The 144,179-nt window shown below is 43.9% G+C and overlaps 1 protein-coding gene and 3 pseudogenes across 1 annotated transcript; 2 read left to right on the forward strand and 2 right to left on the reverse strand.

The window, feature by feature from the left end:
* Positions 1–16,911: 16,911 nt before the first annotated feature.
* On the reverse strand, positions 16,912–110,482 carry LPAR3 (lysophosphatidic acid receptor 3). Its single transcript, XM_062190100.1, has 3 exons — positions 110,448–110,482; positions 75,990–76,743; positions 16,912–17,243 (listed from the first exon to the last, which is right to left on the reverse strand). The coding sequence occupies exons 2-3, from the start codon at positions 76,723–76,725 to the stop codon at positions 16,912–16,914; spliced, it is 1,068 nt and encodes a 355-aa protein (XP_062046084.1). The 5' UTR covers positions 76,726–76,743; positions 110,448–110,482.
* LOC133760492 (large ribosomal subunit protein eL31-like) lies at positions 24,025–24,386 on the forward strand (annotated as a pseudogene).
* A 7,024-nt stretch (positions 110,483–117,506) lies between the features above and the next one.
* LOC133759130 (survival motor neuron protein-like) lies at positions 117,507–118,049 on the reverse strand (annotated as a pseudogene).
* Positions 118,050–132,376: 14,327 nt separating this feature from the next.
* LOC133759131 (ATP synthase subunit d, mitochondrial-like) lies at positions 132,377–132,849 on the forward strand (annotated as a pseudogene).
* Positions 132,850–144,179: the final 11,330 nt, after the last annotated feature.

Raw genomic sequence — 144,179 nt, forward strand, 5'->3', positions numbered from 1 at the left:
TTTTCACAATGGAGGTGAAAACCACACCAACTTACTTTACTGAGTTGCAACATTGCTACAATTTGCAAGTGGTTTGTCTCCAGGGCTCATGTGTTAGTCCCCCAGTGTGTGGTATTGGGAGACAGTGTGGAATATTCCAGTGGTGGGCTTAGCAGGATGTAGTTAGATCATTGAAGGGATTGCCTTTAGAAAAAACGATGTAGTTCTTGTGGGAGCCTGGTTCATTCTTGAGGGAGCATTGTTCTAAAGCAGGAAGACTGCCTTTTCCCAGTCTCTCTCTGACTCATCATGTATGTGATCTTCACCTTCCCCGTCTGCTCCCACTTCAGTGATGAGATCTTCTGTGGGACCCTCAACAGTTGAGTAGAAGCTAGAACCATGCTTTTGAACCACCAGAACTGTGAGCTAAAGAGGCCTCTTTTCTTTTTTTTAAATAAAGGTTTATTCCATTTATTTAAAAGACAGAATTACAGGAAGAAGTAGAGACAGAAACAGAGATATTCCATCTGCTGGTTCACTCTCCAAATGGCTGCAACAGCAGCTGAGCCAATCCAAAGCCAGGAGCTCCTTCCATGTCACCCACATGGGTGCAGGAGCCCAAGGACTTGGGCCATCTTCTGCTGCTTTCCTAGATGCATTAGTAGGGATCTGGATCGGAAGTGCAGCAGCTGGGACTGGAACTGTGCCCATATGGGATGCTGGCATTTCAGATCTTGTGCTGCACCACAGCTCCAGCCCCTAGCCTCTTTTCTTTATGAAGCACCCAACCTCAGGTATTTGTTATTAAAAAAAAAAAAAAAAAAAAAAAAAAAAAAAAAAAAAAGGGCTGGCTGGCGCCGCGGCTCACTAGGCTAATCCTCCACCTGCAGCACCAGTACCCCGGGTTCTAGTCCCGGTGGGGGTGCCGGATTCTGTCCCGGTTGCTCCTCTTCCAGTCCAGCTCTCTGCTGTGGCCTGGGAAGGCAGTGGAGGATGGCCCAAGTGCTTGAGCCCTGCACCTGCATGGGAGACCAGGAGGAAGCACCTGGCTCCTGGCTTCCGATCGGTGCAGCGCTCCGGCCGTAGCGGCCATTTAGGGGGTGAACCAATGGAAAAAAGGAAGACCCTTCTCTCTGTCTCTCTCTCTCACTGTCTAACTCTGCCTGCCCACCCCCCCCCCAAAAAAAAGAGCTAATACATGAGAACTGCAAGAGATGGTGCACACTGAGTGCTTCCTACAGTGCCCAGCTTATGAAAAGCACCCAAAAGATGTTAGGGATTGGGAAACTAGAATTTGTGTGTCTTGTAATCATTTAGAAGAGTGTTTGATTCCCATGCTTCATTATTAAGGACTACATGGACATAGATTTGACATAAGGAAGCACAGCATTGTGCATTTAAAAATATACTAAAATATATTACATGTTCTTTTTTATAAAAAAAACTATTTATTTATTTATTTATTTATTTATTTATTTATTTGAAAGGAAGAGTTGTAGAGAGCCAGAGGCAAAAGCAGAGGGAGAGAGAAGCCTTCCATCTGCTGGTTCACTCCCCAAATGGCTGCAATGGCGGGGCTTGGGTCAGGCCTAAGCCAGGAACCTGAAACTCCATCCAGGTCTCCATCCAAGTCTCTCTTTGTGTGTGTGTCACACACATACAAAAAGAACCCAAGGAAACATAGATATATGTTCAGTACTTTGTGGTTATGGCAATGTAGGTATAGGTACAAGCATAAACTCATCCAAAGGTATACAATGCGTATGCAATTTCTGTGTATCAATTATGAGGGGACTTCAAAAAGTTTGTGGAAAATGTGCATGACCTTTTAATATTCCAACTTATGACAAACTTTTTGTAGTACCCACACATATCTCCTTATAAAGAATATTTCCAATATTAAAAGGAGGTTCCTCCATGCATATTTTACATTCATTTTTATTCATAAATAAAATATTTATAATATTTATGAGTGCTTACTGTCTGCCAGGCAGTGTTCTAAGCGGGCTAGATCACTGAACAAAACAGGCAACCGTGGAATTTCAGTTCTCGTGCAGGGGAGAATCTCAGAAGCTTTAGATAAGAACTAGGAATAAAACACGGTGCAGGGGAGGGGAAGGGCAGAGCTAGGGGTGGAATGGGTTGCAGTTTCAACAGGATAGGCCAGGTCTCATGGGGGAATCATTTGAGTGGAGACTTGCAGGAGGTGAGGGAGTGAACCACACACAGAGACACAGGGAGACAACACTTCAGGCAGAGAACCAACAGTGCAATGACCTGAGGTGGGAGCAGCCCTGACTTGTTCAAGGACAAGCAAAAAGACTATGTAACTCAGTGGTGTGAGCAAGGGGAAAGTGGGAGAAGAGGGAGCGAGGTGACACAGCCAGATCACAAAGTCCTTGACCTCACTGGAATAAGACAACAGGCCAGGAGTAGCATGACTGGACTTTAATTTCAAAAGGACCACTCTGGCTGAGTGGAGAGAGCAGACTGTAGAAAGGGAAGTGTGGAAACCGAGAGACCAATCCCCGGATGTGTAGGTCTTCAGGGAAGAGATGAAAGTGGCTCGGACCTGGAAGTGGTGTGGGAGGTGGAACACGCGATCAAATTCCACTTTTGTATTGAAAAGAGGCAAGGCAGCTTGTTGACTGATTGGATGTGGAGGGGAGACTTCAGATTTTTGACCTGCAAACCTGCAGGACTGTTACCAGCAACAGAAACAGGTAGGGCTGTGAGTGGAGCAGGTGGGATGGGCTGTATATTGCACATGCAAACGGAGTTTTCCACACCTGTCTGGAGTTTGAGAGGGTCTTGGCTGTAGGTATAATTTGGGAGTTGTCAGCATTGACATGGAATGTAGAGCCATGTTCCTGGATGAAGTCACTGAGATACAGGGAAGATGCAGAAGGTGACTGGACGCAGGTGGAATCCTCCAACATTTAGAATCCAGATAAAAAAGCAAAACCAGTAAGAGACCTGGAAGGGACAACCAAGAGATTGTGGTCCCTGGAAGCCAAGAAGCTGTATTCTCTATGGGGCTGGAGTCTGCCTTTCACTTTCTGGGCCTATTCTCATGTCAGGGTGACAATGAGCCCCTTATCAGTCCAGGTGGCACCTGTTGTAATCCTCCCAGTCACCCCAACTCTTCCTCTCCAGCTCAGTGTCTTTTGCCTTTCTGCATAGATTTCTGTGCAGAATCAAATGGGTTTTAATTGTTTTAAAATAACTAATGGACATAGAAGTCCAAGAATGTGATTCAGGATAGCAGCACTTTTCAGAAAGTATACCTGTAAGGGTAGCTGTTTGGCACAGCGGTTAAGATGTTGCTTGGGACACCTGCATCCCATAGTGCAGTGCCTAGAGTTAAGTCCCAGATCTGCTTCTGATTCCAGCTTCCTGCCAATGCCCACCTTGGGAGCTAGCAGATGATGGCTCAAGTGGTTGGGTCCTTGCCACCCATTTGGGACACCCAGTTTGAGTTCTGGGCTCCTGGCTTCAGCCTGACCTAGCTATGGATATTGCAGGCATTTGAGAGTGAACCAGCAGGTAGAAGATGTTTCTCTCTCTCTCTCTCTCTCTCTCTCTCTCTCTCTCTCTCTCCCTCTCCCTCTCCCTCTCCCTCTCCCTCTCCCTCTCCCTCTCCCTCCTTTCAAATAAAATGAAAATAAGTAACAATAAAAAGTATGTCTGTAACCCATTTATATAATCTATATAAAACATGCACAACACATTGAAATGCCCTTGCAGTTATAAGATTTCAGAAAAATTCTAATTGGCTCCATAGCAACAATGAATTTTATAGCTTACCCTGTACAATGTACAAAGGCAATCCCAATGGCACGTTTGATAGACAACCTGATGAGAGGCTTACTTGTGCATTTTAGACAGAGTGGGCAGTCACTGAGTAGGTAGCCCACTCTGTCCCCTGAAAATCTACTGGAAGAGGCTTAGTCACAAGCAAGAGCTCCTTTTGAGCTCAGGATCCATGTTACTTCCCTCAGAATCTTTCTCATTACCTTAGTACCAGCATGCTGTCTGGCCCAGGGTGGGTACTACATGAATGTTTGCTCAGTGACTCATTGAATAGTGTATGCTGCATCACTGAATGCCTTGAAACAAGATTTTCTTTTTCAAAATAAAAAACAGTTAAAAATTTTGATTAACATGTAATTTCTGTGCATTTTATATTTCAACACATGTATAGTGTATAAACTGATCAGCTAGGCAATTAACGTTTTCATTTCCTTACCTTTTCTTTATATTTGGAGGCTACCCACTTCTCTCCTCTAGTTATTTATTTGGCATGTAAAAAAATAATTTTTTGGATAGAAACTGAAACTCAGACAAGCTAAACAATTATACTTAGAAGCTGCCTTTTATGTTGAATCTATTGCAACTTTTTGATTGGATCATTTGTGGTTCTTTTTTTCCTGTAACATAAAACTCAAAAGTGAATTTATTTTGTGCCCAAGGACAGGCGATATACTCTTCAACTTATCTGAACCATATGTATTTCCAAAAAGAGTAACTAGAGAGAGAGAAGGGAGCTGCAACTGTCTAACCAGCAGTACTGCTGAGGATGGATACTAGTTCACTTTGCAAATACTGCCCTCTACCATTTTTGCTGCAATTTAAAGAATTATTATTTACCATATTATCAAAGTTGCTTTTTGAAAAAAGACTCTGTGAGAAAGCAAGAAAATAAGTGTCATCACTGAGCATATTACACAGGTGCATGTGAGAAACTGTATCTATGGGCCAAAGGGGCATAAAACAGTTACTCTGCAAATCAATCAAACCATTTCCAAGATCAGCCACCTTATTGGATGCATAACCAACAGTCTACCTACGGTCTCTTTCAGCGAAGGAAGCAGGGGAGATAAAGAATCACTTTGTCAGCATGTTCTAGTTTTTCATATGATTCTTAGCTGTCTTTAGAATTTTTTTTTTCAGCACTCAGACGGACAGCTATAAAATTGATTGGCTTGAAAGCCAAATAAAATAAAACACAGTAGCCCACTTTATCACTTAATACTCGCTATATATTATGAGCAGTGCTGTGTTGGGATATCGACCCTGAGATTAAAGCTGGAGAAATACAGATTCTGAGATTTTGTGGACACATAAAGCTCCCATGCCATGGTGACAGATGATAATGAGCTTATACTCAAAGACTATTTTTTACCTCAGTGGAGCCCAACAGCTGTCTCTCTCTTTTTTTTTTTTTTTTTAATAATGAGTTGTACAAACCAAGCAGGGAGCATTCACTTAGCAATTCTGCAATGCAGCTTCCTCAGGCCCCAAGCATGTTGACAGCCATCTTGCTGCCAGGCCGCAGAGGATAGAGACTCTCCCAGTTCTTTTACTGGTTGGTTGGGTGGTTGGTTGCATCATTTGTCCCTCCATTTACTCTAATCCATCTGGCCACGAGGCATCCTTCATGACCATTCCTTGTATTCATCACATTCTCCATGTTATTTTTCTTTTCTTTTTTTTCCCCTCCAGCTGGAAAGTCCTTTTGTATCTATAAATTAAAAAACTCAGGGCCAGCGCTGTGGCATAGTGGGTAAAGCTGCCACCTGCAGTGCTGGCATCCCACATGGGCACCGGTTTGAGTCCCAGATGCTCCATTTCCGATCCAGCTCTCTGCTATGGCCTGGGAAAGCAGTAGAAGATGGCCCAGGTCCCTGGGCCCCTGCACCCATGTGGGACACCTGGAAGAAGTTCCTGGCTCCTGGCTTTGGATCTGCACAGCTCCAGCCATTGCAGCCAACTGGGGAGTGAACCAATAGATGGAAGACCTCTCTCTCTGCCTCTCCTTCTCTCTCTGTGTAACTCTGACTTTCAAATAAATAAATCTTAAAAAACAAAACAAAACAAAACAACACTAATCCTGGGAACAGTGCTGGAGCACAGCACTGGCATCCCATGTTGTAGCACCAGTTCCAATCCTATCTGCTCTTCTTACAATTCAGTTCCCTGTTGATGCACCTGGGAAATCAGCAGAAGAAGGCCCAAGTACTTACACCTGCCACCCACCTGGGAGACCTGGATGGAGTTCCTGGTTTCAGTCTGGCCTTGCCCAGGCTGTTGTGGGCATTTGGAGAATGAGCCAATGGATGAAAAATCTCTTTTTTGGGGCCGGTGCCGTGGCTCACTTGGTTAATCCTCCACCTGTAGCACCGGCATCCCATTTGGGCGCCGGGTTCTAGTCCTGATTGCTTCTCTCTGCTGTGGCCGGAGAAGGCAGTGGAGGATGGCCCAAGTGCTTGGGCCCCTGTACCTGCATGGGAGACCAGGAGGAAGCACCTGGCTCCTGGCTTCAGATCGGCGCAGTGCACCGGCCGTGGCAGCCATTGGGGGGGGGGGTGAACCAACAGAAGGAAGACCATTCTCTCTCTCTCTCTCACTGTCTATAACTCTACCTGTCAAATAAAAAAAATTTTAAAAAAAAGAAAAAACTCTTTCTCTCTCTGATTCTCCCTCTGCCACTCCTTTCAAATAAATAAAATGAATCTTGTATTTTTTAATTTACTCATATTTTTAAAGATTTATTTATTTATTTATAAGTCAGAATTACAGAGAGAGAGGAAGAGACAGAGAGAGCGAGTGATACCTTCCATCTGCTGGTTCATTCCCCAAACGGCCGCAGCAGCTGGGGGTGGGCCAGGCTGAAGCCAGGAGCCAGGAACTTCTTACAGGCCTCCCACATGGGTGCAAGGGCCCAAGCACTTGAGCCATCTTCTGCTATTTCCTTAGGCACATAAGCAGGAAGCTGGATCAGAACTGGAGCAGCAGGGACACGAACAGGTGCCCATATGGGATGCTGGCGCTGCAGATGGCGGCTTAACTGCTGCACCACAGCACCAGCCCCCTACTACTCCTATTTAACACACTGCTAAAGTGTCACATTTGCACAAAATTTTAACCTATTAAATCCCAAATTTTCAATTTTGTGAAGATTTCAATGACACAATATTTACTTCAAAGTTACTATATGTGGCAATTTAAGTCTTTTTTTTTTTTCTTTTTGACAGGCAGAGTGGATAGTGAGAGAGAGAGATAGAGAGAAAGGTCTTCCTTTTTGCCGTTGGTTCACCCTCCAATGGCCGCTGCGGCCAGCGCATCTCGCTGATCCGTAGCCAGGAGCCAGGTGCTTCTCCTGGTCTCCCATGGGGTGCAGGGCCCAAGGACTTGGGCCATCCTCCACTGCCTTCCCGGGCCATAGCAGAGAGCTGGCCTGGAAGAGGGGCAACCGGGATAGAATCCGGCACCCCAACCGGGACTAGAACCCGGTGTGCCGGCGCCGCAAGGCGGAGGATTAGCCTGTTAAGCCATGGCGCCGGCCGCAATTTAAGTCTTTATAGATGTCCTTTATATGACAATGGGACATAATGTATTGAAGCAAAAAAATTTCTGGTTCTGTATTCAAATCCTGGCTTTATAACATTAATTAGCCATGGAGCTGTGGGCAACTCATATCATCTTTCTTTTTTTAACCTCTAAAGTAGAACTTAAAATTCTTATGTTTGTTTCACAGCTAAGCATGTAAAGTTCTTAACACAATTCCTAGACCATAGTGGCTACTCCATTCACGTCAGCACCCCTCCTTGGCTCCTGTTTTCTGCATTACAGTAGCAGTTAAATTTGTAGCCCACACTTAGGTAGACATGCACTGAAGGATTCACAGCAGGATTTCCTGGGTCCCAGGCTCTTAAGGGCACCTTCCCTTCACTTCTTGCCTTAATCCATGGCTCTCAACCCTGGCTGCACGTGACAATCACTTTGGGTGTACCCATGGCTGGGCCTAATCCCCCAAGATTCTGATTAAATTGGTGGAGTCCAGACACGGCCTGACAAAACAATTCAACTCTCTGTCCACACCCATAAGTACAGCCGGACAGTTGGGCTGGTGAGAAACAAGTGACTTTTCTGAATGGCCACATCTTCAATCCGTGCCCACCATCCTCACTGGGTGGCAGTTCTACCAAGTCCACTCATTGCCCCACTCGTTAGGGCTATGATTTCTCACCTTTGCCCACCTCAAACCTCCCGCTCCTCCCACCCTGTCATTACCTTGTGTGCTCCCTCACTGCTAGGAGGAAAACAGCAGCACATTCCCACGTACTCTTCCAACTCCCCGATGCATACCTGTCTTCCCTCCTCTCACTGTGGATGGAATGTCCTGGTTTGGATCAAAGACCAGACCTTTTCACCTAGACCCTGGAGCCCGTACCTTTCAGCAACTGTCACCTCTCTGCTGAGTTGTCATTTGCTCCATATCTACTGCATCATTTCCATGCTGAACTACTAGGCAGTAATAAGTTTCATCTTAATATAAATCCCTCCCTTGACCTCATATGCCCTCCAGCCACTGCCCCATTTCTCAAGTCCCTTTTAAGGAAAAATAAAAATCGCCTCAAAAGATAGCCAGTCCTGGTGTCTCCAATCCTCTCCCCCATTTTCCCTTGAGTATATTCCAATCAGGTTTCCCTCCCCACCACTCCACTGAAACAGCTTTGTCAAGGTCACCTATAACCTCCATGGCCAAGTCAACAGTGAAATCTTGACCCTCGGTTCGCAGGAGTTGACTCAGTTGTGCGCTCTGGGTCTCAGCTGACAGCTGGGGTTCTTTCTACACCTCTGCTTCTCCCTCTCTGGCTCCTCAACTGCCTGCTCTCTTCTCTGACCTCAAACATTGAGGATCTTCAGGGCTCACTTCTCAGACCTGTTGTTATCTCTATCTACACTCACTGTCTTGGTGATTTGTCTAATCTCATGGCTTTAACTACTGACCATATTAGGTGGCTGTTAGGTTAATATCTCTTGTCTGCCTCTCATCTCTGAGCTCCATAATTGCTGATCTGGCTGCCTTCTTGACATTTCCACCTGGTTGCATCTCTGCAGCATCAAATGTGTCACATGGAAAGCTAAATTCCTGACTTCCACCTGCTCCCACATCTGTCACCCCACCATCTTCTTTGTCTCCATCAGAAGAGATAAATTCCATGTTTTGGACCCAAGTGCTTGAAGTCATTTTTTTTTTTAAGATTTTTATTTATTTATTTGACGGGTAGAGTAACAGACAATGAGAGAGAGACAGAGGTCTTCTATCTGCTGGTTCACTCCCCAAGTGGCCACAATGGCCGGAGCTACGCCGATCCGAAGCCAGGAGCCAGGCGCTTCTTCCTGGTCTCCCATGTGGGTGCAGGGGTCCAAGGACTTGGGCCATCTTCCACTGCTTTCCCAGGCCACAGCAGAAAGCTGAACTGGAAGAGGAGCAACCAGGACTAGAATTGGCACTCATATGGGATGCCGGCACCGCAAGCAGAGGATTAACCTAGTGTGCCATGGCGCTGGCCCCTGAAGTCATTCTTAAGATACATCCATAACAATAACTACAAATATACAATGCTCAACGCTGTTCTCCATAAGAATCTCCATAAAAACCTTATGAGATAGAAGTATCATTGCTATCCTCGTTTTATGGATTAAAAGGTAAGAAGCAGAAAACCTGGCCCCAAATCACACAGTAAGTAAATAAAAGAGCTAAGATGTAAAACTAAGCCCTTTGGTTCCAGTTTCCATGTGCTTAACTATAAGGCTATGCATTTATTCTGTGCTTGAATACTTAGATTGTCTAGAAGTGTCCAGTAGCTATAAATCACTGTTTTTACCTTTTAATTTCAGAATAGTTTGACATTTGCAAAATAAAAATCATACAGTTGTACAAAGAGTTTCCATCTACCCCACACCCCTTATCCACAAATATAAAGGAGAACTTAACTCAGTTTGATCCTTGAGTTAGTCACTAATGCATCTTAAATATCCACTCAATCTTGTGGTCTTAAGTTCCTCATTTGTAAAATTAAGATGACCCCTATATTAGAACTTCCTCAAAAGGTGTATTAATCAGGCTATCAGAAGAAAGAATGTTAGTGTGATTTCTCCCCTGAACTGTAAACTCTGAACTTAGATCTATGGCTATTCTCTTCTATAAAGGGCTCACCAATTGCATCTTTTAGGATCATAGGGACACTTCAGTCTTTTTTTTTTTAATTATTTCTCTTATTAATTTGAAAGGCATAGAGACAGAAAGTGATCTTCTATTTCTGGTCTATACCCCCAACAGCCAGGGTCTGGACCAGGAGCCAGGAATTTAATTGAGGTCTCCCAGGGACTCAAGTACGTGAGATGTTTCCTGCTGCCTTCTCAGGGTGCACATAAGCAGGAAGCTGGAATTAGGAGCAGAATCAGGACTCAACACAATGCAATTTGATATGGGATGTAAGCATCCCAAAAGATGTTTTAGTTGCTGCACCAAACATCCATCCCTGGAAAGCTGTCATTTAAATGACTCTGCACATCCAAGTTTGACAATTACCTTTGTTTACATTATTTCAAGATCCTATTCTACTTACTACCTGAAAACCTGAAGGAAAGATTATGTAATGATATATCTGCCATAGTTGTATGTCAACTCTAACCATGAATAATTTGAATATTTATTTCTTGTGCATTACTGTCAGCTTCGATGTCACAGATTTGGATTATGAACAGCTAATAACACACGAGCTATGCTCTTACATTTTTTTTGTCTTTGGAAGACAATGCTTTTGGAAGATCTCTATAATGAGGAACTTTCACATGGCATGTACCAACACAATGTTTTAAAGAATTTTTACCCACTTACTGTAGAACTAGTTATACTGTCTCTTCCCTCAGTCGAGAAAAACTAACAGGTCTGAGGAAAAGGGGAAAGAGCCAGAAGCCAGGAACCTTTCCCCTGCCCTGCCCTTTCGTTCTCCTTTCCCCATGGGCTGGTTTGTATGTCAGCGCTCAGCTCTGCTGCTCACCTGTTCCCTACGTTCTCCTGCATCTGGAGGGCTGGAAGCCTTGGCACGACATGTCCCAGAATAGAGACAGGAAGCGTCCCAGGTTAGACCTGCCCGTGCCAGATAATTATGAGAGATGAAGAGACCAGAAGGGAAGCAGGAGCCACGCTCTTCCTCTAGATGCAGATTTGAAATCTGAGGTTGGGCAGTGGCCTCTGGGTGTCCTTCCACAAATTACCGACCTCAGCAGGCAGCTTCCAGAGGGCCCTGAACTGTGTGGCAATAATTGGCGAAAAGTTAACTGCAAACCTGAAACCTAATTGTGGGCTTCCCTTCTCTTGCTCCCTCTGGCCTCTCCAACTGTTTTATGAGCACCTAATTGCCTGTTTTAAAAACTTTCCTGCCTTAAATACCCAGTATAGTTTGTTTTTCTGACTTAAAACTAACTGATGTGTCCCATCTGCTACATTTATATAAACCTGTGGTCAAGTACGCACACAAGCAAAGCAAAACACAGAATTCTAGTTTAGATCATTAGTACCATATCCCCAGCTCATAAACTGTAAAATGTTTTAACCCCCAAAGTAGCCCTTTTCTTCCAATAGGTGCTAGAGAATTATGTTATCAAGAATGATATTCCAGAGGCCAAATACACAAAGTTCATCGATATCATCAATGTGCTATTGTTATACCTTAAGACTGGCAGCAACAAGAACCACATGTCCATCCTGTTTTCAGCTCCCTTTCGCTTCAGTTCCCTTATTTGGTATTTGTGTATATGTTTGATTTATGATTTTGCTAACGCTTTTAAGAGCAAGAGTTTTTTTTCGGTGGAGAGTGCAGAGTCCCCAGCACGTTGGAAATGTTCAAGAGATTAATGTGCGGTTTTCTATTTGTCATGAGGAAGAAAATAGCAGCTCACGTGTTTCACCATTAAGTCCACTCTTAGGAAACATAAGGAGGTCATCCAGTCTGTTAGGCTCTCTGCACGGGTTAGCAGTTCCATTTAGTTCCAGAAAACCCTCCTGCTCCATACTAAAGATGGATTTATGATCATACATGCCACAACTACCTACAACGCAGAGATTTTAGATCATCTCCCTAGGTGATTCTTATTCTGAAACCTGAGAACCACTGCAGTAAATGACAATATGGCTCATTTTCATTGAAATCCCTATGCAATAAATGAAAGTCACAGTATCCTGACTTATGGCTCCTTCTAGGATTCTCATCTGGAAGATGCTGTGTGAATCAGGACTTTGAAGATGGAAAGATCCTTATAGATCTTTTAATTTCCACCTCTCACTTAGAAGCCCAGCAATCATGTTTAGAGTTTCATAGACAGAGTAGGAAAGAAGTCAGAACCCACATATTCAGAATTTAGCCCAGTACTTTCTTTAATATGGGTTATCATGTGCACTTGTTGGAGTGGTGAACTACACAACTCTACTTACACTAGGAATACTGTTGACAGGCATATTAATTGACAGGGTTTTCTGGCAGATTGCAGTAAAGTTCCAAGTCACTCACTGTGTTTTGAATATTCTGAATTCTGAATAGATACAAACGTGTCTTGATGAAGGCATACCCCTTTCTAAGATGTAAAACTGTCTCCTAGCAGGCATCTCCTCCCCTTTCTCTTGAATGTACCTCATTATTACTGTGCAATGTGCACACTCTCAACAGAAAATAAACTACAGATGGATTTTATGGAAATTTGAGTTATGCAAAGTTGAAATTGTTAGTACAGAAAAGTATATTGTTTAGCTGCAAAAAACTGCCAGGAACTGCAGATTCCAAGATTGGCTGGATCAGTGAATGGCAAACCATGTTTGTGGATTGCCACGCACAGGCACTGCAGTGTCACATGCTGAAGTGTTGCCCACACATTCACTGATGTGCTTTGCAATCTCCACATGTGACTTCACTATAAACACTTAGCGCAGAAGTTATAGATGGGGGCCGGTGCTGTGGCACTGGCATCCATTATGGGTAATGGTTGGAGTCCTAGCTGCTCCAATTCCAGTCCAGCTCCCTGCTAATGTGCCCAGAGGGGCTCAAATTAGGTCACCATGGCAACTGCCTGCTTGAAAAAAAAGAGAATGTTTTAGAAATAAATTTTTTCAATTTCTTATTGAATTTTTCTTCATATGCATAAGCTTGGGGCCAGTTATTGGCCTTCAGCAGCCTATGCACAGAAATGATTATGACACTGCCTTGCCTACATTTGTGCTAATTCCAAACACACACAACTCTAAACCAGAAAGTAAATGCAAGTCTCCAACACAGCTCTAATTTCCCCCAGAATCAGCACTTGGATGTTTTATAATACTATAAATCCCAATGTAGAGGTGTTGGGTCCCTGGTCTCACTGGCACTCATAGCACATGCTTAAGCCCACGTGTACTGTGTGTCTGTAGACTGTCTCATAGTACATGCTTAACCCACGTGTCCTGTGTGTCTGTAGACTGTCTTCCTCTTGAGGGGGCTACAAAGGGCTGGGTTTGCCTCTCAAATAAATAAATACATCTTTTTAAAGGGGTGTTTATATATTTGAGGGTATTTTAAAAGATGTATTTATTAACTTATTTCAAAGTCAGAATTAGAGAAAGACAGAGAGAGTCAGAGAGAGGTCTTTCATCCATTGGTTCATTCTCCAAATGGTCACAACCGCTGGAGCTGGGCTGATCTGAAGTCTTCTTCCAGGTCTCCCCCATGGGTAAGTATCCCAAGCACTCAAGATATCTTCTGCTGCTTTCCTAAGCACATTAGCAGGGAGCTGGCTCCGAAGAGGAGCAGCAGAGCTTCAAACTCATATGGGATGCTGGTGCTGCGGACTGTGACTTAATCCCTGCACCAGCCCAATAAATATTTTTTTTTAAAAAAAAAAAAACAAGTTGTAAATGACAAAACCCTATGAGCCCCTTACAACTGCCATCAATAGTTTACAATCTGTTAATTTAGGAAAGAGCACACTCTAAAAAGCACTGGAGAAATGGTATAAAGATAAAATACAGCAGAATGACAAAAGACAAACCAACCTCACAACAGCATCTGTTCTAATATTTATTTCTCTGTGAAAAGTCTTAAAATTATGTGTTGTGTTCAGGACAGCATCCTTCACACAAAATGCTGCCTGTCTTCCTTTAAAATCTTTAGAATTCCTCATCTTTAAGTGAATCTAACCCCAACTCCAGTGCCTGAATACAATATGTGTAACATCGGACGGATCCCTAGGGGTTCCCAATTTAACTCCACATCAGTGGTCCACCAGGGTGATGGAACTCTCTGACAGACTTCCCAGAGTTAGGTCTGAGTTTGCGGGTTAGTAACTGTACACAGTGAGGTGTACCATCACGTGGGCTAATGCTTTGGTTATTTTCACTCCAGGCTCTGACAGGGCTGGAGTTCATTGATAACTCACCTTCCCAGGTGTCTTCCCAAGGCTTATTTTCATTATACCTCATCAACCAATCAAAAAGATGCCCAAGCCATCTTATTGCCTCTCCCTCCCCCACCCCCCAACCTCCTGCCCATAATGACGAGAAGATCAGAGAGCCAATAAGCACAAAGCACTCTGCCTCTCAGGAGGAAAACCAGTCTACAAACACAGAGCACAGCACGCCCTGGGCTCTGCACTGGACCATACTGCAAATGAATGCAGCTGCGCCGCTGCACTGCCTAACACTTCTGATGCTGACACCACAAGAACCTGGTTCCCGGCCATCCTACCAGGGGCTAATCATGTGCTCTGAATGCTGATGGAGCCAGGGAACCAACACGTCCGCATTGGGATTTGTAGGAATACAAAAGCATCTAAGTGCTGATTCTGAGGAAAATTAGAACTGTGTCAGAGACTCGCATTTATTGTATGGTTTGGAATTGTGTGTGTTTGGAGTTAGCACAAATGTAGGCAACATAGGGCTTTTGAAGGCCAATAACTAGCCCCAAGCCTACTACCCCCATGAAAAAAAAATTCATCACGAAAAAATTTATTTCCAAAACATTCTTTTTTTTTTCAAGCAGGCAGTTGCCATGGAGACCTAACTAACACAGATTGATCAGTACAACTTGGAAAAATCTAAAAAAATGCAATCTTGTTTGGATGGGGAGCAGCCCATGCCTTGAGTCACAGGGGCTTTGGCAAAGTCTGGGTGAAATCTGCAGTATCACCATGGCAGTGACTTGCAGATAACCTTGGGACTGTAGCATCTAAGCAAGAATATTCTTTGTTTCTCCCCACCCCCTACTAAGGGCTGGGTTTGTCGAGTGTTTTCAGCAAGACCTGAGACCCCGGACGCTTGTCATTTCCAAATATACATTCTTTTCCACTCTTGCACCACTGTGGAGATGTGTGTGCGTGCACAAAAAGAAAAGCGTTACATTTCTACCGGGAGTCTCCACGCTTTGGATCCCCTCCAGACAGCATCCTGAACATGACTCTCCGCTGCACGGTACTAAAAATGGTTCTTTCCTTAAAATAAAACCTTTGCAGATCCCTGAGTAGCTATTCGGGGACTGGAATTCAGTTTCAATTCTCCACTGTTTGGCCAGCTGTGACTCAAAATGCTTACATAAAACACTGAGAGTATGTACTTTGTGGCAAATTTGATGTGTCTTCTGCAATAGAAAGGTGTGCTATAGTACCACAAACTGCCTTGTTTACTTAGAAAATACACAAAACAATAAGTAGCTCAACAAGAGAGGACACATCTTTTTAAAATTTTATTTTACAGGTAGCTTTGATATAAGCTTCAGATAGACCCACTGACTACACAGTTTGTGAAATCTATACTTTCAAATCATTTTACTCTCAATTTTAGGCCATTCTATCTAAAAGCATGGCTTCTCAAATCTTTTTATTACAAGTAGTTCTTGCACAAAAATGTTATATCACAACAGCAAACAATGTAAACGTCTTCTGCAAACTACATAAATACGATCATATCTGCCCGGATGTTCTTCTTTCTCTAGGTCAGAACATACTCTGCTTCCACAGCCAACTTTGGTCAGTAGCTTACGGGAGTACAACACTGTTTTCTTCTTGGCCAACTTGCCCTTCACCTTACCTTCTTAGGTCTTCGAAGGAGAATTCAAAATAGAACCCATGGCAAAATTCTGCCCACAAGTAAGACAAGTACAAGAAACACGTGGATAACTCTGGGCAAAATATGAGACATGAAAAGCTCCCACGTATGCAGTCTGAGCAGCCATCAGTGGCTGAAACACAAGGGCTGAAGCGAAGCTCCCAGCTGAGGCTCTCCGTAAGGGATCCGGCCTGCTCATCCGCATACCTTTGACTCTGCTTTCTAGAAACGGCTAGTTTCCAAGGGGCACCTCTTTCTCCTTTCTCTTAGACCACAACAGGCTGTGTCTGCAGCTACTGTCCTCGATGGAGCAGTCTCGGTGCCAGCAGATTTACTTCGCCATCAGTGTCCCTGGAGTCTTTAAACACAAAGTTAGGTCATATAAACACACACGCAGGCACACGCATTGCACACGTGTGCACACTTGGAGCAGCACACTGAGGCCTGTTTCGCTCCCAAGGAGGCTTTAAACCTTTCCCTTGTTTGTTATTATTAAGTCAGCCTTTCCTCGGAATGTTCCTTTAGTTAAACATCAGGTTGAATCTGGAGCCTTTAACGGATTTGTTATTCTTAGGTTCCTACTGAACACCTAGCTACTGGCTATGTTTCTTTGAGGGGGAAAAAATTATCGCCCAAGCATCTCTAAAAAGTTCAAATGCATACAGGAAGAACTACAGAGGCTTTCCAAGAAGCTACCTAAGGAGGCTCAAGTAACATTATTTATCATTTATTTTGGCCTGAGCCCTTTAACAACATCCTCTGTGTGGAGGCAGCAGAGCCCAGAGCGCCGGCGGGGCGGGCAGATGCGCTGAGCACTTCCCAGGACAAGCAGAAATCCACCCTGCGTGTTCTCAAAACGCCCAGTGTCCCTGCTTTGAAATTATGGAAGACAATATTTAAAAAAAAATCTAGCAGTGATCAATTCAGACTTCAAATAACACTGTCCACGGGCTTTGGTGGAGACAGGTCACCCCAGAGGAGGCCCGGGTGGGCAGAGAGGCGTCCACAGCTTAGGAGCTGCTGCTTTTATTGCAGATTGTGCCTTGGCTAATGCTGTCTTCTATGTACTGGCTGCCCGTGTCGCTCTTGCTGAGGACCGTGGAGGGCACCCGGGAGGGGCGCCTCTCGGGGCTGCTCTCCTGGCAGAAGCAGCAGATCATCTTCTTCATGGTGCTGTACATGTCCTCGTCCTTGTACGAGTAGATGATGGGGTTCATGACGGAGTTGAGCAGTGCCAGCAGCAGGAACCACCTCTTCACGTGCTGCACGCCGCACTGAGTGCAGTTCAGGCCGTCCAGGAGCAGCACCACCAGGCCCGGGGTCCAGCAGACCACAAACGCCCCTGGGGAGAGAGAAGAGGAAGCAACAGGTGCTCAGACTCCAGGCTGCTTACTCGGGCCTCCTTTCTCCCAGCTTTTGGTCAGTGGCATCCAGGGATCGTAAGGACTTGTTTGGGCAACTGCAAAGCAGACTTGCACCCTTCATCTAAGCAAATCTGTGCTTTGGGAAGGCAAACAGCTGGGAACTGCCTTGATTATCAGCCACATTCTAGTTCCCTTTCTTATCTGCAAAGAAGCACTGCACATCCATGATCTCTGGCTGTTCTCTGAACCATGCTGGGTGGCACCTGCTATCACTGTCCACACTTGACAGCTGAGAAAATTGTGGCTCAATTCCAGGGTGAAATGGTGGGGGAGGACTCCCTGCCTCCAGGGCTTACACACTTAATCTTAAATTCTTCTGTTTTCTAAATTAGATTTTTTTTTTTTTTTGGACAGGCAGAGTTAGACAGTGAGAGAGAGAGAAACAGAGAGAAAGGTCTTCCTTCCGTTGGTTCACCCCACAAATGGCTGCTACGGCCGGCGCGCTGTGCCGATTCGAAGCCAGGAGCCAGGTGCTTCCTCCTGGTCTCCCATGCGGGTGCAGGGCCCAAGCACTTGGGCCATCCTCCACTGTCTTTCCGGGCCACAGCAGAGAGCTAGACTGGAAGAGGAGCAACCAGGACAGAATCCGGCACCCCAACCAGGACTAGAATCCGGGGTGCTGGTGCCGCAGGCGTAGGATTAGCCTATTGAGCCGCGGTGCTGGCCTCTAAATTAGATTTTTTTAGTGCTTTTCTGCAAATAAGATGGACTACAGCTACTGCATTCTCCTAGTGTTTTAACTAAATTACCTACTCACAAATTTCATTCTTCATACATCTGTGTTGATGCTTAGGAAGCACTCCATTCTTGTTGACATAGTCACAGGCTATCTGCTTAATCATAGGCTCTAGGTTTAGATTTGTTTTGCCTGAAATAAATGTTTCATGATAGGATCGTTAGAAACATGCTCTTTAAATTCTGCAACAACTGAATGTGAACAGTGAAGTCTCTTCTGAGTCTCCAGGCAGTGGGTCATACTTATCTCTGAATTCTGTGATAGTTTTCTCCTAACATGAGACAGAGGCTCAACACTGCCCAACTTAGTTGTAATAACCTCTGATAGCATTAATAGGTAACCTTTATGCTTACTATAAGCCAGATGCTGGTGTCAATTCTTTCCTTGACTAACGCATAGGACCGCTCTGTGGAGTTTGGCATTATTGTCCCCAGTAAAAAATGAGGCTCGAGAGAATTTCACTAACTTGCCTATGATCAAGTAGCTTTTAAGGGATACCTATTTTTGAACACAGGCAGTCTTTCTCCATAGGCTGTGCCCTTGTCCACTGGGTGACCCAACTCTGTAGTATGCCCATTCAACAAAGATTCATCTCATTTTTTAAAAAAGATTTATTTGTTTATTTGAAAGTCAGTTAGGGCCCGGCGCTGTGGCTCACTTGGTTAATCCTCCACCTGTGGCGCCAGCATCCCATATGGGCGCCGGGTTCTAGTCCCGGTTGCTCCTCTTCCAGGCCAGCTCTCTGCTGTGGCCCGGGAGTGCAGTGGAGGATGGCCCAGGTGCTTGGGCCCCTGCAACCACATGGGAGACTAGGGAGAGGCACCTGGCTCCTGGCTTCGGATCAGCACAGCGCCAGCCATGGCGGCCATTTGGGGAGTGAACCAACAGAAGGAAGACCTTTCTCTGTTTCTCTCTCTCACTATCTATAACTCTACTTATCAAATAAATAAATAAAAATAAATAAAAAATTTTTAAAAGTCAGTTATAAGTTATATATATATAGAGAGAGACCTTCCATCCACTGGTTTATTCCCCAAATGGCCACCACAGCTGGAGCAGGGCCAGTCTGAAGCCAGAAGCTTCTTCCGAGTCTCCCATGTGGGCCAAAGGACTTGGGTTATCCTCTGCTGCTTTCCCAGGTGCATTAGCAGGAAGCTGGATCAGAAGCAGAACAGTCGGGACTCAAACCAGTACGCATATAGGATGCTAGCATTGCAGACTATGGCTAACCCTGCTGTGCCACAGTGTTGGCCCCCTCATCTCATTCTTTAAATGTGCTAGGAGCTATAGCAGACAGTCAACAAGGTAGAGACCGACCAAACATCCAGAAAGCTAAAATGCTAATGGAAGAGAGAGACTAAACAAGCGAGTCTATACAGTGTATCACCAACTAGTTATGCTTACTGGTTGGAATGGGTTCTGGAGAGTACTACTGTGGTTTTAACTTCTTTCCAGCAAGACAAGTAAAGAATTACAGAGAAGTGCTGGAAGGCAGGAAAGTTCTGTGCTCAGGTCTACACCTGATGAGCTACTCTAGTTAGGTGAATTACTTCTCTGAGCCTCTATTCTCTCCTTTATAAAATAAAGATCATGAACTGAATTGGCTGGGAGGTGGTTGGAAGGATTAGAGATAACGGAAAATGATGCCCAACACTGTGTTTGGTTTACTAAGTAGTGATTATTCTAGCTTCTTCATTCCCAACAAAATCTGATGTCTCTGAAGTAGCTGGAGGGTCTGGTCCTCTGTTTCATGAGTATAGTTCACAAAACACTCCCTTTTTTCTCTGTCCTCTATTGTTACTGGTCTCGGTGATGTATGTGGACAAAGAACTGGATGTGGAGATAAGAGATCAGAGATGTGGGTCCTAACTGCATGGCCCTGGGCTTTGCTCAGTTCTAAACTGAGGACTGCAGGCTAGGTCTGGGATTTTTCAAAACATGGGTCAGGATTCCTTGGTGGATATATAGTTTAATGGGTTCGATCAGTTTTTTTGTTTGTTTGTTTTTGTTTTAAATGACAGAGAAGAATAGAGTAGCTCCAAGTACATAATGTAGACCAAGGGAAGCTCTCTTTCATGAAAAGTGTTTTTTAAAAACACATTATATTTATGTATATATTGCATATAAATAAAAGTCTATTTCTTACTACTGGGCTTGGTCAAACATTCTGAAAACACCAGTGCAGGAGACAACTCCAGTTACAACAGTAACAAGTGTTAGAACAGTAGCACTTGTATTCTCTGACTCTCCCAGGGAGGGGGCTGCCAGGCAGTCCTGAGAGGAGAACCACACACAGCAGACTTCAAAGCACTGGAGCTGCCAGGTCGGAAGTAAAGAATCTTTGCTACATGCGATCGCATAATTCCAAAGAAATCCTGCTGGAAGTGTTCCAAGGCCCTTGTATTAATGGGAAGGAGGGGAAAACTTTATAAAAGTACACATCCCAATTTAATAGAGGATATTACTTGCAAACTAACATAAGGAGGGAAATGCAACTAAAAGAGAAAAACTCTCAATACAAAAGAAAGGAGGTAGCAACAAGTGCAATATATGAAGAAAATGGAACAACTGCAGTTTGATGATGGAAATGAATACAAATACATTGATAATCAAAGTCAATGAAAATTAAGATATAGTTTAAAGACAGATGAATCTAAGCAACTTGAGGTCTAACATTATATCCTTATGAATATTGACACAAAATTTATCATCATGCAATAATTCATATTTATTTTCCCTTTGTGTCAAATTACATAAAATAAACCACTCAGTTAACCCTTGACAACTTTTTGTTGAGTAATAATTTTGTATCTGGCAGTAAGAATTTAAATAAATTAACTCATGTAATGTTCATATCGACACTTGGAAACAGGCACTAATACTGCCCTCATTTTAAGCCTGAGGGAACGGAGGCACAGAGAAATTAGGTGACATTCTCAAAGTCATACAGCTGATCAGAGGCAGAGGCAGGATTGCAGTCCAGGAAGCCTGGGTCCAGAGCCTGCACTCTGTCCACCTGCCTGGCTGCCCACAGTGGGCCACAAAGTGAGTAATGGGAGATGGGCGGAGATACTTCTGGACTTTGAAGTCGCCACTGTTGGTTTGCTAACAAAAGGGTTTTCTGGCCAGAGAAGGAAGGAAGAAAGGAAGGAAGGAAGGAAGGAAGGAAGGAAGGAAGGAAGGAAGTTGGATTGGAGGGAAGGAGGGGGGACTGGAAAGAAGGAAACAAGGGAGGGAGGGACAGAGGGAGAAAGGTAGGGAGAGGAGGAGGAAGGCGGAAGGACAACAAACGTAGAGGCTGGCCATGGGGTTAGAACAGAGACAAGCATCTCTGCTCTGTCCTTATTCTGTTTCCAATGGCAGCAAAGGCCAAGGCATCTGGGAAGAGCAGCCCCCTAACACCAGGCTGCTAAACTAGAGCATGGCTGCTTCAGGGAAGTTGCCCTGAGCTGACCGCATGCCCGGGGGAACATGGCCATTCTGACTCCTCCGTCCAAAGGCCAGGCTTTCTTTCCAAACACATCTCAGAACAGATGCTCAGTTCATCCAGCAGTTTGTTGGTGAGGGCTTTTTACTCTGTGTCATCAGCTATATATGAAGCACCCAAGAAAAAATTTAAAAGAAGAAAATGTCAAGAATGGTTTTGGCTCTGGGAATCTGTAACCTTAGAGAGACCTTAGAGAATGCGTATAGAAAGACACAAATGGGCAACTGTTCTAATTCTTAAAAGCTGGGAAAGTCTGCGTGTGTGTGTGTGTGTATGTGTGTTTGTGTATCTGAAATATATGTATCAGCCAGTCCCCTATTAGTCTTCAATAAATTGTAAAAGAAGAAACTAAAAGGTTTGCTGTTTGTGTGCTAGTGTTTAGTCTCAATGCTCGGACTACAACTGCTGGGAACCAGAGGGGTTCAGAGAGAAGAGGTCGTGCTAGGCCCAAATCTCTTTAAAAACAAACAGGAATGAGTCCAGAAGTGTCTACCTGGGACCCAGGAGGTCTGGTTCCCCTGGAGAAGAAAAGGCCCAGAAAAGACATGTGTTAGCCATCTCCCAGAACCTGAAGGGCATCACACAGCGAGAGGAAGCACAGAGGCGTCTCGGGCCGTGCCAGAAGGTCACCTGAACAAGTGGAAAAGGACAAAGAGACAAGACTGGGATGTCACACCTCCTCCAAGCAGATGAAGGGACGGCAGAGAGGAGTCTGCTGTTCAGCACACACACAGCCTCCCCTGACCAGCCACTTCCTTTGCCTGGATTGTCCTGAGACAAACAAGGGCAAGGGATTTTTTTTCCTAAATGAAAGGGAGGGCTTAGTGTTCATTTTACACGTAAAAAAACTCCCTAAATTCTACTGAACTATGAGTTTCTACTTCTCATAAAATTCAAGTAAATATGACTTATTTCACGTACACAATACGGGAACAGGATGGTTAGGCTAAGAACTGATTATAATGGTTTCACTAAGATGTTGGTTCCCAAGCTTGGCTGGCCATCCATACTACCATGGGAGATTTTTAATCATGCAAATTCTGATTGGGATCCACATCAGATCCAACAATCAGAACCTCAGGGGGATATGAAAATCTGTAGGACTAAGAAGTTCCGTAGGTAATTATGATACACGATTAGTTTTGAGAACTATTTATACTGAGTCCAAATGGCTTCATCAAGCTGATTCCGTCAGCAAAATCACAGACTCTTACAGACTTAGCAATGAGCCATGGAAAAGACTGTGGGTAGAATTCTCTAAAACAGGAAAATAAGCATCTGTAGAGATTAGTATCTTCAATTTGTACTTGGACAAATGGGCACATAACACATAAATACGAGGAATCTTCAAAAAGTTTGTGATTTCAAATATATATTATGAAAAATCTATGCAGATTTCAATTAATTTTTGTACCATAATAAACTTATCTTTGAATTCCATTTTCCATAAATTATTTATTTGAAAGGTAGTGTTAGAGAGAGAGAAAGAGGAAGAGAGAGAAAGAGAAAGAGAGATCTTCCATCTGCTGATTTACTCCTCAAATGGCTGCAATAGCCGGCCAAAGCCAAAGCCAGGACCCTGGAAATCCATCTGGGTCTTCCATGTGGGTAAAGGAACCCAAGTAGTTGGGCCTTCCTCCTCTGCTTTCCCAGGCACACAAGCAAGGAGCTGGATTGGAAGTAGAGCAGCTGGGACTTGAACCTGCACTCATTTGGGATGCTGCATTGTGGGCAGCAGTTTAACCATGCTGTGTCACAATTGCTGGCCCTTTTCCACAAACTTTTTGAAGTATCTTCACAAATTTACCAACACTGGTAGCAAAGCCACTCTATAGGCCACGCATACACAGTTCTCCTCCAGGCCTCTGTTGATTACTTGGTTTGCTCTGCCAGGCATGCCTTCCCACCTCTCAGTGCAAGGTCTATGTTTCTTTCTAAGCTTAGCTCATATTCCACTTCCTCCACTGAACCGCTCCCATTTCTCCAACCCACAGTGACCACTCCCCATCCCTATTCTTGTGGCACTGGGTACATTATTTGCTTAACTCCATGCTAGCATTTCCTGAGAGCTCTGGGCCATGCCATGTGCGTAGGGCTTCAATGCTCCTCTCTTTCAAACCTGCTACAAGCTCACTACTCTTTCCATTATCTCCATCTAACATGAAAAAGTTGAAGTTCAATAGCTTTTCCTAGGTTCAGAAGCCAACAAATAGAAGAGTTATATCTCGAACCCGAGCCTTCCCAATAGACGCTCTTGAGCACTATGTTATGATGGAGATAGGTTTTAATACATGAGTCCTATCTCTCAGACACATTACAGACTTACTAAGCATGCAAGCTGTGCCTCACACCCATTTGTATCCTGAGAACTGAGCAAGAAGCCCACATTTAGTAGCAGGAGAGATGAGTTAGGTGAATGTAACTGAAGTTAATTAATAGTCAATAGAGGCTTCCTTTCCAACTTGGCCCCTATGAGATGGCTCTCACAAAGAAGGGTGGCAAGAAGAAGGGCCATTCTGCCATCAACCAGGTGGTGACCCAAGGGTCCACTATCAACGTTCACAAGTGCATCCATGGAGTGGGCTTCAACAAGTGCGCCCCTCAGGCACTCACAGAGATCCAGACATTTACCATGAAAGAGAGGGGACTCCAGATGTGTGCATCGATACCAGGCTCAGCATCAAAGGAATAAGGAATGTCCCATACCACATTCGCGAGAGATTGTCCAGAAAACATAATGAGGATGAAGAGTCGCCAAACAAGCTCCATGCTTTGGTTACCTATGTACCTGTTACCACTTTCAAAAATCTGCAGTCAATGTGGATGAGAACTGATTAAGTCAGTACAGCGCCAGGTACTGTACCAGATGCAGCTCTTGTTGATGTAAGTAGTGCACTGTCTTGCCCATCAGGGACTGACAGGGATGGAACCTGAACATGGTGACTCTAGTACTGTCACAGAAAATTAGCTGAAGTGATGAAACACAGCATGATGCATTTGAGGAATTCCACAAAGTTTGGGATGGCTTTTAACCAGAAAGGCAACTGAGAAGGGAACATGGGGCCAGACCCAAAGGACCCTGTGTGAAGTACTCAGGAGTTTGGATTAAAGCACAGACACTGTCAGCCTTTTACAACCAGGAGTTCATCCAGAGACTTTAGTCTGAATGCCTTCAGACATCCATTGTATATAATGAAATAACTTCTTCCAAGTATCTACAATGATATGAATTATATACTGCTTTTGAGAAGATTAAGGAAATATTTCTCTATTCTATGGTTCATAAAGAAACCCTAATGAGAAAGCTCAGATCAAAGGTTTTTCAGACTCAGTAGCAACTCACTTGGTTGTGAAATCAATTTAGTTGGTTTGCAATCAGCAATTTAAAAAAAGGTGAATCAGAAAACTTCAGAGTACATCAAGTATAGTACGAAAGTTATTTCAGCTATATTCCAAAACATATGTGTATTGCCCTGTGATATAGAATGTATACATTTCTCTCTCTCTCTCTCTCTCTTTTTAAAGATTTATTTATTTATTTGAAAGTCAGAGTTGCACAGAGAAGGAAAGGCAGAAAGAGAGAGGTCTTCCATCCGCTGGTTCACTACCCAATTGGCCGCAACAGCCAAAGCTGAGTCGATCCAAAGCCAGGAGCCAAGAGCTTCTTCCAGGTCTCCCATGTGGGTGCAGGGGCCCAAGGACTTGGGCCATCCTCCATTGCTTTCCTAAGCCACAGCAGAGAGCTGGATCAGAAGTGAAGCAGCCGGGTATCAAATCGGCACGCGTATGGGATGCTGGCCAGCACCCACAGGCTTAACCCACTCTGCCAGAGCGCCGTCCCTGAATGTATATATTTCTTATTGTGGGATTCAATTTTTAAAATCAGAAGCTTGAGATCTGCTTCCACAGATCTGTGGCTGAAACAATTTTTTAAAAATAATATCACCCATATATTTTTGAAGATTTATTATTTATTTGAAAGGTAGAGTTACAGAGAGAAGGAGAGACAGAGATCTTCTATCTGCTGGTTTACTCCCCTAAAGGTTTCAAAGCCAGGAGCCAAGAGCTTCTTCTGGGTTTCCCATGTGGCTGCAGGGGCCCAGGGATTTTGGCCATCCTCCACTGTTTTCCCAGGTGCATGAACAGGGAGTTGAATTGGAAGTGGAGCAGCTGGAACTCGAACCAGTACCCATATGGGATGCTGGCACAGCAGGCCACAGCTTAACCCACTGCTCCATGGCACTGGCCCCTCCAACATTTTTTTTTAAAGTAAAGAAATATTTCACCAAAAGGAAACGTACTATTAAACTTCATAATCAGAGCTGCTCTGGCTTAAAACTCAAACAAACAAAAAAAAGTCGGGGTGGGGGGAAAGGGTGTTGGCTGAAGTCTTGCATTGTAACATGTGCTCTTATCTTTGCACTCCAAAACTCCTCCCCCATGCACACACTGAGGAACTACTTGGTGCCAAGAAACTCTTGGCAACTCTACTGACCACACTTTGAAAGCTACCATTATAGAATAGTGGTTCCCTGAAGAATTCTAATCAATGGTGTGGATAGCCTTATATGGTTGGCCTTTGGTATCAGGGAGAATTGTTTCTAGGATCTCCTATGGATACTAAAATCTACACATGCTCAAATATCTTATATAAAATGGCACAGAATCTATGTACATGCTTCTATATAATTTAAATCATCTAAACATTATCTGTAATATCTAATACAATGCAAGTGTTATGTAAATAATTATTATACTATATTGGTTAGCAACAGTGACAATGAAAGTCTGTACTTGTTCAGTACAGACACGACCATTATAAGTCTAAGTACACAGTACACATCAACAACGACACAATTATTTTTCAAAGATTTTTGATCCTTAATTAAATCCATGGATGAGGAACCCTTGGATAGACTGACAGAATTGGGTTTCATTTTTAAAAATTTCTTTGTTTTTGAAAGGCAGAAAGAGAGAGATCTTGCATCTGCTGGTTCACTCCTCAAATACTCCAAACAGCCAGGGCTAGTCCACGCTGAAGCCAGGAACCTGGAACTCAGTTTGGGTTTCCCACATGGGTTGTAAAGACCCAACTACCTGATCTGTCATCACTGCCTCCCAGTGTGTGCATTATCAGGAAGTAAGATCAGAATCGGAGAAGCTGGAACTCAAACCATGTACTATGACATGGAATGTGGCGTCCCAAGCAGCACCTGAAGTGCTGCACCAAAGGCCTACCACCCCTGCCCCGCCCAATTGTAATTCTGAGAACAGCTTTATCTGAGTACTCAGGTGGAAAGGAGGCATGTAAAACTAAAGTCTTGCTCCAATGGCATCAGCCTCGCATGAGTGCCCTTACCCAGTCCTGCCCGATGAGATACAGAAGAAGGTGTGATCTGGGCATCTCCAGTTTTAACCAGTTCCCTGGGGAATGCATGATAACATTTGAGAACAATGACTCTAGGCGGGGAGACTCCTTAGGACTGGCAAAAATCCAGGTGACACTGACCAAGATCCCCAAACAGTGGGTGTGGAGATGAACAGAAGTAGATAGGTTTGAGGTGGTGAGGAGGAAGGTACCTAAGACGTCATGACGAGTACTGGTCTAGGAAGCGAGGTGGAAAAAAGAACCCAGGGAGGCTGGGTAGCGTGTGGCTGGGATAACTGGGTAGGGGAGACAGAGGAGGGGCATGTTGACAAGGTGGAGATTTTAGGCAGTGGGCGCTTAAGAGTGTCTGGAACCCCTCCGGTTGGGATGTGGAAGGCAGCCAGAAGCAGGGGTCAGAACCTTGAGAGCTCCAAGTTGAAATGTGGACTCGGGACTCAGCAACAATAGGAGGCACTGAAGCCTTACGTCCTTCCATTAATAAATATTTCCTAAGTAAACATCTATCATGTGCCAACTGTGAAGAGTGAATGTCTTCATGATGATTAAGTTTGGAGAGCAAATCTAATGTCCTATCATCAAGTGATGGGCAGTTACATCAATAAGAAGCAATCATTTTTTTTTATTTTAATGACTTTTTAATTTTACTTGAGTGTCTGTTTCAGAGACTCACTAATAGTTCAGTTAGACAATATATGCGCTTTCCTTTAATAATTAAATAAAATAATTTTAGTCTATACCAAAAATCAATAAAATAAGTTCAATGTTAATTTTTAAAGTATATCATATATATATATGAATATTCAATTACAGTATGGAGATGACACTTTAATTATTGAAATTTAAGGTAATCAGAAACATCAACTTAAGGAATGTCTAAAACTTTGGAAGGAGGCTACAATTAAAAATGAAAATGTTGGCCGGCGCCGTAGCTTAACAGGCTAATCCTCTGCCTTGCGGCACCGGCACACCGGGTTCTAGTCCCGGTTGGGGCGCCAGATTCTATCCCGGTTGCCCCTCTTCCAGGCCAGCTCTCTGCTGTGGCCTGGGAAGGCAGTGGAGGATGGCCCAAGTCCTTGGGCCCTGCACCCGCATGGGAGACCAGGAGAAGCACCTGGCTCCTGGCTTCGGACCAGCGCGATGCGCCGGCCGCAGCGGACATTGGAGGGTGAACCAACAGCAAAGGAAGACTTTTCTCTCTGTCTCTCTCTCTCACTATCCACTCTGCCTGTCAAAAAATAAAATAAAAAAAAAGAAAGAAAGAAAGAAAGAAAAGAAAATGTTGGTGACAAGTAAAAATAAGATCTTTCAAAATTCCTAATCAATATTATACTTAGACAATTTGTAGCCACTGCTCACCCCGATTTGGAAGTTTACAAAACATCTCAAACAATGCTCTGGCTGTGGCTTCATCTCCACATTCTAGGAAATGAGCAGCACATCACTTGTGTGTGGGAGACATGCCTTCTGGAATGTATTTAAGATGGTTCAGGAGCTGGGCTTGCAGTGCCATGCTCAAGGTGCAGCTTCAGACACCCACACCCCACATCGAAGTGCCTGGTTGGATTCCCAGCTCCCTTGCTCTCAGTCTAGCTTCTGCTTATGGGCACTGTAGCAGGCAGCAGGCAGTGGCTCTAGTACTCGGATCCCTGGTACCCATATGGGAGACCTGCATCTAATTTCATGCTCTTGGCTTCAACAGGGCCGACCCCTAGCTGTCAGGGGCCTTTTGGGAGTGAACCAGCAAATGGAAGCTCTCTCTCTATATATCTCTCTACCTTTCAAATACAATGGAAATAAATTAATTAATTAAGAAGAGATTGAACACTCCTGGGGTTTAGGTTACAGACAGGATGTTCAGAAAACTGGGGCTAGATGAACCCTGCTCTTCAGAACTCATCCTTTCCTCTTCTATCCAGTGATCCTAGAGGCATATTTCCATCTGTGTAAAAGCTCATACATGGAATTAAGAAACAAACAACTTGACATGTGAGTGGCACACAGATAAAACACCCTTAACAATACAAACAACTGCACAAAGTAGTCTCACTTTGGCACATGGACTACTAAGCTCATCAGCCAGGAGGATATGATTTAAATCTGTTCACTCTGTTATTCTTTGCTTTTAGCCCAGGAAAAAGCAGCAGGACACAAGCAATAATACTAACCTAGGAAGCCACAGGGCTGTCTGATTTACGAAAATAGAAAATTACAACTCTACATAAAAATCAGGTTGTGGACCTCATCCTAGGGAAGTATTCTTCTTCCTTGAAAAAGAGTTTTGAAAGTAAAATTTTGAAGCACTTTTCTATTTTGGGTTAGAAGCATTATAATGTATGAGTCGCATGAACAGAATATTCAGGTGAAAATTCACGAATGGCATTAAGGAACTTGCTCAACAATTTTAAAATACAACTTTCAGATGTGGTGTGCATTTAGATTCATATTCATTTACCCACAGGATTTTTTAAAAAATGTATTTATTGGAAGGCAGAATTACAGAGAAAGAGGAAGAGAGAGAGGGAGGAAGAGAGGGGGGCAGAGAGAGAGGAGAGAGGGGAGCAGAGAGAGAGAGATGGATCTTCCATCTGCTGGTTTACTCCCCAAAAGGCTAGAATGGTCAGGGCTGGCCAAAGCCAGGAGCCTGGAACTCCATCCGGGTCTCCTACACAGGTAGAGGGGCCCAATGACTTGGGCCACCTTCTGCTGCTTTCCCAGGCACATTAGCAGGGGACTGGATTGGAAGTGGTGCAGCCAGAGCTTAAACAGGCAAATATATATGGGATGCTGGCATTACAGGTGGTGGATTAACTTGCTGCGCCACAACGCAAGCCTTTACCCACAGAATTTTAGAAGCCCAATGATTGAGAAAATAGATTGTCACATAGGTGGAAGGAATGAAAATATGATTTGGTAAGTCTGAATTATTTATAGTGTAGAAAACACAAAGATACTTCAACTAGGTGACAAGGAGTCAGATATCCCCCAAATGATTCATTTAGCAGCACTGCTACCACTGCTGCATCTTTTGCCTCTAACAACCGGTTTAGACACTTGCTTTAAATTTGTGGCCAGCTTTGGAAAGCTGGAAATCTCGATGCCAAGGAGTTGTGAGATGAAATTTAAAACACAGTCATACCAGCTAGAACCACAGCCTAGACCTAATTCTAGTGTTTAACTCTTGGCGATAGTTGGAAATCATAAACTATGTAAGTAAGAAAACACCATCTCCACCTCCAGATGCCACGTTAAGCACCATGTGTACTGACCAACAATGCTTCACTCCCTCACTAATGATCACACCAAGGGCTCTCTGGCATCTAAGGAGAGGTGTGAGGTCAGCTATCTGGATGGGCAGAGGAGCAGCTGTTTGCTCAGTAGTCTTAGAGACTGACAGATCCCAACTAGCCCTGCCCAAGGATCTGAAGTTCTTCCAGCTGGAAGCATGCCTGTGGATGAGGAAGGCCTTCGTTGTACCTCCCGGAGATGCACATTAGCTGTAGGTACGGAACATTTTATCACACAAACTGCACTAGCACAGAACAGGGCCCTGAGGGAATGTAAGAGGGCTCTCTTCTACGGAGCTGAAAATTTTTGAAAGGACTAAAAGCATGGGGCAATGCACAGGAAAGTCAACTAGAAGAGGAAACCAGACTCTGGGCGTTCAGACGGCACAAAACGCTGTTCTGAGCCCAGAGGAAGGGAATGGGAAGTGAGCAGGGACTGGAGGAGTGGGCTGAAACCATGCCGCCTGACAGAGATGAACCTGGACAGATTCCAGCACAGTAGAGCTCAGGGCTGCCAATGTCCTCACATGGAGCTTCCGCTCCTCACCCGAGCCCAATGGCCATCACTAATCACCACAACACTACTGGCTTCGGAGCCCAGCTCTGACACGGAGTCCTTTGCTGTCCAGTTCTCCAGGCAGCCTCCAGCCCTGCAGGGGAACCTCTCAGGGAGAGAAAACTCAGTTCCCATTCCTCTTCCAGTAAAAAGAGCATAGGCCTGAAATCAAGCAGATCCGAGTTGAAATTCAGTGTTTGGGGGCTGATGCTGTGGCATAGTGGGTAAAGATGCCGCCTGAAGTGCTGGCATATCATTAGGGCACTGGTTCCTGTCCTGGCTGTGCCTCTTGTGATCCAGCTCTCTGCTTATGGCCTGGGAAAGCAACGGAAGATGGCCCAAGTCCTTGGGCCCTTGCACCCATGTGGGAGACCTGGAGGAGGCTCCTGGCTCCTGGCTTCAGATAGGCGAAGCTCCAGCCATTGCAGCCAACTGGAGAATGAACCAGTGGACAGAAGATCTCTCTCTCTCTCTCTCTCTCTGTGTGTGTGTGTGTGTGTAACTCTGACTTTCAAGTAAATAAATCTTTAATATATATATTTAATATACATATTTCATATATATACATATATATATATGAAAGAAATTCAGTGTATGAGTGAAGGCAAACCATTCTCTTTTCTGGGTCTCCTATTAGCTATGAAATGAACAATGGGACTTTTGTGAGAATCTTTGAGACAATTTGTGAAGAAGGCCAAACACAGAAAACGCTCAGAAAATATGAGTTTCGATTGCCCACAAGTATTGGTTACTTCCCCTACTGTGCTTCTTATGCAATTTATAGGCAGTGCCTCAGTAGCAGCTGTGTGCCTACAGGTGTATGTGCATGGGTGTGTGCACACTCACATCTTAGTCCATTTGCTGCTGCCATCACAGAATACCACAGACTAAGAAAATGGTAAACAATAGGAATTTATTTGGCTTGTGAGTCTGAAGGCTGGGAAATGCAAAACCATGTGGCCCAGTATCTGGGGAGGACTTCTGTGCTGTGACATATCATGGCAGGAGGGCAGGTAAGGATCACAAGATCGGGGGGAGGGGCAAGCTTAGCACAAACCTGCTCTGGAGATAACTAGCTCGGTCCCAGGATGACGACATTGGGCTATTCATGAGCACATAGTCCTCACAGCCAAACTGCCTCTTAAAGGATTCATGTCTTAATATTATTGTAATGGCAATTAAATTTCTTTTTTTAAAAGATTTATTTATTTATTTGCAAGTCAGAGTTACACAGAGAGAGAAGGAGAGGCAGAGAGAGAGAGTGAGTGAGCGAGCGAGAGCGGTCTTACATCCGATGGTTCACTCCCCAGAAGGCCACAATGGCTGCAGCTGTGCCAATCCAAAGCCAGGAGCCAGGAGCTTCTTCTGGGTCTCCCACATGGGTGCAGGGCCTAAGGACTTGGGCCATCTTCTACTGCTTTCCCAGGCCACAGCAGAGAGCTGGATTGGAAGAGGAGCAGCAGGGTCTTGAACTGGTGCCCATATGGGATGCCGGCACTTCAGGCCAGGGCGTTAACCCACTGCACCACAGCACAGGCCCCATGGCAATTAAATTTCAACATGAGTTCTGGAGGGGACATTAAAGCCACAGTACTTGTGCATTCACACTCACAATTAATTACACTCCCCCATTTCTATACTCTTGTACCTGCCTTGTTGACTGACATCCTCAAGAGAGACAGATCCCTTATCTTACCCAACTGAGACTATCCAGTGCTTAGCCAAGTGCTAATAGATGCTCACTAGATGAAAGAGTAAGGATTCTTTATTAGAGTCCAAAACCTAGAGTACAATCTTCATAATGTCTCTGCTCTCTGTTTCTTCACCTATATATTAACGTGTTGGACAAGAATGACCTGTAGCACTCCTTCTGATGCTTACATTTGATGGTTATGGTTTTTATTCAGTTTGCTTTAATTACAGCCAATATATAGCCCAGGTAACTGAGAAGAAAGGCAAAAATGGATGCCTCGCATAGCACCAGGTGAGAGAATTCTGCGCTACAACTTCAGATGCATGTCATGATCGCAGCAGAAACTGGGGTCTTGATGGGGCACTCAGAGCACTTTTGGACATTCAATATTTATTCAACTAGTGTACAGGGAGCATCTAAGTCTTAGGCACTGTGCTGAATCACCAGCAATAACAAGGAGACCGATGTGTAAACGGTTACTATGCAGGCATAAACAAGATGCTGTAAGGGTCTGACTCATCGTCTCCATGAGAGTGAGAATGAGTGTCCCCGGTAGCATCACCATGGATTGAGGTTTGTTTTGGCTTTTTGATTTATTCAAGAGGCAGAGAGACAGAAAGAAATGGATAGAGGGAGAAAAACCATGACCTGCTGCTTCACTTCCCAAATGCCTGTAATGGGCTAGGGTTGAACTTGGCAAAAGCAGGAGATAGAATCTCAATCCAAGTCTCCCACATGGGTGGCAGAAACCCAGTTCCTCGAGCCATCAACCACTGCATTAGCAGGAAGCTGGAGTCAGGAGCTGGGACTGAGTCCCAAACCCGGGTACTCCAATGTGGGACATGTCTTAAACAGTAGACTCGACACCGGCCCCGGATGTAGGTTTTAAATGGATAGAAGTATTAGGAATACCTCTGGCTGTGCATTGTGGATAAAGGCCATGCAGAAGGGACCACTGGATTGGTGCTCTTGCTCCCAGGACTGGACTTTTTCTCTCCCTTCTACTATCTTGTTAGGGAGGGAGGGAGGAGAGGAGTGTGGTTTTCTTCTTGGAACCATAGCTATGGAGTGCATGAAATCTGTTCTCTTTATACTAATAAAAAAAGATTAAAAAAAAGAAGTCTATGACTGCTGCACTATGCTTATAAGATACCTCTGTTTAAAGATACACCATTAAATAAAATATTCCAAGGTTTTATAATAACTCTAAGAGGTTTCTAACTCAGAGAAAGTTCCAGGAGGCAAGGTCAGGCCTGTCCTTGTCACTAGGAAAGTGGGCAACCCCTCAGGCCCCCAATTCTTCCCTCCTGAGGGGACTCAAAACCATGTGAGTGAGCAATATTGCATTCTGTGTACCAACAGAACCCTACCAGCCATCTAAGTGAAGGGAAAACCATCACGCAGACATTGTGCAGGCATCACATCACCTGTGGGTGAGGCCGCCCAGGTGTGGACTGCAGGGCCCCTGGAAATGCCAGCCACAGAGCCTGACGGCGCCCACGGAGCTGTGCAGTGTGACGACTCTGCCAGCAGTCACGTCACTACCCAACAGCTCTCGCGTAGCTCAGGAGTGCTCAATAGGCACATCTTGTAAAAACTGACAGAAGTGATTTTTACACAGTTTGAAGACTATCTGCTAGCTCATTTCACACAAGTCAGTATTTGTCATTTCTGATGAACACTTTATCAGCAAACTTCGACAAGAATTTCAGTCAAGGTTTTAGGTCAGAAATGTTCTTCAGTGAGTACTGTGGGTCTGCAAGATTCTTTTTCTTTCTACTTACTTGAGGCTTTTTTGAATGGTTAAAGTTTTTTGTGTTTTTTTAAGATTTATTTATTTTAAAGGCAGAGTTACAGAAACAGAGGGAGAGGAAGAGGAAGAGAAAGATCTTCTATCCATTAGTTTATTCCCCAAATGGTCACAATGGCCAAGGCTGTGCCAGGCCGGAGCCAGGAGCCAGGAACTTCTTCTGGGTTTCCCACGTGGGTATTGGGACCAAGCACTTGGGCCATCTTTGCTACTCTCTCAAGTGCATTAGCAGAGAGCTGGATTGGAAGTGGAGCAGCTGAGGCTTGAATCAGGGCCATATTGGATGCTGGTGTCACAGGCAGCGGCCTTACCTGCTATGCCACAAAGCCGGCAGCAAAAGTTCTTATTTTTTAACTTTAAGATTTACAAAACCCCTCAGAAATCTAGAAATTTTTTTTAAAGATTTATTTTACTTATTTGAAAGGCAGAGTTACAGAGAGAGGTAGAGATAGAGAGAGAGGTCTTCCATCCTCTGGTTCACTCCCCAGATGGCCACAATGGCCGGAGCTGTGCCAATCTGAAGCCAGGAACCAGGAGCTTCTTCCTGATCTCCCACGTGGGTGCAGGGGCCCAAGGACTGGGGCCATCTTATACTGCTTTCCCAGGCCATAGCAGAGAGCTGGATTGGAAGTGGAGCAGCCGGGACTAGAACCAGCATCCATATGGGATTCTGGCACTGCAGGCGGTGGCTTTTACCCACTATGCCACAGTGCTGGCCCCCCAAATTACTTTTATCCTCTTCCTTATAAATTTTATTATGTTAATTTTTTTGCTGTAAGCATGTTTTTGTTTTAAATAACACACCCTTACTAAAACTACTTCCATTTCTATTTTGGTGACAAATATCCAATATATAGTATATACTATATATATTATATATATAATTTAAAGATTCACTTATTTATTTGAAAGGCAGAGATACAGTGAGAGAAGGAGAGAGGGAGGGACAGAGAGAAAGAGAAAGAGAGAATCTTTCATCCTCTGGTTTTCTCCTCAAATGACCACAACAGCCAGGGCTGAGCCAGGCCGAAGCCAGGAGCCAGGAGCTTCTTCCAGGTCTCACACGTGGGTACAGGGACTGAAGAACTTGGCCATTTTCTGCTGCTTTTCCCAGGTACAGCAAGGAACTATACCAGAAGTGGAGCAGCTGGGACTCAAAATGGTGCTCATACGGGATGCTGGCACTGCAGACAGAGGTTTAACCCTCTACACCACAGCGCCATCCCCCAACAAATATATTTTCATGGGCTAGATTCTATTGCAAAAATGCCACAAGAGGATTCTACAAGTTGTGAAACTAGAAGTTGACGATTGCTTCTCCCAAGGAATGTTTTCATGCCAGTTTCACTCCATTCTGTGTAATTAGTTTACTAAATAGGAAGATACCCAGTAAGAACATAAAGTCATTAAATGACAAACTTATGTAATAACTCTTGAGGTGGAATCAATAAAAATAAACTGTGTAAAATGTAAGGTTACTGAAATATTAAATTTTTGTCTACTGGTTGTACATTAAGTAAAAAAAAAGTCCAAAGGTAAAGAAAGAGAAATATACTGGACTGTACACTGAGCCAAAAGGTCCCAAAGGAGCCCTTCCCCTAAGATCATGACTATGGGTAGTCCCCAGCTGAACACAGGGGATGGGGAGGTGGAGGCCACCACAGAGTGTTATGAGGTGGAGGACCCTAGGTTCCTTTATTTATTTACCATCAGATGATGAAGGGCCACATAAGTCCAACTTCCAGATAATAGGCTTAAACAGCCTTCAAATAGAAGCACTAGCCCCTTTCCTTAAGAAATGGAGCCTACTCATCACAACTTGGCTGTTTTTTAGTTTTGCCTTTTAAATTTGCTTGAGAGGCACACACACACACATACACACACACAGACTGAACTCCCTTCTGCTGCTTAACTCCTAAAATGCCCATAATAGTAGGGACTTGGCCAAGCTGAAGCCAAGAACCAGGAACTTAATCCAGATCTCCCATGTGATTGGAAGGAAACCAATTTATTTTTTTTTTTTAATTTTTTGACAGGCAGAGTGGACAGTGAGAGAGAAACAGAGAGAAAGGTCTTCCTTTGCCGTTGGTTCACCCTCCAATGGCCGCCACTTAACCTGGTCTCCCATGGGGTGCAGGGCCCAAGCACTTGGGCCATCCTCCACTGCACTCCCTGGCCACAGCAGAGAGCTGGCCTGGAAGAGGGGCAACCGGGACAGAATCCGGCGCCCCAACCGGGACTAGAACCCGGTATGCTGGCGCCGCAAGGCGGAGGATTAGCCTAGTGAGCCGCGGCGCCGGCCTGGAAGGAAACCAATTACTTGAGCCATTGCCTGCTGCCTCCCAGGCTGCATAACTGGAGGAAGTTGAAGTCAGGAGCTGTAGGTGTGTATCATGCCTAAGCAATCCAAGATGGGACACTGGCATCTCAAAGGATGACTTAACCACTAGGCCAAATGCCTAGCCCTCTTTTCCTTTTCTTGATGATTATGTCATCGCTATGAGCATCTGTTACCTGCAGAGCGGGTGATATTACTAGACAGCTACCCTTCGCTTGTCCCCAGTGAAAAAGGTCCTTAGCCATCCATGGCCAGTGTGTCAGTGTCTCTAACAAGCCATGATGGGTGTTCCCCACTCCCCTTCAGTTGGCTGCTTCCAACATATTGAGAGCTTAGAATGCAAATAACCAAATTTGGTAAGAATTGCAACTGAATAAAGTCAATGGAGCTCTGAAGAATGATATCAGCAACAAAGCACATCGAAAGGCTTTGACACAACAGTATGTATTGAGAGGATGTTGTCCACCAGAGGTACAGGTGCCAGAAGACTGTTTTATAGACCATGTCAGTATGCGGACACCAAGAAGACACAATTCATATCCATATGAGCTAATTTCAATAATTCAATCTGTCCCATGAAAGATGGAAAACTAACTCACTATCATCATGACTATCTAAAATCAAATCAAAACAAAAAACAATCCCCCAAAAAAGGTTACTAAGCAAGTTAAGTTTAAGTTCCACCTGAGATCTTGACACTGGCACCAGGACACAGGAAAACACTTTGCGTTCCTTTTTCATTCTATTCCAAGCCCACACAGTGAAAGCGAGTGAAGCAAGCATCTGCACACACACAGAGTTAAAGATAGTCTGCTGTGAGTACACCCTGCTAATTCTTAAGTACCCAGCTTCTCCAATAACTCACTTTACTTTTTTATGATTTATGCTGTCAAGAAGAAAATAATCCAAATAGCAAACATGTGTCATTTTAATGTGGCCAGGTTAGAATTCAGAGTACCATTCAAATTCTGTCAAAATATCTTGTACTTGCTAATCCTTATCATATCTGACTTTTCTTTAAGCTTTTGCAATTAGTGTTTACCATACTTTGTTTCAAAGGAATGCAATGTAGCACCACCTTGGTTTTCTAAAGACTTTAAGTTTTACTTTGTAAGACGCAAAGCAATGCCACTAAGTGCACACTGTTCAATTCCAAGAATATGGCAATAATTACTGATTAACCTCATTAACTGGGGGTATGGAAAGCCACAGGAGCAACTATGGACTTGTTTTCTTACTTTCCTCATTCCTCTAGTCCCTGGCAGTTGCACTGCCTTCCTTGGCCCAGTTTTTTCACATGCTCTTTTATTCACTTTTCTTTATTTTCTCTTTTTCCTTAGGAATTCTGCTTGATTCTGCTTGCATCCTATTTGTGATGGCAACCTCACCTAACTTAACTCTTTCAAACTTAAAGAGCACTCACTTGACTTCACTGTTAAGATCCTGCACACATCATTGCTGTCTGAGGACCTCATGCATCATCCAAAAAACACTTACGGAGCTTCTACGAGGAGCCAGTGTTAGTGCTGACTGCTCAGGAAAGGGATAGCAAGACAGACACTGGGTCTTTCCCAGTTCCTGACTTCATTAGCTCCTTCTCAGAGTTTCAGCTCAGGAATGCCTCTTTGGAGAGGCCTTTTCTTTGTGCCATAAAAGCTGTGTCCAGTTTAGTCATTCCCTAAAATATTATTATGCCAGGTTTCCCTGTATTACTCCATGCAATTATTTTCTTATGAATTGATAGGGTGAGTGATTTATTTACCAAATGCCACTGGCCCGGTTGCAAATGAAGGCTGAGATCAGGGATTTTCCTGCTTAATTTACTTACAGGCTCTTCCCACACATACAAGGCTACCTACTTCCCCTCTACAATTCTGATTCCATGGAAGCGACCCAAAGAAGGGATGTTTAACAAATGCCACATAGGATTCCCATGCTCAGGCAAATGTGGGAATTGCTGCATCTTACATAAACCCTGATCTTCAATTCTCTTTGGCCAATCAAAATGTTTGATGACCATATCTCCTTCTATCTCACAAAGAACAAGGTTCCTCAGAGATGCTCTACTGCAAAGGAGAGGATCTCCAGCTCTGATACGTTCTGGAGTCTCCCCTGAAACATCATGTCCTAGTAATGAATGGTACAGGCCTCACGGGACTTAGGAAAAACCATTGCCAGTAAGGTTCATGCTCAAGAAAAGCACTGGTAAGACCCAATCTTGTTAATAACTTACTGTAATGAACAAATTATGCCACTAGACAAAGTTAAGAGCTAAATGCTATCTAGAAACATTTTCTTATCTTGTACTGAGCAACTTTTCAAAGTTTCATAGACGGAATGTGATGGGAGACTCATGCATACAGTGAGGATGGAAGCAGAGGTGGAACACATGGTAGGGACATAAACGGGAAGGGAAGGGGGAGGGGAAAGGAAAGGCATAGAAGGGAGGCAGACAGACATGGCAGGGACTACAAATAGATGCCATGGAGACAACCTGGACATGAGGGAAAAGGGGTTACTCTTTGAGGTAAGCCCTCAAATGAAGTCACCAGACAGAGATACTGCAGCTCTAGGTTGGCTAGACCTGTATTGCTGTGGACTGAAGGCAATACCATCTAGGCAGAAGAACACCATCAGAGCACGGAAGGACCCAATTCTATTCCCTTGGGGAAAACTCTTGGTCAAGACGTCAAGGTCAGGCTGTTCTTACCCCTGGACTCTCTCTACTGTCTGATCTTGTTCAAAAGACAACTTTGTTTTTCAAGTTTTTGTTTATTTTTTAAAATTTTTAAAAACTTTGTTATGCAAGTTTCATGTATTACATATATAGAGATTTAGGAACATAGTGATACTTCCCATCCTACCTCCATCTTGCCCATGCTCCAAATTTTCTTCCTCCACCTTCTCCCATTCCCACTCTTAATTTTTACAACGATCTATTTTCTGTTTGCTTAGTGATCATGTAGTTAACTATACAATAAGTAAAAGAGTTCAACAAACAGTATGAAGAAAAAAAAGCACTGTTCCTCAACGGAAGAGACAAGGGCTGTAAACAATCATTGAATCTCAAAATGTTCATTTCACACCAATACATCATATTTTACGTACTCTATTAGTCACCTTGGATCAGGGAAAACATATCTCTTTTTGGAACTGGCTCATTTCTTTTCTTTTTTTTTTTTTAATTTGACATGTAGAGTTATAGACAGTGAGAGAGAGACAGAGAGAAAGGTCTTCCTTCCATTGATTCACCTCCCAAATGGCCACTACGGCCGGAGCTACGCTGATCCGAAGCCAGGAGCCAGGTGTTTCTTCCTGGTCTCCCATGCGGGTGCAGGGCCCAAGCAGTTGGGCCATCCTCCACTGCCCTCCTGGGCCACAGCAGAGAGTTGGGCTGGAAGAGGGGCAACCAGGACTACAAGCCGGCGCTCATATGGGATGACCGGCACTGCAGGTGGAGGATTAACCAAGTGAGTCATGGTGCCGGTCCTGGAATGACTTATTTCACTAAGTATAATGATTTCCAGTTGTGTCCATCTTGTTGCAAAACACAGGATTTCTTTCTTTCTTTCTTTTTTTGCTGCTGAGTAGTACTCCATAGTGTATACATAACATAATTTCTTTATCCAGTTAACAATTGATGGACATCTGGGTTGATTCCATATCTTAGCTATTGTGAACTGTGCTGCAATGAACATAGAGTACAGATAACTCCTTCATATGCTTCTTTTTTTTTTTTTAAGATTTGTTTATTTATTTGAAAGTCAGAGTTACACAGAGAGGAGAGGCAGAGAGAGAGAGAGGTCTTCCATCCACTGGTTCACTCCCCAGTTGGCTACAATGGCCGGAGCTGTGCCAATCCAAAGCCAGGAGCCAGGAGCCTCCTCGGGGTCTCCCACGTGGGTGCAGGGGCTCAAGGACCTGAGCCATCTTCCACTGCCTTCCCAGGCCATAGCAGAGAACTAGATCAGAAGAGGAGCAGCCAGGACTAGAACCGGCACCCACAAGGGATTCCAGCACTTCAGGACAGGGTGTTAACCTGCTGCGCCATAGCACCAGCCCCACTGATTTCTTTTGATTTGAGTAAACTCTCAGGAATCGGAGGGCTGGATTATATGGTGGGTCTATATTCAGATTTCTGAAATATATCCATACTGTCAAGGCTGTGCAAGTTTACATTCCTACCAAAAGTAAATTAGGGTACAAAAGGCAACTTCTGATTATAATTGAACTTGCCAGTTACCTGAACCCCTTGGTAATTATTTTGCTTTTGTCCAAATAAATACATTGGCATTCTAGATAGACAGACAGACAAGACAGACAGACACACACACACACACACACATACACACCCCCTACCACCACCACCAGAGAGGGCAGGCAAAGGGAGGAAGGAAAAGGCAAGCTGGCTCTGACCTCATTCCTTGTTCACGTTCCTCCCTCGGCCACTATTCATGCCCAGTGATGCCTCCCCATTCTTTGGAGGCCAGCCCATTGTCAGACTCCGTGCAAAGCTTTCCCCAGTCACTCTCCCAAGGGCTGAGTCACATGTTCCTGCCCCACACTTCTATGGCCCCCTCCACACTTACTGTCTCAATTACTAGGTTTTCCTTCTATCTGGCCACTAGACTGAGAGCACCTCCAGGGCAGAAACACTGCCTCAGTCACCATGGATTCTGGACATCTGATGGGACGACCTGTGTAGAAGGTGCCCAGTTTCCAGGCAGGCATGAAAGGAAAGTTGAAATGTCACAGAGAAGAAACACAATGAAAAATCAAACATTCTCCCTGTTGGGCTTTCATGTAAAATGTCTCATTCCAATGCAATGTTTTCAGATGGAAGATTTCCCAAGAAATCAACCTTGATCACTTTTTGGTACCATCAAGTCTACAGCACTGAAGGAGACCCACCTCTTCTCAATATGAATTTATCCCTAGTCTATTCTATTCCCAAATTTCTCAGGTTGGTGGTTGGAATTTCAAAATACACTCTGTTATGAGCACATGGATATAGTAAGTCACTCATAAAGTCTGCTTCGTCCATTTACAGTTCATTGCTTCATAGAGAGTTGCAGACTTAGAGCAAGTTGATTTGCAGTGGTTTTATTCATTAATCTATTCTTGGCTAGGCATATCCTTTTTTTCTTTGATAATATTTAGAAAAATTTCCAATCATTTCCTCCCAAATTGTGAGCCTTGTCTTACATAAGACCCCACCTGTCCCTGCAAGGGGTGGAAGAAGTGTCTCTGGTTTGCTGGTTATTTCTTCAAGATCCTTCAGATACCTCTTATACCTCTGTACCGGAAAATGAGATAATTCTTAAAACATACAATTCATATAGACATATACACTTATATTTATGTATAATATACACACATATGTGTGCATACTTTACTATATTTGCTTTATGTTATATACAAATAAATATCTAATTCAGAATTTATTGGTGCAAATTTCCATTATAGAAAGACTGAGCATTTCAGATGCTTGACTGGGAACATGGTTCTCTACTAAAACATGATTTCTGCTGAAAATGGAATTAGACTTCCCGTAACTGTATCCTGGAAAGCATGCAGCAAGGTAAAAACAAGGAATGCAGTGCTGTCCTGCTGAACCACCAGGTTTTCCTATGGCAAAGGAAGATCACAGTTCAGATGTGTGTTGCCAACCATATGTAGGGCCCCTCTTCATCTAAGAATACTGATACAAAATGTTAATGTGGTTTATTTCTTATTTTTTCAATAATCATCAACACAATTATTAATCTCTCCAATAAATGTTGGGAGCTCAAAATGACTTGACAGTTCCTGCCTTTAAAGTATTCCAGGAGTACACTGGAAAAAAAACTGTCATCAGGTAGTAAATGACATGCAGGAAATGAACGACATGGGCGAATGAGACAGGAACTTGGAGAAGCAATCACAGGTTGGGGTAATTGAAGAAGACATCATGGAGAAGGTAGGGTTTGAATTATTGGGGAGAAAGGATACTCTCCAAACTATTGTCCCAACCCCTGGCCAAACATGTCACAAATAAATTTACCAATCTTTTTTGAGATCAAGTACCACACCTTGGTGCTATGAAATGACAAGCTGGAACAACTCCCATTTCACCCAAAGGAACTCTGAACCATGTTATCACAGGTACTGAGAAGCCAGGGCTCCTCCTTGGATTTTCAATGTTTATTTTAATATAGACCAGAAGAGTCTGAGGATCTTCGTACAGTGTAAGTTTTTCCACATTTGGATAAATCAAACACATTTAAAACACACACCATAGTTTCAGAGAATCTTCTGTTCAAAAAGTTATTTTTATCATCCTAGTAATTAGATAGATTAGTAGGTCAAAATGTGTAAACAATAAATATTTTGTAAACTGTTAATCAGTGAAGAAGAAACTTCTAAATCACATAAATACAGAAGCTGAGAAAGATCACTCGAAGTGTAAAGTGGTCTTTCTTTAAATTAGAGATTTTCTACCTTGGTCTAGGATATGGGACAAATCAAACGCCCTAGCTCAGTAAAAGGAGTCTCAGTAAGAGTTTGTGGAACCAAAGACATCATGACACTCGAACAGAAAAAGCTCATCTTCTGGTCCCTTAGACCTCCCCTCTCCACCCATAGGAAAAATGTAAAAACTCCCTCTTTCAACATTTTTCCTGAAACATTTGTGTTTACTATTGTATGCAATGACTAATGTGGTATTTTACTTAATGATGTAGATATACACAAGGATTTACTATTTAGGTAAACCTGGGTAATACCCTCTGAGCCCTGTTTTCTCATCTGTAAAACAGAGACAAGAAATTCCCCTTCAGGGGGTGATGAACACAGACTGAGAAAATGGGTACGAGGCCCTTCCGTGCGGTGTTGATCATTACATCATCATCACGATCATGGCTCTATCATTGGCTCTTATTATTATTATTCCAGGAAAGGCCTATTATAGTCTGATATTTGGAAACTTAGAACAGCATTGGTCAGAGGGACAACATGACGCAGTGACTGAGCAGCTTAGCCTCTAGAGTCAGACTACTGGGTTCACATCCCAGGTCTACCACTTCCTTTTATATAAAATTGAGTAATATTTATTTAACCTATTGATTCCCCCTGTACCTTAATGACCTTATCCATCATAAGATGATAATAAGAATACCCATCTGGAAGCTGGTATTGTGTTGCAGTGGGTTAAGCTGCTGCCTACAACATTAGCATCCCACATGGGTGCTAGTTAGAGTCCCAGTTGCATCATTTCCAATCCAGCTCCCTGCTAATGTGCCTGGTGAAGCAAAGAAAGATGGTCCAAGTGTTTGGGCCCCTGTCCCCTTGTGGGAGACCCAGACAGAGTTCTAGACTTCTGGCTTTGGCCTAATCAGTACCAGCATCAGCAGATGGAAGACCTCTCCCTCTCTCTTTCCTTCTTTCTCTATCTCTCTCTCTGCCTCTCCCTCTGTCACTCTGCCTGTCAAATAAATAAAAAAATATATATATATTAAAAATAAGAATATCCATCTGCTTGGGTGGTTTTAAGGGATATACATATAAATTTATGTGTTATATAAGTCTATATATCATTTATACATCACTATATATTTTAATACAGTAATGAAAGAGGCAGATATATATACACACACACAGAGTATACTTCTGTTCACTGGTTCACTCCCCAAATGCACACAATGGCATGGGCTGGGCCAGGGGCCAGAGCCAAGAGTTGGGAACTCATTCCAGATCTTCCACATTGGTGGCAGGGACCCAACTACTTGAGCTATCACCAGTGCCTACAAGGAACTGTATTAGCAGGAGGCTGGACCTGGAGTCAGGGCCAGGAAGTGAAATCAGGCATAACTGCCAGGCCAAATGTCTGTCCCCAGTGGACTTACTATACATCAGGTATCCAGAACAGAGCTTGGCACAGAGGGAGGCTCTGCGTGTTAGCCATTTTTGCTGTTGACCTCACTCTCCAGTTTTAAAGATGATCAGAACCAAACTTAAGAGTCTAGGAAGAGGTGGGAAAATACTGACAAACTAGAGCTATTTGAGATACACAAACTACCTTTTGTTTTCTGAGTAATCCTAGAGGTGCAACAGTTTTTGAAAATAAATGTAGCCATTTAGAACATAGCTATATAGATGAAACTAAGTGAAAATGACCCAAGTGACCAAAGTTGCCAAAACTGACCTTTACATTCAGCATACCTCTTATACAGCACCAGCAAGGCTGTAAATATCTTTATTTTTATGTCCATTTTCTTAACTAAATCATATGAAGGTTCAAAAAGTTCGTGGAAATGTGCATTATGAGAAAATTATGCATGGATTTTAAAGGGTTTTTTTTGCACAAACACAAGTCTTTTAATGCCAATTTCCATTAACATCTGAAGTACTCTCATGTATTTCAAGGACTGGGACTAAACTCATGTATACAGCTGATTTCTTTTTTGTATTCTCAGCTATGAGAACAACACACATAAAGTAGCACTTAATCAATATTTATTCATAAATGAATGATCAAACATGAATAAATGAATGATCTAAAGATACAAGTAAGGGGCTGGCATTGTGGGGTAGCATGTGCTGGTTCAAATTCCGGCTGCTCCACTTCTGATCCAGCTTCCTGCTAATCTCGCTGGGAAAGCAGAGCAGGATTGTCCAAGTCCTTGGACCCCTGCTACCCATGTGGGAGATCCAGAGAAAGTTCCTGGCTCTTGGCTTAGATAGACCCAGCTCCAGCCACTGCAGCCATTTGGGGATTGAACCAGCAGATTTCTCTCTCTCTCTCCCCCTCTCTCTGTAACTCTGCCTTTCAAATAAATAAATAAATCTTTAAACAAAAAATAAACATACATGTAGATGTTGGCCTAGGTTAAAGAAGTCCTTTTAATTCAAACAGCAGAGTTCAACCATTGGCTAACCATACAGAAGATGAAAGTAATAGGAAGAGAGGTAGAACAGTAGAGACATTCCCATAACCCAAAATGTCAATTTTGCAGGTCCTATAGGCCTACAGTGATTACACTGAAGTTTTATATGAATCATCTTGTTTCCTTGTCAGTTCTAATTCACCAGCCAGAATAATGGCATTTCACAGGACCTTTGGCAAGATCATTTGTTTTATGCAGATGATAAATACGTGTGCAATTAAAGGATTTAATGTTCATGTTTAGGTCAAATGAGATCAAGTCATCTTTCTATACTTATAAAAATCAATGAATCCAATAAAACTGTTTTCTTGTAGAATCAGAGACTCTGAGACTTGCAAGAATTCTGAGAGGTGGTCCATCCATCCTCCTGTGCTGTGAAAGAATCCCCTAAATAGCACCACAACTGAGAGCTATCTTACATCTACCTTATAGCTCCAGTAATGAGGAGTTCACCACTCTCCAACAGGCAGCCAACTCCACTGGAGACCAGCTCCAGCTTTTAGAGAAAAAAAGTTTCCTTTATCAGGAATTAATATATGGAGTTATATATCAGGATATATATATATATATATATATATATATATATATATATATATATATATCAGGAGTTAATATATCCCTTCTGTAATTCCCACTCTTGGTCCTAGTTTTAGATTCTAAATTTCAGAAATAAAATTCATTTCCCAGGAAGCAATTCTTAAACTGCTTTAACTGCCGTGTCCCCATTTCTTCTGTTCTCTGGGGACACTCCCCCCGTTCTTTCATCTGTTCTGGATCCTTCAAAACCCAGGCTCCTTCCTAAAGTTGCTAAATACACTTAAGCTGGCCTCAGTTGCCAGTATACTTTTACATACATCCAGAGAAAACAAAACAATTTCTTCCCCGATTCTGGATTCTACTCGTTCAAGTTAGGAGCCTACAATCACATTCCCCTTTCACATGAACACGGGCATGATGGCCCCTACCCTACAATACTTCTGATTAACAAAAATCCTTAGGCTTTTATTGTCCCAGAACATTCATTGTTATTAAGGAGGTTTATCCCCATCTTTGTGTTTGGATGGTTGTAGTGTGCATGTTCATGTGTTACCTAAACTCAGCAACCACATCCATTATTATAAAACACTGTTCCCACTCCTTTGGTGTATGATTGTACTCTGTTGATATCTGTTGAAGTGTGGATCTTTCTACCTATTTCCCTCACTTTTTGTCATTTACCTTTTGAGCCACCTATAGCAATGTTTTTATGTCTGCTCTAAGTCATTGTTCTTTTGCTCAGGAAATACAGGCCAAGTGCAGAGTTAGCCTTGAGATTTTTGTTAGGTGGACATCAATCCTGTCTAATTACCAGCCTTTAGGTGTAATTTGGTTACTGACACATTCCTAACTGTTCCATCACTCTGCTCGCCAGAATTTTACATCGAGTCATCAAAGACCTTTTCAAAATCCACATCCATACCATTTACAGCATTCTCTTGATCTACCTGCCTGGCAACCATATCACGAAATGTAATGGATTAATTGTTATTTAATTTATAGGGTGCCTTACAAATACCACTTCCTATTTTTTTACTTAAAAATCCATTCTGCAATTTTGTCAAGTATATAGGAGTCTTTGTTAAACATTAAACTAGTTAGGTAAGCAATGTAAATTCATGCCTTATTTTCCAACCTCATAAAACATGGCTCATATTTATTATATATTCAAAATTTTCTAAAAGTGGTCAGAAAATGAAACATAAGGTTCTGATGCTCAAAACTGCTGCACTCATTTTTTTCACATACAGTCTATGAACAATAACCTTTCATTTCAATCAACTATAACTATTTGGAATTTTATTTAGAAAATTAGAACAAAATTCTAAAACCATAATGCTCAAAAGTAACAGCAATTTTTGTGCTTTCTAATGTCTTCCCTGTATAGAGGAGGAAATTTATACACAAAGGGATTAAATAACTGTTACCAGCAAATGACTCAATGAAAGCTAATCTAACTTGAAAACTAAAAGCTCTGTACTCTTAAGAAAAAAATAATTTTACAAAAACAACCTCACTTGATATGAGTACAACATTTTAAAGGAAGACAGAAAATTCTCTGGGCCAATTTCACATAGTTAGCAGATGTGGTTCCCTACACGTTCTGAGCAAAGTTTGGGACTAGCAAGAACAATCTGGGGTTCTTTTCCATTCCAGAAAAGAAACAAGATAATACCAACTCTGATAGAATCAACAGGGCACTATATGAAATGACAGGCAGGAGTTCTCATCATAAAGCATGGAAATATGGTCTAGCATTCAATATCACACACACACACACACACACAATGGCATTCATATCAGTTGGCTGCTACTGAAAAGGAGGGTTGAAATACGAATGGTGTAAGAAAATGAAGAAACAGACTGGTGAGGCTGCAAGAGTCTGTACAGACTGCAATCATACTTCACTTCCCTTTACACAACTTTTATTAGGTAAAAATCAAAGGGGATACGGTTTCTACCTCTATGTAGAAACTTACATTCTTACTTGCACAAAAACAAGGATGAAAAGAATGTTACTTGGAGCTGGAAAAAAATGACATGATTCAGAAATGGTACCTTAGAATATACATCACTTAGCACTGACATTTACTTATGAAATATCTTCCTGTGGGGGTTGACCTTACTGCTGTAATACAATGGAATCACAGAGCTCTGCAAAGCACAGGCCTAGCACATATTGGAGGATAGAGAACATCAGGCCACCTCCAGGAGATAAAAGCTGTACTCACTTCCTACCAGTATAGGTCCTGGGAGCTGGTAAACAAGCAGGAAATTCCTGGGACAAAAGGTACCTGGCGGGGAGATCACCATTGCCAACAGCCCTGTGTCAGTAGCTGGTCATTAGTGTCTCTACATAAAAGCTAAGAAACCATGCAGCCAGTACTGACTCGTTGACCCAGGTGGATTCCTTCAGAGAGTACCCTCCTGTACTGTATGAACGTATTCCACCATCTACTCCTAGCGCCGTTTTCAGTGACTGCAGTAGCTGTACTCGTACACGGGTTACATATACAGAGCCAGTACTACTATCCACCCAGTTGTCCAGTTCAGAAATTTGGGGGTCTTTAATTTCTTCCTCCCCTACCTATATCCCTCTTCCTCCTACAGTCTGAGCATCACTAGTGCTGTCAATTCTGCCTCCTTGATCTCTTTCTAATCTATTCATTCTTTCCAACTTTCCTATCTCTCTGATGAGAGTTACATCATACTACCATCATCCCTCATCTGGATTCATTTAATAACATTCCAAACAGATTTCCTGCCTCCAGTATTATCTCTGTTCACTGTGCACAGTGTAGTCCATGATCATCATAACTGGCAAGTCTGACAATGCTACCTCCCTTCTTGAAAGCTTTCTGGGGGTAGGCATTTGGCCTAGTGGTTAAGACAACCACATCCCATATCAGAGTACCTGGGTTCAATACCAAGACCTGACTCCTGACTCCAGCTTTCTGCTAATGCAGACCCTGGCAGGTGATCATGCAAGTAGCTGGGTCCCTGCCATGCATGTGGGAGTCCTGGACTGAATTCCTAGCTCCTGCTTTGGCACAGCCCAGCCTTGGTCATTGCAGGTATTTGGGGAGAAAACCGGCAGATGGGATCTCTTGCTGTCGGCCTCGCAAATAAATAAAAATTTGGGAAAAAAATTCTCCAGTATTAAGGCCTGAAGTCCACAACCTGATAGACAGGCCTTCATGAACTCACTCAGCTGACCTGTCCGCCTCCTTGCTCCTCTGATCAACATCTCTTGTGACTCCTTGTTCTGTCTCCTGTGCTATTTGCAGTTCCCTGGACTGGCCACCCAGTCTTCATTTCTGGTTCTCTGTCTCTGCAGCTCCCTCTGCCTTCAGCTTGCTTGACAAATCCACAACCTACTTCCTCGCACAACTCTATAGCTGGCAGTGCTCAGTTTAATAAACACAGCAGCTTACACTTATTGTCTGGGGCTCCACCAAAGCATTTTTATACATCACCTTTGGGGTGAGTAGTATTATGCTCCCTTTTATAGGCAAGGAAGCAGAGGCACTTTAGGTATCGCTTGGTCTTGAAGCATGCATGATCTCTCAAAGCTGGTTGATGCTTTAGAACTTAACAACAACAACCTGTTTGTATAATTAGCTGTTCTCCCCAATTTTCTGCACCAAAAGTTGTCGGTCCTTAAGGGAAAAAACATGTCTGACTTTTGGTGTTTGCAGAATTACTAAATGACAACGCTTTGCAATATGACGCCAGGGTTGGCAGCATACTCTAGAACCAATGTGTTTCATTCAGATCTCAGCTCTTCCCATTCCTGAGTGCTTTTAAGCAAATTATTTAACTTCTCTGCATAGAAAAGGGATAATATCGCATACTTATTGAAGAACTAAACAAGTAAGTATCTGTGGAGTGCTTTGATGAGTTCCTAGCATATAATAAGGGTTATTTAAGTATTCATTGTTCTTAGCCTTAATGTCAATGAAGAAGCAGAAAGCACTTGCAAAACTGAATGAATATCACCAGTTCAATTTTATAACCAAGAGGAACTGACAGAGATAAAGTGAAAATTTTTAAATATATGTTGGTCCTGGAATTAAATGTCACCCAAAGACTTGTTACAAAGCATCAAACACTTAGCTTAAAGATTCCTTCTAAATATCTTATCAGTTGGCTTTTAAAACAAAACAACAAACAGCAGAAGAACCAGTAGGCCCCTAACAAACTCCAAAGAAGATATGGCCCAGAAGTGCCACTCCAAGCATATCACTTGCTTACACTAAGGATAAACTACTATACAAGAGGACTGAATTGATATTAAAGTTAGAAGGCAATGTCTCTTAGATTTATGAGAATATCTACAGTCAAAGAAATATCATTTGATAAGGGAATTTTTCTTAACAATTTACATATTGACAATGAAAAAAACTGCACCCCAGGCATCCACAGGGGATTTGACAGTGTACTCTTCAGAACAAAGCAGATGTCTCATTAAAACACTGATTTTGTTTAACGAAAGACATCACCACAGGAATCAACAGTGCTGGGAGTTTGTGGAGGAATTTATTATGTTATCTCCCATCAGGGACATTATCTTTTGCTCAATGACTATTGGAATAGAAACCCCACTGCCTGAGAAAGGAGACACAGAACAGAGAGAAGTTTTATTCAGACTTGCCTTCAGCTGAGCAACCAGAAGCCTTGGGCCCTGTGGCTGTGACACCTGCAAATGCCCACTGGAACTGCCTTGTGAAGAAACGGTAACCAGAACTTGCACTACACGTGGCCCCTAGTCCCTCAGTTCTCAACAGTTACCCTGTCTTTGGCAATACCTAGGAAGGAAGATAATAAAGGATCCAATGAGTTCCACAGCTTATTGTTTTCTAAATCACAGATCAAAAATGAATTCCTGAAATCCAATTCCTATTTTTGTGACTTTTATTAAATCCTACTTAAAATAGTAGCATAATCATAAAGATCTTCATTTTTCTTAGGGGTTTGTGAGGACAACCAGTGACCCTTTAATGACCAGTATTTGTTCTATTCATCAATTTAATCAAAGCATTTTGAAATAAAGCCCCATTATAAGTAAAAATCAAGAGAGTCCTTGGATTCCGTTGAAATGGGGTTTGTTGTTTAGAGGAAGAGAAAAGTGAATGAAGCCTCCACGAGGGTCTAAGAACTTTACAACAGTTCCTCTGTCAGTTTCCAAGCTTCCACCTCTATATTTTCAAATCATTCCATAGTTACTGCTTCATATTCTGAGACTAAAATGGATACCTGCAAGTCAAAGATTCGCTCTTCTATGGTAGTTGCTTCTACTGGCACAGCCCTCTCCATTACTCAATCTCTCTCCTCCAAGAGCCACAGGCAAGGATGCATCTACACGGAAACACAAGGGAGGCTCCTGGCAAACCCGACCCCACTGCTGACCACCACTGCTGCTTCAAAGTACTTGACCCAGACTAGATCTACCAAATCCCCTCCCCTGACTCCAGCTCCTGCCAGATTTGAGTGCATCTGAGTCCAGAAGGGACCAGCTGAGACCCTTCCCGGAGAATTTGTACTTCGGAAAAAGACACCTTGACCTGAATACATAGGAGCCATGGGCTGTCGTGTTTTGAGCCATATAAAAAGCAGCAGCTAGGGAACAACCTTCATAGAAGAAGAATAAAATAAGAATATGGAGGGATGGGGCTGGTGCTGTGGCACAGTGGGTTAACGCCCTGGCCTGAAGCTCCAGCATCCCATATTGGCGCCGGTTCCAGACCTGGCTGCTCCATTTCCAATCCAGCTCTGCTATGGCCTGGGAAAGCAATGGAAGATGGCCCAAGTCCTTGGGCCCCTGTGTCCACACAGGAGACCCAGAGGAAGCTCCTGGCTCTTGGCTTCAGATTGGCACAGCTCCAGTGTGCAGCCAATTGGGGAGATGGAAGACATCTCTTTCTCTCTCTTTGCCTCTCCTCTCTCTGCTGTGTAACTCTAACTTTCAAATAAATAAATAAATCTTTAAAAAAAAGAATATGGAGAGAAACTCAGAAGAGAAGTGAATACAGAACTTGGACAACACGAGGCTTTCCAGTCCCTGGTTCCAGGCTGTTCTCAGGCATGGCAAATCTCCACACCCTGGGATTGTGTGAGACACTTGTGCTCTGCTCCATTTCCACTTCGGTTGACATGAGTTAGTGCCTGTTTTTACAATCAAAAGAACAGTTAATGCATGAATGGAATTCTATATCTAAGTATAGAACTAGAAACTGAAATGCAAGTTTCTTCCATACAGGCCATAACCAGCTCTGTCAGCTCAGTCATTTGCTGTAATCTTAGAATCCAAATCAAAAACCTTGGTCACTGCTTAAAGGTGAGGAGGCCCCGGAGAGTCTGGAGAGATCCATAATGCATGGCTACAGAAGTGATTTGAATGATGCAAATGAACCAACAGAAATCATTTTCCTCACATTTCCTTCAGCTTCATCAGAGCTTTAAACCGAAACCTTAAAAGAAATACACTTCCATTAGTTGTCATTCTGATAAAATGAAAAGTATTAGTGCAAATTAACTTCACCAGTCAGCCGATTCATAGCACTCTTCAGAGACTGTCCTCTTAAAAAAATTATCTGGGAAAGTACTTATGAGCAAGCACATTTTTCTGTTCTGTAGGTAAATGAGGGTAGGCTTGGGAGTTCCTTTTGGAAGCAGAAGATAGTAACAACAGAGCCATGTTTGAATTCCAGGCTCAATATCACATTTGGCATGGATTTCAAAGTCTTCCAGGGGTGCTGCTCTGTTCACAAGGAGGTGAGGTTTTTCTTGTTTGAGCCCTCTTGCATAAGACTCTTGGAGGAGAGTAAAGTAAAAAAAAAAAAAAAATAGGCTCCCTACATGTTGAGACACGGAGGAAGTCTTGTGCAGGAAACAAAAACCGCCCCATAAGCAATGCTTCCATCTCCGTGAGCATTTCTCTCTGGGCAATGTTATCCTTTCTGCAAAAGTTGAGGCTTAAAAGGATGGGGACCAAGTGATGAAGCGAAAGCGGACTCCCATCTGGTCTTCACGCTGCTGAGAGTCGGTCCAGCAGGATGAGTCAGGAGCCCCCTGCCTGCGGAGGCGCAGGCCAGCAGGAAATTCTAACTCCTGTCCTCAGCCTCACATTTCAAACTGCCTTTTCTCCTTCTCTCGTCCCCTCCACAGAGCTACGCCTCATCTCCTGCTGTGATTTTCAATCAGTGTGAAAGTCCCCAGGACAGGGAGGTGACCTGTCCTTAGACTCAGGAGAAACAACTGGGCCTGGTGAGTGGACAGTGCTATCTGTGACTTTGCTCCAACCCACATTATTTTCAGCTGTGAGCTCTTTCCAGAGACTTGAAAGCACATTTAATAATGAACAAAGCAAAGAGGCAGAACGAAGGACGGTCAGGTACAAGAGCGCACTGGTCTAGCCTTTTCCACGCTGCAGGTGCGGAGGTCTGTTCAACACCTGTGTAAATTTCAACAAAGGCAGCCTTGCGGTAGGGAGAGAGGTGGCGTGCAGTGCCACTTCCTTCTGCAGAATGCTGGCAGAGACCTGCTGTCTAGTGGTTATGATGTTGCGTTCTAGTGCTCCAAGTGCTACTGTACAGGAACAGCATCGCTCTTCGAAAGACACACACATGCGGTTCACGGTTTCGTTCGCCTGAACGTGGCATTTGACAAAGAAAGTAAGTAGCTCAGTTATCTTCCTCTAGCAAATCAAAAGTCAGTGCAGCTTTGGGGCTACTTCTGGAACCTGCCAAACTGGCTCTGTACTCAGGCCTTCTGCACTTGCTGTTGCCAGCTCCAGCTGGTGAGGCCTTCTCCAGGTTATCAGGGGGGCTCAGTCTTCACCGCACGTAGGTATTCAAAAGTCACATCAACAGAGAACCTTCCAAGACCATCTGGTCTAGAGCGGCATCCTGTCCAGCACCTGGTCTCCCTCCCACACACACCCCTTCCCTTGTCCTTTTCCCTGCTTTATTTGTCATCCCAAGTCTTCACCATACTTGACATTATATTCTACTGGATATAATATATAGCAGGTATAATGTTTATGGTTGACCCACTCTGGAATGCAAACTCATGAAAGCAAAACATTGTCTTGTTTATCATGCTATCCCCAGGGTCTCTGCCCAGTAACAGCCCTCAATAAATGTTATCTGAATGAATGCACAGGAGCGGAAGCCATTTCTAGCTTAACAGATGCTCACCTCCCTGTCAGCTTTAGCTGACTCCTCTACACCACCTGCCCTTGGTGTGCCGACAGGGAGTGATGGAAGGGCAGCTCTTCCCTTCCAAATGCCTTGTGCTGTAGCAGAGAGGCTTCACTGAAAGGAATGTGAATTACAAAAACCTGGTGTTGATGGAAGGCACAGGAGATCCACCTCACTGTCTGTGGAACTGCAGATGGATGCAGCCCTGGAGGATAGTTTAGAAGGACCTAGCAAATGTTAAACAGGACTTCTCTTGACCGAGTGATTCTCAAATATCACAGGTCATAAAACAGTTCCAGGGATGCTCAGGTATGGATATTCCAGGTTGCCCACTGCAGCATTATTTTAATGGCGAAAAATCAGAATCAGCAGACAAAATAGCAACCATTCACAATGGAATATGATGTAACCTTATGCAGCCACTGAAGAGAATTAGACCTATATGTTTATGATGACATGAAAAAGATTACTATACTGTCAAGTATGAAAAGGAAGATGGAAAAACATCCTATTAAGAACACAGTTCTGCACAAAGTCATTTCTATGTGCATGTGAGCACTGTATACACACACATACACACACACACTTTTATTAGCGCGGGGAGAGTGCCTGTAAGAGGGCACACCAAACTGTCACCAGTGGTTCGGAGATCTCCAAACAGAACGGAGGGGTAATTTCCATTTTCTGTTTTTTTCCAACTTCCACTTTCTAAATCATAAATTTTGTGATGTACACACTTTAGTGACAAGTAAGTCACATTCAGAATAACAAAAAATAAAGATGCTAAACTTCATTTAAATTCTGGAGCCAAAGTTCTTCAATATTTATAAAACTAAAATTCTGGGCTCTGGTCTCAAGGTCCAGATGAACAAATAGAGACACTTCTCTAGGCTTTATTTATTCCTGACCCATAAAATGAGGCTGGGAACACTTCTCCTATCTTCTGCTCAGAATTATTGGTAAGCTAAATTAAAGTCATAGAAAGAATTAAAAACAAAAACAAACAAACAAAAAACTTAGGGGCCAGCTCTGTGGCATAGGGGTTCCTCCTGAAGTTCCAGCATCCCATATGGGCAGCGGTTTGAGTCCCGGTACTCCAATTCCAATCCAGCTCCCTGCTAATGTGCCTGGGAAAGCAGCAGAGGATGAACCCAAGTGCTTGGGCCCCTGCAACCATGAAATGGGAAACCTGGTCGCAGCTCCTGGGGCCTGGCTTCAGATGGGCCCAGCTCAGCTGCTGAGGCCATTTAGGGAGTGAACCAATGGATGAAAGATTCTCTCTCTATTTCTGTGATTCTGCCTTTCAAAAAAAATCTTAAAAAAAAAAAACCTTAAATTTTGACTTTAATTTTTTATTTAATAATCATACATATTTATGAGCTGCAGTGCAACATTTCCAAACACATATACAATGTCTACTGATCAAATCAGGGTATCAACATTTCCCTTGCTTGCTATCACTTTTTGAATACTGGAACCATGAAGCACCGCTCTTCTGCTCACTCATGTAACACATAATGGGTTACTGTGAAGTACAGTCACCCAGCCATGCCTGAATACGAGGGATGGAGTTCTCTGATCAAACTCTGATTTGGTATGTGTTACCCAAACTCCCTCTATTCCTTCCACCCATCTCCTAGCAAACATTATTTTGTGTTCAAACTGAGGTTTTAGCATCCTCATATGAGGGACAAGGGGCAGTATTTGTCTGTCTGGCCTATTTCACTTAATATCATTTCCTTTGAGAAACATGTTTAAATCATTATTAAATCTCAAGTGGCTTATTTTCACTTAACATGATGTCCTTTGAGGAATGTTTTTAAATCACTGTTAAGTCTCAAGAGGCCATCATGTGTATGCTTTAAGCTTCTCAGTCGCATTACATTTAACTTACACCCAAGAATCCTCTCTAAGAAGGACTTTGACTTTCACAGAAGACAAAACTAAGGCATGGGAAAATTACTTTTTGTCCTCAGAAAGCAGAGTTACAATCAAATGCTCTGACTTAAAAATTAGCTCTGTGGGGCCAATGCTGTGGTATAGTAGGTTAAACTTCGGCCCGCAGCGCCGGCATCCCATACGGATGCTGGTTGTGTCCCAGCTGCTCCTCTTCCAATCCAGCTCCCTGCCTATGGCCTGGGAAAGCAGTAGAAGGTGGCCCAAGTCCTTGGGCCCCTGAAACCACGCAGGAGACCTGGAAGAAGCTCCTGGCTCCAGGCTTTGGATCAGCTCAGCTCCAGCCACTGCAACCATTTGGGGAGTGAACCAGTAGATGGAAGACCTCTCTCTCTCTCTCTCTCTCTCTCTCTCTGCCTTTGCCTCTCTGTAGCTTTGCCTTTCAAATAAATAAATAAATCTTAAAAAAAAAAAAAAAGGAAATGACGCTCTGGACTAAATGCATCTGACAAAAAGGGCTAAGATTATGATCAGGAGCAGTAGTAAGCAGCCTTTGAACCACAAAATAAAATAAAAACTATGTTTCTTATCACACCAAGTGTTGGTCCATTGTTACCCAAAAGCAAAGCAATTAATCCTTGTAATTATGTTCACACAACATGCTTTTATGTACACTATCAGTTTTGGAAAATTTCTTCAGGACACTCAAGATTTTTAAAGAAGAGAAAATGCCAGCTTTGATAAAATGAACGTGCCTGCACTTGAAGGAAAAATGAAACCTTTAGAAAAAAAAAAAAAAAGCAGTGAAACCACCAAATTGTAAAAAGGATCCTTTATCCACCAGGAAGTTTCTGAAAGCTGCTTGTCTGTCATATACAAACAAGGTATCAAACCCAGGACTGGACAACACGTTCTACCAGTGCCACACAGCCACAATCCTAAATTGTTGTTCTTGCCAAGAAATCAAATAAGAGGGCACATTTCTAAATAAGGTGGGAGAGCTCCAACTCCCTCAGTTTTGAGCAGGCAGCAAATTGCAGTCTAATATTGCAAAGTTCTATCAAGTTCCTAGTACCGTGGGTTCAGTGAGTTAATACAAACTTAAGATGGTGAGCTTACTGATCACAAAAGATTGCCAAAAATTCTTCTCAGATAATCTCCCAGGTTTTTTTTTTTAATTTAAAAAAAGGTATTTTAAAGTTGCTGCAGCACTATAAAGGGACAGTAGAGAATGACCAATCATACCGCCACAGTTAAGGTCAGAGATGCTGTCTCATCTACATTTCCTTGTAGATTCCAGTCCTATTAGTGAGTCTCAAACACAATTCTGCAGAGCCCCATAGAGTTTTTAATTTCATGAGGCTGCAGTGACTGCCCTTGTGCCCAGACAATCTGGAGATGTACTGCTCAAAAAAACCCCAGCAAACCTATGTTCAATTCCAGAAGTCCCTTCTGCCTTCCCACTTATAGCTACTTGTATTTCTCTGCTTTTCTTTATGACTTTTCCAGATGGAGAGTTCTATAAAATACTTTCAGGCCAGACTTCAGCCCCTGGATCCTCAAGAGTGCAATAATGTTGGAAGCACAGTTTGCAGGTCACTGTAAGAGGTCAGCGAGAAGTCCCCTGGTGTTAATAGCTTGAGTAATATTGTTTTCTCCTTCAGACCACACCATTAAATTGCTTTCATTACCCACAAAGGTATTATTTGTGTCACAGCAAATGAGATCTGACACTAATTCAAACAGGCTAATTTCAACCTAACAAAATAGTTTATTCCTAATAACTAAAGGAACAAAACAATGACAAAAATTTATAAAGACTTGTTACGATACATGAGGGATCTTCAAACAGTATATGGAAACTATGCATGGAAACTATGCATGGAAACTATGCATGGGTTTCAAAAAATTTGTACACCAAAATAAATGTATCTTTTGGTTCTATTTTCCATGAACTTTCTGAAGTACCTTCATGAAGAAGAGAAAAAAGATTGTTTTAAAAATGGCTCCTTCCAGAGCAAAGGATGATGCTACTCGATCACTTATAATGGAGAAGCCAGCAGAGAAGAATCAGGAAGCCTAAAGATTCTCCAAATGCACAAAAATGCTGCCTCTCTGGACTGCAAGCTGACTTGAAGCAGAGGAATGAGATTTCCTTTCTAAGGTAGAACAAATGCACGCAGTAGCATTAAGTTCTTGTAGGACCATCTCTATGTCCTTCGGAGAGTCTGCTCCATACTAGTGAAAAGACAGCTTTAGCTTCAGTGAGAGCCTCTAGAGCAACATGCGTCGCTGTGGCACCATGGCATCCCGGGAAGATCCTGCAGTCCCAGCAGGAAGCACTCAGCTCCACCCTGCGGCAGCACTCACAAGTCCGCCATGCGTGTCTGGGGTCACAGTGGGAGATCCGAGTGGCCACACAGATCTGAGGAACTCTGCTATGTGTTTCACAGCACCTGGACCCTCAGAATTCAACTCAATACAACACATACTGAGGCCAGAGCCTCCACACCTAGGACCAAGCAGCTCAGAACATGTCCTGGGGAAGGAAAGCAGTGACCTTGCAAGGCAGGAAATGTTCAAGCTGCACAAAAAGTCCTGACCTTTGGTCCAAGGTCCATCTGTGGGGTTCTTGAGGTGACCTTCGTCCTGAGGAGGCGGTTCTGGCTGCAATATTTGTGTCATTGGCCTTGTGTGGCCCCTGATAGCCAGATCCAGAGTAGAAACAGACTGTCCCCTGACTCATTTGTGAGCACAGTTCTGAAAGTGTAGCACCACAGACACACTAAGGGGAGTCCGGGGGACTTGCACTGCTCAGATAACTTGCAGGTCTCTGCTATGCAGCAGCATTCCAGCTCCTGTCAGTGCTCAAGACCAGGGATGAGGAGCTTCACCCTGGAAAAAGATACCAGCCCTGGCTGAGAAGACAAGAAGTCTCTAAGAATATGGAGGAGTTTGATCCTGAGACAGGATGCCCAGCTAGTCCACACAATCCTCAGGGAGCTGACTTAACAAGACGTAAGTCTGCCTGGATTGTCATAGGCTTAGCCCCGGCATGGTTAAAGCCAATGGGTTATACTCAGCAGCCAGGGCCAACTTCATGGGCCTGCAGCCTACGTGGTCACATAGGATCAGTCACACAGGGCTGGCACTCAGAAGGGCCTGCGCTGGGTTTAAAGCTCTGCTGGTGGTGTCCTGAAATCCTCAAAGTTTTATCTTTGAACTTGTGTTTTGTAAGCGAGTCAAAAGAGCATGAGGCTGAGCCAAGGAGATATGTAGAAGGGAAAGAGCTTCATGTTTTAGTAGCACTTTACCCCTGCCTTTGGAACAGGTGCTCACAAAATTATGCAGCAGGCCCTGTTAGCAGTGGTGATGTAAGCGTCTCCCAAGTAGCCAGCCTCCTTGTGAGGGAGGGAACTGAAGACTAATCGGGGTAGGCTTTTGGTTTAGTGGCTAAGCCACTATTGGGATGCCCACAGCCCATATTAGAGTGCCTAGGATCAAGTAAGTCCTGGTTCCGGTCCTGATTCCAGCTTCCTGCTAACCTACCCTGGGAGGCAGCAGGTGATGGCTCAAGTACTTACATCCCAGCCACTCACACAGGAGACTTGGATTGAGCCAGCTCTTGGCTTCGGGTATAGTTCCAGCTGTTGTAGGCATCAGGGACGTAAACTAATGGATGAAATATTTCTCTATTTCTCTCTGCCTTTGAAATAAATAAATAAGAAAAAATGCTAATCACCAGGGATCTTGAAGACCCTTCAATCCCTCTGGTCCTAACCCTACCAGCAAATATCCTTTCATAACTAAGGGTCCCTCATAAAAGTCAGTTCCAGTCCCAGGGTGGCAAGATGCCCTCCTCAGATGCCCGACAGCTCAAACAAAGACAACCACTGGTGTGAACCAGGACACAGGACCTGTATCAACAAATCACAGCATGAGGCCACAGAGTTAGTAAGGAAGTAAGGAGGGTCCTTAGTGACACAGGACTAGTCTCTGTGGCTATGCTCCACATAAGGGCAAGCCCAAAGACAAGGACCACTGGCTTTCACCAGCTACTGCCTCTCTGATGCTCCATCTCTAGAACGGCTGGAATCTGGGCTTCCAACCCCAGGAGGGGCACAGCTATGGGGCAAGCACAGCAGGTTTTGAATTGGGGCTTTACTAGATCTTGATATATGACCTGGGGCAGGTTCCCACCTCCTTGAGCCTCATATTTAAAATGGGAGCAGCAATGCCTTCTTCACAGAGCTTTGAAGAGGCTTAGCACAATGTGGTGTAATCAAATAAAACTTCTGCTCTCCCTCCTCGTGTTGTTATTTAGAAATGAGACAACAGTGCATTAAGAAGCCTGACAACTGCAAGTGCTTCATGAATGCTGATTGTTACAGTCTCCTTCCTCGCCCCTCTTACCTTTGTTCTTGTGAGCAGACCCTTCATTAACCACCAGTTCCTGTCCCAAGACCCACCAGTGAGTGTGCTGTTGGCTCTGCATGTGTTAAATACCAACTGTGTACCAGGGACTACAGGAATGAAAGCAGAGAGACAAAGTCCTGCCCTGGACAACCTCACAGTCTTATACGAGATATAGGTATTTAGCAAATCAATGGTGATAAAATGAGTTAAGCACTTTACAGATATAAGTAGTGTATTACAGAAGCTCTGGATACTTAGCTCTGCCTGGAGCAATGAGAGAAAAGTAGCATAGAGAAGGAAGACCCTTGAGTTGGATATCCTGAAACATGGCAGCGAGTTTGTCAAGCTGAAAACATGGGGGTACATCAAATAGTGACTGCAGCACGGTGACAAGTCTGGCATGACAGAAGCGGGGGCTTTGTGGGAAGAGTGTAGCCTGGAAAAGGAAGTTGTGAACAGACCTGGGAAAGAGGCCTTGGAATCCCCCCTGAGGGATTATGGCTTTTTCAAGTATGCAAGAGGAGATGAGAAAAGATCAGACAGAGTTACCTGTGCTTTCTAGGAAAATGCAGGTGGAATGCAGGCCTGAAGCAGAAAAAGCCTGGAAGAAAGAATCCAGACAGAAATGATAGGTAGCAGCAGATGGTCAGCCTTGGTCTGAGGGCTTGCGTAGGTCCTAGGACACCACTGAATAGACTGGGCGACTACTAGGAGACACATAGTGAGAAAGAGGGTGCTGCCAAGCCTGCCAACTTGAAAGGCAAGCCAGATGGAGAGGCTGCAGAGATCCAGTGCAATGTGTGGAGCAGGTTTAAAGGGAAGAGGAAGTCCGTGGTGCCTGCAGGACACTCAAATGTGTGTGTAACAGGCAGGTGGAAACAAGATTTGGATCTCTTGGGAGAGGCTGAGGATGGAGACACTGCTTTGGAAGGTATTCTCATAGAGACACTGGTTCAAGCCACAAGAGTAGGATCACCTCGAGAGAACTGGAGCACCCAGAGGTAAAGGAACCAAGCATTTCAGAGGTGGTTTGAAATGGAAGGTTCTGGTCAAGCAACAGAGAAGGAAGAGAAGTACAAAGAAACCATCAAGGATTGCACAAAGTAGGCCGCCACACACAAGGAGTCAAGTCAAATGGGTATACTGGCCAGCTGGCAGGACAATGCCTTAGTTAAGCACAGTTGTCAGAACTTAAGGGAAGAAGCTAGTGTATTATGATGAAAAGGATTAAGAAAACAGAATAAGAATGGGGAGAGTCTGGTAAGGAGGGAGGACACAGAGCAGGAGTTGGAATAGGAGTGAAGGTGAGAGGCTATATTGCTAACGATCAAGCACACCGCAGAGCAAAAACAGGGACAAAGCATGTGCTTCGGGCTCCACAGCTCCTGCAGCTAAGCTAAAGGGAAGGGTGGAGGCCTTGACAGGTCGGCTAAGATGGCAAAGGGGGAAAGTGGAGGTGCTCAGGTCAGAGGAAGGAAGCAAGGACCGCGGGTTCTGCTGGGAGGCGAGAGGGAGGGCAAGGCTCAGAGGCTGTGGGGAAAGTGGCTGGGGTGACGAGGTCTGATCTTGTTCTTGCTTTTTGGTTCCCACAATGGAGTCCCCCTTCCTGATTCCGGATGTCTCTAGTTTTGACCACCTATGTTTTAAATCTTTGCCTCTTCCTGCCAGATTTCTGCAAGCTTATGCTCTGCTGGCCTGTTCCCCTCTGCTTCCCTACAGCCCCCGGCAGCCCCCCGGCTGCAGTTCCTGCCTGTGCACACTCGGCCTGTAGCTGACAGACGCACCTTCTGGCAGCAGGACTATGAAGGCCAGCTCGGCCTCTCTGGCGTCCGAGCTGCCCACTGTCCCCGGGTGGTAGGCCTCTCCCAGCCCTCTCCACAGTGATGTCTCTCCCTCTGACCCACCTCCCATCGCTCTTGAACTCTGCTTTGCATGTCACAAGTCTTACCTTCCTCACATCCCATCACACCCTCAAGATCTCTCGCATGAGTAGCAGGGGCCCAAACACTAGGGTCATCTTCCATTGCTTTTCCCAGGGCATTAGCAGAGAGCTGGATAGGAAGCAGAGCAGCTTGGTCTTGAACCAGTGTCCACAATGGATGCTGGCATTGCAGGCAGTAGCTTTACCTGCTACACCACAACACCGGACCCTCTTCACAATATTTTAACGGCCAAATGTCTTTTACCTAGGGCATGAGCCATCCAGTTGGCCACAGGTGCCACCTCTCTCTATTGCCTTAGACCCACCTCAGGCCCAATTAAGACACCCATGTTATATTCCTGGTCTCTTGAAGACACTTGGCAGTAAAGTTCACACAATCTTAGGACTCAAGGCCTTCCATTCTCTGGCTCTAAGATGTCTCTCAAATCAGATTATCATTGCTGTTTAAACCCCTTATTCCAGAAACTCACCTGTCCTGCTCCTCCTTCCCACTGACAGCCCTCAATATGGGAACACCTGTCTCCTGCCCTGCCTCTCACCTTACTCAGAATGCCACACCCTCTTCTCGCCACTCATTACCCGAGATGTGACTTATCTCTTTTAGACAAAAAAGAGCAGAAAATACAGAGAACAAAACAGACTCAGTATTGAGCAGTGGAAGCTCTCAAAACTTACTGAAAACAAACATCCTTATTGTGTATCTAAGGACAGATAGTTTCAACAAGGCAAGAAGCTGGGATGTAGTAGAAGAGGCAAGAACTAGAAGTTCAGGAGGCTGGCCCCACTGCACCCGCAATCAGCTGACCTTGGCCGAATCTCTCAACAGGTATCCACTCCTCAGGGCAACCGTACTTGTCCTTCATACACCCTGCACAGCTCACAGTGACAATCTGATGAAAAGGGAGAGCAGGTGGCCACACTGTCAGGGTGGGAGGGGAGGGCTGCTCACCTGTGCTGCCCCCACCAACACTTCCTGGGTTTCCTGCGCTTCGCCCTAGCTTCCATGCTGACCCCTAGGTCCGTGAGAGGTGTGACTCCAGCAAGCCCCAGTTCTGCCTGAGCCACACACTGAATGCAGCAGTCCCCGGTTGACGTTTTCAAAGTACAAGTAATGTTAACATGGAATCTGACAGAATTCTACCATGGGTCAGCTCATCCTGCACAACTCCAAGGCAGTCCTCCCTAACCTGTTTCTCAAAGATGTCAAATTGGAAAAGTGTTTCTGTAACTTGCACTCAGAAAATACGCGATCAGTGTTCCAGCCGAGTTGAGGTTCTAAATGGAAGGCAAGCCAGAGAAAAGGTTCTGAAGAACAAAGAGTGAAAGGGGAATAAAAGGAGCTGAGAGCACTTAGTGTAACTGAACTTGAGAAGATGAGGAGGAAAAGGAAGAAGGAAGAAGTCAGACAATGCTTTGGAAAAGGGACTTTTGAAGTGACCACAAAGGGAGGCACCTAAAGCAGTGAAATGGAAAAAAACAAAAACAAGAGCCAGACCTGAGATGGCAAAGGGCCGTGAGCGGCAGAGGCAGACGACACAGAGGGACTCCCAACAGCGCTGTGGTTGAAGAGGTGTAAGGTGGCAGTTAACAAGGTGGGAAGGAGTGGCACACGCAGTGACGCTATCTTCCTTCTAACATCAGACTGAGGTCTTCTCAATCGTCACACCACACCGTTCCCCTGCAGCGTGCGAGGGATGAGTCCAACAGAACTGTCGGGGCAGCTCCTGAGTGCACTCCCCCATTTACTGTGACAGCTCCCCCTGCAGCCACGGCCTCCCTCCTCTAAAGCGCCTCTTGCAATGTCATCAAGCACCCAGGAAAACCGTCTGCAACAAGGGTGCTCCTTGGATCAGAGATTTCAAGACAAAAGTACAGATACTCCCTGGGCTCTAAGCACTAAGTATTTGTAACTCTGAAAAGACTTATTCACTCTTTGCTGATATAGCACTTCCGCATGCCCACAAGGCGAGACCCTGTAAGCCAATGAGCTGTTTATTTCACTCAGCATTTTGTAAGGCAAGGCTTAAGAAATGAAACGTTTTTTTATTTCAGATATTTGATTATTAAGGCATGCAAGGTAACAAACATTAAAGTAGGCTTCTGTGTTTTAGAAGGAGTTACAGGGCCATGGAAGCTGAACAGAAATGTCTCAGCCTCGTTAGCCATGCACTCATTAGCTTCTCTTGCCTCCTGGTTTTGAAGTGTGTGTGTGTGTATGTGTGTGTATTTGTGTATGTGTGTGTATATATGTGTGTATGTGTGTATGTATGTGTGCATGTATGTGTGTGTACGTGTTTATGTATGTATGTGTGTATGTGTGTGTGTATTTGTGTATGTGTGTATGTATGTGTGTATGTATGTGTGCATGTATGTGTGTGTATGTGTGTATGTATGTATGCGTATGTGTGTGTGTGTATGCATGTTCATTCCCTCCCTCCCTCCCTTTCTTCCTTCCTTTGCTTCTTTGCTCTCTCTCCCCCCACAGTCCCTTTCTAAAGCTCAGTGAACAATGTTAAAAGCCTGGGTTCTGGTCCCAATTCTTTTCTGACCCAAGGAAAATTTCTCAGTCCCTTGAAGGTGACGATGGCATTTGACTGACTAGACACCAGGTCTGATTGTCATCAAGATGGAGACAGTTTCTCTGAGGAACTTCCTATAGATCTACAAGATGTGAAAGCTGAATTACAGGACTCCCACTCAGCTAGTGCTTGCTGCTCAGGCTCTCATTTACGTTTCTCCATACTGTTGTAAAAATGAAACGAGTCATTAATGCAAAGATCATCTGGCAGGGACAGGAATCACCAACAGAATTTCACAGGGAGAGAGCAGTATGTAGAGACCAATCCAAGTGCCAAATTTTGCAGTCCTATGGTGACCATGTGTTGGAATTGCTGTTCAGTAACATAGCTGGTTCTGTTTGCTAGTTGTTGGGCAGCATCTGTAGGAAATACCTGTTCAGCTTCCTCCTGGCTACTAGTCCATATTACAAAATCTGCCATCATGATGACACCAACAGAGGACCTATATTCTCCTATATTCTCTAGGGTACTTAGGGGACATTATTGGGGATAAAGGGACACTCTGCTTGAATACAGGGTGAGGCTCTTCAAACTAAGGCCTAAGAAGAACAGCTAATATTTACCCAGTACTTACCACCTACCATGTACCATGCTGATTGCTTTATGTGCACTATCTCATTTAATCCTCAAAACCTCACCATGTCTAAGTACCAATATTATGAATAGGGAAACTAAGTCACAGAGGGTTTCAGTAAATTTCTCAAGGTCACACAACTTAGAAGTCAAAAAGCCACGAGGCAAGTCTAGCTCTTTCCCTGACTCCAGAGGCCCTCCTCTGACTGTCTAATCTAATAAGCATCAAGTTTGAAGAGTATGGAGCTGACGTTCTATAGAGGATGCTGCAAGTGTCCTTAGTATGCTGCAAAACTTTGAGACAAATCAAGAGTCAGGTAAGTATTGAGCGATCATGTGACTTTGTAGAAACAAACTTAACCACATACCAAAGAAGACACAAGTTATACACCTTACGGCTTGGGTCCATGTCACTGTGGCTATGAATATGAATACAACAGGCTATGAATTGTCTATAAAGAGCAGGGTCCTGGAGCTACTCCAGTCTCAGCTCTGCTGCTGATCTCAGACAAGGCTTCAAACCCCTCTGAGTCTCAGTTCCCTCACCTGGTAATAAATAACAGAGCCTCTCTTCATGGTTGTAGTGAAACAAACAAGCAGAAAACAACATGTAGTTCACTCAGAACCATGGATAATACACATGAATATTAACTATTAACAATTTTACCAGCATGGGTCTACGGACAAGCTATCTTTTTGTTGTTGTTAAGGGTATTATTATTATTATTATTAAAACATTTGGACTAGATATCATGCCTTTAAAAAAGGTCCACATAGTTGTTGTGAGTGGTCAATGGAACAAACTTTTAAAAGCATAGAACATTCTGACCTTGTCATGGAAAACACTCAAGAAATATTCATTTCTTTTCTCCTTCCCAAGACAGAATTATCACTTCCCCTCTGAGACCTCAGTTTCTTGTATGTGCCCACCCATTCCCCTGCCATTGTCTACCTTATAGGCGTGTTCAGCCAGAACCTGCCAACGGTCAAGCTGGAAGTGTGGAAACCTGGGTTCTCCTTTTAGTTTCAGCTTCTGAAAAGCCACTCAACTTCCTTAAAACTCAGTTCCTGCATGTATTCATTCTATGATAATCTCAACAAGTATGTGTCACACAGGGTACTGCATGGCAGCTATGCAAAGAAAGATAACCACGGGACAGTCCCTTACTTCAAAGTGTATACATTCTCCTTCAAAACAAAGACATGTAAACAATGAAGTATATTGATTGAGGTGTAGATAAGATTTAAAGGCTGCCCAAAGGAGGTAGTAATCAGATTTACCTGGGTAGGGAGAGAAAGATTCAAATAGACTGAATATTTGAGTTGCGTCATTCAAGATGAATGGGAGTTTTCCAGGAAGAATGAGGGGAAAGGTGTTAGAGGGGCAAAGGGAAACTGCAAATAATTTATTATAACTTGAGTACAGGGTGCATTTAGGGGAGTGGAAAGAAAATAGAATAATAATATCTTTCCTACTCACTTTGCAGGATTTCCATGAGAACAATGTCCTTAAACATGGAAGAAGATACAGCATTCAGAAACATCATGTATAATTATGAGCAATACTCTAGCAAGCTCTTTTAAAAAAAGATTTATTTATGTACTTGAAAGTCAGAATTACAGAGAGAGAGGGAGAGACAGAGAGACAGAGGTCTTCTATCCGCTGGTTCACTCCCCAGATGGCTGCAACGGCCAGCGCTGGACCAGACCAAAGCCATGACCAAGGAACATCATCCAGGTCTCCTACCTGGGTGCAGGGGCCCAAGCACTTGGGCCATCTTCTACTACTTTCCCAGGCACATTAACAGGGAGCCGGATTGGAAGTGGAGGAGCCGGGACTCAAAACAGTGCCCACATGGGATGCTGGCACTGCAGGCAGCTTAACCTGTTAAGCCCCTAGCAAGGATCTTTGTAGTACTTAATTTTCACCTACTTCCTCTTAGCAAGAGAACCCCAGGTAATGTTTCTCCACCTGCCACCATTTCATCTCCTTCCCCTCTCTCCTGAGAGAAAAAAAAAGGGGGGAGGGGAGTGAGCATCAATCTTGGTGGAGGGAAAAACACAGTACATAGAGGGCTTGATGGTGTGCATGGTTTCAGGCACGTTCCAAGTATTGAAACGCAGTTCTCACAGATAAGGGGGAACTACAACAGTGGGTCACAACATGCAGTTTGAAAAACATCACCATAAGAGAAGGAAGGTTTATGGTAGACTTGAAAAGTCTGGGTCACAAATACCTTCACCCTTTTGTTTCTTTTCTTTTTAGGATTTACTTATTTATTTGAAAGGCAGAGTTACAGAGAGGCAGAAGCAAAAAGAGAAAGAGAGAGAGAAAGAGAGAGACTTCCATCTGCTGGTTCGCTCCCCATACGGCCAGAGCTGTATCTGAAGTCAGCCAGGAGCTTCTTCCGGGTCTCCCATGCAGGCTTAGGGGCCCAAGAACTTGGGTCATCTTCCATTGCTTTCCCAAGCCATAGCAGAGAGATGGATTGGAAGAGGAGCAGCTGGGACTTGAACTGGCACCCATATGGGATGCAGGCACCACAGGAGGTGGCTTTGCCCTGTCTGCCACAGCACCAGTCCCCATCCATTCTTTTCTTTTGTATTTCAAAAGAACACAAAATAGCAGAAAGTCCAGCTCATTTTCTGGGAAACAACAAAACATTGCTGTGTACACAGTACACATGGTGTGCGTTTGACAACAAATGACGGGGTTTCCACCGGGCTTCCTGTGTGTCAAGTGGCTATAGCCAATTAGACTTGTTGACAAGCAGGATTTCAAGCCTCTCTTGGGCAGGGAGGGCCTTGGTACCATTTGGAAAGCAGGATCATATGTCTCCAATGTCTTTTCAGTGAGAACATTCAATAAGCACCTTCCTTCATGTGAAAGGCCCCATCCCACATCACAACGCAGCCGGGAGCAAGCATTCTGCCTTGAGGCTGCAGAGAGGGGAACAAGCTGCCTGGCTGCTTACCCAGTCACACACCAACTTAAAACTCACACAACAGGGGCTGGCACTGTGGCATTACAGGTGCTGGCATCCCATATGGCGCTGGTTTAAGTCTCAGCTGCTGTGCTCGCAATCCAGCTACCTGCTAATGCACCTGGGAAAGAAGCAGAGGATGGCCCAAGTGCTTGGGCCCCTGTCACCCATATGGGAGACCCAGATAAAGCTCCTGGTTCCTGGCTTCAGAACAGCCCAGCTCTGGCCATTGGGAAGTGAACCAACGAATGGAAGATTCTCTTTCTCTCTTGCTCACTCACTCTCTAACTCTGCTTTTCAAATAAATAAATATATATCTTAAAAAAAAAAGCCTCACACAATGGTTACTACCCCCCACCCCCCTTGAAGAAAAAAGGCCTGTTCTCCATCGAGCTCTATGTACTTCTGTGTTCAACCACAATCCTGAAGCAGAAACACAAGGCCATCTGATCTCTCTTCTCCGAAGCGGAAAGCCAACACAATTTTCTAGCTCACAACTCAGCTGTTTTCCACTGCACCACACAAGCATCTGTGCTCCTTGGGCCTTCCTTCTGGTGCTACACAATCTTTAGATAATTCTCCCTCTACACTTCTGATTACTCTGCCTTTTCCTCTTGTCCATTCAAACTCACTTCCATACTCCATCCGAGGCCTTCTAAGTGCCTTCCCCCATCTCTACAGCTCTGTCTATCCTTCCTCCTGCTCTAAGGTAAGATAAAATTCCCTGAATTCACAGACCACATACCTCTTAGATACTGCTTAACAGACAGTTAATATATCCTCTTGGCTGACTTTCTAATATGCAAAAGAAGAAGGTTTGTAATAAACTTCAGTTTAATCTTAAACTTTTCCTATAAGATACATATCAAGTAATTAGAAAAGCTTAGCAGTCTGCCAGCGCCGGGGCTCACTAGGCTAATCTTCTGCCTGCGGCACCAGCACTCTGGGTTCTAGTCCCAATTGGGGTGCCGGTTCTGTCCCAGTTGCTCCTCTTCCAGGCCAACTCTCTGTTGTGGCTCGGGAAGCCAGAGGAGAATGGCCCAAGTGCTTGGGCCCTGTGCCTGCATGGGAGACCAGGAGAAGCACCTGGCTCCTGGCTTCAGATCGGCACAGCGCGCAGGCCGTAGCAGCCACTTGGGGGGTGAACCAATGGAAGAAAGACCTTTCTCTCTGTCTCTCTCTCTCTCTCTCTAACTCTGCCTGTTTTAAAAAAAAAAAAAAAAAAAAAAAACTTAGCAGTCTATCATGAAGATATTTAAATCACATAATCATTAAATGAATTAGTATTTAGCTATTTATCTCTGCATGCTCAGAACCAGTGACTTCAATGACAACAGATGGCCACACTGCTGATTATTCTACTACCCTGGTATTTGGGAGATGCTTGTTTTAGGTAACTGAATTCTTACACATTTTAGATAGAACAACTGGGGCTTTTTCTTAGGAAGATACTGTGGTAAGTATACCCAGGAAAAGAAGTTCTATGCTTTTCAACTTCTAAAAATAATTTATTTGAGAGGCAGAGAAGCATACAGAGTGAGCCCCTACCTGCTGGTTTACTTCCCTGGTGCAGGGAATGGGGACTAACTTGGGAACCAGGAACTCAATCCAGGTCTCCCATGTGAGTGGCAGGGACCTGAGTCCCTGGGTCATCACCTGCCCTCCCAGGGTGCACATTAGCAAGAAGTTGAAATTGGGAATGGAACCAGACCCAGACCCAGACAATCCAACATGGAAGGCAAGTGCCCCGACTAGTGGCTTAACCACTGCACCAAACACCTGCCTCATGTGCTGTGATCCACAATCAGAACTGTGCTGACTGCTGCTTCATAAAACTCTCTCTCTCTCTCTCTCTTTCCCACCTTTCCTTCCTCTCTCCCTCTCTTCCTCTCTCTCCCTTCTTTCTTTCTCTCTGAATCCCCCTCTTCACACACATCCTTCTTTTTTGTTCCTACCTTTGGGAACAACTTGAAGATGACCTATTCCATTTCAGATGAGGAAATCTAACCCAGAAAACATGGGGAAAAATCACTCTTACAGAAGAGGAATGAGCTGAGGCTAAAATGCAAATCTGTTATCCAAAGAAGTCAGGAGCCAGAAGTCTGAAACACCTTATTCCACATTAGTCCAGTTTCATTTCCCTGTCCCCAAACTTCCTGTCTTCCACTAGAACCCTCTGTCTAACCACCAAGGAACTTCCCCAGGTCACTGACACCAAGCTGTCTTCCCGCCATTAACCAATTCCCCAATGTTGTTCCACCTCAATCCTACCACTTCTCTTATTCACCAGACAAGTTCATCCTGTGCTTCTCTTACCCAATGCCACACCTGGCAGAATCACACCGCTCCTATATTGTAAACCCTTCTGAAACTGTTCTAGATAAAGCCACACATGAAGCTAACAACCACACGACTGCGGCCCCAAGGAGCACAGCAGCCTTTTCTATCTCATGCTATATACTACACATGCTTTAAAAAGAAAAGGTTCTAGAACAACAACAACAACAACAAATACTAAAAAGGATAAAGTATTACATTGTACATCTAAAGTCAGGACAGGAGCTGATCAGTTCATTGTTGCTTATAGTGTCCATTTCACTTAACAGGTTTCCCCTTTGGCGCTCAGTTGTCACTGATCAGGGAAAACAAATGATATTTTTCTCTTTGGGACTGGCTTAATTCACTCAGCATGATGTTTTCCAGATTGCTCCATCTTGTTGCAAATGACTGGGTTTCGTTGTTTCTTACTGCTGTATAGTATTCTATGGAGTACATGTCCCATAATTTCTTTATCCAGTCTACTGTTGATGGGCATTTGGGTTGGTTCCAGGTCTTAGCTATTGTGAATTGAGCTGCAATAAACATTAATGTGCAGATGGCTTTTTTATTTGCCAAATTAATTTCCTTTGGGTAAATTCCAAGGAGTGGGATGGCTGGGTTGTATGGTAGGGTTATGTTCAGGTTTCTGAGGAATCTCCAGACAGACTTCCATAGTGGCTTAACCAGTTTGCTTTCCCACCAACAGTGGGTTAGTGTCCCTTTTTCCCCACATCCTCTCCAGCATCTGTTGTTGGTAGATTTCTGAATGTGAGCCATTCTCACCGGGGTGAGATGGAACCTCATTGTGGTTTTAATTTGCATTTCTCTGATTGCTAGTGATCTTGAACATTTTTTCATGTGTCTGTTGGCCATTTGGATTTCCTCTTTCGAAAAATGTCTATTGAGGTCCTTGGCCCATCTCTTAAGTGGGTTGTTTGTTTTGTTGTTGTGGATTTTCTTGATTTCTTTGTAGATTCTGGTTATCAATCCTTTATCTGTAGTATAGTTTGCGAATATTTTTTCCCATTCTGTTGGTTGCCTCTTCACTTTCCTGACTGTTTCTTTTGCAGTACAGAAACTTCTCAATTTGATGCAATCCCAAATGTTAATTTTGGTTTTGACTGCCTGTGCTGTTGGAGTATTTTCCAGGAAGTCTTTGCCTGTGCCTATATCTTGCAGGGTTTCTCCAATGCTCTCTAATAATTTGATGGTTTCAGTTCGTAGATTTAAGTCTTTAATCCATGTTGAGTGAATTTTTGTGTAAGGTGATAGGTATGGGTCTTGCTTCAAGCTTCTGCATGTGGAAATCCAATTTTCCCAGCACCATTTATTGAATAGACTGTCCTTATTCCAGGGATTAGATTTGGATCTTTGGTCAAATATAAGTTGGCTGTAGATGTTTGGATTGATTTCTGGTGTTTCTATTCTGTTCCATTGGTCTATCCATCTGTTTCTGTACCAGTACCATGCTGTTTTGATAACAACTGCCCTGTAGTATGTCCTAAAATCAGGTATTGTGATGCCTCCGGCTTTGTTGTTGTTGTTGTTGTTCTAGTACTATTGGTTGAACTCAGTAATTAACACACAATTATTCTTAGGTGTTTAAATTTTAACTGAAAAGTGATCCCTGTTAAATCTAAGAGTGGAAAAAGAGAGGGAGGAGATGAACAATTTGGAACATGCTCAATCGGTCTGGCCGCAAATGGTGGAGTTAGAAATGTGCCAGGGGATTCCAACACAATTCCATCAAGATGGCATGTACCAATTCCATCGCACTAGTCCAAGTGATCAATTTCAGCTCACAATTGATAGCTCTGATAGGTCTAAGAGTCAAAGAGATCACACAAACAAGACAAGTATCTGTTAATACTAACTGATAGAATCAAAAAGGGAGAGAAAGATCCAACATGGGAAGTGGGATACACAGCAGACTCATAGGATGGCAGATGTCCTAAACAACACTCTGGCCTCAGAATCAGCCCTCAAGGCATTCAGATCTGGCTGAAGAGCCCATGAGAGTATAGCAGGCATGGAAAGCCAAGATATCATGGAAAAAAAAAAAAAAGACCTAAATGAATGATCTCTGTGAGTGAGATCCCAGTGGAAAGAACGGGGCCATCAAAGAAGGAGGTACCCTTCTCTGAAGGGGGGAGAGAACCTCCACTTTGACTATGACCCTATCGGAATAAGATCAAAGTCAGCGAACTCTAAAGGCTTCCATAGCCCTGGCAACTCATGACTAGAGCCTAGGGAGATTACTGACGCCATGAACAGGAGTGTCAAATTGTTAAGTCAGCAACAGGAGTCACTGTGTACTTACACCCCATGTGGGATCTGTCCCTAATGTGTCGTCTAAAGCCAAGTGATGCTATGACTGGTACTGAAACAGTATTTTTATACTTTGCGTTTCTGAGTGGGCACAGACTGATGAGGTCTTTGCTAATTATATACTGAAGTGATCTTTTGTATAGAAAGAGAATTGGAAATGAAAAAAAAAAAAAACAACCTGGTGTTAAAATGGAAATGGCATAGAAAATTAATTAATTTGAAAAAAAATTATGTAGGATCTCTGTCTTTAATGTGCTGTACATTGCTATTTAATGCTATAATTAGTAATCCAATGGTAGTTTTTTCACTTGATGTTGCTATATGGGCAAAATGTTGAAATCTTTACCTAATATACACTAAACTGATCTTCTGTATACAAAGAGAATTGAAAATGAATCTTTACATGAATGGAAGGGGAAAGGGAGCGGGAAAGGGGAGGGTTGCGGGCGGGAGGGAAGTTATGGGAGGGGGGAAGCTATTGTAACCCATAAGCTATACTTTGGAAATTTATATTCATTAAATAAAAGTTTAATAAAAAAAAAAAGAAAAAAGAAAAGGTTCTCTTTAAGCAGGCAGGTGGAGGTGGGCATTCTGTGTAGCAGTTCAAGACATCACCTGCATTCCATGTCAGAGTGCCTGGGTTCAAGTCCTAGCTCCACTCTCAGTCCCAGTTTCCTGACAATGTGCACCTAAGGAGGCAGCAGGTGACATCTCAAGTATTGGGTCCCTGCCACCCTGTGAGAGACCTGGATCGAGTCCCCACCACCCAGCTTTGGCCTGGCCCACACCTCTGGTGCAGATTGTTTCCCAAGAAATCAGTGTACAGTCCCTACAGTGTACAGTGTACAGTGTACAGACATGAACCTCTCTCAACCAGGGATCCCCATTATGAAACCCACCACATATGGTGGGAAATGTCTCAGTGCCTTAGAACATAAGGCCTGGGAAACCACAAAACATCTTGTTTGTCTACCTGTAACCCAGGACTGGGATTGGGGCGGGGGGTGTGGGGGAAGGGGCTAGACCACCCACCACAGAGAAAAAAGGAGCAAATTCTACTAAACCAGATGTGTGGTCTTGGCACAGGGCTCACAGTACAATGCAGAACTCGTGGAGCCATCCCAACCCACTGCAATAAGCTCTCCTCCCTTTCTTTCTTAATTTCACACCAATCAGGATCCTAGAAATGACATGTATGATCTTCTCAAGGTCATCAATAAGCTACCACTTTGTAGTAAGCCTTTGTCTTACTCCCTGTCTCAGGGGTACTAACCCTCCTATGGCAGGTTCAGCTGCCTGATCTGAAACTTCTTGAGCACTCCCATGATGCTCAGAAGGCTTTGGATTTTACAGCATTTTGGAGTGGGGGCTTCTGAATTAGGGAGGCTCAGCCAGTAAAGTCTATGCAAATATCCCCAAATTTGTAAAATTCCAATATCTAAAATACTCTGGTCCCAAGGATTTGAGATGAGGGATACTTAACCTGTGCTCCCTTTCCCCAACTGCCTTCTCACTTTGTCTTTGCAGCCAACATCATCTCAGGGGTGCTCTGGCTCCCCTTCTGGGCTCCTTGTCTTCTCCACCTCCTCACATCAGGGCACCTTGAGGCTCCTTCCTTGGCCCTCTGCTCCTCTACATCACATTTGCTTTCAGGGTGAATTCAAACAGTCTTGGGGTCTAAGATACAATTTCTTCCCTCTGGGGACTCTCAAATGTGCATCTCCAGCTCAGACCTCAAGCCCAGCTGGATTCTAGCTCCCTCTGCAACAGGACTGGCACTGCACTTCGGGTCTAGTGGGATCCGAAATCCAGCTTGTCCAAAACCACACTCCAGATCATTCCCCCAAAATTCCTCCTCTTCAGTCATTCCCATCCAGGTCGATGATATTTCCCACCCTCCCCTCCACCTCTCACCATCCCTATATCTTATGCATCAGTAAATCTTATCAAGTCTCCCTTGAAAAAATGTCCAGAATTTGATTAGCACCTCCAACTGCCCTCCGGACATGCTGATCTCTCCCACCTCCTGAAATACCCTCAGGAGCAATCTTCCTGTTTCTGCCCTTGCCTTACTACAGCGTTTTCTTAACACAGAAGACAGAGAGATGCCATCAAAATGTAAGCAGGAGCGTGCAGCTCTTCTGTTCAGACTCTTCCAGCAGCTTCTCATTTCACTTAGATAAGAAAAGCTGAAGTCTTTACAGCTACACAAATCGGATGGCTCCTGCCCCGCTGCCCTCCCCACCACCACCTCTGAGCCCTTTGGCCTTGTCCTGTTCCCCCTGGCTCACTCCTCCCCAGCCACGCTGCCTCCCTGCTGTCTAGGGCTCCTGTGCTTGCTCATCTTCTACCTGGAGCTCTTGCCCCCAGACGCCCCTCCCCCATTACTCCTCGCTGCTCTTCACTGTACTTTCCTTTACAGATTGCAAACGATGCCTGCTTACCGCTTCTTATCTCCCTTCCCTAACCGGTCCTTCTCCATACGACTCACTTTATCATTTCTGCTTATTTTGTCTTCCCCCATTCGAGCAGAAGCTCCGGGCCAACGGGGACTGGTGTCTGTTCTTGTTCACTGCAGCAATCCTACCACCTAGGAAGTGCTTTGTACCCAGCAGAGGCTCAGTAAACCTCACCGGATGCATAGGAATCACGGTTTGCTTGGTTCCTCTTACCTAAGACAGTCATCACTGTCTTCATGAGCTTCATGGGTGTTCTCCGGCGGCTGATGGAGCCACTTACGTGGGGAGACAAGACGTTGGTCTTCCTCTTGACGTACATGTAGATCCGCAGGTACACCACAACCATGATGAAGAATGCCACGAGGTTAGACACAGTCCAGAAAATGAGGTAACTCCTGCTGTAAATCGGGGCCAGGGATGAGCAGGTAGAGATGTCACAGAGACAATTCCAGCCCAGCGTGGGGACTGCTCCCATGAAGATGGCGATGGCCCAGACAAGCAAAATGAGCAGCGTCACCCTCTTCTTGGTCAGGTTGCTGTGGATCCGCATCCTCATGATTGACATGTGCCTCTCCACAGCAATAACCAGCAGATTGGTCAGGGAGGCGGTCAAGCTAGAGTCCAGAAGCCCCTGGCGGAGAAACCAGCGGTTGACAGTCAACGTTTTTGAAACTGGGCCCGTATTAAACATCAGGAAGACGTAGGCAATTCCAGCAAAGAAGTCTGCAGCAGCTAAGTTGGCCAACAGGTAGTAGAACGGGAAATGAAACTTTCTGTTTTTGATCACAGCTGCGATGACCAGAGAATTAGAAAAGAAAATAAACAGGCAGAAAAATGTTCCAACACACAAAACGATCAAAAGCTTGGTTCCTGTCCACTCATCAGCAGTGTCCGTGTTGCTCCTATTGTAAAAAAAGTCCATCCGCTTATCATAATGGCACTCATTCATCGTGAAGAACTGAACATCCTAGAAGGAAATTTAAAGAAGAAACAAACATCACTCTTTGCAGAATCAGCCGCTGAACCACCAACTGCTCAGCCCCTTGTCCAGGCTAACTCCTAGTAGCCCTTCAGGCCCCAGAGTACAGGGCCCTTGCTCAGGGACAGTCGCCTGACTTCCTACCACAGTGCGCAGCTTGTGTTCCATTCGTTCTGCAAGCCAAGCAGCAAGCCCAGCAAAGAAGGCTCTGGTTTGCTCATCCTCTGACCCCGGAATCAAGCTGCCTGCTTGTCTCATGACAGGTAAGTCACTGACTAAGTGGATGAATTACCATGGAGGTGTCAATAGGGCAAATGGACTGACACCCACTCGACATCAATAATGATTATAAGAACAGAGCTCACTGTGCTGTTCCCGGTGGTTTGCAGTTAATTTCTTTTTTTATGGATTATGCTCATTAATCAAGGGCAGGTTGGTAATTCTGGCCAATAATGGGGATTGAAATATTCTTCACAAGACCAAATAGTTTCCCCAAGAGCTCAATTTCCCACCACTACTGAGCCTCTTTTTACCATCGTTGGCTTTCAAGCTGTGATTACAACATTCTCCTATTAAGCACATGATGCAGGGAGGAATCATTGCTCTCAACACCTCTTCCTAACCTTCGTATTTACATCTTCCTTATCATCTCCTAATCCAAACTGTACCACTGAGAATTTGTTGAAGGAATTTTCCAATTCACTAACTTCAAGTCCGTCTCCTTCCCCGGCACTTTTTTTGCTGTTGTTGCAAAAACATTTTTTTAACTTTTATTTAATAAATATAAATTTCAAAAGTACAGCTTTTGGATTATAGTGACTTTTTTCCACCCCATAATTTCCCTCCCACCTGCAACCCTCCCCTTTCCCACTCCCTTTCACCTTCCATTCACATCAAGATTCATTTTCAATTATCTTTATATACGGAAGATCAATTTAGTATATATTAAGTAAAGATTTCAACAGTTTGCACCCACACAGAAACACAAAGTGTAAAGTACTGTTTGAGTACTAGTTATAGCATTAATTCACATTGTATAACACATTAAGGACAGAGATCCTACATGGGGAATAAGTGCACAGTGACTTCTGTTGTTGACTTAACAATTGACACTCTTGTTTATGGCACCAGTAACTACCCTAGGCTCTCGTCATGAGTTGCCAAGGCTATGGAAGCATTTTGAGTTTGCCAACTCTGATCTTATTTAGACAAGGTCATAGTCAAAGTGGAAGTTCTCTCCTCCCTTCAGAGAAAGGTACCTCCTTCTTTGATGTCCCATTCTTTCCACTGGGATCTCACTCGCAGAGATCTTTCATTTAGGTTTTTTTTTTTTTTTTTTTGCCAGAGTGTCTTGGCTTTCCATGCCTAAAATACTCTTATGGGCTCTTCAGCCAGATCCAAATGCCTTAAGGGCTGATTCTGAGGCCAGAGTGTTGTTTAGGACATCTGCCATTCTATGAGTCTGCTGTGTATCCTGCTTCCTATGTTGGACCGTTCTCTCCCTTTTTAATTCTATCAGTATTTTCAGACACTAGTCTTGTTTATGTGATCCCTTTGACTCTTAATCCTATCAGAGTGATCAATTGTGAACTGAAACTGATCACTTTGACTAGTGAGATGGCATCAGTACATGCCACCTTGATGGGATTAAATTGGAATCCCCTGGCACATTTCTAACTCTACCATTTGGGGCAAGTCTGATTGAGCATGTGCTGAACTGTACATCTCTTCCCTCTCTTATTCCCACTCTTATATTTAACAGGGATCACTTTTCAGTTAAATTTAAACACCTAAGAATAACTGTGTGTTAATTAAAGAGTTCAACCAATGGTATTAAGTGGAACAAAAAAAAAATACTAAAAGGGATAAAGTATTAAGTTGTTCATCAACAGTCAGGACAAGAGCTGATCAAGTCACTGTTTCTCATAGTGTCCATTTCTTTTTTTTTTTTTTTTTGACAGGCAGAGTGGACAGTGAGAGAGAGAGACAGAGAGAAAGGTCTTCCTTTGCCGTTGGTTCACCCTCCAATGGCCGCCGTACCCGCGCGCTGCAGCCGGCGCTTGTGCTGAGCCAGGTGCTTCTCCTGGTCTCCCATGGGGTGCAGGGCCCAAGCACTTGGGCCATCCTCCATTGCACTCCCTGGCCACAGCAGAGAGCTGGACTGGAAGAGGGGCAACCAGGACAGAATCCAGTGCCCCGACCGGGACTAGAACCCGGTGTGCCGGCGCCACAAGGTGAAGGATTAGCCTATTGAGCCACGGCACCGGCCCTCATAGTATCCATTTCACTTCAACAGGTTTCCTTTTTGGTGCTCGGTTAGTTGTCACTGATCAGGGAGAACATATGATATTTGTCCCTTTGGGACTGGATTATTTCATTCAGCATGATGTGTTCCAGATTCCTCCATTTTGTTGCAAATGACTGGATTTCATTGTTTTTTACTGCTGTATATTATTCTATAGAGTTCATGCCCCATAATTTCTTTATCCAGTCTACTGTTGATGGGTTTTTAGGTCGATTCCAGGTCTTAGCTATTGTGAATTGAGCTGCAATAAACATTAAGGTGCAGACTGCTTTTTTGTTTGCCAATTTAATTTCTTTTGGGTAAATTCCAAGGAGTGGGATGGCTGGGTTGAATGGTAGGGTTATATTCAGGTTTCTGAGGAATCTCCAGACTGACTTCCATAGTGGCTTAACCAGTTTGCATTCCCACCAACAGTGGGTTAGTGTCCCTTTTTCCCCACATCCTCCCCAGCATCTGTTGTTGGTAGATTTCTGTGTGTGAGCCACTGTAACCGGGGTGAGGTGAAACCTCATTGTGGTTTTGATTTGCATTTCCCTGATTGCTAGTGATCTTGAACATTTTTTCATGTGTCTGTTGGCCATTTGGATTTCCTCTTTTGAAAAATGTCTATTGAGGTCCTTGGCCCATCTCTTAAGTGGGTTGTTAGTTTTGTTGTTGTGGAGTTTCTTGATCTCTTTGTAGATTCTGGTTATTAATCCTTTATCTGTAGCATAGTTTTCAAATATTTTTTCCCATTCTGTCGGTTGTTTCCCTGGCACTTTCTAACATAGCAGCTGGTAGATGATCACGGTTCCATGGGCACTGAGATCTGCAGGTTAGCAGGTGTCCAAGCTAATGTGGGCATCAGGACAGACCTGCCAAGTGATGACAAATCTTTGGGTCACATGTCTGAAATGAAACCCCAAGCTGAAGAAACGGGCAGACAGGGGAGATACTAATCTTCTCACTGCAAGATCTCCTGGACTTGAAAGGTGAGGAACTCTGGCTGAGGAGGGGCTGGGCAGGATGTTCGTCACAGTGAGCAGGTCACACCCACGAAGATCTCTACAAAGGATCTCAGGCTCTAGCACTAGGAGTCTAACTTTCAGTAGAATAGATTATGGACTCCTCAACAAAGAATGAAGTTGCAGCTTATATGCAGGGAAACCAGAGACCCAGTATGCCCAGGAGCTGAGAGGTCCACTGGTGGGAATTAAGTGGCTCTCACAGTAAAAGCCTGGTAGTAATCGCCAGCTTTTAAAGTTCTTGCAAGTTCTGAAATCCAAAACCACATCCGCTTCAGATAACACTTGTAAGTAGTACAAAACGAAGTGTACCTGAGACAGAGTTCTTTTTAATTTATATTTTAGTAGTGTAATGCTACTTTTAAATGAATTAGCTACTTGCTTCTCTGCCACAGCAAATGGGAGGTAAAATATCATTGTATATGTTTAAAATAAATAAGCTGGGAGTGGTGACAAGAGATAAACCATTCCAGTGCCTTTTAATCATAGGAAGAGGGGACTCAGTATTTTTATTATTTTCACTTTATTTTGAAAGGCAGAGAGATCTTCCATTCACTGGTTCATTTCTCAAGTGCCTGCAACAGCCAGGGCTGGGTCAGGCCAAACCTAGGAGCCCAGAACTCCATCCAGGTCTTCCACGTGGGAGGCAGGGACACAAGTATTTGGCCATCACCTTTTCCCAGCCAACAGAAATGTGAGCAATAAAACCCTGTTGTTTATAAACTAACCAAGTCTCAGCATCTTTGTCACAGCAGCAGGAACTAAGAGATCATTTGAAAAGCTTTATGATTCAAATATCGTGTGTCCTTTCACTAAAAATAATGTATTTTCTTTTGTTACATGCTCTAGACAGCTAATAGGAACACATTCTTAATTTATGACTTATATTATCCTTGGTTAATTTATTAGAAATATCAAAGTTTTTTAAAGATTTATTTATTTATTTGAAAGGCAGAGTTACACAAAGGGAGAGAGCTTGTCGGGGCTGCTTTGTGGTGTAGCAGATAAAGCTGCTGCCAGAGATGCCGGCATCCCACATGGGTGCCAGTTCAAGTGCTGGCTGCTCCACTTCCAATCCAGCTCCCTTCTAATGTGCCTGGGAAAAGCAGAAGATGGCTTGGACCCAGCCACCCAAGTAGGAGACCTAGAAGAAACTCCTGGCTTCAACATGGCTCTTCCCTCCTATTGCAGCCACTTGGGAAGTGAAACCAGCAGATAGAAGACCTCTCTCTGTAATTGACTTTCTTTTCTTCCTGTTTTTTTTTTTTTTTTTTTTTTTTTTTACAGGCAGAGTGGACATTGAGAGAGAGAGACAGAGAGAAAGGTCTTCCTTTTCCGTTGGTTCACCTCCCAATGGCCACTGCGGCCGGCGCACCGCGCTGATCCAAAGCCAAGAGCCAGGTGCCTCTCCTGGTCTCCCAGGTGGGTGCAGGGCCCAAAGACCTGGGCCATCCTCCACTGCACTCCCGGGCCACAGCAAAGAGTTGGACTGGAAGAGTAGCAACTGGGACAGAATCTGGTGCCCCCACTGGGACCAGAACCCAGGGTGCCAGCGCCACAGGTGGAGGATTAGCCTATTGAGCCGCGGCACCAACCTGTAATTGACTTTCAAACAAATACATCTTTTTGAAAAATAAAAAAGATTACTATGTCACAAAGATGTGAGAATTAAGATACTACCAAAAAAAACTTGAAATTTTTTCCAATTTTGTTTTGAAGGGATTTTATCTTTTTAGTTTTGGTTCTTACATTTGGCAGAATTTATAATCATATGATACACTAAAACCTCAATGATTTTTACTGCAAAAATCTTCAAATTCAGCTTGTCCCCATCAAAACCAAAATGACACATCCTTATTCATGCTTCAGCAAACAGCATCCTGAGGCTGAGCAGTGATTTTTGTTCCACAAAGTTGCGATAACTCAGTAAAACTGTGATCCAGCCACAAAGCAGCTCCCTCCTGAACCCCTGGACCCAGATTCTACTTTTGAGCAAAACCAGCAGTAAGAGCAAAAAAGTTCATAGGGATTTAATAAAAAGGTTCCCTCAGGATGAAATATTATGCAGCAAGTGCAAAGCATATTAACCATGAAGTTGTGGTGAGACAAGGAAAAGCACACATCAGTAAATGTGGCCGATCTGAAGCCAGGAGCCAAGAGCTTCATCCAGGTCTCCCACGCGGTTGCAGGGCCCAAGTACCTGGACAATCCCCCACTGCTTTCCCAGGCCACAGCAGAGAGCCGGATCGGAAGAGGAACATCAGCCAGGACTAGAGCCCACATGGGATGCCATCACTGCAGGCAGCGGCTTAACCCGCTATGCCGCAGCGTCGGCCCCAACAAATCTCAAGCAAGCTTGTAACAAATGACTACTTTATCATCCCTTGGCCCTCTCTCAAACCTTAAAACCTGACTCTGTGATTTCAGACAAATTATTTCTTCAGTCCTAGCCTAAACACCCCTTCCACAACGACATCGTCCCTGACCAATTCGAAGCAGCCCCACAGCTCTCATTTCCAGAGTGCCCTGTAGCATCTTCAGAAGAGCCAGCCGGTAGCTCCTTCACTCCCGGGGACTCGAGTTTGTGCTTAGGTATTTATTGTCCCCCTCCCGGCACTAGACCATTCCGCTCCAGCAGCGCAGGGACCCCACCTGCGCGCCATGACAGCGTCTGCACTTGCTGAATGAACCAGTGTCCTACACTATCCCCGCCCGGCCCCCGAGGGAAATAAAAGCTTTCAGTGAAATGCCTTTGCTGACTCACATGGCAAGCACCAAATACAGCTGCAGAGCGCCAACACTGATTACCGCTGGGTCACCAGGTGAGTTACCAAATGGTTCCCTCTTGTTATTACCATTTATAATCACTAATATCTGAATGTAGATACTTTTATCATACCCATTTTGCAGATGAGGAAAACTGAAGCACTCTTGCTCTAGGTCACACAGCTGGCCAGTGAAGACCCTGGATTCTATTCAGGCAGAATCACTCCATAGCACTGCTGCTTATCTGTAACACATTATCCTCCTCTCCACAGGCAAAAGAAATAGCAGGCAGAACCAAGAACTCTGGTTATACTTACAGTAACCATAGAAACTATACCAAAATAGGATGATCTGATCCAATCACATTCAAAGACTGCTTTTCACCATTAAAAAGAAAGAAAGAAAGAAAGAAAAAGTACATCCCAAATAGAATTCGGTCTCTCTTTCTTTCTTTCTTTTTTTTTTTTTTCCCTTGGACAGGCAGAGTGGACAGTGAGAGAGAGAGACAGAGAGAAAGGTTTTCCTTTGCCGTTGGTTCACCCTCCAATGGCCACCGCGGCCAGCGTGCTGCAGCCAGCGCACCGCGCTGATCCGAAGCCAGGAGCCAGGCGCTTCTCCTGGGGTGCAGGGCCCAAGCACTTGGGCCATCCTCCACTGCACTCCCTGGCCACAGCAGAGAGCTGGCCTGGAAGAGGGGCAACCTGGACAGAATCCGGCGCCCCAACCGGGACTAGAACCTGGTGTGCCGGCGCCACAGGCGGAGGATTAGCCTAGTGAGCCGCAGCACCGGCCTGAATTCGGTCTCTTTTTAATTTGCCCAGGGAAGGGTAGATAAGGCAATTTTCTGAAAATATGTTTTCAACTTTTATGATAAGCAGGACACAAAATGGACAAGTCAGGACCAGGTTAAGGTTGCTAAACTTTACTTCTGCCAAATCCCAAGCCGTTTTTCATTTGTTTTTATACTAAAGGTTCAGAGGGGCTTGATAGTTCTGACCCAGAAACAAAAGATGCTAGACTTTGGAGCGATTACCACAACTTCAAACTTCAGTAATTTAAGACTTCATAAAATGATGGCTTACGAGGTCTATATGCGGAACCCAAATGAAAACTTCATGAGCAAAGCTTTCATTTAGACGCTCCCAAACTTGCTTCCCTGAAAAAATGTCCAGCCAGCATGGAATGTGGAAACAATTATGAAAATTAAGACATTGGAAAACCACTCCAGCAGCGTTTATTTCTGGCTGGCCTGCCTCGGAGCTGGCTTTCTGTCAATCTGTCCACCTCTTCCTCCTAGGAGGATACACGGAACACAAGGTCAGTTGATGCTGCGGTATTTTCTCTTCCTACAACCCACAAATGCGGACCAGTCCTTTCCACGCTGGACATCCAGAAGGGAGCTGGACACCAGGTTAGTGGGCACCCTAGGACCACCCTGCATTAGTAATCACATTTGTTTACTGAATTCTGTTAAATATTTCATGTTAATGGCAAAATCAGGAGAGCATGGGCAATTTAAATCCACATGTACTCCCTATGGCTCATTTTAACCACCAGTTGCAAGGCCTTTACCCTGTTCCTTCAGCCCAGAAGCCCTTCCTCCCAGATGCCCACAGGGCTTATTTCTCTACCCTACTCCTGCTCCAATGACAGTTCTCAGGGATCCTTCCCTGCACCCCACTCCTTAGTACCCACCCACCCCACTGCACATAAGCCAATTCCCTGCTCTATTTTGCTCGATGATATTTGTCACCACCCAGCACCACCTACCTGGCTAATGGTCTCCCTCCCTAACTGGAAGCCATGCTTAGGAAGGCAGGCTCTGATTGTTGTTATAATGTACCCTGCAGTACCTGGAACACTGCCTGGCACACAGTAGACACTCAGTAAATGCCTGTTAAATGTGGAATAAAATGCAATATCCCGGGGCACCGACGCCCACACACCCCCTAGCCTACCGCAGCGACCATGACGATTTCTCCTCCTGCACACTCTCTAATCTGTGCCTCCCAACTCTTTCATTTCCCTGGACAGACTTGGCTCCAAGTCTGGTCGACTGTGAGGTGTGATGAGTGGCATGTGCTGTCCTTGAAAAGCGGCTGATGGCAGCAGGCAAGTCTGGGTGGTCTGAGGAGCAGTCCCACAGCAGAGACCTCTCCACAGCGAATGCAGATATCCCAAACTAACCCCAGAGGAGACAGGGGAGGGGCTGGTGTTGTGGCACAGAGGGTTAAGCTTCTTGTGACACCAGCATCCCACACCTAGCACGAGTTTTGAGCACCACCTGTTCTGCTTCCAATCCAGCTCCCTGCCAATGTACTTAGGAAGGCAGGGGACGATGGTCCAAGGTCCTGGGCCCCTGCCACACCCATGGGAGACCTGGATGGAGTTTCAGATTCCTGGCTTAGGCGTGGCCCAGTCCCAGCCACTGCAGCCTTGTGGGGAGTGAATCAGTGGATTGGAAGATCTCTCTTTCTCCCTGCCCTGTCAGTCTGGCTCCCAACAAAATTAAATAAATAAATCTTTTTTTTAAAAAAAAATTTTTACACAGAAAGAGGAGAGGCAGAAAGAGATAGAGAGGTCTTCCATCTGATGGTTTGCTCCCCAATTGGCTGCAACGGCCGGAGCTGCGCCGATCTGAAGCCAGGAGCCTCCGGGTCTCCCACGTGGGTGCAGGGGCCCAAGGACTTGAGCCATCTTCTACTGCTTTCCCAGGCCATAGCAGAGTACTGGATCGGAAGTGGAGCAGCCAGGTCTCAAACCAGCGCCCATATGGGATGCCAGTGCTTCAGGCCAGGGCATTAACCTGCTGAGCCACAACACCGGCCTCAATAAATAAATCCTAAAAAAGAAAAGAGGTGGGGAGCCCAATGGCCAAAGATATAGCAATCAAAGTAACAAAATAAATAGAATGAGATTGTAATCCAAAGTATAAAACAAATATCCATAGTTCGTAGTGAAATAAATGACTAAATAAAATAATCAGTGGCAAACAACAAAAACTGTCTCAGGCAGGACTTCCACAGCGATCATACAGCTCTTCCGCCCCACAGGAGGGGCAGGACAATTTTCCATTCCTGAAGTGTGAAGTGCGCCCGGTGACTTCCTGCCAAAGAGGACAACAGGGGTGTGGGGGAGGGGGAGAACTGACAAACTGTACTTCAGGCCCATGGTGAAGGCCAATATCAACAGAGCTAAGTCATGTCGCTCATCAGTAATCTTGATATGACATGGCAGGAACAGCCCTTCCTCCTCAAAACCTTATCATGATTAAAAAACAAACAGCAAAATAAAAAACCAACACAAAACAGAAAAACACCAGACAAATCCCAGTGGGGGAAATTTTACAAAATCCCTGCCAAATTCTACAAAATTCCTCCTCAAAACTGTCCTGGTCATCAAAAACCAGGAAAATCTGAGAAGCAGTCACGGCCAAGAGGAGCCTCAGGAAACCCAACAACGGAATATAATGTGTGTCCGAGTTGAGACAGCCTGGAACTGAGTCACAACTAGGGAACCCGGTACAAAAACTGGACTTCAGTTAATAATCGATCTGTATCTGTTCATTCATTACAACAAATAGACCACAGTAATGTCAGAATTCATAGGAGAGATTGCCTGGGGCGGGGGGATATAATCTAGAAAGTTGTTGTTTTGGCTGCTTATTTGTCCTATAAATTTAAGACTGTAAATAAATATGAAAAGTAATTTGTAAAAAAGGGGGCAGGAAGTTATCAGCTACTGCACTGCAGCTGTTTCAAAACAGAGCCTGGATGTTTCATAGGCAATTACTGCACTCTTTGTCATGGTAAAATATATAGGGGAGCAGGAATCGGTGCAAGATTAAACTTAAATGCATATTGTCTGTACTAGAGTATTGGAAGTCTGATATCCCTGGATAAAGTTAATATGTTGACTTTAGGGGTGCTTAAGGGTAGGGCTGTTACAAATGTGCTTCCTTATCTTAATACATCATTTCTCTTGAAAAAGTTAAACCTTCAGTTTTGCTAAAATTTGGTTACTTGTTTCCTTTTTAAATTAATTAATTTATTTATTTATTTATGTGATAGGCAGAGGGAAAAAGACAGAGATAGGAACAGAGAGAGCTCTCATTTCCTGGGTCACTCCCCAAATGTGCACAACAACCAAGGCAGGGCCCCAGGCTGAAGCCAGGAGCCAGGAATTCAATCCACGTTTCCTATAATGGGTGGCAGAAATCCAACTCATTGGGCCATCACTGCTGCCTCCTAGGGCTGCACTGAAAGGAAGCTGGAGTCAGGAGCTGGAGCCAGGAACAGCAGCCAGACACTCCTATTTGGAAGGTGCGTGTTTTAACTGCTAAACACCCACCCCTTGATAACTCTGCTTCTTATGAACAAATCTTACACTTACATAGCTAAAATAGTTCTGATCCTCCAGTCTTTGCAAAGTCTCCACAATTTACCCATTAGTAAGGCAGTGGCCACACAGAGGAGAGACAAACACAGACTGTGCTTGGGAAAATACTTTATACAACATGAAACATACGCGTCTCAAGACATCTTTAGCTCAACAATGATGACACGCAGGGGAAAACTGCAAGCTGAGCTTAGGACAATAAAGCGGTGATTGTGTCAGAGCAAGCTCAGGAGCCCTCCGGGCAGGCAGAACAGCCTGTGGCGTGTCAGCTAGGTCACCTACTGCCTTCTCTACAAGCAAGGGGGTGGATCTACAGAAGGCTGTGGTGTACACACGGCTCCTATCCTAGGACATGTTTAATAAACAACTATCATCAAAGGTATTGTTCCCCAGATGTTCCTGATGGCTGAAGACTGTCTTAAGCCTCTTGATTAAACAGGAAGAAACACGTGAAAGCACACAGAGCTAAACTCAAGAGGTGACACAAGAATTTCACGTGATCGGCAGATTCCTGAGCTCAGTTTATCCAAACATAATGTAAACCTTTAATTGCTTGCTTTATCTGTTATAAAATTTTATCTTATCTAACTCATTAAGTTAGAAAGATGGCATACATTTTGTGCCTTGACCTTCATAAAAGTGAAGATGTTTATCATAATGCTTAAAACTGACATTCTCTATATATAATTCTGTATGTTCTAATAATCCTTAGGCCATCATGTAATCATATTTCAGCAGTTGCATTGTCTGAAGGAGTCAAATGTCAAAATTGAAAGTGTGGAGGCCGGTGCAATGCTGGCTTCCAATATGGGTGACAGCTCATGTCCTAGCTGCTCCACTTCCGATCCAGCTGCTTGCTAATCTACCTGGGAAAGCAGCAGAGGATGGCCCAAGTCCTTGAGCCCCAGCACCCATGTGGGAGACCCGGAGGAAATTCCTGGCTCCTGGCTTCAGATCGGCCCAGCTCTGGAATTTGTGGACAATTTGGAAGCAAACCAGCAGAAAAAACCTCTCTCTGTCTTTCCCTCTCTCTGTCTGTAACTCTGCCTCTCAAAAAATTAAATCTTAAAAAAAAAAAAAGGAAAGAAAAGAAAAGAAAAAGAAAGTGGACATTCAAGCTTCTCTTAAAAATTATTAGAGAACAATGAGAAACCCTGCAAGATATTGGCACCGGCAAAGACTTCCTGGAAAAGAACCTAGAGGCGCAGGCAGTCAAAGCCAAAATTAACAATTGGGATTGCATCAAATTGAGAAGTTTCTGTACTGCAAAAGAAACAGTCAGACGAGTGAAGAGGCAACCGACAGAATGGGAAAAAATATTTGAAAACTATGCTACAGATAAAGGATTAATAACCAGAATCTACAAAGAGATCAAGAAATTCCACATCATCAAAACAAGCAACTCACTTAAGAGATGGGCCAAGGACCTCAACAGATATTTTTCAAAAGAGGAAATCCAAATGGCCAACAGACACATGAAAAAATGTTCAAGATCACTAGCAATCAGGGAAATGCAAATCAAAACCACAATGAGGTTTCACCTCACCCCGGTTACAGTGGCTCACACACAGAAATCTACCAACAACAGATGCTGGGGAGGATGTGGGGAAAAAGGGACACTAACCCACTGTTGGTGGGAATGCAAACTGGTTAAGCCACTATGGAAGTCAGTCTGGAGATTCCTCAGAAACCTGAATATAACCCTACATTCAACCCAGCCATCCCACTCCTTGGAATTTACCCAAAAGAAATTAAATTGGCAAATTAAAAAGCTGTCTGCACCTTAGTGTTTATTGTAGCTCAATTCATAATAGCTAAGACCTGGAATCAACCTAAATGCCCATCAACAGTAGACTGGATAAACAAATTATGGGATATGTACTCTACAGAATACTATACAGCAGTAAAAAAACAATGAAATCCAGTCATTTGCAACAAAATGGAGGAGTCTGGAACACATCATGCTGAGTGAATTAATCCAGTCCCAAAGGGACAAATATCATATGTTCTCCCTGATCAGTGACAACTAACTGTGCACCAAAAAGGAAACCTGTTGAAGTGAAATGGACACTATGAGAAACGGTGACTTGATCAGCCCTTGCCCTGATTGTTGATGAACAACATACTTTATCCCTCTTTGTATTTTGTTTGTTTGTTCTACTTAATACTATTGGTTAAACTCTGTAATTAGCACACAATTATTCTTAGGTGTTTAAATTTAACTGAAAAGTGATCCCTGTTAAATATAAGAGTGGGAATAAGAGAGGGAAGAGATGTACAGTTCAGCACATGCTCAATCAGACTTGCCCCAAATGGTAGAGTTAGAAATGTGCCAAGGGATTCCAATTCAATCCCATCAAGGTGGCATGTACCAATGCCATCTCACTAGTCAAAGTGATCAGTTTCAGTTCACAATTGATCATAATGATAGGTCTAAGAGTCAAAGGGATCACATAAACAAGACTAGTGTCTGAAAATACTAACCTATAGAATTAAAAAGGGAGAGAACGGTCCAACATAGGAAGCAGGATACACAGCAGACTCATAGAATGGCAGATGTCCTAAACAGCAAGCACTCTGGCCTCAGAATCAGCCCTTAAGGCATTCGGATCCAGCTGAAGAGCCCATGAGAGTATTTTAGGCATGGAAAGCCAAGACACTCTGTCAAAAAAAAAAAAAGTGACCTAAATGAAAGATCTCTGAGAGTGAGATCCCAGTGGAAAGAATGGGACATCAGGCCGGCGCCACGGCTCACTAGGCTAATCCTCCGCCTTGCGGTGCCGGCACACCGGGTTCTAGTCCCGGTCGGGGCACCGATCCTGTCCCGGTTGCCCCTCTTCCAGGCCAGCTCTCTGCTGTGGCCAGAGAGTGCAGTGGAGGATGGCCCAAGTCCTTGGGTCCTGCACCCCATGGGAGACCAGGAGAAGCACCTGGCTCCTGCCATCGGATCAGCGCGGTGCGCCGGCCGCAGCGCGCCAACCGCAGCGGCCATTGGAGAGTGAACCAACGGCAAAGGAAGACCTTTCTCTCTGTCTCTCTCTCTCACTGTCCACTCTGCCTGTCAAAAAAAAAAAAAAAAAAAAAAAGAATGGGACATCAAAGAAGGAGGTACTTTTCTCTGAAGGAAGGAGAGAACTTCCACTTTGACTATGACCTTGACTAAATATGATCAGAGTCAGTGAACTCAAAAGGCTTCCATAGCCTTGGCAACTCATGACGAGAGTCTAGGGTGATTACCGACACCATGAACAAAGTGTCAATTGTTAAGTTAGCAACAGGAGTCACTATGCACTTACTCCTCATGTAGGATCTCTGTCCTTAATGTGCTGTACATTGTGATTTAATGCTATAACTTGTACTTAAACAGTATTTTTCACTTTGTGTTTCTATGTGGATGCAAACTGTTGAAATCTTTACTTAATATATACTAATCTGATATTCTGTATGTAAAGAGAATTGAAAATGAATTTTGATGTGAATGGAAGGGGAGAGGGAGCGGGAAAGGTGAGGGTTGCAGGTGGGAGGGAAGTTATGGGGGTGGAAAACCATTGTAATCCATAAGCTGTACTTTGGAAATTTATATTCATTAAATAAAAGTTAAAAAAAAGACCTTGAATATCTGCAAAAATAAATTCTGAGCAACTTCAAAGCACTTGGTTGTACCAGATGACCTGTAATTTACATGGTAAGATCTACACCCCAGACAACTTGGGGGTTCAAAGCACTCCTGATCCAGCCCTAGTGCAGCCTCCCCTTGCTCACTCCACCCTGTGACCCGTCCCCTACTTCCAATACTGACAAGGACATTCAACAGTCTCTTGCTCTACACCGTTTGTCCCACTGTTAGCAGCAACACATTAAGAGTGACCTGCAGTAACTTCTTGCTTCTAGAAATCACACCCTCCCAGGCTACAGCCAGACTGAACCCTCAAACTCTCTGCGGACAAGAAAACAGTATTTTCAAAGCAAGGTCTTCTAAAAGAGGATTCAGTGACCCTCAAGGGGAGTACTGCTAGTGCTCAACAAACAAACAAGTCTGAGGGGTTTCCTGAAGAAGTCTATGCTTTGATCAGGAAGATGTCATCACCAAAGGAGGAGGCTCACCTCTTCCTGACCTGCCTGCCTCCCTTCCCCACCCTGTGCCTGCCTTGTATAAAAGGCATTGAACTCTGCGAACCTTCTGAGCGCATCAGCTGCCCCGCCCTGCCCTTTTCCGTGTGCTCAGCAGCTCGCTGGGCTGGCCCTCAGGGACGGCAGCAGCAGGCTCCCCTGCTTTCCAGCATCCACCAGTGAGAGACACAGCAAGAGATGGGGAGGGAGGGAGGGAATGAGGTTGAGACATTCCCTTCCCTGCTTCCTCTCTCCCAGGGTGCTGTAGGTTGGCTGGGTTACACACTGCCGGCAGCCCTCTGCATACAGGTAGCCTCCCCTTCTCTCTATCCTGAGCTCTTTGCTGTTGCTGGCTGGGGGACACTGTATCCTCTCTGGCAGTTTCCATGAATTCTGTCCCTGCTGTATTAACAGTACCCCCATGCCATTACTAGCTTGACTGCCTCATCTCTTTCTGGTAGAAGTCTACAGATGACTTTCAAGACGTGTTATAATACAACAGAAACATTATTTGGTAAGTTAAAATATGTCTAAGTCTTTTAGAATGATCTAGTGCACCTGACACTTCCTAGTTATAAATATAACAGCTCTAAGAGAAGGAAAGAAGAGTAAATTACATTCGCAAGGGCATGACCAATGGTTTGGTTGCCCTCAAAGTCCCCTCGCACATAACCAAAACCTTAGGAGATTTCTCTGTGCATAATGGTTCAATAAATGAGAAATGTACTAATAGATAAAACAAAGATGACCGCATTGGATCCCAGATCTGCACGCTGGAGACTAACTCACAAATGTCCTTCAAGGTAATCCAAGATCAGTTCTAAATCTATCTATATTTCTGGTCTTGCACACCATGGAAAGCACATGACACGGAGGATTCGCCAGGTTTGAAGTTAGACACTGCAGAGAACGGAGCAGTAGACTCTTGTCACGATGTCTGTGAGGAAGACAGTGGGAGCAGGCAGCCTGGTACAAGGCAAAAGCAATGCAGATGTAGCTACAAGGGCTGTACTTTGGTGTACACCATGGGTCCATCTGCCACAGTGGAATTCCCAGTGACTTGGCCAGCCAGAGAAGATGTTGGAAAAATGCTCTCCCAAAAGGTCTGCTGTCTGCAGCCTTGGTTGGAACTACTATAAGGGCAGATAATCTTTAGACCTTGGTGACATGAGAACATGAGAACATGACATGAGAACACAGTCCCCAAAGAAATGTGGGGTCAGAGGACTGAGAGGAGAGCTCAGGAATAAGCTCTTCTCTATGCTAGCAACAGCCTCATCTTATTGCACCCATTCCTAACCTCTGCTCATCTACCTGTTCCAATCCAAATTCAACCATGCTTGGGGAAGATCAGAGGCGATCCTTGACTCTGGGATTTTTGTAATCTGTACAAATGGAACTATCATACATGTACACACTGATTCTCGAAAAGTGACTTTTCACCTACAAGACTGACTTAGCCACTTGGGGAGAGGCTGCCCAACACTGCACTACGCTTTCTTTGTGCGTCAACCTTTGCTACCAGAAAATGAGCTGCCTAAGGGTGAGAATAGTTTCCTACTCACGTTTCTGAAACCAATGTCCAGTGCAGGGGCATGGCATAGATGCAAAGCAAATGGTTTGCTTGGGGGGCCGGCGCTGTGGTGCAGCAGGTTAATGCCCTGGCCTGAAGTGCCGGCATTCCATATGGGTACCAGTTCAAGACCCAGCTGCTCCACTTCTGATCCAACGCTCTGCTATGCCCTGAGAAAGCAGCAGAGGATGGCCCAAGTCCTTGGGCCCCTGTACCTGGGTGGGAGACCAGGAAGAAGCTCCTGGCTCCTGGTTTTGGATCAGCACAGCTCCAATTGTTGTGGCCAACTGGGGAGTGAACCAGCGAATGGAAGACCTCTCTCCTTCTGGCCAATTGAGAAGTGACCCAGCAGATGGAAGACCTCTCTCCTTCTCTCTCTGCCTCTCCTCTGTGTAACTCTGACTTTCAAATAAATAAATAAATCTTTAAAAAAAATGGTTTGCTTGGTGTGTTAGTTTCAGTTTGCTAGCTGGAAGAAGATGAGATGGAAATCTGAACACACAGGGTTGAATGATGCTTGGATAATAAAGGAGTGGAAAGAAAGTGTAGGCTATTCTTTTTTAAAATTGTTTGCAAGATAGTTGGTACCTCTCCTGTGGCATCCAGTATGCCTTATTAAATATTTATTTGGCTTACCATCACTTCTGTTAGGAACTGGTAAACTGTCTCACTGTTCTCTGAAGCACAAACAGAATCTGGCTTGCAATAAGCTCCATTTGTTCATATACTTCCCAATTCCTTGTTTCCAGCTCTCATTTTCTTTTTCTCTATGGAAGCTGACAGTGACTATTCCCTTCCTGAAACTTCCTCCCTCAGCTTCTGTGGCTCCACTTTCCTGGTTCTCTTCCCACTGTCCTCAGCGTTCCTGTCCCTGTTCCTCCACCAGCCTTGACATGTAGACACTTCCTGTGCCCTGCCCCTTGCCCTTGAACTCTATTCCACCAAGACCATTATTCCTGAAATGATTGCCTCTTTTGTGGATGAACCCTCAACAATTACCTCAATCCCGGATACCTCTCACACACCCTTGCTCATGCTAGGCTCCCACTCGCCTGCCAGAAGCCCAAAGCGCCTTAATGATAAACAAGAAAGGCACCGTGAGAACGGCATGCAGGCTCTCTGGAACTCTCAGCCTCCCTCAGCCCAGCTGCCAAAGACAAAGATAAAGTCTGAACTTGGACAGTGAACGTGATGGGGACCTCCGGCTGTACTAGTTGTTTAACAATTGGCAAGGTGTGTTGGAATTGGAAAGCTTCTATCCAGCTTACACTGGTAAGATCTACTGGTTTTGTCAATAATAACCTTTAAATTAATTTATTGATTGATCTGACAGATCAGGTTGGGGGGGGGGGGCAAAGAGCAGAGGAAGAGGGAGAGAGGAAGAGAGGGAAAGAGCACTCTCATCTGCAGGTTCACTCCCCCAATGCCCATCACAGGCAGGACTGGTCCAGGCCCAAGTCAGAAGCTGGGAACTCAACTCACATCTCCCACATGGGTGGCAATGACCTAACTACTTGAGGTTTCATCTGCTGTCTCCCAGAGTCCACATTAGCAGGAATCTAAAATTGGAAATGGAGCCAGGAATCAAATGCAGGCATTCTGATACGGGATTTGGGCATCCTAGCCAGTATTTTAACCACTAGGTCGAGTGCTATCTCCAGGTAGGATCTTTTGCTCTCCTTCTCTCTAGCGTTTTGCTTGGGTTCAGGATAGACTCTTGGAGCCACCTTCCCTGATACCCCTGTGGGTCCTGACTACTGTAGTGTTCCCTGTCTTCGTGTCTGTTCCTGACCAAGCGCCCTGGACATGGCCTGTGGATTCTAACTCAGCACCGAAGTCGGGCATTTGGTTTTTAGACATTCCCCTGAGAATGGGTTTCAGCCTCTTCTCCCTTGAATTTGCCACTGTTAACCCCAACACAACATCAGCCTACAACCTTTAGGTTTCTTTGAGGGACCAGATCCTAGTCTCCAGTTCTGAGAAGCCCTGTTCTGCTTGGGGTGACAACGAACTCACAATTCTTCTAATTCATTTGCCCATAACTGTACCCTCTGATTTCTCTTAAAATTATTTTTTTGCATTACTATCTTTCAAAAGATTTATTTATTTATTTGAGGGGAAGAGTTACAGACAGAGAGAGGGAGAGACAGAGTGGTCTTTCATCCACTGGTTCACTCCCCAAATGATTGCAATGGCTGGAGTTAGGCCAAACCAAAGCCAGGAGCCAGGAACTTCCTCCAGGTCTCCCATGAGGGCACATAGGCCATCTTCCACTGCCTTCTCAGGCCACTAGCAGAGAGCTGAATAGGAAGAGGAGCAGCCAGGGCATGAATCAGCACTCATATGGTGCTGCCACTGCAGGTGGAGGCTTAACCTACTACACCACAGCGCCGGCCCCTTTTGTATTATTATTTAACTTTATGTTCTGCAATATAGAGTGTTAGATCATGCTTTCCTTTTATTATAGAGTAGCAAACTTGTAGTTGGACACTTCACTTGGCAGCCACCTTGCAGGTAGGGCAGCTCCATGACTAAGTGCTGGCCAAGGGAATATGTTCACAAATGAAGTGTGCCACAGCCAGGAAACCCTAAAATACCAAGGGTGCACTGTCCATGCTCTTTCCCTTTCCTGCAAGTTGGAGTGCAAACAGGCTGTTGACTCAGCTCTGAACATTCAGACCACAGCAAAGCCCGGGGAACCCAAAATCAAAGTAGTCCTGGCACTAGTTTCCATCAACAAGGAAAAAAGTTCAGAAGTTGTGAATAAACACTAAGAAATGACTCTAGCAACTTGAAATTGCTGTGAGATGCAAGTGGATTTGTTTCTGAACAGCATATAAACAGAAACATTGATTTTTGATACAAGTAAGAATAATTTCTATTGAAAGAAAAGAAAACTAATCTTCAGCTACAGAGTGTGAGGAGCACTACCTCAGTGGAGGGACAAGATGAAAGGAAGCCTTCAAAATCAGGGCTGCTTAACATACGAGAAAAAGAAGCTTCTTGTAGATGAAGGAGTTCTCAGAATGAGAACCTAAGTGTGGCTGGCTGGTCCTGGCAGCTTTTAGCAAGGTAGTATAAGCAAGAGATGAGCTCAGGCAAGAATAGTAGGTTTCTAAGCAAAGGTAGAAAGGAATGGACAGTGTCTAGAACTGAGTACCTTGCAGGATTAGAAAAGTTCACCGCTTCTGTTATCCCAGAGTAGAAAACAGTATCACACAGCCTCTCCTGAGGACTTCCCAATAAAGCTCTGCTGCTGAACACAAGGAGGCAGACCTGCTGTACAGGTCAGAATACGGTTACGTCTTCCCAGCAAGTCCACGTTTCAGAGGACCTCAAAGGAGACAGCACGTGACTGAAGAGAAGAGAGATGACCCAAGTGCAGAGGCTAGGAGATAAGGTGTGCTTAGGAACCTGCTCCACAACAGGATTTGGTCGTGTTCACTGGCATGTGGCACTGACTAGAAGCAGACAAGAAACCTATGAAGTTCTTAAGGACTCATATTGCCAGGGAAGCCACAGCTTGGCCAGGAAAGGCCCATGTTCTCCCCCCACAGGGCAAATGCAGTCCAACAGCCACTCCCAAGATGCCCACGGTGGGCCAAGAACAAGGAAGGACTTCCCAGGGGACAGAGCCAGAGTTAGGGCCTCTTTGAGAGAGCAGAAGCAGGGATTAGCCACAGAACTTACTCTACTCCCAGAGAAGGGGCATCTGAAGAATTCTAGCCTAGGAGGGCTTCAGCAGTTTGAGGCACCTGGGACTGCTACAGGTCACCAGTTCTTCTGAATGGCAGTTGTGATGGTGGTTTTCTTGTAGATGTTTCTCAGTCAGAACAAAGAAAGGAAAGAACATTTTAGCCTGGATATTTAAGACAGGGGTTGGAGAAGGAAGAGCCCGAAGTGTAGACTTCTGGGACAGCCTACATCCTCAGAGAAGCACCATGGGCTGTGACATGGGAGTGGCAGGACGTGAGGGCAGAGGAGTGGAGGCTGGGTGTCACCTGCACCAGGCTCTTCACCTTTGGCAGTGATTCTAAACTGGCACATGGCTGATCTGGCCAGCACTTTTGCCTTCTTCCCTAAAAAATAACATAATTACTACACCAATCGGAGACAGTTAGTGAAAAGATTAAATAAAAGTGATGCTTGCAACACAGCACACAGAAAGTATTAGATAAATGGTAGATTGTACTTCCCAAGAAGGTTAGATGACTCAACATTTCTAGAAAGTTCAAGGAAATAAACAACTGGCATTCTGGGAGATTAATTGTGCATGCTCTCTAATACTACAGTTTAACAGGAATGACAACACCATCCCAGAATGACACTAAAATAGCTACAGCTCAAGAAAGAAATTTCTTGCTTGAATATGGGCTCAGTGCCACAGTGACTAAGCTTCAGACAGTGCTCAAAACAGAGCCTAGGAGGCAGGAGTAGGGAAGGGGAAAGGAGGCAGGAGGGGAGGCAACACAGTGTGGTTGAAGACAAAGGATTTGGATTCCCGATTCAAATCCCAGAAATAAGCAGATGAGCCAAGTGGTTAGAATATGTCACATCAGTGGTGACAAACTAAAAGCTTTTTCACCAAGAAACAAGGCAAGGATGTCCACTCATCACTTCTAGTCAGTATACTACTGGAAGTCCTAGCCAGAGCAATTAGGCAAGAAAAAGAATTAAAAGGCATCCAGATAGGAATGAAAAATAAAATTATCTCTGTCAGCAGATGACATGATCTTATATGTAGAAAACACTAACAATTCCCCCAAGAAAGCCTATTAATAAATTAATTTGGTAATGCTGCAGGACAAAAAAAATATAAAAAGAATTGGTTGCATTTCCATATATGATTAATGAACAATCCAAAACAGAAATTAAGAAAATGATTATGTTTACAATAGGATCAAAAGGAATAAAACACTTTAGAATACATTTGATCAAGGGGCAAAGGATTTGTATACCAAAAACTATAAGACACTGATGAAACAAAATCTTTAAAAGCACAAATAGAGACCAGCATTGTGGCAACAGTGGGCTAAGCTGCCCCTTGCAACACCAGCATCCGTATCAGAGCACTGATTCAAGTCCCAGCTGCTCCACTTCCAATCCAGCTTCCTGCTAATGCACCTGGGAAGGCAGGCCCAATGAGTTGGGCCTCTGCCACCCACCCACACGGGAGACCTAGGTAAGTTGCTGGCTGCTGGCTTTCACCTGACTCAGTCCTGGCTAATGCAGCCAGCTGGGTGTGAACCAGTGGATGAAAGATATCTCTCTCTGTCTCTTTTTATGTCATTCTGCCTTTCATATAAACATTTTTTTAAATATGGAAATAAGTGGTTTCCACTTTCTTCTTTTTAAATGATTTATTTATTTATCTGAAAGGCAGAGTTACAGAGAAAGAGAGAGAGAGAGAGAGAGAGAGAGAGATCTTCCATCTGCTGGTTCACTTCCCAAATGACTGCAACAGCCAAGGCTAGGTCAGACTGAAGCCTGGAACCAGGAGCTTGATCCAGGTTTCCCACATGGGTGCAGGGGCCAAAGAAGTTTGCTATCTTCCACTACTTTCCCAGGCACATTAGCAGGGAGATGGACTGGAAGTGGAACATCCAGGACTTGAACTAGTGCCCATAAGGGATGCTGGTGTCACAGGTATTGGCCAAACTTGTTATGCCACAACACTAGCCCCAAAATAAAGATTTTTCTCAAAAGAAACAAATAAATTGAAAGATATCTATGTTCACGGATCAAAGGCTTAATGTTGTTAACATATCCAAAGTCATCTAAAGATTCAATTAATCTCTGTCAAAATCCCAAGGGCAGTTCTCATAGACATAGAAAAAAACAATCCTCAAAGTTATATGGTACAACAGACTCTCTAAATAACCAAAACAATTGTGAGAAAGAATAAAGGTAGAGCCTCCCATTTCCTGATTCCAAACACAAAGCCACAGTCATTAAACACGATGACAGTGGCATAAAGACAGACATATAAACTAATAGAACACAATTATAAAGGCCAGAAACAAATCCATCAACTGGTCTTCAATAAGGGTGCCAAGACCAGGAGGAAGAAAGCCACCTTAACAAATGGTGCTGGGCAAATGGGATATTCACATGCAAAAGGGCACAGCCTCTGGAGCTAACCAGCCTGAGTTAAAAGTTATGTTTATCAGCAAATTAGTTAATTTCCCTGTGCCTTAATTTTCTCATCTACAAAATGGGAATAGCCAAGAGTGCTTTCTTCCTAAGGCTGTCGGAAGATTTAAATAAGTAAGATGCTTAGAATAGTCTCTGACAAGTAGTGCTACTTAATTACTGTTTCCATCAATGGGGCCTAAGTCAAGTTCTTTAGCTTCTTTGAGCCCCAGTTTCTGCCAAAATCAAATGTGTTGAGTTACTAGATAATATAAAACATGCATTTCACTCCTGGTCTAGGGGAGTTATAGAAGGTCCATTGAGTTCCAGGGTGAGTCTGTTCCCAAGGGGTGGGAGAGCCAGGGCCCCAACAGAGACCATGGGGAAGCTGGAGACCATGGGAGGAGGCTCTTGGGTAGGTCACTGGAACACTGGAACCACCCAAGGCCAAGACCAAGGCCAAGGCCTTTTCTTCTCTATCACCACCCTGCTCAGAGTCACTAGCTGGTGTTTTTCACTGTCCTTGAAAGCCTTTGGTCCCAGATGCATACATATAATCAGGGAAGAGGAAGAGAGCCAGCTGGGCTGAAAACCTGACATTTAACATTCTAACTATCTTACTTACCACACTTCCTCTAGACCACCCTGTCAGGATCAATCCATCAAAACCCATTCGCTGATACAGGGTAGAATGGCTTTCAAAATGAGTTCCTGTCTCTTTCCCTGCCTGACCCCACAGTGAGATGGGCAGTAAAACCTTCTCCACTTCACAGAGAAGGAAACTTAAACCGGGAAACTGAAGCACCCCAACCAGCCCTCACCCTCCTGGCGTGGGGCTCTTTCCACCACACTGACCACTGGAGCCTCTTCTTCATAGCAAATGCTCTGCCCCCACGGGAAATGCAATTTGTAGATTTGTTCTTCCTGATGACATCCGTGCCTTTTGTAAACATTTACTGATGCTAGGAGAAATACAATCTGACTCTGGTCGGGGCATCGAAGATTTGCAAGAGTAACCATCCTTGGGATTTCTGACCAGAGTTTACCGGGGGGAAGGCCTATGTAATCAAACAGAAATGTCAGAAGAAAACTCTAAATACATGATAGAACGTAGCAATGATTAGTCAGTTCACCAGTTTCAGAGAAAGAAGCAAAGCAACCCTGTTTACATCTAGCATGTTGAACGATGGAGCTTACCACCTTCTCCCAAAGCACTATATGTTCTTCATCAATGAAACAGACTTTGGAATGAGGCTACACACATCAATGATCTGAGTGTGTGGCTCAGGGGATTAAGCCTCCCCTTGGAATACCCACATCCCCTACTGGAGTGCTCCAGCTGCTCCAGCTACTCCACTTCTGATCCAGCTTCCTGTCAATGCATCCTGGAAGGCAGCAAGTGATGGCTCAAGTATTTGAGTGCGTGCCATCTATGCGGGAGGCCTGGATGGAGTTCCTGGCTCCTGGCTTCAGGTATTTTGGGAGTGAACCAATGCATGAAATTTCTCTCTGTCACTCTGCCTTTAAAGCAGAGTGAAAATAAGTAAACATTTTTAGAAAGAAAAGAGTATGTAAACAAACTGAAAAAGACTAGTGATGGTCTGGTAGCAATCCACAGAACTTGAATATTGCTAACATTCCACTCCTTTTCCCTCTGCTGCAAGTCTCTGGAATTTGCACATTGGTGAGTTATACACATGTAATATAATGGCCCTGTTATAATGGAGTCTATCCAACCATTGAGTTCACTCACTCTTGTCCAGTTAACATTTCCTCATTGTTCATGGCATGTAAGACAAACAGATGCACAAGACTTGAATAAAGATTTGACCTGCTCTTAGGAAGCTCTTAATCTAGTGCAGTGGGTACCCAGGCAGGACCAATCCTCTCTTCCTCTCAGGAAGCAGTTAGCAATACCTAGAGATGTTTGTGACAGTCAAGACTGGGGAGTGGGGTTGACGTTGTGGCATAGTGGGTTAAGCCACCATCTGTGACATCAGCATTCTAATATGGGTGCCAGTCCCAGTCCCAGCTACTCCACTTCTGGTTCAACTAATGCACCTGGGAAGGCAGTAGAATAAGGCCCAAGTCTTTGGGTCCCTACCTCCCATGTGGGAGATCCAGATGGACTTCCAAGCTTCTGGCTTTGGCCTGGCCCAATCCCAGGTACTGTGACCAGCTGGGGAATGAACCAACAGATGCAAGCTCTCTGTCTTTCTCTTCTTCTCTTTCTCTAACTCTTGCAAGTAAATAAAATAAATCTTTAAAAAAAAAAAAAAAGGACCAGGGTGTGCTACTGGCATCTACTGGGTGGAGGCCAGGGATGCTGCTCCCCATTTGACGATGCCCAAGACATCCTTCCACAATAAAGCCAAAACGCCAACAGTGCCAATGCTGAGAAATCCTGATGTAGAGTTTGGGATGGGACATAGAAGGATAGTACTGGAGTGAGTTTTGTCCATACCATAACAGCGATAAAACTGAAGTTCTATCAGATTGGCAACATTTAAACAACTGAATAACACTTAAGATTGACAAGGAGGTGGGAAAAATGGCACCCTCATAATATATGGATGAGAATGTATACCTATAACAGCTTTTTGAGAGGGCAATTTGGCAACGTCTATCAAAAGACTCTAAAATGCACCTATTTTTCCATCTTTGCTTTCCTTCCATTCCAATCTTCTTCTCTTTTCCTTACCCTGCTCTTTTCTTCCCTCCCCAGGACAGAGCATGGAGAATGGGTTACCATGAAGGGGAAGCTGTTGTCATGAGCTATCGCTTGGGAGTCATATCCAGCTGTGAGCTGGAGGGACCAGAGCCAAGGACGAAGCCGCACAGAAACACAGGACAGCAGGCCCAGCGGCCAGGGACAAGAGGCAGCAGGAAAGGAGGGGGACACAGAGGAGACAGGATGACCTTCATGGCTGGGAGTTTAGTTACTTCAAGCAGATAAGTAAAAATACTGAATATACTAAGAGTCAAATTTCTGACCACCAGAGAAGATATGTACCAATAATACCAATAATATAAAGGGGAAAGAGTAGAAATGTTCACTAGAGTGCTGGATTGAATTTGGACACATTTAGGATAAACCCACCATTTTACAATGCATGGCCTACTACAAGGGCAGAAAAATTTATAAATTTGGACATGTATATAAATGTGTGTAAACATGTATGCATACATGTCCTCGCTCTGTCCTCTGGGAGACTTAGAAGCAATGCCACCCTAGTAACAATGGGCATACCAACCTCTGTATCTTGAAATCAGTACACCATTCTCACTGTACATCACCTCTCTATACTTACTCATTTTATATACCATCAACTTTGTAATGTTCAGTCTATATCTTCCCATTCCTCTACACTCCTCCTTGTACAACATGACAGCTATAGTTTAATAATCTTGCATTAAATTTGTAGAGAGAGTAATTTGTAAAGAGAGTAGATTCCAGCAATTCTTATCTCTCTCTCTCTCTCTCTCACACACACAATGACTATGTGAGGTGTATGTTAATTTGCTTGGCTGCAGTAATCACCTCAGTATGTACATGCATATCAAGACACCTAAATCAAAATATCATGTTGTTTAGCTTAAATTAATAAATTTTGAAAAGAAAAAATACCATTCTCTACTAAAAGGGTAAGTCAGGGAAAGAACAAGATGAGCGTGGAACATCTTGCAGAAAACAAAGAAATGCTTAATGAATAATAGAGATATGTCAAAAGGACATAGGATCAAGCTCTGTAACATCCCTATGGTCAAACAGAGGATAATCTGAGCATTAAAACAAATAATGATAGCAAAAGACATCAAATTATTGGCTACAAAGGGAATGCATGAATATTTCCCAATATAAGTGACTACTTGGCAAACAGAGAAAGGTCCATCTTCCTTGGAGTAGAATTCCAAGTAATAAATGTAGAAAGAGTAATGGAAGCCAGCGCCGCGGCTCAATAGGCTAATCCTCCGCCTGCAGCACCAGACACCGGGTTCTAGTCCTGGTCGGGGCACCGGATTCTGTCCCAGTCGCCTCTCTTCCAGGCCAGCTCTCTGCTATGGCCCGGGAGTGCAGTGGAGGATGGCCCAAGTCCTTGGGCCCTGCACCCGCATGGGAGACCGGGAGAAGCACCTGGCTCCTAGCTTCGAATCAGCGTGGTGCGCCGGCAGTAGCGCACCGGCTGCAGCGGCTATTGGAGGGTGAACCAATGGCAAAGGAAGACTTTTCTCTCTGTCTTTCTCTCTCACTGTCCACTCTGCCTGTCAAAAAAAAAAAAAAAAAAAGAGTAATGGAAACAAAGAGTCACCATTTGGAAACCCTCACGGAGTGGCTGATTCAGGCAGAAGTCATCACAAATGTTAAGTCTGTAGGCAGGGGTTTAATGAGGTGCAGGCTATTAGTACAGCCTTGGAACACTTCCCCACAAACACCAGTAACTTTGAAAGGACAATGGTGGAGAGATTTGGCAGCTATAAAGACAAGGAGGTGATCAAGGTCAATATCCCAGGGGTGGGATGGGTTGTAACAGGTATGTTCTCTTGTGAGGAGCTAAGAACTGCAGTTTTGTTACAGCCATATTCCTTCTAAGAATGTACAAGCTGAGTCTGGTTCCAAGGAAATGCTCAACAGACTTAGGCTGACAGTCATCCTGCAGAATATAAGATCTTTACTCAGTACACTGCGAAGATTTTAGCAGCCAGGAGCTTCATCCAGGACTCCCATGTGGGCGCAGGGGTCCAAGCACTTGGGCCATCCTCTGCTGCTCTTTCTGGGCATGTTAGGAGGCAGCTGGATCAGAAGTGGAGCAGCTAGGACGTGAACTGGTGCCCATGAGGGATGCTGGCATCAAAAGCAGACGCTGCACCCATTACACCCCAGCGCTGACTCCAGGATCTGGTTTTTAAATGTTGGAATGTTTAAGGATGGTGGGGAATAATGTCTGGAATTTGTTCACAAAGGAGTCATAATAAACACTAGTGATCCTATGTGACATATAGCCTAAGTGCTTGGGCTGGCACCCACATGGGAGACCAGGAGGAGGTACCTGGCTCCTGGCTTTGGATTGGTGCAGCACGTCGGCCTTAGCGGCCATTTGGGAGGTGAACCAATGGAAAGAAGCCCTTTCTCTCTGTATCTCTCTCACTGTCTAACTCTGTCACAAAAAAAAAAAAAAAAAAAAAGATATTAGGGGCCGGCACCGTGGCTCACTTGGTTAATCCTCCACCTGTGGCACCGGCATCCCATATGGGCGCTAGGTTCTAGTCCTGGTTCTCCTCTTCCAGGCCAGCTCTCTGTTGTGGCCCAGGAGGGCAGTGGAGGATGGCCCAAGTGCTTGGGCCCTGCACCTGCATGGGAGACCAGGAGGAAACACCTGGCTCCTGGCTTCGGATCGGTGCAGCACCGGCTGTGGTGCCATTTGTGAACCAACGGAAGGAAGACCTTTCTCTCCGTCTCTCTCTTCCACTGTCTATAACTCTACCTGTCAAATAAATAAAAAAAGATATTAAAATGATTTGACATATATATTTATAGATGCAGGTAAGAGTGTATCAAAAAGTCAACAGAAAAAAAAACAAATTAAAAGATAAGTATTTTTTACAAAAAAATTTTGAAATCTGTACAGTATCCTCATGAGAATGTGTGTGTGTGTTTGTGTGCGTGTGTGTGTGTTTAGAGACAGAAAAAGAGAATCAGAGACACATTTTAATTCTAATGCTGTGGCGACAGACAACAAAGATTATGCTTTTTTTCTGTTTGCCAGATCCACGTGCTAGTTTTTGCCCAGGAAGGGACTAGCCCCATTAAAAGAGATGACATCAAAAATCAAGCAGGGCAGGAGGAAAATGACTCCTGGGTGTTCTCCTGGCAAGACTCCACACCCAACCCCTCACTTTGCTCTTCAATAACTAGTTACCACCAATGGCTCTGAACCTTAACTCTGGGCTGCCAGCTCTCACTGGGGAATAAATGCCTCCGATTGACCCCACTGCCCACCTTGGACTGACACGGTGCCTGGAGCTTCCGAATTTCTCCAGAGGCTGGATTTGGGGGCAGCCTGGCTTAAACGGGGAGACCAGGAGCTTGCCTTAAAGCTTCAGTTACTAAGCAAGCACACTGTGTTTATTTAGAATGCATGCTTGCTTTGAAGGCTTTTGAGCAAACTGGTACACCTGTGGAGGGGCCAAAGTGCCCTCCGACCCAGTGCTCCCACCTGCCAAACTCCCTTGATAACCACTGAATCTGCCCATGGCTGAGCCAAGGTCAGACTGGTAGGAGCTCCAGCCTAATGTCTCAAGGAACAATGAGTAATTAGGGGGACGGATTACCACTCTTAGGAAAGGGTGAGGCAGGCTATACTGGGCAGACTGCTTTCCAGAGTGACACGCAGTCTTGTGCAGCCTGGGGTATATGAGTGACTCATAGCTGGGGAGGTGAGACAAGGTTCATGGGAGCAGGGTCGTAGCTGGGTTCATGGGGAAGGGAGGAGTTCTTGGCTGTAGGCAGACAGGACCTGATACTAGGGGTCAGGGGCTTCAGCAGCCAGGGACAGAAGGGAAGAGGACATAGGCCCAGGGGGTAGTGACAAGGGGCATGGGTTACAACCTTCCTCCCAATGGGCACTACTCTGCTGGCTCACCAGATCAGGCAGAGAACAACACACAAGTTTCAAACAGGATTAAATAATTGTGTTTTGGGGTGTGGGGCATGCTTGAGTCAGTTTAGCATTTTGCAGACTGAACCTTAGAGAACCAAGTTAGCAGGAAGGTACCGGGCAGTGAGGGTGGTACAGGTGCACCCCACTCCACTGTCTGAGGACTGCTGCTTCCTCCCTGTCCTGACATCCTGGGTGAGTCACTGACCGGGTTCTGTCTGCTGAGAACTGAGGAGCAGACAGTACAGGTAATTCTCAGAGGGAATGAAAGCATCTTTGGAACTCTTCCCTGTGCCTTCCATCTTGAGCACATAGTGTTAAGTAATCTCCGGCCTGAAGCTGGCCTTCCTCTCACATTCCCACCGGAGCAGCTGCCCAAGCTCTGGTGTGATTTCCTCCTGAAATTGAGTGTAACAGCAGGGGACAGGAGAGAAGGATGTGGAGGGACAGCAGCAATGGCCACTCAGCAATAAGGCACCCACGCAGAGACCCCAGCGCCCCTGCAGGGCCCGCACTCAGTGAGCCTGCCTGGGACCTCACACACTGGAGGCTCTGCTTCTTTAATCCCAGCATTTGGATGGCCCTGCACAGGGAGCAACGTTCTTCCACATATGTGACTTAACCCAGGCAGAGAGGTAGAAACGGCATGATCCACACTTGTGAAAAAAAGAAAATAGATTCATGGATGACAAGTACCATATGGTAGGTTGCAGAAGCTCACCAAAATGGGGCTGGAGGGTGGGAATTTAGCTAAGAACATAGTGGTTGCCTGGGATTATGGCATCCCATATCAAAGGGTCTGATTGAAGCCGCAGACACTCTACTTCCCATTCTGCTTCTTGCCAACACGCACCCTGGGAGGTAGAGGATGAATCAAGTACTTGAGTCCCTGCCACCTACATGGGAGACCTGAATGCAGTTCCTGGCTCCTGGATTCAGTCTGGCCTAGCCCTGGCTGTTGACAGTATATGGGGAGTGAATCAGTGGATAAAGGACCAGCGCCGTGGCTCACTAGGCTAATCCTCTGCCTGCGGTGCCAGCACCCCAGGTTCTAGTCCTGGTTGGGGTGCTGGATTCTGTCTCAGTTGCTCCTCTTCCAGTCCAGCTCTCTGCTGTGGCCCGGGAAGGCAGTGGAGGATGGCCCAAGTGCTTGGGCCCTGCACCCACAGGGGAGACCAGGAGGAAGCACCTGGCTGCTTGCTATGGATCAGCGCAGCGCACCGCCCTTAGCAGCCATTTAGGGGGTGAACCAATGGAAGGAAGACCTTTCTCTCTGTCGCTCTCTCACTGTCTAACTCTGCCTGTCAAAACAAAACAAAACAAAAAAATGAATAAAGGACTTCTCTCCATCTGTCTCTCCAGTGAAGTATGTGTATCAGTGGTTGCGAACTCTGTTTGCCTTTCAAATAAAATGGAATTTAAAAAAAAAAAAAAAAAAAAAAACCTTTTAAAGCAGGGCTAGGATTAGAGTTCAGATCCTAGTATTCCAAGTACCTCCAGCCCCTCTTTTTTTTTCTTTTTCTTTTTCTTTTTTCTTTTTTTTTTTTTTTTTGTTTTTGTTTTTTTGACAGGCAGAGTGGACAGTGAGAGAGAGAGAGACAGAGAGAAAGGTCTTCCTTTGCCATTGGTTCACCCTCCAATGGCTGCTGCGGCAGGCGCACAGCAATGATCCGAAAGCAGGAGCCAGGTGCTTATCCTGGTCTCCCATGGGGTGCAGGACCCAAGCACTTGGGCCATCCTCCTTTGCACTCCCGGGCCATAGCAGAGAGCTGGCCTGGAAGAGGGGCAACCGGGACAGAATCCGGTGCCCCGACCAGGACTAGAACCTGTTGTGCCGGCGCCGCTAGGCGGAGGATTAGCCTGTTGAGCCACGGCGCCGGCCCCAGCCCCTCATTTGTAACAAGCACAAACTCTCGGCACCTAAACAGAGAGTCGCCTACCCTTATCATTACTTCCCCCATCCATGGCAGGAGTAGATTCCAGGGCTCTGCCCATATATGTCCATACTGAACTGAGGGACTAAGGATCATCAAGGACAGAAAGCAGGAGGAGAAATAAGGGAGGGAGCAAAAGAGCTAGCGATGGGGAAGACATATAGGAAAAGTGTGCATAAAACCATAAGTAACTTCGGGCTTGGGATCCATCTTTGCATTCCTGCTTACACTAATATCAATACTTTCCTGGAAGGAAAAGAGGGCCACCAGCATTTCAGGAGTAATTCCTGTCCATCAGAGACCCTGCAAAAGAGCTTTGCCTTTTCATCTTGGGTGGTGGCTATAATCCTCACTTTTACAAATGAGGAAATTCGAGCTCAGAAAGGCGAAGTTACCTAACATCTCCAAGGCAGCACTGCCTGAGCTGGAAAATAGGGTGGTCTAACTGCGGGGTCTTGTTCTTGCCTTGGTCCCACATTAATAATGCCTTGGGCCTGGTCTCTGCCATTTTAAAAGCCTGCAATCAGACTCAGCCACACGGGTATAATCACAGGCCAGAAAGCATCTGAGCGAAGGTATACTGCAAGGAGAACTGCTAATGGGTAATGTGAGTTACAGTCATGCCCATGTGAGTTCTGGTGATTCCCCTTGCCCCAGCCCAAAGAAATAAGAGGTTGGGCTTAAGTTATGGGGATTACTCTCCTCCGCAGGAAGCTGGGAAACCCAAGGAGACACAGCCAGCCTAACGCAGGCATGGACATGGGACGTTGACAGAGTGTCCCTCTGTGGCTGCCTGGCTACAGTGCTGTGGGTGCATTTGTTCCTCTGTGCACATGTGTGTTTTTCAAAACTGAGAGATGGTTAACATGTTGTCATGTCTCAAATAGGTTTTGATGGACATGCCAAAGAAACTGTCACAGGGCCAGTATTATGTCCTAGCAGGTTAAGCCTCTGCCTGCGGCATCCCACATGGGCACTGGTTCCCGACCTGGCTGGCTACTTTACTTTCAAATCCAGCTCCCTGCTGATGCATCTGGGAAAGCAGCAGAGGATAGCCCAAATGCTTGGGTCCCAGCATCCACAAGGGAGACCCACAGGAAGCTCCTGGCTTCATCCTGGCCCAGCCCTGGTGACTGGGGACATTTGGGGAGTGAACCAGCAGATGATGATCTCTGTGTGTCTCTCCTCCTCTCTAACTCTGCCTTTCAAATAAATAAAAAATCTTTAAAAAAAAAAAGACTGTCACATGTTTTAGTTTTTCCACCTGTCTTCATTCATAGAAGACACAAACAGACCTGTCCTACCAAACATCTTACAAAACAGCCAGACCCCTAAACTGCATCTGATTTGACAGAGTCTGGGAGTTGCTGTATGTATTTTGTTAGACTTAGAACTAAGTCATTTGAAACTAAATCAAAGCTACACACTTCTGAGTTCTAAAGATAAATAAATAAGAAAAATTTGCTAAGATGACCAATCTCATTAGTTATTGAGTAGTAGCAACATAAGTGCTGCCCAGATGTTTGGATGTCCATGTCCTCTGATGATATGAAGTGAATACAATCTCAAAACCCAAGAGCCAAGTGAAGCTTATCTCACGTACACAACCCTCATTGGCAGGGTTTTCGTGCTGGACTTTTTAGAATGGCTAGTTTGTTTAAACAGGCGTGGTGTGAAAAGAGCCAAGCCTGCGTGCGTCTAACTGTATCACTCTGGTTGAAAAAGAGGGAAACATCATTCACCAGGCGCAGACGGCCTCCCCGAGTCAGTTCAAGGTCTCTTAGGAAGCAGGGTTCGCTTGTCCACTGAGACACAGAGTCCACTGCATAAACCCAGCAAGCTGCCTTCAGTAGCGCAGAGTTCATGCCCTCGAGAAATACGGTGCATGGAGTACCTGCCCAGTTGTAAAGAAGGGACTGCCTGCGACGTTCACTTTCTCCTCTGACTTCGCAAAAACAAGGTGCAACCCGGAGAGGTTGACCCGCCCTTCATTTCCAAAGTGATTTCCAAGAAGACCAGGTCAAGGAAAAGGGGGGAGGGGGGGTCACAAAGACAAATAACAAATCAGAGGAAACACTGAAACACTGAGCGAAAATTACTCAGTTAAAAATTGACCGACACATGCTTTTCAGGGCCGTTTTAACGATGACCTTAATAAGACCCAAACTGTTTCCGATACTCACAGTCACTCCTCAAATTATATGCTTGAGAAAATTCTAAGCAATTTGGGGTAGCTGTAACTTGGTGAGAGAAAGCAATAAAGTAACATTGCGACGAACAAAGCGCTTCTGTCTGCGGGTGACGTGGGGGTTGGCGGGGGACACGCCACTCACCCAGCACAGCCGGGTGGCTAGTTAGCAACCACTATTTTCTCCGATCGTTAGATGCCTGCGCACGGTTCCAACCGTTCCCGCACGGGCAAGTCATCGCACCGCGTGTGGAAGAGGGAAGCTGAGAAACGTTAGCTCCCTGGGGTCTGTGGAGAACACACTTGCCTAATCACCGCCACCGCAGCAAGACCCAGGGTGACAGTGAAGCACCTGTGCGAGCGAGCGCAGCCGCGGCGCCCACCGCACCGGCGCGCACGCGGCCCTCAGCCCGCATCTCTTCATTGCTCCGAGAAGGAGCGACGGAAACCGGCAAGACGCGCCACACTCCTCCCCTCAGAGTCCCAACTCGGGACGGCCCAGTGGGGTCGGGGCCCAAGCTGAAAACCGGGCAACCCCCAAAATTCGAGGCCTGGGCCCGGCAGAGAGTCGCCTGCCCCGGCCGGTCGCGGCTCCAGCACCCTCCCCGCGCCCCGCACGCACTCACCGCTCACGCTCGCCCGCACCGCCGAGCCCAGGAGCGGGGGCCCCTGCGGCTGCCGCATGCCCTCGAGGCCGAGCGCGACGGGGCGACCGGGCGCCGAGCTCCGGCCAGGCGCGTGGAGCAGCCGAGGACGCGGCGCGCGGGCGGGGCGCCTCCTCTCCAGCGGCCGCTGCGACGCGCCGGGAGCCCGAAGAAAGTTCGCACGAGTCAGGAAGGGGCGGAGGGGCCGCGGCCCCGCCCGGCCCCGCCCTGCCTGGCCCTGCCCCGCGCGTCCGCGCTTTCCCACGGGAGGGCGCCCCCCACCGGCCAGGCCGCGGCCCTCCCGCAAACGCGCTCCTGCGTGGGTTTGTCCCCAAGGCGGTGGCCGCCCGAAGAGGGTCGGGCGCTCGCTGAAGGACCGCCTGACAGCCAGAAGTCGGTCCCTCCCTCCTCACCTGGGGGCGGCAGGACTTGCAGCCCTGGCTCACCACCTGTGGGAGGCCCGCTCCTTGCTAGCCCCAGCCCGCAAGCTCAAAGACTGGAACCCCAAAGCCTCCCCAGGATGTTCGCGTAGATCTGGCCTGGGGCCCTGTCCTTTCTTAGAGCAACAGTAGACAAAACAAATTTAAGTTTCTTGTAAGAGGCTGCTTGGCCTCCCCTGGTAAACAGTCCTGGATACATTGTTTTGCATAACTGAAATACAAAGCCTCCAAGGACCCACCTTTGGTAAAGAAGAAGCAGGTAAAATAAACCAGATGTCGTCAGGGCTTTAAACCAAGGCCCAGAGGCACTCAGAGTGGAGTGTGCCTGGTGAGCTCGCAAGAAGGAAAGAGGCAAAAAGTCCTTCTCACTCATGCTTCAAAGCCCTGGGAAACAGCAAATTCCGTGTGCCTAATTGTCTTCCTAACCCTTTGCCAATCATTCATTCATTCATTCAACCTTTTGTTGTGTATGCAACATTGATATTGGAGGGGGTAGGGAGCCTTTGGCCCAGAAGTTAAGACTTGTCTTGGGATGCTCTCATCCAATAGGGGAGTGCTCCCTTGTGAATTCCATTCTTGCTATTGTGCACCCTGGGAGGCAGCAGGTGATCCCTCAAGTGCTTAGGTTCCTGCCATCAGGCGGCCAACTCTGAGTTCTGGCCTGCTGGGCGTGGCCCTGCTACTGCTGTTGTGGACATTTTGGGATTGAACCAGCAGATAAGAGATGTGTGTGTGTGTGTGTGTGTGTGAGAGAGAGAGAGAGAGAGAGAGAGAGAAAGAGAGAGAGAGAGAGAGATGCCTTTCAAATAAAATAAATTTAAAACAATTTTTTAAACACACACATGTAGTGGGTATTGTGGCCCAGCAGGTCCAGCAAGTGCTTGGGATACCCATATCCCGTACCGGAATGCCTACTTCGAGTCCTGGCCCCTCCACTTCTTATCCAGATTTTTGCTAATGCACCTGAGAGATGGTATATGATGGCTCCAGTACTTGAAGATCAAAGTTCCTGGCTTCTGGCTTCACCTTGGCCCAGCCTTGGCTGCTGCAGGCCTTTGGGGATTGAATCAGCAGATAGACAATCTCAAAATATCTCTTTCTCACCCCCACCCCTCATTTCAAATAAATAAATGTTGCAAAACATGAAATCCACATCAACCCCTCTCTGTGCCCATGAACAACTATATCCTAGGAAACCACCTGTCCAGTAATCTCTAACATCAGAGACCGTTCTCTCTCTGGTTCTCTCTCTCTCTCTGTGTCTATGAAAACAATGCTTTAATCATGTTAGATTCCTTACCCAGGGCATCTCATCTCATCCTATAGACTGTGACAGCTTAGTGTGCCTCACACCTTCACAGGGATATGGCTAGATTTTGATCACCCTGTGATTGTTGCTTCATCCAGGGATTTGGAAAATTTCAATGGGGTCTTGCAGATGAACTGTGTGGAGAGAGGTACAACTTGCAAAGCTAGTGCTAAAGATCCTGTGAACTGGAACAAGCAGAAACCTTGCCATGATCTATGAAACCAGGATTAGGGGAGTAAACAGCTCGACTCAAACATCACGGCACTGAAGGGCAGCTGGGAACACCAAAATTCTCAACCGCCAGCACTTAGTGAATGCTTGACTCAACAAATGTGTAGCATGGAGAGTGAGTAAATTGTTGTAGGCTGCACTGGGAACTGTAAACACCATTTCGAACCTTCTTTGGCTGGGAAAATCTGTTCCAAGTTCCAAACGACGTATTAACACAGGCACTTGGAAGACCATTACATCATAGCTTCCTGAACTCCAGCACTGCAGAGGAGAGCATGGGTCCTGCAGAGCCAGGTGCGATGCCTTCAAGAGGAGAAAGGAGACAGGGGCCAGGTGATCTGTGTTGCAATAAGAAAAAGTCGTTTTAGCTGCATGGTTTTTAACATGTGTGGGTGAGACCCGAGGGCAAGGCAAGAAGGGACAGAGGGGAACAGGAGCAGCAACAGAGACCCAAAGGCAGGAGCAGCAAAAGGAAAAAAGATGAGCTGCAAGAGAACTGGAAAGAAGAGACACTCCTCCTACCCCTCGCCCCACTCCCAAATCCTGGTTTTTAAGGGAAAGCGCAGGGATTATCCACCGGAACCTTCTTTAAGTCCTTAGGTCTATGGTGTCTCCTTTCTCTACATCTAATAAAATGTTTTTATTAGTAAAACCAAATTAGAATTAGCATTAGAATTGGCAGACATGAAGTCTGAGGGTTTACCAGGCCTTACACATCAGTGGCTGAGCCCTCATTCAAAAACATTGGTGTTGGGGTCTGGAGTTCCTGGAGACACAGATTTGTAACATTGTTTCTATAAAGGAAAGGGCAACAGTGCCCAATAGAACTAAATGGTGGTGGCTGAATGGACAGCTATGACCTTGGAGAAACTATGCCAGCCAGCATTTACATACAGGAAGGGCATAAATGCTGCAAGATAAATAAACAAATAAGATTGAAAATGGCCCCCTGCCACAGTGGAAGGCAACATGGGAGTCTTTTCTTCCTCTTTGGCCTTGTGGAAAGAGGCCCATGTTCCTCTATTCCAGACTCCGCTTGAACCTTTGAGCATCTGGGCAGGAGTTCACAGATCTTCTTTTAGTACCTTTGGGAAGTGTCTGCGCTGATTTTGTTCATCTGCTCTAACTTGTGCCAAGCATGCCTATGCAGGTGACTAGTGTGAGAGTGGAATGGCAGCTGTAGAGTGAAGGGTGTCAGTGGGACAGCAACAGCTGGCGTATTCTGAGGATAGACCGGGTAAACAGCTCCATAGAAAACAAAGGAGGCCGGCGCCATGGCTCAATAGGCTAATCCTCCGCCTTGCAGCGCCGGCACACCAGGTTCTAGTCCCGGTCGGGGCGCCGAATTCTATCCCGGTTGCCCCTCTTCCAGGCCAGCTCTCTGCTATGGCCCGGGAGTGCAAAGGAGGATGGCCCAAATACTTGGGCCCTCACCCCATGGGAGACCAGGAGAAGCACCTGGCTCCTGCCATCGGATCAGCACGGTGCGCCGGCCGCAGCGTGCCAGCCGCGGTGGCCATTGGAGGGTGAACCAATGGCAAAAGGAAGACCTTTCTCTCTGTCTCTCTCTCTCTCACTGTCCACTCTGCCTGTCAAAAGAAAAAAAAAAGAAAACAAAGGAAAAGAAAGATAGCATAGGCAAGCCAGGTGGCCCCGTGGAGTAGCTCTTGGCTGCACGAGAATAACTTCCATCGGAAAGCCACAGAAATAGTTTACTGAGGAGCCTGCTATGTGGTGTAGCGGGCTAAGCCTCTTCCTGCAGTGCCAGCATCCCATATGTGTGCCAGTTCAAGTCCTGGCTGCTCCTCTTCTGTTCCAGCTCTCTGCTATGGCCTAGGAAAGCACCCAAAGCTACTGGCTCCTGGCTTCGAATTGGCATAGCTCCTGCCATTGTGGGCATTTGGGGAATAAACCAGCAGATGGAAGATCTTTCTCTCTGTCTCTCCCTCTCTCTGTCTGTAACTCTACTTCTTAAATAAGTAAATAAATAAAATCTTAACAAAACCAATCTGTTAAAAAAATAGTTCAATGATACCAAAACAGTCAGATTCTACATAAATTCATTTAGATTGAGCAAACCATATCATATATGAAGTATGAAACAACTTTATACTTTGAGGAGAAGTAGAAATACTTCTTGGATATTCATCCCAATACCAATTAATTCTGCATTTGTTTTAAAGGGTTTATCTATGAATTCATGAGGCAGAGTTACAGAGAGAGGGAGAGACAGAGAGAGGTCTTCCTTCTGCTGGTTCACTCCCCAAATGGCTGCAATGGCTGGAGCCAGGAGCCAGGAACTTCTTCCAGGTCTCCCACGTGGGTGCAGGGGCCCAACCACTTGGGTCATCTTCCACTGCCTTCCCAGGCCATAAGCAGAAAGCTGGATCAGAAGAGGAGCAGCCAGGACATGAAATGGCACACATATGGGATGTCGGCACCACAGGAGGGAAGTTTAACCTACTACACCACACTGCCAGCCCCAAGTCCACATATTTTTATGCTTCTGAAAAGAGTGACAAGTTTTGAGAATGAAAGTCATGAGGTGAATCTTGATATAGTAGAGATGAAAATACATTATAAAGCCATAGTACCTGGGGTACCCTTTGTGCTGGTTTTCCCAAGACAATCTAGATTTGTGTCTGTCATCCAGATATAGTTCACTTGCAAAAGTATCTAGGTTGCTTGCAAAATTATATAGTCACCTTAAAGATTTTTTACACTTGACCTTAGCCAAAAGGTTGAGAAGCAATCCCTTAGTGAATTTTTAAGACAAAATGATACTGGTGTAAGAGTTGAGAGACAAAGCAAGACCAGAATAGTAATTCCATATACAAATCCTAGTAAACATAAAAAAGTTTGTATTTGGAGAAATAGTCATCTTAAATCAATAGGAAAAGGAAGGTCTATTCAGTCAGTGGTACAAGTTACTGACTTTGGAGGAAAAAGATTAGATGTTTACCAAAGTAATTTTCATATGCTTTAAAGAGATGATTTGTCAAAAAGGAGAAAGAGAATCATTAAACAATTAAAAGAAAATAAATATTAATGATTATTTGATTTCAAGTTTGGGTAGAACGTTTTTAAATATATGAGCAAGGAAGGAAATCATAGGGGAAATATTAATGTGCCAGACTACATGTGAAATTTATTATATATTTTTAAACATACAGAAAATAGGAAAAATAGTACATTGAGTATTCACATATGTTAATCAAATTCATTAACATGTTGCCTTATATGTTTCATAAATTCACATATATATTTTGCTAAATCTTTTCAAAATATATTAGAAACTCTACAACACTTCACTCCTAAATCCTTCAGTGTGCAAATTAAAAGGCAGTCTTCTATAAACTATATGATTCTTATCCTAGCAATAATTATCCAGTATCACTTAAAACCCAGTTTGTACTCAAATTCTCTCAGTTATCCCTTGCCAAGTGTTTACAATGGCTTCTATTTTTTTTAATAAAAGATTGATTTACTTATTTGAAAGGCAGTGATACAGAGAGAGAGAGAGAGAGAATTTTCTATCTTCTGCTTCACTCCCCAGGCCATAGCCAGCAGCCAGGAGCTTCTTCCTGGTCTCCCATGTGGGTGCAGACACTCAGGTACTTGGGCCATCTTCTGTTGCTTTCTCAAGCCCATTAGCAGGGAGCTGGATCAGATGTGGAGCAACCGGGACTCCAACCAGCACAAATATGTGATGCCGGCACTGCAGACAGAAGCTCAGCCTTCTACGCCACAGTGCCGATCCCTACAAAGGCTTCTTAACCAAACAGTCCAATCACAGACCCCACATTATATTTGGCTATGACATCTGTTACATAACATTTAATCTAAAACAGTCCCCTCCCCCTACTTCCTTATTTCTTTGCAGACAGTGATACTTTGAAGAAATGAGCCCAGTCCTTTTCTATAACATTCAGGATCTATCCAATCATTTGTTTAATGATTAGCTGTCATCTAACTTGTTGCCTTAGCCCCAGGATTTCCTGAAAATGGGAAACCAGGTCTAAAGGATCAACTGAACTCCAGTGAAGTTATAACAAGAGCACTTCATAGCAATACAGCATACTGCATATGCGTTACAAACCAAAGAGAGAGTCTGGCTGTGTGACTACCAGTGATGCAGGTGTCTTCAGATTTTAAGGATCTACACATTGTAAAAGTGAGTTTTTTCCATACAGCCAGCCAGCCAGCCAGCAAGTGTTTGGTGAAAATCCTGGTGGGGTACAGCTCAATCTTTTATTTACCAGCTTTGTCATCAAAATATCTTTACTATTGCTTTACATTAACTTTTCAATTTTTTTACATTTCTGTTTCTTAAATTATCAAAACACTTGTTTTCCACAAACCACAGCATTTATAGCAAAGGTTCACTTTAAAATGATGCACTCACTCCTTAACTGAAATGTGAGCATCTTCCTTCCTTCTGACCTTGCTGGAAGCACATATAGCAGCCAGGATGATAGCCACTCATGAAACAAGAGATTAACATACTTCCCAAGGCATCAGCATCATCAAGAGAATCTGGAGGGGCCCACACTGTGGCGTAGCAGGTAAAGCCACTGCTTCCCATATGGGCACCAGTTCGAGTCCCAGCTGCTCTACTTCCAATCCAGCTCTCTGCTGTGGCCTGGGAAAGCAGTAGAAGATCAAGTCCTTGGGCCCCTGCACCTGTGTGGAAGACCCAAAAGCAGCTCCTGGCTCCTGGCTTCATATTGGTACAGCTCCGGCCATTGCGGCCATCTGGGGAGTGAACCAGTGGATGAAAGACCTCTCTCTCACTGCCTCTCCTTCTCTCTCTGTGTGACTCTGACTTTCAAATAAATAAATAAATCTAAAAAGAGAGAGAGAGAGAGAGAATCTGGACAAATGGGAAGTGGTGGTGGAATTGCTGGTGGCCCAGAAGGAAATGGGGGTAGCCAGCATGACAGGAAGTGGGGTGGTAGGGGTGGCCATGGTGGTGGAAGTGGACCATTGAACTTTAGACCTGGCTTTCCTGGTCCCTGGCCCTGGCATGGGGGTTGCAGAGGAAGGAAAAAGCTCTAAGGATTAGCTTTTGACTTGGTTTTATTTATTTCCAGGAGTGCTGGAGAAGTCCTCACTGGAAACTTGACTCTCATTTTCATTCTCCTGGGCATTTTGTTCTGTGTTATTAGCTACTTCAGATATCTGGGAAAAGTAGAACAGACAGATTTTGCTCTTCTCTATTTCCATATCCAGTGTAAACCACAACACAGGTTTCCCTCTTAAGATCAACTGAATCAATTGTAGCCGGGGAGATGCAGCCGTCTTCAGACCAAATGGCAGAACATTTTTTACCAATCTTCCACTGTTTCAAGGGAGTTGCAGTATTCCTCATTTGGCATTTATTCTTCTTAACAGATTTTCTTTTAGTTATGACCTTTGGTTTATCTGAAGTTTCATAAATGCCACCATTCTTCAGTGCACGCTTAAATGATGCTATAACTTTACCATAAGCTTTTATCAATGCTGTATCATCCCAAAAATGTCAGAATCATCACTCCGGCCCATTCTGCCCCAGAACAGCACTGAGTCCTCCAGCCCCAGGACACCAGATGCCGCCACTGCCATCACCACTGCCAATGCCCATTGCCATAGTGAGCCTCCTGCCAAAGGGCATTAATTCTTCATCTATTCTATGTTGCGAATAGTTTTCTATTTGGGGTTGATTTAAACCTTTTTATTTGAAACCAAGAAAGAGAGAGAGACAGCACTCCCATCCCAGCCAAGGCTGGGCTCAAACCAGGAGCTGAGAGTTTGATCTATGTCTCCCACGTGGATGGCAAGAGCTCAATTACTTGAGTATCTGAATTAGTAGGAAGCTAGAAATGAAGATGGAGACAGAACTTGATCTCAGGCACTCTGGTGTGGGTGTCTTAATTGCTGAGTTACCATTTGTTCCTTGTTTAATTTTTATGTAAACTTATGGCATTATTTTTTATGTGCAGAAGTATCCCTTTTATGTTATTTACTGAGAGGCATGTATAGAACTCAAAATAGTTAAAAGGATAACATCAAAATGGAAAAATTAGACAAGCATATGAACAACTGGCAGAAGATGAATTACAAACAGTTTTATGAGAATAAATTTGACTGGTCTAACAGTAAAGGGACTATAAATTAAAATGAGATACCACATATCAAATATCAAGGTGACAAAGGTTTTTTATAGAGAGATTCTCAGTACTGATTAAAGTGTAAGAGAAATGTGTAACTCTGTGTGCTCCTGGTGGGATTATGAATTGGCAAAACTTTCATGGTGGGTAGTTTTCAATATAACGTATTTCATTTATTCTCAGTTTTGGATTAGTTGCCATTGCTTGTCTGAGTGCGCCAAATTTTGAATAATGGATATTACTGGTCAGAAGAGACCCTTTTATAAATTTGACTTGTAATGATTTTACATATTTATGGGGTACAGTGTGATATTTCAACATCTGAATATAAGGTGTAATGATTAGGTGAAGGTAATAGGCATTTTTATCACCACAAACATGTATTACTTCTTTGTGTTGCGAACATTCAAAATTCTCCCTACTAGCTATTTTGAAATATGGAATTGTCAACCATAGTTACCCTACGGTGCTATAGAACATTAGAAGTTGTTCTTCCTACCCAGCTGTACCCACTAACTATCAGCCACCCTTCTCCACCCTTCTCTAGAACCCCTCTACTTCCCAACCTCTGGTAACCACTCTACTACTCCCTTCTGTGCATAGCTTTCACATTTACATGAGTGCTTTTAACAGTTCATGGAAAACTGGAATTAAAAGGCAAGTTTAGTTTGGTGCAAAATATTTTTGAAATGCATGCATAAATTTTTTCATAGTATGCATTTTCCATGAATTTTTGAAGATGTTGAATATGTGTGGATTTCAAAATTTTTGCATCAAGATAAATTTATCTCTTAATTCCCCTTTTCACAGATTTTTTGAAGTACCCATGTTGAAAATTAGCATTGAAACTCACTATAAATCCTTCATAATGAGCTTTACATACCTCCATGGGAAGAATGCTTTGGATAGTCATTTTTGAATCACAACGTCCTAAAGCGTTCACGCAAGCAGGCTTTCCTTTAGCAGCCATTTCATCAACCTCCCAATTGTGACAAAATTGTATCTGGAGACAATATTGGGGTTATTGGGGTTTTCTTGGGTTCCCTTTCTCTGTTGCCCCTGTGACTCCTCAGCCCAGTGGGCTAAGAGCATCCACTGTGTCCTGGGACCATTTGCCAAGGAGGACACAAAACAAGAAAATCTTGAAAGGAAAATACCAGAAAGAACAAAAAAAAAAAATGTCAATGCTCAGCTCCTAAGTTCCTAAATGGGTTTTCTTGCCCTCAGAGCAGAAAAAAACATCTTAAACACCATGACTTGTCATTTGCAAAGGCTAAGTTCCCCAGAGCTTCAAAGGGCCAGATGATGAAAGAAGCTAAACATAAACATTTGTCTGTAGAGAATGGATTAGAATAGAACAGATGAGGAACCAGACCACCCTCCCTGGAGACTAGATAGGGTTTCCTAGATAGGGTTTCTGGGGTGGAGAATTTGCATTAGAGAAGAAATAACACTGAAAGCCCCAGGTAAAGGTTACTGATAACACTCCCCTTCTCAGGTTTTTATTAGACAACTTAGTTCTTCCTTCAGTTTAGGAACCTAGCAATAATGCAGTAGGTTTATGATTTTAAAGTTATTATGATTTAAAAATAAAAGCTTCCTCTTCCTATGAGAGAATTGAACTTCTCCACCCCATTTTCAAACTGACCCATGTGACTTACTTTGGCCAATAAAATGTAAGTTTTACTAACCAGCCCCAGGGTCTCTTTATTCTCTCTTCCTCTACCCTGAGTTGAGCAGTATCAGCTCCAACTGCCTGGATCCCAGAGCGAAGAGGGCATGGAGTAGCAACACAACTGACCAGGGAGACCAGGCAAGTGAGAAGTAAACTTGGTTCTTCAAAGCCACTGAGATTTGGGGAGCATTCCTCACCACAGCAAAACTTCAGCTATCCTGGCTAATATAAATAGAGAGAGCTATGCACTGTTTTGTACCTGACCTTGGATAGGAATTGTTTATACCTATGTGCTTCATGCCATGGTAAGATGGGAACAGCAGCATTGAAGATGTTGCAAACATGCTAGACACAGGATGGACTGAATTCACTCTGAGTTTTCTATGGGCCCTAGGGTGATGCCCCAGCAATGAAGTCAGTTCTTGGCTGGCAAATATCTACAGAGAAACATCCACAGTGAATGCAGTGGGGACAGAGGCCAGCATCCAAAGATTAGGAGGGACAATCATCTCTCAAAAGAATGTGGCAAACTGGTTGTAGTTCCCACCATTCTATACCAAAACCTGAATACTCCCAAATCCCTTTGAACTTGGATGCTACAACAGAAATAAAAAGCCAGGGAGGGGATGGGGGACAAAGACTGTTGAACATGTCTGAATTATTTAGAAAATGAAAAGATAAATTCTCAACTAGGGGCTGGCATTGTAGCTGATGTAGCTGGTAAACCTGCCTATGAGGCTGGCATCCCAAATGGGCACTGGTTCGAGTTCTGGCTTATCCACTTCCTATCCAGCTCCATGTAATTGCACCTAGAAAAGCAATGAAAGGTGGCCCAAGTGTCTGTGCCACTGCACCAACATGGGAGACCTAGAAGAAGCTCCTGGCTCCTGGCTTCAGCCTGGCTCCACCCCAGATGTTATGGCCATTTGGGGAGTAAAATAGGGGATGGAAGATCTATGTATCTCTCCCTCTTTCTCTCTCTCTCTGTAATTCTGCCTTTCAAATAAATAAAATAAATCTTAAAAAAAATTTCTCAGGACCTGTACTGTGGTATAGTAAGTTAATCCTCTGCCTGCTGCATTGCCATCCCATGTGGACACTGCTTCATGTCCTGGCTGCTCCTCTTCTGATCTAGCCATCTGCTATGGCCTGGGAAAGCAGTAGAAGATGGCCCAAGTCCTTGGGCCCCTGCACCCACGTGGGAAACCCAGGAGAAGTTCCTGGATCCTGGCTTTGGATTGGCCCAGCTCTGGCCATTGTGGCCATTTGGGGAGTGAACCAGCAAATGGAAGATCTCTCTCTCTCTCTCTCTCTGTCTCTCCCTCTTTCTGTAACTCTGCCTCTCAAATACGAAAATAAATCTTTAGAAAACAAAAGTCTCAGTCATAGAAAAAGAATAGTCAAGACAGAATTTAGATCCACTATTATAAAAATAGTCATGTTTACTTGCTCATGTTTGCGTCCTGAGAAATGTGTACATATCACACCCAAGATACTTTGGGAGAACACCATCAAGGTTACGTGTTTTGAGCAGCTATAGGAGTTGAGGGTCTACTCAGGCAGAGATGAAGCCACCTGTGGACAACGATTGCACGTTATTGAATGTGCTTTTCCAAACCTAATGCTCAAGCAATGAATAGATATTTGCTTTGCCCAAAGCAACCACCAAGAACCTGCTACCAACAATACTTCAGCTGCACAAATATTTATTCTGGTTAACCTGAAAAATGAGAAGATAATAGTTGTAAATAAATCCCGCTAGAATTTCCTGTCTTCTATGCACTAAATTTTTTCCTTGTTTTGCAGAAGAAAGCTATGACACTAACATTTTCATCTCCAGGATTGATTTTTTTTCTACTGGATCTGATGGATTAATATTTAATGTTTTTGCATAAAATTTGAATAATACCACAGCAGACAAACACAGATGCACCATAAAAAACAATTTGAGATGTTAGCTTTTAGTTAGTTTAAAATAGACAATTCATTCATCTAAAATGGAGGATCAAGAGCTTAGAAGTTTTCATTCAGGGCCAGTGTTGGCACAGTGGGTCAAGCTTCACACTGGCAACCCATATCAGAGGGCCAGTTCCGTTTCAGCTGCTCCACTTCCAATCCAGTTCCCTTTTAATGTGCCTGGGAGGCTGCAGAAGATGTCCCAAGTACTTGTGCCCCTGCCACTCACTTGGGAGACCCAGATGGAGTTTCAGGTTACTGGCTTCAGCCTGGCACAACCCCAGCCATTGCGGTCATTTAGGTAGTGAACCTGCAGATGAAAGAGCTCTCTCTCTCTTTGTGTCTCTCCCTCTCTCTCTGTCACTCTGCCTTTCAAGTAAGTAAAAGAATATTTTTTTAAGATAAAAGCTTTCATTCTTCTCTTTAATATAGAAATAATAAAATAATAATATAGAAAATAAAGTAGAATTATGTAGCATAAAACACTGTAGTAATTATATTACATAAGTTTATACTTAGCTTTGCAATCATTAATATATTACTTATCAATAAGAAAACATGTCATTATAAATTATCTTGCTGCAGAAGATTGTCTAGGAAGGTTAATCTTAGTTTAATTTTAATGGACCTAGCTTATTTTGGTTACTTTGATTTTTATGTTGTGTTTGATCGACCAGATGTAGTATAGGAAAATAACAATGGAAGCAGGGAGCAATGTATGAATATTAGTAAGGAGAATAATGACCCAGGTCTGTCAGAACAAGCATGTAAGTTAAAGGTTGTGAAAATCCAAAAGATAGAGAAATAACACATGTTCTAGGACTTTATCCTAGAATATGATATTAATTAAAGTACCCATGACTTCTCAGATTTGCTATCTAGTCAAAAACTTTAGTATGCACTACCATATTTACTAGTTATACAGTCTAGGCCAATTTCATTCAGTCTCTTCAACTATAAACAGAACAATATATTACCTATCTCCAATACAATGAGAATTAAAGAGAGGTATTATACTGTAATAATTTTTAAATAAGTTTATTACTAGAAAAAAAACAGCATTAGTTCATAATGATAAAAGGGTCAATTCTTCAAATAACAAACATTCAAAATGTACTTCAAATAACAAACATTCAAAATAAAATTTAGCACAACTAAAAGGAGAAAAATACAAATCCATAATTGTAGTTGGAGATTTTAATTCAATGATTGATAGGGCAAGGTGGCAAAAAATAAGGTTATGGAAGATTTGAACCGTACTTTCTACCAGCTTGATCTAACAGGCATTCGTGAAACAATATATTCCATCATTACAAAACACATGTGTTCAAAAGCACAAGTAGTATTCACCAAGATAGATGAAAATATGAATCATAAAACAAGTGTCAATAAATTTAAGAGGACTGAATTTATTCTGTTGCCAAAATGGTAGTAAGTTAGAAGCCAATAGAAAACGATATTCAGAAAATCTCCAAATATTTGGAAATTAAGCAATAAAAACATAAGAATAACCCATGATTAAGGAATAAACCATTACAGAATTTAGAAAATATTTTGAACAAAATAATAATACCATATATTGGCCGGCGCCATGGCTCACTTGGCTAATCCTCTGCCTATGGTGCCGGTACCCCGGGTTCTAGTCCCAGTTGGGGCATCGGATTCTGTCCCGGTTGCCCCTCTTCCAGTCCAGCTCTCTGCTGTGGCGCGGGAAGGCAATGGAGGATGGCCCAAATGCTTGGGCCCTGTACCCGCTTGGGAGACCAGGAGGAAGCACCTGGCTCCTGGCTTCAGATCGGTGCAGCGCTGGCCATAGCGGCCATTTGGGGGTGAACCAGCGGAAGGAAGACCTTTCTCTCTGTCTCTCTCTCTCTCACTATCTAACTCCGCCTGTCAAAAATAATAATAATAATAATAATAATAATACCATATATCAAAATTCCCCAGAGCAATACCTAGAGAGATATTTATAGCTTTAAATGCTTATATTAGACAGTTTAAAAAGCTGTGACCTCCTAGCCATCAGGGAAATGCAAATAAAAACCATAATGAGTTTTCACCTCACCCCAGTTAGAATGGCTCTCATCCAAAAATCAAAAAATAATAAATGCTGGCAAGGAGGTGGGGTAAGGCGCCCTAATCCACTGTTGGTGGGAATGTAAACTAGTACACCATTATGGAAGACAGTATGGAGATTTCCCTAGAAATCTGAAAATAAATCTACCATATGACCCAGCCATCCCACTCCTGGGAATTTACCCAAACCAAATGAAATCAACATATTGAAAGAGTTATCTGTACCCCCATGTTTATTGCAGCTCTGTTCACAGTAACTAAGATATGGAATCAACCAAAATGTTCATCAGCTGAAGGCTGGATAAAGCAAACATGGTATATACACATGATGGAATACTACTTGGCCATAAAAAGAATGAAATTCTGTCTTTTGAAACAAAATGGATGCAACTGGAAACCATTACACTTAGTGATATAAGCCAATACCAAAAAGACAAATATGATAGATTTTTTCTTATACATAGTAGTTAATATAGAATATAAAAAACTATAGGTATGAAACAGATAACTTCTTCTTAAAATATTTATTTTTATTTTTTAAAGATTTTTATTTATTTATTTGAAAGAGTTACACAGAGAGAGGAGAGGCAGAGAGAGAGAAAGAGGTTTTCAATCCACTGGTTCACTCTTCAAATGGCCACAATGACCAGAGCTGGGCCAATCTGAAGCCAGGAGCCAGGAGCTCCTTCCAGGTCTCCCAAGTGGGTGCAGGGGCCCAAGGAATTAGGCCATCTTCTGCTGCTTTCCCAGGCCATAGTAAAGAGCTGGACATGAAGTGAAGCAGCCAGGACCAAACCGGCCCCACATGGAATGCCGACACTGCAAGTAGCAGCTTTACCCGCTACACCACAGTCCTGGCCCTGAAACAGATACCTTGTGATCCGATTGTTGTTTTTAGCCTGTGTTTGTACTCCTGTGGAAGTGTGGTCTTTATATATTTCACATGTTGAATATTATGGTTAGTAGTGCATTAAGCCTGCAATTATAGACTGAGTTGAAATTATATATTTGCAAAAATTAAAGAAAAAAAGAAAGGAAGGAAGGAGAGGGATTGAGGGAGGGAAGATGGGAAGGAAGTATTATATTCTTAGAACTGTTTCTATGAAATACATGAAGTCTTCTCTCTTTATATTGATAAAAAATTTTCAAATAGGTAAAAAAATCAGTGATCTAAAACTTCCATCTTAAGAAACTAGAAAAAATAACAGAAAGATAAGCCCATAATAAGTAGAAAAAATCATAAAGATAAAAATGAAAGCCATGAAATAGAAAACAAATGAGAGAAAGGCAAGGAAACAAAAAACTGGTCTGTTAAATAGATCAATAAAATTGATCTATCCATAGTAGACTGGTCAAGATAAGGAAGAATAAAACCACAAATTACCAATACCAGCAATGAAACAGGAACAGCACTACAGTCCTACACATCAAAAAGGTAATAAAAGGTTGGGAAAACTGAGGCCAGCGCTGTGGCATAGCAGGTAAAGCCACTGCCTGCAGTGCTGACATCCCATATGGGCACCAGTTCAAGTCCCAGCTTCTCTACTTCCAATTCAGCTCTCTGCTATTGCCTGGGAAAGCAGTAGAAGACGGCCCAAGTTCTGGGGCCCCTGCACCTGCGTGGGAGAATCGGAGGAAGCTCCTGGCTCCTGGCTTCAGGTCGGCCCAGCTCCAGCGGTTGTGGTCACCTGGGAAGTGAACCAACAGATGGAAGATCTCTGTCTCTCCCTCTTTCTCTGTAACTCTGCCTTTCAAATAAACAAAGTAAATCTTTTTTTCAAGATTTTAATTTTCCCTAATGTGATCTCCAGGATCAGTCTACCCTAATCACAATACCACCAGACCTTTATAGAGAGAGAACAGCAAGCTGATTCTAAATTTATATGAACAAATCAGAGGACTTTAAATGATTAAAACAATTTTGAAAAAGATCAAAGATTGAGGACTTATCCTATTTGTTTTGAAAATAAAATTATAGTAATCAAATGTGATAATCATGTAGAGTTAAATAACTAGATCAATGGAACAAAATAGAGTCCAGAAGCATGCCTGCACACATAGTCAATTGATTTTCAACAAAGCAGCAATGGGAATTCAATAGAGAAAGCATAGCCTTTGAACAAATGATAACAACTAGCTATCTGTGTACAAAAAAAATGAATCTCTACCTCAACCACATACCAAAAATATTTTGAGGTGAATCATAGGCATATACATAAATGCTAATTTTTTAACTTTATTTAATAAATATAAATTTCCAAAGTACAGTTTATGGATTACAATGGCTTTTCCCCCCCATAACTTCCCTCCCACCCACAACCCTCCCATCTCCCGCTCCCTCTCCCATTCCATTCACATCAAGATTCATTTTCAATTATCTTTATATACAGAAGATCAATTTAGTATAAATTAAGTAAAGATTTCAACAGTTTGCACCCACACAGAAACACAAAGTGCAAAATACTGTTTGAGTACTAGTTATAGCATTAATTCACATTGTACAACACATTAAGGACAGAGATCCTACATGAGGAGTAAGTGCACAGTGACTCCTGTTGCTGACTTAACACTCCACTCTTGTTTATGGGGTCAGTAAACACCCTAGGCTCTTGCCATGAGTTCCCAAGGCTATGGAAGCATTTTGAGTTTGCCAACTCCGATCTTATTTAAACAAGGTCATAGTCAAAGTGGAAGTTCTCTCCTCCCTTCAGAGAAAGGTACCTCCTTCTTTGATGACTCACTCACAGAGATCTTTCATTTAGGTTTTTTTTTTTTTTTTTTTTTTTGCCAGAGTGTCATGGCTTTCCATGCCTGAACTACTCTCATAGGCTCTTCAGCCAGATCTGAATGCCTTAAGGGCTGATTCTGAGGCCAGAATGCTGTTTAGGATATCTGCCATTCTATGAGTCTGCTGTGTATCCTGCTTCCCATGTTGGATTGTTCTCTCCCTTTTTAATTCTATCAGTTAGTATTGGCAGACACTAGTCTTGTTTATGTGATCCCTTTGACTCTTAGACCTATCATTATGATCAATTGTGAACAGAAATTGATCACTTGGACTAGTGAGATGGCATTGGTACTTGCCATCTTGATGGGATTGAATTGGAATCCCCTGGCACGTTTCTAACTCTACCGTTTGGGGCAAGTCAGCTTGAGCATGTCCCAAATTGTATATCTCCTCCCTCTCTTATTCCCATTCTTATATTTAACAGAGATCACTTTACAGTTAAATTTAAACACCTAAGAATGATTGTGTGTTAATTAAAGAGTTCAACCAATAGTACTAAGTAGAACAAAAAAAAAATACTAAAAGGGGTAAAGTATTAAGTTGTTCATCAACAGACAGGACAAGGGCTGATCAAGTCATTGTTTCTTATAGTGTCCATTTCACTTCAACAGGTTTCCATTTTGGTGCTTGGTCAGTTGTTACCGATTAGGGAGAATATATGATATTTGTCCCTTTGGGACTGGTTTATTTCACTCAGCATGATATGTTCCAGATTCCTCCATTTTGTTGCAAGTGACCGGATTTCATTATTTTTTTACTGCTGTATAGTATTCCAAACATCTACAGCCAACTTATATATGATCAAGGATCTAAAACCAATTCCTGGAGCAAGGACAGTCTATTCATCAAATGGTGCTGGGAAAACTGGATTTCCATATGCAGAAGCAAGAAGCAAGACCCCTATCTTACACCTTACACAAAAATCCACTCAACATCTAAATCTAACACCATCAAATTATTAGAGAACATTTGAGAAACCCTGCAAGATATTGGCACTGGCAAAGACTTCTTGGAAAGGACCCCGGAAACACAGGCAGTCAAAGCCAAAATTAACAATTGGGATTGCATTAAATTGAGAAGTTTCTGTACTGCAAAAGAAACAGTCAGGAGAGTGAAGAGGCAACCAACAGAATAGGAAAAAATATTTGCAAACTATGCAACAGATAGTAACAAAACAAAAACAAACAACCCACTTAAGAGATGGGCCAAAGACCTCCATAGTCATTTTTCAAAAGAGGAAATCCAAATGGCCAACAGACACATGAAAAAATGTTCAGGATCACTAGCAATCAGGGAAATGCAAATCAAAACCACAATGAGGTTTCACCTCACCCCGGTGAGAATGGCTCACATACAGAAATCTACCAACAACAGATGCTGGGGAGGATGTGGGGAAAAAGGGACACTAACCCACTGTTGGTGGGAATGCAAACTGGTAAAGCCACTATGGAAGTCAGTCTGGAGATTCCTCAGAAACCTGAATATAACCCTACCATTCAACCCAGCCATCCCACTCCTTGGAATAAATGCTAAATTTTAACACTTCTAGAAGAAACTGTAGGAGAATACAACAATATAATAAAACATTTATTAGACAATGGCAGGTGTTTGGCTGGTGGTTAAGAAGTCTGTATTCCACGTCTCCAAGTACCTGATTTTGAGGTCCGTCTTCAGCTCCTGATTCTAGCTTCCTGCTAATGCAGACCCTGGGAGGCAGCAGATGATGGCTCAAGTGTCTGAGTACCTGGTATCCAAGTAGGAGACCTGGATTGAGTTCAAAGTTCTTGGCTCCAGAACTCTGGTCATTGCAGTCATTTTGGGGAGTGAACTGGCAGACAACAGTACTAACAGAAAAAATATATAAGTTGAATTTCAAGATAATAAAATTCTGCTCTTTGAAAGATGCCATCAAGAAAATTAAATTGAAATCCACAAAGTGGGGGAAAATTGTTCTGCATGTGTTTGACAAGAACTTGTATCTGTAATATACAATGATCACTTGTAAATCAGTAATAAATTTTAAAATGAGCAAAATACAAAAGAATGTAAATGAATGACTGAGACACACATGAAAAGGTGATCAAAAGTCCTCAGAGAAACACACATTAAAATTGTGTGATATACCACTTCTCACACACTGTAATGAATAAAAGTTAAAAGGCTAAGAAAACCAGGGGTGGGCAGGTGGTGCAGTGGCTCACCCGTCTCATCCTGGGTACTCTGCTTCTGATCCACCTTCCTGCTGACATGTACCCCGAGACACAGCGAGTGATGGCTCAAGGACTTTGTTTCTCACCTCACATGTGGGAGACCTGGATTGAGTTACAGACTCCTAAGCCTAGGACTTCCCCAGCCCTGGCTATTGCAAGCATTTCAGGAGGAAACAACAGATGAAAGATACCTCTCCATCTGTTTTTCAGTCTTTCTGCCTTTCAAATAAAATTAAAAATAGCTTAATTAAAATTGAAAAAGAAAAAATACTAAGAAAACCAAATGCTGGACATAAACAAACAACTGGGGATCCCATACATTGTCAATGGCTGTATTAAATGGTACAACCATTTTGCGAACCTCCTTGTCAGTTTCTTATAAATTTAAACATACACCTACCTTATGACTCAATAATTCCACTTGTAGTTACTTACTCAAGAGAAACAAAAAGATGTGTATCCATAAAAGACTTGTATCCATAGCAACTTTGTTTGTAATGGCTAAAAACTGGAAACAACACGAATGTCTATCAATGGATAAGTTAACAAATTGTTGTCTATCTACACAATGGCATACTATTGGATGTTTAGAAGGTAATGAACTAGCAATGTAGTAACAATGGGGTGAATATCAACAGTACTAATTTGAATAGAAGAAGCCAGACAGAGTGCATCATGTGTGATCCCATTTGTGTGAGTTTCCGGAACAAGAATACAAGGTATTCACTGGGAAGAAGCACAAGAAGACTTCTGGCAGTGATGTAAATATGATTTTTCAGAAATCATTGATCCCTACACTGAAAAAATCAAAATCTATTATGATTCTTCCTAATTTGGGATATATTATCTCATTTCAACAATACAACTTTTGTGTAGTAAAAAATAAAAAGAGGGGCCGGCACTGTGGCATAGCGGGTAAAGCTGATGTCTGCAGTGCCAGCATCCCATATGGACACTGGTCCAGTTCCCTGCTAATGCGCCTGGGAAGGCCGCAGAAAATGGCCCAAGTGCTTATGCCCTGCACCAATGTGGGAGACCTGGAAGAAGCTCCAGGCTCCTGGCTTTGGATTGGCCCAGCTCTGGTCATTGCGGCCATTTGGGGAGTGAACCAGTGGATAGAAGATCTCTCTTTCTCTGCCTTAGCCTGTCTGAAATTTTGCCTTTCAAATAAATAAATAAAAAAGAAAAGAAAAGAGCAGTGGAGAGGAGAGGAGAGGAGAGGAGAGGAGAGGAGAGGAGAGGAGAGGAGAGGAGAGAAGAGAAGAGAAGAGAAGAGAAGAGAAGAGAAGAGAAGAGAAGAGAAGAGAAGAGAAGAGAAGAGAAGAGAAGGAGGGAGAGAGAGAGAGAGAGAGAGAGAGAGAGAGAGAGAGAGAGAGAGAGAGAGAGAGAGATAAAAGAAAAGGATGGTACCACACTGTTTTCATGGCTTTCATTCCTTTTCTGTTTTGGTTGACATCCCAAAGGTCAAAACTAAACAGACATCAGAGCCTCCTGCTACAAGATAACCTCCTAGTCCCCTGCCCCAGCCCTCCTGTGCAAGTATAAGTGATTGTAAAACTGTTTCTTCCAGCACTGACAATTGGTACCCTCCAGCCTATTAAAGTGAAAGTGCAAGAGGTCAAGCTAAGGGATTTCTCTGGGAAATGTTATTGAAATACTGAGACGTTTTATCTCCCCTGCCCCTAGGTAAAAGAGCACTTAGATCTTAAGCAAAGAAGAGTGCAATTCAATAAACCCGACAGACTTGTCCTGGCGCCTTGCTGCTCAAAGTGTGGTCCTTGGGCCAGCAGCATAGTCATTGCCTGGTAGTTTATTGGAAACCCAAAATCTCAGTCTCCAACCCAGACTCACTGTAACAGAACCTGCGCTGTAAGGATGTTCCCCAGGTGACTGATGCAAACATCAAAGTCTCGGAGGCACTGTCCTAGAGTCAGAGGGAGGGAAGAGCTGGAATGAGGAGCTGGGCCCAAGCTTCCCAGAGGTGGCAGAGCAAGAGTGAAGTTACACCCACATTGCACTGCTCTTTCCCCTGTATCAGCAAAGAGGTTGTGAAAGGTTTGTATGAACCAAACAAGATCCATCAGTCTGAGGCTTGTTGGAAGGTGGACTTTGTGGCAGGGGCCTCTCCACAGCTAAGTGATCTATGAGGGGATACTGCGAGATGCCAGGGATGAAATAATAGAAGTAAGCAATAGACGATCAGTGAGGCATTGCCCATTCGCAGGGATTACAGCTGTCATTTGCTAATGGTGTGCAGGCAGATCTGTGTGTATGTATATGTGTGCATGTGTGTGATAGGAGTTACATCTAAGAATCCTGGAAGTGCATCCTGTGAGAGAAAGAAATGGAATCTGAATACTTGCTAACCAAAGGGTCCCAGATCGATACAGTGCCAGCCATACCGTTTAAGAATGCTCTCTTTCTTCCATCCCCCTAACTTCCTGAGCTAGACACTGGAGAGGTCAGAAACTACAGCAACTGACTAGAGGGGCACAAACAAGGACAAGGAAACCAAAGACAGCCAGACTCCCTTCTCCCACTTTCTAGCTAGAAAAATCTCGAGGCATGGAAGGAGGGGAGTTTTAACTTTGAATGAAATTCAGAAACTTCCTTATTACGCCAGGTAAAATATTATGACAGCTACTGAAACAAGATTGATCTTGCATTTACAAACAATTGCAAGGTGCCTAATTATCTAGTGGTAACTAGTACATTTATGAGACCTGTTTAAAATAACACCCAGAAAGATAAGAAAAAGGGCCAGATTATATATAAGGTTTAAATGAGCAATTTGGCAAAGATTAAATTTACTTTCTATTCATATCTTATTGAGTCAAGCTTATTCAGGAAATTGAAAATATAGAAAGATGCATTAAAAGGAAAAGAAGTCAATGTAAATTAAGAACCAAAAAGAATTTCTAGAAATAAAAAATTGAATCATTAAAACAGAAAGTACCCAATGGGCCACTTACAAGCTTATAAATGGCTGAAGAGAAGGTTCTAGATCTGAAAGTTGTATCTAGAGAAATTATGGCTGTTGTGGACTGGGAGTCACTGGGGTTGGTGAAGGGTCCAAGATGGTTGGGTGCAAACTTTCTCGGAAAGCTGTTGACTGGGTAGCATTTGGGGAGATAATATGCTGAAACCAGAAGGCCATTGCTATCTCCCTGAAATCCTGGAATGAATCCCTCAGATGCAGGTTGGCGGCTCTCTCCGGGGATCCACCAGCTATCAACTGGACCTACTACAAGGCCAGCATGGCCAAGGCCACCTTGGGAAGAAGCTGAATGCCCTGAAGACTCCTGTGCCCAAGAGTGAATACACTGCCTCAGTGGATGCTGAGGAAGAACATGCGGAAAGCTGTGCTGAGTTCATGTCTCTCGCCAAGGCCAGGACTGAGCAATGTGAGAACCAGTTGGTAAAGATGAAGAACGTAACTCCCTTTGGCCAAATGACCATTGAGGACTTGCATGAAGTCTTCCCAGAAACCAAATTAGACAAGAACTATCCCTATTGACCTCATCAGCCAGTCGAGAATTTATTTAACTGAGGATGGGAGGAAGCTCTGGCTCTTATATTCCAAACCCTGGACATTCAAATTTAAATATGCACAATTTAAAAAAAAAAGAAATTTGGTAGGCTGTAGAAAATAGAGAAAAGAGGATGGGATATATGAAATAGAGATTTAAGAGATATGGAAAGGAGAATGAGAAGGTCTAACATCTTTCTCATCAGTTTCATAAAGTGAGATGAGGAAGAATAACAGAAGGAAATAATATTTTTCAAAAACCAATAACTCAGCACTTTTCAGAATTGAAGAAAGACACACATTTTCAGATGTTAAGCACAACCACCTCAAACAATTAAGTGTAACACAAACACACTCACACATACTGAAATATTAAGATGAATAAACCTTAAAAGCAACCAGCAAGAGAAAACAGAGTGCTAGTTCTTATTTTTTTAAAAGATTTATTTTATTAATTTGAAAGAGTTACAGAGAGAGATAGAGGTAGAAGTAGAGGGAGAGAGAGAGAGAGAGAGAGAGAGAGAGAGAGAGAGAGAGTGTGAGTCTTCTATCTACTAGTTCACTCCCCGGATGGTTGCAATGGCCAGAGCTGAGCCTATCCAAAGCCAGGAGTTTCTTCTGGGTCCCTCATGTAGGTGCAGGGGCCCAAGCACTTGGGCCATCCTCTGCTGCTTTCCCAGGCACATTAGCAGGGAGCTGGATTGGAAGAGGAGCAGCCGGGACTCAAACTGGCATCCATATGGGATGCGGGTGTTGCAGCCCAGGGCTTAAAATCACTGTGCCACACTGCCGGCCCCCAGAGTGCTTGTTCTGATAACAGGCAGGATCACTGGAAGCCAGTGGAAAATGGTGTTACCAACACATCCAAGAGAAATATGGGACAACCTCTGATTTAATTTCCAAATGAAGAGTTTCCGGAAACTGAGAACTAATATTTCAGATGGAGATTGAGACTCAGTAAAAGAGCTCTTAAAGAAAGTAGCCAGTTGAGCCCAGGAAGAAGCGGTGTGCAAAAAAGCAATTTTCCTGCATTAAGAGGTAAAAACCTGAATAAATTTGAATGCAGATGGTCTGTATCAGACAGTAAGTAAAAATAGCCATCAATGTGAGAAAGGAGATGGAAAAGGGAACTAAAATACTAGACAAAAGAAATGTGTAAGAGAGACCAAGTGGTAATGGGGTATTCTGAGGCCACAAGTCCAAGGTTCTCTCATTATGGAAGAATAGCACAGATTTTGATTAAGCAGAGATTTTTATAATTCAGATAAAAACCTAAAAGGTTAAGAGTACATACTAGAGAGGGCTGGCGCCGTCGCTCACTTGTCTAATCCTCCACCTGTGGCGTCGGCATCCCATGTGGGCACCGGTTCTAGTCCCGGTTTCTCCTCTTCCAGTCCAGCTCTCTGCTGTAGCCCAGGAGGGCAGTGGAGGATGGCCCAAGTGCTTGGGTCCCTGCACCCGCATGGGCGATCGGGAGGAAATACCAGGCTCCTGGCTTCGGATTGGCGCAGCGCCGGCCGTGGTGGCCATTTGGGGAGTGAACCAACAGAAGGAAGACCTTTCTCTCTGTCTCTCTCTCACTATCTCTATCTGTCAAAAAAAAAAAAAAAAAGTAAATACTAGAAGAAAAGAAATAGAAAGAAAGAAAAACTCCATTAATCCAATAAAAGGAAAGGAGAGGGGGAAGGAACAAAACAACTTACGGAAAACACAATTTAAGGTTATAAGACCTCGCAATTCAACCAAAAGATTCAGCGACTTGACTTGCTATTTGAATGAGATCTATTTAAATCATAATAAGGAATATATACCAAGCAAGTACTAACAAAAATGAAGCCTGAGTAATTCTATTGATATCAAACAAAAGTGACCATAAGACCAAAAGCGTTATTTTAGATAAAGCGATTAACCATGTATATACAAGAAATAATTATCCATGAAGTTGCTTTTCTAAAGAGCCATTTTTTCACAATTCTAACACATGTTTTAGAGACGTATTCCTACTGCAAAGAAAAAAATATTTCTCACTCCTACCTCCCCACAATATTAGGTCTAAAAATTACTAAGATTTCTTAGTCTTTTTTCTTTATATTTTTATTTAACCACATGACAACTCAAAAGGTTTTAAGCTGCTTAAAATTTTCAACGATGGCAAAGGAAAAAAATTCACTCCCAGGACATATGTTATTTTATTTATTAAACCCTGATTGCAAAAAGTAGCAAAAGGAATTACAGATTTCAGTGAGGGTTCTCCATAAACTGGGAGCACTATCTCTAGTGTATTAGTAAGTGCATTAAATATTAAATATAAAGAAATGAACATTTCCAGGCAGACCAGTAGGTAGTTTCATAAACTGTGTGCCTCTTATGCCAGGTTTCCAGTACATTTCCTACAATCTATGAGCATTTTACTGAACTTTCTTCCTTTATTTTTCTGTTTGTGAAAAAATAGAATTTCACATAAATAAAATAAAGACAATAATACTTGTACTGCACAGCGCAGGGTTATTGTGAGGTTAAAGCCCAGTACTATATGTGAAGCTCTTGGTAAACCTTTTAGTATCACATAAACTCAGGTATTATTCCTGTTATGAGTCCACGATGCTCAGATGGATATTAGAAAGCTTTACCCAGCATTTCTGGAACGTGCCCGTAAAAATCTTAATTATTGTTTATTGTGTGCTTAGCTGCTCCTTTAAAACTCTCATTATGTATTTACACAAACATAAGCAAATCAGGGCCCAGTAAAACAGTGCTCACCTTTCACCTTTCTATCACTAGATATGGACACAACTTAGAGCTATGTGTATAGCTCCAGAAAAGAAAACTAGTTTCAGTGTTTAGTGTAAAGAGATGTTCTTTCTTAGTAATGGGTTTTGTAGCTCTTGTAAATATGTCTTGCCACGCCTCACTACAGTTTACCTTATTGCTTTTATTTCAGTATCCCTGATTTTTGTGGTGCATAACCTGAGCCAAAATGAATAAACAAAAAAAGAAAAAACGAAAATGTACTAATTGTGGGGCTGGTATTGTGTTGTAGAGGCTAAAGCCACCACCTGCGATGCTAGCATTCTAAATGGTTGCCGGTTTGTGTCCTGCATGCTCCACTTCTGTTCCAGCTCCCTGCTAATGTCCTGGGAAAAGCAGCAGAAGATGGCTCAATGTATGGGAGACCCAGATGAAACTCCTGGCTCTTGGCTTCAGCTTGGCTCAGTTCTGCTCTTTGTGGTCATCTGGGGCATGAACTTGGGGATGGAAGATCTCTCTCTATCTCACCTTCTCTCTCTGTAACTCTTTCAAATAAATAAATAAATATCTTCAAACAATTTCTATATATATGCACATACACATATACTAATTGTGATACTAACATATTCACTGTCCAGGAGTTAGTGGGAAGCATGGTCCCCATGAGCATGGCTGCTGAGCATGGCAGTGGGGCGGGTGATCCATCCATTATATCTCTCACAGCAGACATCCAAGTGGTGTTTTTATGCCCATGGCAACAGTGGCAAAACTGAACAACACTTGAGTGGGTGAGAAAAAAAAAAATCAACATCACGAATCAAGGGCAGACCAGCATCCTGTGTCTCTGGATGCTATACCTTGAGAAGGATACCAGGGTCCTCTTGTGGCTTTGCTGACAAAAACAGAAAGCCTGCATCCAACTGTGAGGAAACATGAACAGATATAGAGTAAAGGGTTTTGTGTACAATAACAGCCAGTTATTCTTCCAAAATCTCAGTGCCATGAAAGACAAAGCAAAGCTTAGGAGATATCCCAAATTAAAGGCAACCAAGGTGACAAGACAACCAAATTCCTTGGTAACCCTGGATTGGATCTTGTGCTGGAGGGGCAAAGAATGCTAGAAAGAGGATTATTGGGACAACTAGTGAAACTGGATTATGGACTGCATATTTGACAGACTCATGTCTCAGTGCTTAAGTTTCTGTGTTTGGCCATTGTGCTGTGACTATGTGAAAGATTATTCCTTGTTGATGATCTTGACATTTGTTGTGTGTTGGTGCAGTTGACAGCTTTTTATTTGATTATTGTTTATGGCCCTTGCGTGTGTGCCTGCTGACTTATGGCCTTTTTGCTTTTTGTTTAACTCTTTATTTAGTGGAGGATGAAGCCTTGACCATAATGCAAAATGAAAATATGCTATCTTAAAAATTTTAAAGTATATAAAAGGGATTATTCTTTAGCTTAGGAACTACACACTGAACTTCTGAGGCATCTCCCTAATGCCTCATAATACCTATAGTATGCCCCTGTTATATGCAACCTTCTCTCAAATGGTTCAGAAAAATAAGAATATCTGTGACTTGATCAGCCCTTGTCCTGACTGTTGATGAACAACTTAATACTTTATCCCTTTTAATATTTTTTTTGTTCTACTTAGTACTATTGGTTGAACTCTATAATTAACACACAATCATTCTTAGATGTTTAAATTTAACTGTAAAGTGATCTCTGTTATATATAAGAGTGGGAATAAGAGAGGGAGGAGATGTACAATTTGGGACATGCTCAATCTAACTTGCCCCAAACAGTAGAGTCAGAAACGTGCCAGGGGATTCCAATTCAATTCCATCAAGATGGCATGTACCAATGCCATCTCACTAGTCAAGTGATCAATTTCAGTTCACAATTGATCATGCTGATAGGTCTAAGAGTCAAAGGGATCACATAAACAAGACTAGTGTCTGCTAATATTAACTGATAGAATTAGAAAGAAGAGAACGATCCAACATGGGAAGCAGGATACACAGCAGACTCATAGAATGGCAGATGTCCGAAAACAGCACTCTGGCCTCAGAATCAGCCCTTAAGGCATTCAGATCTGGCTGAAGAGCCCATGAGAGTATTTCAGGCATGGAAAGCCAAGACACTGGCACAAAAAAAAAAAAAAACAGACCTAAATGAAAGATCTCTGCGAGTGAGATCCCAGTGGAAAGAATGGGGCCATCAAAGAAGGAGGTAACTTTCTCTGAAGAGAGAACTTCCACTTTGACTATGACCTTGTCTAAATAAGATCAGAGTCAGTGAACTCAAAATGATTCCATAGCCTTGGCAACTCATGACAACAGCCTAGGGTGATTACTGATGCCATAAACAAGAGTGTCAATTTGTTAAATCAACAACAGGAGTCACTGTGCACTTACTCCTCATGTAGGATCTCTGTCCTTAATGTGTTGTACAATGTGAATTAATGCTATAACTAGTACTAAAACAGTATTTTACACTTTGTGTTTCTGTGTGGGTGCAAACTGTTGAAATCTTTACTTAGTATATACTAAATTGATCTTCCATATATAAAGATAATTGAAAATGAATCTTGATGTGAATGGAATGGGAGAGGGAGTGGGAGATGGGAGGGTTGCGGGTGGGAGGGAAGTTATGGGGGGGGGGCATTGTAACCCATAAACTGTACTTTGGAAATGTATATTTATTAAATAAAAGATGAAAAAAAGATTATCAGCTGGAGAGAGAGAGAGAATATGAAGGATATGTTCTAATTCACAGCCACTGACTCCAGCCATGATCAAACTACACCAAGGCATGAAAAGAACACAAACAATTTTAATACCAACTCTCCTGGCTTCCAGCCAGTGAGATGAAAGAGGTGCTGAGACTGGGTTTTATGGGGCGACTATCATTCTCAATCTGAACTATTTGGTGATTCATTATTTGCACTTGCCAGAAACTCCACCTCAGTGGATATAATTATCTTTTTTTTTTTTTAAGGAGCAAGCTGGATGAGAGCCTAATTGTGAGCATAGTGACTTTGATTCATTAATCAGGACTGTCAGACTAGTTTACTGTACAGGAGATAGGAAGAAGGGATGATCAGTCTACCAGCATACATTTTACACCTCTGGACATTTAAAACACGTACTAGATCAACAAGGATTGGCATTAGAGATGTCCCTATCAAACTCTGGTTCTTATGTTTTCTTGTACTAAAAAATCAGGCTTATTGCTTTCTTATCCTAATTCATGCCATGTGTCCAGTCTATCCCATTGCCAGCTTTTTAGGTCCATCACCTCCTAGATTTTTTTTTTAACTTTCATTTAATGAATATAAATTTCCAAACTACAGCTTATGGATTACAATGGCTCCCCCCACCAAACTTCCCTCCCACCCGCAACCCTCACCTTTCCCGCTCCCTCTCCCCTTCCATTCACATCAAGATTCATTTTCAATTCTCTTTATATACAGAAGATCAGTTTACTATATATTAAGTAAAGATTTCAACAGTTTGCCTCCACATAGTAACACAAAGTGAAAAATACTGTTGGAGTACTAGTTATAGCATTAAATCACAATGTACAGCACATTAAGGACAGAGATCCTACATGATATTTTTTTAAAATTAATTAATTTTCTATGCAATTTCCAATTTAAAACCAAGTTTTTTTTCATTTTCAATTATCTTTATATACGGAAGATCGATTCAGTATTTACTAAGTAAGGATTTCATCAGTTTGCACCCACACAGAAACACAAAGTATAAAAATGCTGTTTTAGTACTAGTTATAGCATTACTTCACATTGGACAACACATTAAGGACAGAGATCCTACATGGGTAGTAAGTGTACAGTGACTCCTGTTGTTGATTTAACAATTGACATTCTTGTTTATGGCGTCAGTAATCTCCCTAGGTTCTAGTCATGAGTTGACAAGGCTATGGAAACCTTTAGGGTTCACTGACTTCAATCTTAGTCTGACAGGGTCATAGTCAAAGTGGAAGTTCTCGCCTCTCTTCGGAGAAAGGTACCTCCTTCTTTGATGACCTGTTCTTTCCACTGGGATCTCACTCACAGAGATCTTTCATTTAGGTCCTTTTTTTTTTTTTTTTTTCCAGAGTGTCTTGGCTTTCCATGCCTAAAATACTCTCATGGGCTCTTCAGCCAGATCTGAATGCCTTAAGGGCTGATTCTGAGGCCAGAGTGCTATTTAGGACATCTGCTATTCTACAGGTCTGCTGTGTCTCCCGCTTCCCACATTGGATCATTCTCCCCGTTTTTTATTCTATCAGTTAATATTAGCAGACACTAGCTTTGTTTGTGTGATCCCTTTGACTCTTAGACCTATCAGTGTGATCAATTGTGAACTGAAGATGATCACTTGGACTAGTGAGATGGCATTGGTACCTACTAGATTTTAAGTCAACTTTGTGAGCTATCTGCTCCTAAAGATGGGTGTGGTGGAATGAGAAGGCCATGCCAAGATGGCCACTGGCAAGTGAGCATCAGTTACTCAGGAATGGCTTCAGAACCCACCTGGCAAAGGAGCCTGCCTGGCAACAGGCAGTGATTGGTTAGGGCATAAACTGCTCCTTGACTGGATTGGCTGCCTTGGCTATTTAAGCTGCTGTAACAACTGAAATAAAAGAGTCTGCAGGCTGCCCGCCTCTGGCCCACTTTCACCTGATTCCCGGGGTCTGTGTGGTGACTCCACACCTCTTGCCCCCACTGCGTTCCTCCTCTCAGAACAAATCCACAGCAACAGATGGGTTGCCTGTTTCTGAGTCCCCACCCTGGGTGACCTTGAACAAGTTACTTAACCTCTCCGCACTCTCCATTTTATTATTCTTGTAATACAGATAAGGATTCTGGGACTCAGGGGTGCGCAACAACCCTTCTAAATCACTTAGAAATTCAGTATGTGAGCTGGGAGACTGTGGGGCTGTCAACCCTCCCACAGAGGGAAAAAAACGATTTGCCATTAGCACCAGCATTGTTTGATTGCAAGGAATGTTGTTCAACAAGGTGTTGTTTGAAAATAAAAGTCACAGTTCTCCTTAAGCAGGCTAACCATTTCTCTGCCATTTCAATTCCATTCAGTGTATAATCATTTTCAAGCAGGCAGCAGAAAAAGAAGGCTTTGGAGTTAAAAAGCTGTGGATTTGAAGCCAGTCTTGGTAATCTCTTTTTTTTTTTTTTCCTTTGGTAAAATGGAGATCCTGACATGTAGCTTAAGAGAATTTTGAGATTAGTAGCAACTAAACATATAACCAGTAGGTATTCAACCAAATACTGCTGTAAAAAAAAACTTTATATATTTATTTATTTTATGTGAAAGTCAGATGGAGAGACAGAGAGAGAAAGAGAGGGAGAGAGAAGGAGGGAGGGAGGGAGGCAGGGAGATCTTCTACTCACTGATTCACTCTCCAAATGCCAGGGCTGGGTTAAGCCCTGACGTCTGGAGCCTGAAGCCCAATCCACCTCTCCTATGTAGATGGCAGGGATCCATGCATGCTGCCTGCCAGGGTGCACATTAGCAGGAAGCTGGAACAGCAGCAGAGGGGTGGGGACCCAAAACAAGATGTGAATGTCCCAAGCAGAAACTTAAATACTGCACAAAATGCCTACTGCTAATGGCTTTATTTCTTATGCACAACAGTAAATGTCAAACCTGTTGTCTCAATCACTCAAATGTAGAAACTTTGACAGAGTATTTTGCATAAGGGCTAAATGTCAGGGCCTTGCTAAGCCTAAAGAGAAATGTGGGGGAGGCAAATTCATGCTATCACCGTATTAACCACCTCCACCAGTGACAGTCCCATATCTGCTATCGTCTCTTTCTTTATCCTCATCTTTTCCAGATGGACTGTGGAATCATTTGTGCAAGGGAGATAACAATCAAGGAAAAGAATCATCACTGATCCACTCATCCCTTCTTCTGTCCATTGCCATGGTTCCTTCAAAGTTGTTCCAGGGACTTGCTCCTCAAGAGAAAAGATATGGGCAGCAGCGTCCCTGTTAGTCTGAGTTAAAGATGACATGCAGTTCTTCAAAGAGCAGGCCAGGACTTGGTAGTGATAGTCCAGGAATGATTGTGGATGGTTTCCCCTCAAAGTAGCTTGCTGGTCATCTGGGGTCACTGTGCTGGTGTGGATCGTCTGAAAGCCATGGCTTGGCCCTCTGAGCACAGAGAACTGGAACTCCAGGATCTGTGCCAAGTGCCTGCTGTGTTCCCTGCTGCGGATCAGCCTGCAAGGCTATGGGAGCTCTCTCACCACTGACACCCTGCCTGGCTCCCTGGCTTCCTGATGGTTTTTTCTCTCCTCTGCCCTCCACATTTTTCATACATTGAGGGAGTGTTGGTTTACCACTTCTAATCGGCCTGGGATGGATTCGCAGGAAGCTTAGAGTTGAAAGAAGGCATAACGGGTTGGTGTTGTGATATGTATTTAGCTGTGTTATGCTTTTTGTGAATCTTAGTAAATATTTTTAAATGTTTATGATTTATTCAAAAGGCACAGCAGCAGCAGCAGAGAGAGAGAGAGAGAGGGAGAGAGAGAGAGAGAATCTCCTGCTGGTTCAATCCCCAAATGTCCACAACAGCCAGGGCTGGTCCAGACCAAATCCAGGAGCCCAGAACTCCTTCTGGGTCTCTCATGTGGGTGGCAGGGACACAACCACTTGAGCCATCCATCTTCTGCTGCCTCTCAGGTTGCATTAGTAGGAAGCTGGATCCAAAGCAAAGTAGCCAGGACTCAAATCAGGTACTCTGATATGGGATGCAGGCATTCCAAGGGACGGCTTAACCCACTGCACCAAAAAGCCTGCCATGTAAATAGGTATTTTAATTGGGATTAATAGGACCAGAGTTTGAAAGCATTAACTCCATTTTGAGCTTTTCCTTGACACCAGCTGTAACTGAGCCAAGTGACTGGCTGCTAGGAAGCAGGCTGTTACTTCATGTTGGCTGACAGGTACCCACACTCACATCTATGCACTTGTATGGAAATGAGAGGATGTGGATCCAGAAGTTTTCCTTCCAAGGTTGAAGCTAAGATAATTCTCCTTCTGGGGCAACAGAAGCTGGTGCCTTCAAACTGCTCTTTGAAACACATGTGGCTGTGACTCCAGTCCCTACAAGAATTCACTCTGAAAGGCATCAGCCGTCAATGAAGCCCTTTATTTCATAGCCAACAGCTCAGTGGCATCTATATCTGTTGAGAATCATCTTGAAGGGCCTGTTTTCCTGGGCCTTTTGTGAAATTTCTTCCAAAGATAGTATTTGGTTCATTACTAGCACTCTGTGCTTGGGAATTTTCTTTTACCTGTTTTTGCCTATCTTTTCACATAATCCTTTTGCTTATTCTGTTTTTGTGTGCATTGCAATAAACTGACTAATTTAGGAGCTATCTTTGCTTCAGCTGGCTTGTCACCCTTGTCTTGACTGTTGAGGAACAGTTTTTTTTTTTTTTTCCATACTATTTGGTGAACACTTTACTTAGTATAGGGTTAATTTTATGTGTATAAACTTAATTGAAAATAGATTTTTTTTTTGACAGGCAGAGTGGACAGTGAGAGAGAGAGACAGAGAGAAAGGTCTTCCTTTTGCCGTTGGTTCACCCTCCAATGGCCGCCGCGGCCGGCGCGCTGCGGCCTGCGCACCACGCTGATCCGAAGCCAGGAGCCAGGTGCTTCTCCTGGTCTCCCATGGGGTGCAGGGCCCAAGCACTTGGGCCATCCTCCACTGCACTCCCTGGCCACAGCAGAGAGCTGGCCTGGAAGAGGGGCAACCGGGATAGGATTGGTGCCCCGACCGGGACTAGAACCCGGTGTGCCGGCGCCGCAAGGCGGAGGATTAGTCTAGTGAGCCGCGGCGCCGGCCCGAAAATAGATTTTATTAAAAATAAGAATGGGAATAGAAGAGAGAGGAGGAAGAAGGGTGGGAGTGTGGGTGGGAGGGCGGATATGATGGGAAGAATCACTATGTTCTTAAAGCTGTATTTATGAAATGCATGAAGTTTGTATACTTTAAATAAAAGGTTTCTGGGGGGAGGGGGGAGAATAAAGGGAGGGGCTGGCGCTGTGGCACAGTAGGCTAAACTTCCACCTGTGGTGCCAACATCCCATATGGGCACCTACTGTATCCAGCTGCTCCCCTTCCAATCTAGATCTCTGCCTACAGTCTGGGAAAGTAGAAGATGACCCAGGGTTGACACTGTGGCTTTGTGGGTAAAGCTGCTGCCTGCAGTGCCGGCATCCCATATGGGCACCAGTTTGAGTCCTTGCTGCTCCACTTCCAATCCAGCTCTCTGCTATGGCCTGGGAAAGGAGTAGAAGATGGCCCAAGTGCTTGGGCCCCTGCATCCCCATGGGAGACCCAGAAGAAGCTCCTGGATCCTGGCTTTGGATCAGTACAGCTCTAGCCATTGCGGCCATCTGGGGAGTGAACCAGTGAATGGAAGGCTTTCTCTCTCTCTTTCTCTCTCTCTCTCTCTCTCTTTGCCTCTCTGAAACTTTGCCTTTCAAGTAAATTAATTAATTTTAAAAAAACAAAAACACAAAAAACAAGATGGCCCAAGTGCTTGGGCCCCTGCAC

The sequence above is a fragment of the Lepus europaeus genome, chromosome 5 (assembly GCF_033115175.1).
Source record: "Lepus europaeus isolate LE1 chromosome 5, mLepTim1.pri, whole genome shotgun sequence".
Lineage (NCBI taxonomy): Eukaryota > Metazoa > Chordata > Mammalia > Lagomorpha > Leporidae > Lepus > Lepus europaeus.

Coding starts and splice junctions, on each gene's coding strand:
- LPAR3 (XM_062190100.1), bottom strand. CDS start 76,725: ATGAATGAGTGCCATTATGATAAGCGGATGGACTTTTTTTACAATAGG. Junction 17,244..75,989: donor GACAGTGATGACTGTCTTAG/GTAAGAGGAACC, acceptor CTCTCTCCCCAG/GGGCGTTTGTGGTCTGCTGG.